Below are 131,371 nucleotides of genomic sequence, written 5' to 3'. Positions count from 1 at the left end.
CCTGGGATTTCTTTGGAAGGAATGATGCTAAAGCTGAAACTCCAGTACTTTGGCCACCTCATGTGAAGAGTTGTCTCATTGGAAAAGACTCTGATGCTGGGAGGGATTGGGGGCAGGAGGAGAAGGGGACGACAGAGGATGAGATGGCTGGATGGCATCACTGACTCGATGGACGTGAGTCTGAGTGAACTCCGGGAGTTGGTGATGGACAGGGAGGCCTGGTGTGCTGCGACTCATGGGGTCGCAAAGAGTCGGACACGACTGAGCAACTGAACTGAACAAAGAAAACAGTCAATCATAGATTTGTAAGTTTGGCATTGGAAGCATCTGATGATGTCTATCTTTTTGGTGAAAGGAGACAAAATTATCTGCTGAAAGTCAAGGGAGATAGAGAAAAGTCAGATGTTTGAGAAGATTTGAAATCACTGTTGTAGATAATAAGAAATAGAATTTAACAGAATCAAGGCAGAATTTCTATCAAGTGGACTCATTTGAAATTGATAAGCATTAATTTTAACATATTAACGACTTTGTTGTCTCATTTTCTCTAGGGATCTGTGTGTAGGAATGGAGAAATAGATAGCTGAATTCATTGGGGTTTGAGTTTTATTTCGGGAGTGTTAGAAGGAGAGAGAGGAAGACAGAGATAGATATAGGTAATTTTGGTTTCTACACATGTTAAAAATGTGTTTGACCTTCTACTAAAGGGTCACAGTCAAATTCAAGACCTTTGCCCTTAAATGTTATATACATACAAATGAATAAATTACAAAAGAAAATGATTAGTAAAGATTTAAGAAATATTTATAAAAGCTAAAAATTAAAATAGGCAAAGGGTCTTAGAATGGCAAAAAGGTAACAGAATGGACCCAAGAAATGAATGTTAAGTTGGAGGAATCTCATAACAAAGTTCAGAGTGGGATACCTGGGGTGGGAAGAGAAGGTCTTATGAACTAAAGAAAGAAGACAAGAAACTGGAAAGAAAGGGAATTGGTTGATTTATCCACATGGACAATGACATCACCAAGGATAAGGGCAGAAACTGAGAGGGAAGATTATTAGGTGTTAGAGTCTTTTCTGAATAACATGGAATACTCAATAGGTTTGGAGATGGTGATTAGAAAGAGAAGAGCTAAATAAGATGAGCCTCAAAAAATAGGGGGAATTTTTTTAAGAGAGCAAGGGATTAATAATTTGGACAAGACAGGAGTATACAGCGGATTCCACACACTGTTCCTCTTTCGAGGACGCAAGGGGCTCTGGGATAATAAGCAATTGCCTCCATAGGGCTCCTGAAGAAGAGTTAGGTATCAAATGAAGGCTCCTCAAAAGAGATTGAGTAATATGGGAATTTCTTAGTCATTACTGAACAAATCAATAGATGAGTTATATTTTATAGGAAATACTTTAACATTTGACATTAAGAGCAGAATCATTTGTATGCTGTTATTCTTTTCTTTCAGTTCATTTTTATTCACATTTTCAGCAAATAAAGTTGGCAATAGAGTTTATTTAATATTACTATATTAACCTGATTTTTTTTTTTTGGTCAATAAATAGAGAATTCTCTTTAAATAACCATTTCCTCACTTCATGGCCAGTCTAGGAGAAAAGGAAGCAAATTTCAGTACATCCAGGGGTCATATTGCCAGCCAGGCATGATGCTTAAAGGGAAAGAGGGTAGGCTGAGGGGCTGGCAGCAGGTTGTGGTCAGCACACAGGGGTAGGGCCCTTATTTCCAGTCCACCCAGCAGCCCCTAAGTGGGATGGACATGCATTTCTAGTTTTAAGAAGCCCCTGCTAGTAGGAAGAGATACAGTGAAAGTAGAGGGAACAAATTCTTGAATCACTAGCAGGGGAGAGTGGCTTCTGCTCCAGCCAGCCACACTAGCCTTTTTCCTGATGCCACCCAACCAACCCCTGCAGCTCATGTTCAAGCTCCAAAAGGCATTGTGCTACACAGAGGTAGCACCAGAAGGACCACGGACAGGAAAGGGAAGTGGGAGGAGGTAAGTGTAACTGGAGCTGGAGTGTGACCGGGAAGGAAAGTGCGCTGGCAGTCTGGTGGGCCAGTGGCCTTCCATGGCTAGGCATAGACCAGAGTGAAGTGAATGTGAGTAGAGCCTGGTGGGGAACCCTGCCAGGAGAAGACCTGTAACTAGTCTGAGGAAATCATGAGGTTGAGTATCAAGTGGCTACCAAAATGAGGGAGCTGGACTGCAGTGGAGGCGATGGATAGGGAGTCCTGTGGGCCACTAGAATAAAACAGGAACACTGAGCTCCTGAGGAGAGAGAGCCCCAGAGATGGTGAGAGGGAGGCTTGGTTGAGTAGTGCCAGTGGACTCTGAGCTATCAGGGGAAGCTGGGGGCCACCACTCCAGAGTCAAGGAGCCTCTCCCTTGCTCTGTGCTAGTTCCTGGCAACTTTAGTCAGATTTGGAGGAAGAACAAGACCTTCCCATTGCCGCCTCCAACCCTGTGTTCAACCCCAAGGGGTGAGGTAGGAAAATGCAATGGGTAGTGGGAGGCAGAGAGGTGTGAGAGATCTACTGAGTCTTATCTTCCAGGGAGGAGGTGGAGGCTGGTGTGTGGTCATGTAGGCATTGTGTGAGTTACCCAGGTTGTAATAGGCTCTGGCAGCTGCCTCTACGGCCTTGGCTTCAGCTCCAGGGTTGAAGGGAACATCAGGGCTGCTGATGGAAGGTTCCATGGCCCCAGGATAGGGTGGTGGCCATGGCTGTACCTATTCCACGGCCCTGTCCATCATGAAGGACCTGGATAGAAGTCAGGTGCCAGCCAAGAGGGCAGGGGTGCATTCCATTAGTGACTGGTGGGGAGATTACATAAACCCTGCTGGGCATGTGAGAGGACCTTGTAACCTTAGGCTCTACCTCTGGAAACTTGAGAAGCCACCTGTTAGCACCTGTTGTCCAAACTTAATGGCATCCCCTGGTGTAGAGATTATGCAGAGCAGAGCTTTTCTAGCTACTTCCTACTTCTGCCTTCGCTGTTCTCTTATTTTACACGAAAAAACAAACACAGGCTGCTTGATCTCACAGGCTGCATAGTCCTTCATCAGACTGCATGACATCCTTTCCCTTAGACAGAAATATGACAAAGGTTAAGGGTAAAGTAGGCAATGCCTTTTTTGGTTCCTTTGAAGTCCTCTGGAATGTTCTTTGTGTCATTAAACACAAGTTCTTACATGGTCATAAGACATTAGGGTGCTTTTGGTGGTGTTCTCTCTACTGCCCTCAGTGATTCTTGAGTTCCATATTCTCTCTGTATATTCTAATTCTGAAGCTCTCTTGCATAGCAGCTTTTCCATATCACATTACTGAATAATAACCTAATTTTGCCTTTTAGGGCTCATATGGAATAAAAGAAGAAATCTTTCTCAGTATCCCTTGTATCTTGGGACGAAATGGTGTCTCAGATGTTGTGAAAGTTAACTTGAATTCTGAGGAGGAGGCCCTTTTAAAGAAGAGTGCAAGCACACTTTGGAACATCCAAAAAGACCTGAAATTTTAAAACTTTTTAATGTTCCGTGTTTTAGAGAACAGAAGATAGTAGGCTGTATATTTTGAAAGTATTCTCACTTGATCTGTAAAAAATAAAAAGAACATTGGACCTATGACATAACTCCAGTCTCTCAAGACTAGAAAAAGGAAATGGTAAAGAATTTCTCCCCTTTAGGAATCTTTTATAGCTCTATTCTAATGGGCTCAACCTGTACAAATGTATGTCATAAATGTAAAAGTTGGCTTCAGGTTTATTAGAATATGTATAATAATCCATTTATACAGAGCTTATGATTCTTCTCATAAAACAATGGGATTTCTAGAATTGAAATTTCATCTTGTGCTTTCTTCCATTAGGACATCAGCATATTCACTTTATATTGCTTCAGTAACTTCATGCATTTACATATAATCATTACAATTAATATCAGTGTATATCAGAAGGAAAATAGAAATAAAACTTTATGGCCTAAAAAAATTACATGAGGTATCTTCACCCTGCAAGTATTATACCAATTAATATAAACTCAAATAGTTGATTTGGTCCCACTGTAGAAATACCACACAGGGAGTTTAGACCAGGTTATTAATTTAGCATACTACTACTCTGCTTACTGTATTATGGCTATGACATGATTTCTGCCTTCAAGTATCTCACAGGGAGATTTAGGGTACCTGAACAGTCAATTGGTAGCTCCCTCTTGGTGTCCAATGTTAGGAGTACCTGTGCTTCATACAAAAATATATATTTCCTTGATTCCACAAAGAATTTAAGGCAGCTATAGGAAATAGACAATGAAACAAAAACTGAAAGATCAGGACCAGGGTAATTTATAAATTAGACTAGGACAGGACCGGTGGGAAAATTAGAAGGCTTATATACAGGCCCTGAGGACTTACATGGCGCTAGTGGAGGCAAACCCATTTGGTCAGAGAGTTACAGTTCACTCTCTTGTTATTCTTGCTGTGTAATAGCTTTCAGTCATCTACTACTGAATATGGTTAGTTTCCCATTATTTTGTTCTCTCCTTTTTTTTCACCTCTTCCCTTGAATGTACAAAATATGGTTGTGAGTGAGAGTTTCATTAGGATGGGGAGGAGGGGAGTCTAATGTGGGTTTGTCTTTTTATTTTTTAAAGTTCCTCTTATATACCAAATTAAAACTTCATTTTAGGAAAACCTTGCAGAGATCAAAAAAGCTGCAAAATATACTTTCTACAGGGAATATTCTAGGGAATAAAATTGCTCTACATTGTGTGTTCTCAACTGGACCATTACTGTCCCAAGGGGTGAAAATTGGTTCTTGGGTGGGAGGTTGGTGAAAAAAATCTTTGATATTACAAAGGTTTGACTCGCCAAAGCTCAGACCTACCAGACAAAAATCTCATTCTATAATATGTAGTTTCACGATGGGACAGGTGAGGGAGCTGAACAATTAGGGATAACGTCTGAAAAAGCTTTTGAGTAGACAATGAAAAGTTGAGAAACACTGCTCTACATTTGGTAAAAGAATTTGTCAGATGTGTATTATGTTTTATGATTCACAAGTGAGTTAGAAAACAGTCGAGTAGAATGTAGTGGGAGAAGTAAGGAATGAGGGGGGATTTTATTAGATTCTACATTTAACAGACTTCATAAATAATGAGCTGTAGAAATGGTTATCAGTTGTGTCTATGGTTATCAATTAGCACTTCCCTGATCAAAGTCTTAGTTTTGCATCTCATTTTAAAAATCTCTTGCATAGAGGGTTTAAAATTTTTTTCTACTTCAGCTCATATTTGTGGGTGGTAAAAAGTAGCCCTGCGATTCCTTTCTCCCACAGCCCTGGTGAAAAATTCCCAGTGAAAAAGTGAAAGTGACAGAGTTAGTTTCTCAGTAGTGACTTCGTGACCCCCAGGACTGGAGCCTGCCAGGCTCTTCTGTCCATGGGATTCTCCAGGCAAGAATACTGGAGTGAGTAGCCATTCCATTCTCCAGGGGAACTTTCTGAATCAAGAAGCAAAAGCCCTTACTTATCCTATACATTTAGACAAGGTTTGTTAAAAATAAATTGACTTGGGCTCCCCTGTAGCTGGATTCTGGGCAAGGAATACTCTGTGTGATGGCTGAGGCCTTTTAGTTGAGTGTGCCTGCTTCACCTGTGCGCTTGGAGACCAGTGAGCCTCTGAAGCCCGCAGGCCAGAAGCGTCAGCCTGCAGGGTGCGCAGGTGGCAGGCAGCGGGTGCGCCACCTCAGCGCTGAGTGTCCAGCGCCTGCTCCAGGTGGCCTCGGCCCGTGAGGTGTGCATGGGCTGGCCGCCGCCTCGCGCAGCCTCAGTAGCCAGCGGCTTTCCTCCTCTGAGCTTCCGCCAGCTTTCTCCATCTTCTCTTGTGTGGGCAGCCTGAGTTGGGCTGCGGGAGTCGTCCGCAGCTGTGGGAGACGTCCGCACCTGTGGGAGAATGGGGGCTGTGGGAGTGAATTTCTGTTTCCTGGCGTTGACTCTTTGCTCCCTGCGGGCTGGTGGTGTGCCTGCCGCTCAGGGGAGTCTGGCTCTGCATCCATCTGAAGGTGGGCTGAGGTACTGAGTGCCTGGACCTTCTGGCCTGGGGCCTGTGGACTCTCCACGAATGCTGGGCTCCAGCCTGGAGCTAAGAGCTGGGGAGGGCAAATGGGAGGAAGAGGTTTCCCAGTGCTAAGTCTCATTTTTGGTGGAGCAGCCCCTTTTCCTTCCTTCATTCCCTCTTAACTCCTCTTTACCGCACCTTTTTCCTCCCCCTCCACTTGGTTTGTCTTCTGGATCATTCCCTAAGTGTCTGCAGCACCTCCTTCCCCACTGGCGCCCAGGAGTACTGTATATGACCCCTCCCCCTACAGATCAATTCCAAATCGGAAGAGGCTTTGCAGTTTTTCCTCAGGATGGCCACCATCAAGTGTCAACTTCAGAAGAGGAAGAGCTTCACTATTGGAAGTGGAGTGGTTGCCACTTGGCCTGTGCAGTCAGCATTTTACTAAAAGTAAATTGTACACCGTTGTCAACAAGTCAGTGCAGTCAGCCTATTAAGAAAAAAAGTAAGCTTAGGGAATCATATATAAGCTAATACGTGATAATAGAAATTAGCTATGCCAGAGAGCCAAAGAGAAAGTTTTTTCATCTGCCTTTGCTGCCTTGCTCCATGGCTGCTTCCTAGCACAGTCAGCTGTAGCCCCAGAAAAGCAGCTGTTGTTCAAGAGCAGTCAGTTGCTTGCTGCCTCAGCTCTGAACAAGTCTGTCAGGTGCTTGGACAAATTTAAGAAGCAGGTAGGTATATGGCATTTTCAGAAGTGGCGAGGTCCTCAAGTGAGTTACCACATCAGCAAAATAACTCGATTTTTAACAGATTATGAACAAACCAGAAAACTCTTCATGTACTTTATTATTCTAGAATAAAATAAATACATGCTGCTTTAATAAAATTTCCTTTAATCACTTAACAAGCTTAACATTGACTCAACCAAGGAAGCCTGTAAACATAATAAAGAAAAAATAAAAAATTGTCATTTATAGCCTGTCAATCTCTTACTATCTTCAGCAAAAATAAACAGCCTGGTGGAGAATTGTTATCTTCACACCTGCAAATGATGGAGGCTGTTTTTGTTAAGGCTGTCAGAACACAATTATGACATATAGTCCAAAGAATGAAGTCACCTCCTTATCATGTTAATTAATTGTTCTCTTTTGAAGATCTGTTGTGTTGACTAATTGAACAATAATTCAAGTAGAGTGTCCCAGAAAAACCACTTGAGCTCCCTCTTTGGAATCTGGCTAGTGGCTCTGAGATTACCAAAGGCCCTGACTCACCCTGACTTGTGTCCTCTTTTAGAAGCCTCATGTTCTGTGCGTGGCTTCTTTCCCAGTGGGCTGGAGACAACCAGGGGTTGTATTTTTTTGGCCAAGGCCTATAGAACAGTAGTTTTCCAGTGAAGTACCAGATATTTATGTAAGAATGAAAAAAACCAAAAAACAGTAATATCCTTTCAGAAATTTCTAACTACTTTGTAACTATGTGACTTAACCTGGTGATAAAAGCAGTTATTAAAAGTCTGCCTCCTCTCCCCCTTCTCCAGATAAGTTATGTGCTCTGAGCCCTGGCGGGTCAGACAGTAAAGAATCCGCCTGCAATGCAGGAGACCTGGGTTCGATCCCTGGGTTGGGAAGAGCCCCTTGAGAAGGGAAAGGCTACCCACCCCAGTAATCTGGCCTGGAGAATTCCATGGACAGCGGAGCCTGCCAGGCTACAGTCCATGGGGTTGCAGAGTGGGACGCGACTAAGCGACTTTCATTCATTCATTCATTCTGTGCCATTGGGTTAAGCAAACTTTCCTCGGGTGCAGGCAAGTCCACTGCCTATGGTTGTGCAGGTTGCGTCTAGTTCAAGAGGTGAGTGGGGGGCCTATCCAGCCCCTGTTGGCTTACCCCAGAGGAACAGGTGCTGTTTTCTAATTGTTGCATCCAGAGAGGGGCTGCTTTTTATAGTTCTTATTGGTATCCTCTGTGTTAGAAACATCTCTGTGTGAAAGCATGTTGATATTTCACTTTCACTCATGCAGTAACAGTATGAGGTACCCCTTTACTTGACTAGGAGACTCAGCTCACTAGAACAACTGGAGAAATAGGTAGCAGAAAAAGAGTGTGCAACTTGTCAGTTGACAACTGTGTCCTTTTGACATACCTCCAATCAATATAGAATTTTTGTTTTGAGCACTTCCTTAGTTTCTGGCATGTAAGATGTCTCAGCTTCTTCATCTCATATATTTCCTGCCTCAATCATAAATCAGCCTTTTTTTCAGGGAGCCTGATTCCTTAAGAGTATGATATTATAATCTGGTGCTAGGTGTGCTCATTTCTACACAGAGCATTGCAGGATATGGCACGCTTGGGGCTGGTACACAGGGATGACCCAGAGAGATGTTGTGGGGAGGGGGATGGGAGGGGGGGTTCATGTTTGGGAACGCATGTACACCCGTGGTGGATTCATGTCAATGTATGGCAAAACCAATACAGAATTGTAAAGTAAAGTAAAAAATAAATAAATTAATTAATTAAAAATAAAATAAAACAAAAACTATGTTTCAAAGGTAGTTTTGTCAATTCTGCTCCATGCTACTAAATCTCTGTACTAATTCAGAGTATCTAGAAAGCATTGGCGTCTCATTAAGCAAACTTTTCCTTGTGATAGTATCGACTTCTAGGCTAGTAAGTTATAGTCTAGTTTAAATTGCTTGACTGTGAAGTTCCACCAATTAGAATACAGGAAAAAGATCCAACAGTATAAGTTGGACATGTACTTTAATTATGGATACTTGATCATTTATTTCTAAGTACTAGCTCAAATCATTAGTTTTTTTTTTTTAGTGCAAATTTTAATGATATATACTAAAGATAATATGTACTTATCTACATTATTTTTCAAAGGTAATACATTCAACAATGTTAAAAAATAAAAGTAATATAAAAAGATATGCATATGTCATACTTTCATTCTGTTTCCATCTAACTTTTCCCCTAAATTCCGCTTTAGGAAACCATTTGTTTCCTGTATATCTTCTAGAGTTTCTTTTGCAAATACAAATATATAATTTCCCACCTTTATTACAACAATGTAGCATGCTAGAAATATAGTGATTCCTTTTTGCAAGTAACATTGCCTGATTAAAGAACTATAAAATTTTAAAGTTGGAAAGAGTCCTATATTTTAATCTATTCAGAAAACTTACTGAGCTTCTGTATGCCAGGTAAATGCTAAGCACCAGATGAGTGAAAGTGAATGACTTCCTCTTCTCTAGGAAGATGTCATTAATTTTCTCTATTGACTTTCTATTTTTTACTTCCATTCTAGCCTTTACTATTTCCTGTTTTCTTTGCATTTAGGCTGCTCTTCTTTTTCTTGTTTGTTAAGCATTTGCAGGCATTTCTAAATTTATTTGGCTGCGCCACATTTAGTTGTGGCATGCAGAATCTTCAGTCTTTGTTATGGCAAGCAAACTCTTTAGCTGCAGCACATGGGATCTAGTTTTCCAGCCAGGGATCAAACCTGGGCTCCTTCCCAACAGGCATTGATTTTTTCCCTTTAAGCACTGTATAAGTTGCACCCCATAAATTTTGGTATGTTGTGTTTTTATTTGTTTCGGATGTTTCTAAATTTCTCTTGCAATTTTTCTTTTTTGAGGAACAGGATTAAGTTTTTTGTCATGTCTTAAATTTGAAATACTCCTTGATGGCATCCTTGGCCTGAGATTCTTTGCCACAGTTCTTAACTATCACAACTTCAACGAAGCTCTTTACAGACTTTTTTCTTCTCTATTAATTTTATAGAGGCTATCCATTACCCTAGTTTCTTGTTTTCATCAAATGTTTGCTTTGGTGTTCAACTCAGAGGTCCTCCACCAATTTGACATATATAGACTCATAACTGGATGCAAACAAGCAAAGATGGGTTTAGTGCTTTTCAAAGGCTTTGGAAAATAGTACTCAAAAAAAGGTGCCTCTTCTAGAAAGCAATGTAGATCTCATTTTATACATTGTGAAAATCTCTGCATTTTGAATGGCTTGTTTATTCACATTTAATGTTATTGTAATGTTTGGATTTATGCCTGCCATTTTGCTATTTTTCTATGTCTTGTGTCTTGTTTCTTGGTTTGTCCTTTTTTTTTTTTTTTTTTTTGCCTTAAGGGGATAGTTTCTAAAGTTCCATTTTAATTATTTTTTGTTGTTTAGATGCTAAGTTTTGTCTGACTCTTTGCAACTCCATGGACTGCAGTGCGTCAGGCTTCCGTGCTCTTCCCTATCTCCCAAAGTTTGCTCAAACTCTTGTCCATTGAGTTGGTGATGCCATTCAACCATCTCATACTCTGTTGCCCCCTTCTCTTGCCCTCTTTCCTAGCATCAGGATCTTTTCCAATAAGTCATCTCTTCTCATCAGGTGGCCAAAGTATTGGAGTTTTAGCTTCAGCATCTGTCCTTCCAATGAATATTCAGGACTGATTTCTTTGAGGATTGATTGGTTTGATCTCCTTGCAGTCCAAGGGACTCTCAAGAGTTTTTTCCAACAGCACAGTTCAAAAGCATCAATTCTTCAGTGCTCAGACTCTTACATCCATATATGAGTATTGGAAAAACCATAGCTTTGACTAGACGGGGCAAAGTAATGTCTCTGCTTTTTAATATGCTGTCTAGGCTTGTCATAGCTTTCCTTCCAAGGAGCAAGCGTCTTTTAATTTCATGACTGCAGTCACCATCCACAGTGATTTTGGAGCCCAAGAAAATAAAATCTGTTACTGTTTCTACTTTTCCCCTTCTATTTGCCATGAAGTGATGGGACTGGTTGCCATGATCTCTTAATTTTTTGAACGTTGAGTTTTAAGCCAGCTTTTTCACTCTCCTCTTTCACCTTCATAAAAAGCTTTTTAGTTCCTCTTTGCTATTAGAGTGGTATCATTTGCGTATCTGAGGTTGTTTATATTTCTCCTCGCAATCTTGATTCCAGCTTGTGATTTATCCAGCCCAGCATTTCACATGATGTACTCTGCATATATGCAAAGTTAAATAAGCAGAGTGACAATATATTTAATACATTTCAAATTATGTTTTTTCAGGATCTATTTTTTTTAGGGCTTTCTCTTGTGGTTACAATATCAGCTTAAAGTTCCAGGACATACTTTATAATTTTGCACACTTAATTCTAATAAAATACAGGAACTTTGCTTCTTTATAGCTTCAGTATCTCACCACTTTTGTGTTATTTTATATGTCTGTATGTATTAAAAATGTAATGTGTTATAACTGCTTTATATAATCTTAAATCTTTTGTAGAAGCTAATAGAAAAAATATAGTTTTTTTAATATTAACTTTATTTTTCATTTTTTGGTATTTTTTCTCTGTCTAGATATGAGTTACTGTCAGGTGTCACTTCTGTGCTCTACTAGTGTCTTTCCCTTCCTCCTCTGGATTGCTGTTGTCAAATACCTTCTGTATCTTGTAGGCCCCAAAATAAATTTTATAGTTTTATGCAGCTGTGTTTTAAATAAAAGAGGTGTGTGTATACATTTTCTGCTAGACACATCTACCACCTCCAAATAAGGCCTTTTTTCTATAAGACCTTTATCCTTTTCCTGTACTATCACACTGGCTGTAGGAACTCCAGTAAAATGTTAAACAGAAACAGTGATAGTGGGTATCTTTGTCTTGTTCTTGGTTGCAATGGAAATCCTTCTAATTTTTCTTCATTATTTGTGATGCTTGTTTTGGATTTTTGATACCTTTTCAGGTTGTTTCCTTTTCTTCCTAGATTGTTGAAATTTACCTTTATTAAACTCTTAATTCATTTGGAATTTCATCAGGTTTTTCTACAACTCAAATGATCTTTTTTCTTTAAATCTCACATGGTGTGATATATTAATAGATTTTCTGATATTGAACCATCTTTGCATTTCTGGGTAAAACTTTCTTGGTCATGAACTATTTTTCAAAAACCCCACTTATTTGTAATATTTTATTTAGTATGTGTGTATCTGTAAATAAGATTTACTATTTTTCATGTGCTCTTTGCTCAGTTTTGATATCAAGGTTTTACTATGTCCCCACCAAAAATTTTTTCCTATTATCTAATCAAATAGGTTGCCTGAGATAAGAATGAACTGTTCTTGAAATTTTGATAATACAATTCGAAGGGTGAGGGGCTAGATTTTTGATAAAACTTCATCAATGTAATTTGTTCAGATTTTCCATTGAGTTGTCCTTTTCATCCAAGGTTTAAAATATATTGGCATGTGTTTTATGAGTTTTTAAACCTCTACTGTATATGTGCTTAACTCTTCTGTTTCCTGTTTGTTGGGGATGTTGTGCCCTAGTATTGCTAGTTATTTTTCTTAGTCCTCCTCTCCCCAAGAATTAGCTATTTTATTGATACTGGTGTTTTAAATTTTACCACTTTCTGCTCATTTATAAAAACTTCCTTTTATTTTATGATTAATACTCTTATCCTTGATCTTTCTTGTTTAAAAAAATGCATTTAAGAATATAAACTTTAACAGTACCACATTTTGTTCTGTGGTACTTTTACTGTCAGTTATAATATTTTGTAATTCCTAGTTTTCTCTTTAATTCAGTGAGTCATTTAAGAGTATGCTTTTAGCCTTGAAACATTTTTAAATGTTATATTGTGGTTGATTCTAACTTAGCTGAATTGAGATCACAGAAATGGGGGTTAACATTCACACTCTGAAATCTGTTAAGGCTTACACTGTGACCCAGGTAATAGACAATCTTTATAAATGTTCCTTATGTATTTGGGGGAAGGGGATGGACTTAATTGTATCATCTTTCTGTATGCATTCACACTTACTGACTTTACTATTTAGTTTTACTAAATTACTAATTTTTAATGATCTGTCAACCTCTGATAAAAGTAGTTAATCAAATCCACTTAGCATTTCCTAGTTTTTTTCCCAATATATTTTGAGGGCATTTCATGAGTTGTGTCTTGGTTCATTATCATTATATACTGTTGGATTGTTCCATATATTGTTACATAGTACTCATCCTCATTAATACTTTTTTATTATTGAAAATTCTTTTTTTCCATTACTATAACTCCACTAACCTTTTGGCTAATAATTACTTTTTAAACTCAAGAAGAAAAAAATTCTGATAAAATAATGTTTAAAACATCAGATTATGTCAAATTTTTTTCCTTGTCTAGTGGGACTAAGGCCTGATTTATGTTTTGCCTGACAGTTATATTCCATGTTTAGTTGTTTCTCTGTTTCCCTTTTAGCTAAGCTTTGATCTAAATGAATTATTCTCTGACAAAAATTATTTCAAAGACTTGATAAAGGAATATTATTTCTTAAATGTTTTATGGAATGAATGGAAATGTTCTTGCACAATAGGCTAAGCAGAGTAGCAACAGAAGTTTTTCATAATTTATTCTTATTGGGTAAATATTGTTGAAACTATGGTACACAGCTGGAGCTGGATAGAGAACTATTTGTTTCCTCCACAAAACATCAGACTTATCAGTTTTACTTTAGATAAATGTAAAAAAGTTTATCATTTAAGATGAGAACTTTTTCTGACTTGAACTTTTTTCTTTCAGTGGCTATCTTAACTTTGTATCATGGAAGTTAAGAGCATTTCCCCCAAAACTGTTGTTACTGGGAGCAGCTTGTCACTCACTGAGCAGTGATCTGGCCACTGCCCCTGCTCCTTTCTGTTTCTTGACTTGGCTTGGTGTCCAGTCTGAAAGCTGTTGTGGGTTTTTGACCTTTTAGAGCACAGAGACTGGGGTGGTAAGCCTAAAAATGCCACTGAGCCATGCACACACTCTGAAATATATTTAGACTATATTGATCATATATTTAATCACAAAATACCTCTTGTGGGTAAAAAGGACTTTTATTCTACTTTAGGCCCTTTAGTAGTGTTTAAAATTTTAGCAAATTATTTTTATAATAAAATAACTTACCAGAAATACAGGTTTGAAAAAAAATGAGAATGTTACTATAATCCTGCATATGTATGATTAAAGAGTATAAGGCTTTCTTATTAACACAGCATGAAGTAACAAAATGCAGTTTATATTTAACTTGGGATACTCTAGTTCAGAAAGGTCAGAATTATAATTCAGTTAACATGAATTCTATTTTCTGGAGAAAATTAAAGGGGAGAGGAGGAAAGGGTGCTAATATGACAGCAGTCCTTATTACCATCTTAGTTTCTTCTGGCTAAGAACCCTTGAAATCTAATACAAACCCTAGCTATGGAAAAGGACCTGCAGTGAGAAGAGTTAAAACTTAACTTATACTTGGCAATTTCAAACTGTCCCTTTCTTGTTTGGCATATCTCTCCCAAGAGGATCAAATTGTAGGCTCCATCCCTGAAGATTCACATTTAGCTGATTTAGGATAGGGCTTAGACATCTGAATTTGTTGAGTTTTGCTAAAAATTCCGAGTTGTAAACCTCTCAGGGCAATTATAACAGTTTTGCTAAGGTTTTTAAAAAAAAGCAAAACACTTGTTATATAACACTATATAATAAATGGATTTGGGGGTATCGTTTCCTTAGTTTCTGTGTGGACTGGGGTGAACATTGCTGGGGTCTCTCTGAAGGATCTAAACTCAGATAAAGGAACTGATAAAGATCCAAGTAGTAGGGAAATGTCCACAAAGAAGTGGTTGCCAGGGCAATGTTTTGCATCTTCAGTACCTTGGAAGTACTGAATTGTGCCAGAGGGATGAGATTTGGGTCCCTTAAGTACATGTTGTTGTGTCTCCGATACTTTTCTTTCATTAGCACTTTTTATTTCTGTTTGATCATATTCACCAGATAATAAACTCTTAAGGAGTCAGGAACTAAGTCTTTCTTGCTCCTTGCTGAGCCTAACCCAGTATCTACCATACTGTAGGCACTTGTTAAATTCTTGTTTAAAAGAATATATTTTTAAATTGTTGCTATAAATTCTTTACTGTTAATAGTAAAGTTGATTTCATATTAATTTCTGGGTCTTATAACTCTCACTTATCCTCGTAACTCTTTTCTACCTTAAATAACCAAGTCCTGTAAGAAATTCCTAGGAAAAATTACTGATGGAAACAATTCGGATTTGTGGCATTGTCAGGCTGCCACATATGGATGTTCAAAGACATACAATGTACAGAAAGGGAGCCCTCTCTTGGGTCCCAGCTAATCATGTAAGTTATGTTCATCATTTCTTCCAAATCCACAGTGGCTGTGAGATGATTAAAAAGAAACGGGGTGCTGCCCTATCTGTGCTGATGTAACAGCAAGTATTTTGGACAATCTTAGCAGTGCATCCAGTTTCCAACATGAGTAAGGTAGGATGTTTACGTTTGAAAAAATGTTTATCATCAACATAAAATGAGATAAAAGAGCATTTATGGGGGATAATTTCTGAAGTTGATTCTGTGGAAGCACCTCTTCCTATAATATATTCTTTACTGCTGTTGAAGAGAGACAAAGGGTGGGTGGTAGAGGAGGAAGAGACCTACCTTTGTAGACCTTTCTCCTGGCCTCCTGTGATATGTCTTACTATATTTGATTAGATGAAAGTCTTACTGCATCTTTGTTATTTAACTAAGTGAACTAGCTCTATAAATATCTAGTAACATTGGGAACCACTGTGTGGGTAGATCGTGTACCATTTTGAGTTGTTCTCTAACTGTTTTCAATTGGTCCAAGAAGAGACCTAAGAAATCAGCGCTGGTCACAAAGATATCAGCAGTTAAGTCTCCTGGGGCAAGGGAAGTTGGGGTCCAGGTGTGAAGCCTCTGCTAGTTTGAATGGGAGAGGGTAAAGTAAAATAGAATTAAATCACTGGGAATAAAGTAACAGAAGTTTTAAAAGTAGTTCATTATAGGAAGTGGATTGTGGGCAAGGAGATAGGAAAAGAAGGGTAGGTCCCAGCAAACATGGGAAGAGGTTGGGGCCTGTGTGGAAAGATGGCAGATGAATCTGAACAATAAATGTCTAGTCATCTGTTTTAAACTGTTCTTTCCTGGTGGTCTTTTTTTCTGCCACAATTCATACTATAAATCTGTTAAATACTCATTCAACCAGCAACTGTTGTTTCTCATATTGCAGACTTTTGTTAGAAAAAAAGAAAAAGGAATAATTTTTAAGTCTTTACTTTCAGGGCCACTATTGAATAAATGAAGACTATACCTTAGTGTTCCACGTGTCCTGGGAGAGAATGGTATTACAGACCTCGTAAAGGTAAAGCTGACCCCTGAAGATGAGACCCATTTGAAAACGAGTACAGAAACTCTTTGGGAAATTCAGAAGGCACTCAAGCTTTAAAGTTACTTAAAGCTACTATTCTGAGGTTATTGAAAAAGAGATGGTAGTTACAGGATTACACATGTCAAACTTCTGAATAAACCTGAATTCCTAAAAGTTGGAAAAACGGGGGAAGGGGGGCAGAGTGAGTCCTCTATTTAGCCCTTCAGCTCTTTTAGTTATCATCCAACATTTGGATGCAAATTCCTAAATGACTGCATCAAAGAAGGTGGGTTGGTGCCTCTGATGTACCAGTACTTGCCTTGTGTATTACATATGTAGTAGCCATTTGGTCCAAAAGGATGATATAATGTATGTTTACTGTGTTTAGAAATTGATGCTTTTCATCAAGTTTATGCTAATTCTTTTGTTTTGGCTGGCTGATATATCCATGTTCATTTATATGCTGTAATAAAGCTGTAACTTCCTCTACCATGTAAAAATAAGTATATATACACAAAAATAACTCATATAAATCTCAGCTTCAATACTAACACTGAATTAAACCTTGTTAGTTTTTATTCTGATAATTTTTACAAGTAGATTTTAATTTTTTAAGATTTAAACTGTATAAACTCTTCAGTGATGAGACCAAATTGGTCTGTCTTCTCTTGGGAAAGATTGCTTCACACCCTACATACCTTAAAGTATCTTAAATTAGAACGTTCGTTTCTTTATAATCTTCCAGCTTTCACCTGACAGAGAACACTCTGTTCTGCTGGGTTAGCTCTATGGGACATATGGGTCGCTGGGTGGGTGACCACCCAGAGTCACTCACCAGGGAGACTGGCTATAAACAACAGTAAGTGCAGATAGGCAGTGTACACTGTACCTTCCTCCTCAGTTGTGGCCAGGTCATCCTGCCGAGTTAACATAAACTCTCCTCCCAGATGTGTAGCTTGGCACTGGCCACTCTGCTACTTTCATGACAAAAACAGTTATGGTTCTGTCAGGTCTGGAAAGGGAAAAAACTACACAGAATTGGCAGGAGTATATGAGGACCTTTCACAGAAAAAGTCATTCAAATCCAAACATTTGAACATTTGGATTTCTATGTATTATATCCCATATTGAGTAGAATCCACTTTATATGCTAGAGGATAATACTAAATTTCAACTCATGATGGATATTATACTTTGCTAAATTGGAAGCTGAGCTTTACTAAGGTTTCACATATTTTGTTTCATATATTCTGTTGAGTAAAGAAGAGAAAAATTATGCAACAAATTTTATTTAGCATAGTCAGTCCCAACATTCAGCACAAAAAGAGTTTACAGAGGATAGAAAGTGCATTAATAAAAGCCAGTCTTTACCAAAAGAAAACAGAAAATATATTATTGATTCAAAATATTTTACACTTGAATGATAAACTGCAATAACTTATTTTGGGCACCTACTGATATAAGAGAAAGGAAGAGAAGAAAAGAATACTTTAGAAGAGTTCAGTCTCCCATCTGGTATCAGAGAAGTCAGTAGAGGTCACTGAGACCGGCAGTCTTTCTTGCTTTCTGCATTAGTGCCCTCAGCTGGAACTGTTTACGGGACAGAAGACGTACATGCTGTGAGGGGGAAGAAGTTGAACAGTTTAGACTAGCCCTTATCCAGGTCTAGGCATAAACTAGCAGACAGTTTGTAACCTAGACGGGAGTTAGGAACCCTAAACTCATCACCGGTCCTCTGGAGCCCAATACTACATTTTATGTGGCTGTTAACTCACTGGATTGATGCTGGCAGGCTGTGTTAAGGAACCTGTGGAGGCTTTCCTGGCGACTCAGATGGTAAAGAATCTGCCTACAATGCAGGAGAAACGTGTTCAATCCCTGGGACAGGAAGATCTCCTGGAGAAGAGAATGGCTACCCACTCCAATACCCTTGCCTGGAGAATTCCATGGACAGAAGAGCCTGACGGGCTACAGCCCATGAGGTCGCAAAGAGTTGGACACAACTGAGCAACTAACACACCTGTATTCAGGAAAGTAGTCTTCTGAGACCCTACAATGTATCACAGGGAAAGCACTCCCATGCAGGATCTGGCTCAGTTCAAGCTACATCTTGAGACAACCAAGACGCCTGGGAAACTTGTACTGTGATCCTAACAAAAGTTAAAAAACTTTTAGAACTGTTTGTCACTACTTAGCTAAAAAAAGGGGGAAGGGCAGGGATGAGTAGCACAAGGCCACCTTTGGTCCAGTGCCTAGCAAACAGCATCTTTTTCTCACCTCTCCATGTTTATCTTGGCCTAAGTTATGCCACCCAAGCAGAGGACAGCATACAGAAAGGGAGCCCTCTCTTGGGTCCCAGCTATTCATATGCTTCTACCAGGTCCAAGAGTGGTTTGGCCATACACTCACAGTGAGATAGGCAGGGTCAGCAAGCAACCTGACCAGCCTCGCAGACACACTGAAGCATCAGAAGCAGCTGTGCTGAATATCCAAAGGGTGGCTGTTATCCCTAAAGCCACGCTCCTCATGACCTAACAGAGAACAGTAGCCAAACCTGGCTTACAGCTCTTCCACGTCTGTACAGTAGCATTAAGCCCGGAATAATCATTTAAAAGGCCCTATTGCTAGCAGGGCAAGCCCAATACTCTACAAGGGGAAACAGGTATAAAAGTATGCAAGTCTAAGAAAATTAACAGAGGGAAAAAAAAAAGCAACAAGGATGGGGCAGTCAATGATCTTAATTTAGATGGTGTGACCTGAAAGAATGGAAATCTGACTGTGCCTGCTGACCCACCCGGGTGCAGCAGTAAGCTGAATTACACCGCCTTGGGGTAGGAACTGCAGCCACTAAGCCCACTTTTCTTCCCATACTCAGATTATCCTCAGTCCTCTCTGTAGGTGGGAAGACACTGCTCATAGTCATTTACCCCACCTGCTCACTTTTGGAAAGAAAAAGAATTTTAACTCATCCCCTACAGACAAACCCTCTTGATTTGTGGTTTTCAGCAACAGTGGTTCTAAAACGCCCCAAAACTCTGGAAAGCAGAGTGAAGAAGACCTACCTTTAGGAAGACATCTAGGTCTATTACTCCCCGCCTCAAGGCTTCTCCCAGGTAAAAAATAGTGTCTTCAATAGCATTTTCCTCTGCATACAGATTTAGGATCTGTTTGTACAGTGGGGCTGTGGGAATGATAACTTCATCAATATCATTGTTTTCAGATTGATTTTCCATTTTCTCCAGAGCAGAACTGAGTTCTTCATCCTTCTTTCTCAAAAGTTCTATGTTTTTATCAACCTCAGCCTGAAAATAGAATAGTCCAAGCATGATGATTTTACACTAATTGTAATTATCCGTTTGTCAGACATCTACAACCCAACTGCAGAGAAGCAGAATTGCTAATAAAACAATGCTTAAACAACTCATGGATGAGATTCACGTTTCAAATATAACACATTTCAAAGTCAGAGGAAAAGGTGTGCTCTAACATGCTAAGTCCAAACAGGAGATGCTAAGCTGAGCACTTCTGGTGGCATTGATAAGCCTGTCACCTACCAGTGATAAATACTGCAAACTAAGCCTTCACACAAGACAGGTTCCAGCAGGAGGTTTCTTACATTAAAATCATAAAAGAGGCTCTTCTTTCAAAACAAGGGGACATCTGCCTCAGAGGAACAACTTTCCCCAGTCTACACAGACAATTCAATGCACAGAACTCCACAAACACTTGAATTTTACTCCCAAGATATAGCAGGTGGTGGTTGCGGGCTCTGAATTGTACTGGTGCCACTTTCCTCAATGTCTGAAAATAGCTGACTATCGAGAAGCTCATTTTACACACTAGAACCACTTATTAGACTAACGTGTATATACAAATCACTTTCTCCAAAGCCCTCAAACACTCAATAAACTCTCTATCCTTTCATCAAAAATGCACACTTACTGGAACAGATTCTCCCTCACAAGAATGAAAGTGAAGAGTGAAGCTGGTACTCAAATTAAGCTAGCGCCTCTCCATCTTTAAACAAAAGAAGTCACAGGACTGACTTATACCGACTCTTCAGGGCACAGCAGTCTGATAAAAATGTGGGAATGCTGAAGAGCTAAAGGTTGCATACCAAATATACTTTATACATATAGTTCAAACAATGTTTGGAAACAAAAAAGAACTGATTCCTTAAGTCTGCACCCCGCTTCTGCAGATCTTTATCATGGCTTAGAACTCTCTCAAATTCTTATTTCTGGGTAACTGTCTGGTAACATCAACACTCCAACAGTCCTCCTATGGGTCAAAACATTATCCTGCAGCATGAAAGTGCAAGCGAAAAATCCTCTAATACATCCACTTCCCAGTCAAAGACTATATTTCAACCATAGGCTCCATTTTTAAACAAGCTGTATAGGAGCTATGTTCAAATGCTTAAAGAGTGTGTACAATCGTTTGAACTCTAATACCCACAGTACTCAGGGTAGCCACAGTACATACAGAAAACTTTGCCATAGCTACAATTAAAATAGTGCAGTTATGCAATGAGTTACTTACTACTTCTTGATCTAAACGGTTAACCATCTCTTCGAGTTTCTGGTGACCCTTTTTCAGGTCTTCCTCTGTTCGTTTCAAGGCGTTGAGTTCTGCCTGGGCACGATCCATTTCCTCCTTCATCCGCCATCTCAGTTTGTCGCTGACCGCTGAGATGAGAGAGGCTCGGATAGTGTCCTCGCTGATTGTGCCATCCCTACTGGGACCTGCAGGAGGAAAAGGCAAAACGCTTGCTTACTTCCCAATCTCTCTCTATTCCTTTCACAGGAATCACCACAAAACAGGACAAAATACGAGTCTACACTTTCAAAGTGTGAGGAAAGAAAATGCTGTATGCAGTAACTTCATTAAACACATTAAAACAAGAGCTGATTCAGAAATTCTCTCCCCATGAGAGGTTACTTCTTGTTGTTCAGTCACTAAGTCTTGTCCAGCTCTTTGCAATCCCATGGGACTGCAGCATGCAGGCTCCTGTCCTCCACTATCTCCTGGAGGTTGCTCAATTCATGTCCACTGAGATGGTGATGCTAACCATCTTATCCACTGCTGCCCACTTCTCCTTTTGCCTCGATCTTTCCCAGCATCAGGGTCTTTGCCAATGAGTTGGTTCTTCACAAAAGGTGGCTAAAGTATTGGAGATTCAGCATCAGTCCTTCCAATGAATATTCAGGGTTGATTTCCTTTAGGACTGACTGGTTTGATCTCCCTGCAGTCCAAGGGACTCTCAAGAGTCTTCTCCAGTACTACAATTTGCGATTACTGTTTATCCATATTTACCCACTTTCTTGGCTTATAGCCCAAACAATTAGCTATTTTCTCAATGAGGCAGAGGCTCATTGAGAGCCTCTACAGATATCTCTACAGATTACAAAGATCCCTAAATCTCCAACAAATGGAACAACAAATTTATACCAAGGAAAAGATCTGATTCAGGTCAAGTCCATTCTCAGGCTTTGCTGCTAAGCTGAAGGAAAGAGGCACCACCCACTCTAGAGGCCATTAAGATTGAGAATGGGCAGTTTCCTTAAACCAATGTAGAGGTTAATACGGCTTCCCTTCTGTAACATGTTTATTCCATTACCAAAAGAACAGGAAAGAACAGATATGCAAAAGAGAACGCCATCCAAAAAATTCAGCTGATAAACGTCTGTTCTCAGATTCTTTACTCTTTACCTTCCTAATCAGTGTGTTATATAAAACTTAACCCTCAGATATTTTCTTGAAAAGGTTCCTCCCTTTAATATAGATACTTTTTATGACTATCAGTGTTCTTCAGTTAGGGTCATAAATCAGCAAATGAGACACGGCATTTTGATTTTCAGTTTTGTTTGATGACAGAATACCATGGGGGGAATTATACTCACCTTTACTGCTTACAATGAATAAAGAATGATTACAGACTAACAGTATCACTTCCACTCTGAGCTGAAAATTTTTATCACCTTGATGCTGAGTTCTTCTTACTGGGGAGTGGGGTGGGGACGGGGACCTTTAAGTCAATTTGTAAAAATGTACTCAGATTCTCAGCACTCGTGTTCTCATCCATCACAGGCCCATTCCTGGTCCCATGCAAAGTGCGTGGTTTCTAAAAGGAAACTGCACTGTTCAAACTACCGTGCAGCCAGTGCCACCTGCGCTCCCCACTGCTCCATCTAATCACAGCTCTTGCTATTCCATGTGCTGATCTGGTCACTCCACTGTTTAGTTTTTGATTAGTAACACTGTCTTCTCCCAGAAGCTGGCCCGTAACCAGGATACCCTGAATGCTTTCCCAGGCTTTCGTAAATGACACTGGGAGACCTTGGCGTCCTCAGATGTCACTGGTTCCAAAACCAGAGTCTAAGTCTACGGTTCTGTTCTCCCCCTTTTTTGGTTTCTATCACAGAAGAACTGCTTTCCTGTGACTTGGGTTCTATTCTTCTTGCAAGTGAAAATGAGCACAGACAGCACCTCCCATGGCCAGGCTTCCCTGAGGAGTGTCCTCTGTCCATCTGTGCTAAGGACGCTGCATGTGTGCGGTAAAAACAAGAGCCCACCATCAGACTCTCCTGCTAGGTCTCCCTCTCTCCTCTTAGGAACGTTCCGCTAAGAAGCGCCCAAACAGCACCCATACCTCCAGCATTTACAAAGAGGCAATTAATACTTTTGATTATTACCACATAAATCCATATATGCTTTTCAGAATTTACTTCCAATTTTATAAAAGTATGTCAGTTTATTATTTCACATTTCTGAGAAGCAAAACTATTAACTTTCAGATGTGTGCTTTGGAATTCAGAGTTGTAAAGCCAGAGGGTAACTTGAGGTCTTATTTTTCACATCCCTGACCTCTTAATACCTGACTCTTCCAAAGCGTTCTCATCAATTTACCAGTTACTGTATCATCTCTGGGCTCATTCCCCTCAAGTTTTCCCAAAATCTTCCTCAGTGACCACCTCTCTATTCACATCCTCTTTTACAGACACCCGGATGACTCTTAGCAACCTCCCCGAATTCACCAATTCATATCTCCACTCATTCCTTCTCGTACCTTTGACCTCTTGCTTCTTCCACTCCTGTTTCCCATGAGTATCTCCCCTCAGTCCTAACTCCTTGCCCATCTCTTGGTCCTGAACACAGGCTGCCTGCCACGACAGCCTCTCATTTTGTCAGATCACCAGGCATCTTCCAAAGGCCTTGTCTGCCATAACCTAAACCAAAACCTTGATCCTTTGGATTCTTTCCTAAAGCCCTAAGCCCTCTTTAACCATCTTCTCATAAAATAAAAAACAAAAACAAAAGTCCTCAGAACATGTTCAAAGACTGAAACTACCAGATGGGAGTCTTCCACTCTCTTCTCCCATTCTGCTTTGGAACAAGAATCCTAATCCTTTAATTATGTGCCTGACTCCTCACTATTCAAAAGCACTCACTTCCCTTTCTCAGGAAAACAACCTACTTTCCTCTCAGTAGGACTTAAAGATTTAGCTGTTTTAGACAAAACATTTTTGACATAAATTGATGTCAATCTCCCAAGACAATAGAAATAAAAATGAAAATAAGCAAATGGGACCTAATCAAACTTACAAGCTTTCGCACAGCAAAAGAAATCATAAACCAAATGGAAAGACAACCCACAGAATGAGAGAAAATATTTGCAAATGATGCATGCGACATGGGCTTAAATTTCCAAAATACACAAATAGCTCATCCACCTTGACAACAAAAAAACAATCCAACTGAAAGATGGGCAGAAGACCTAAGTAGACACTTCTCCAAAGAAGAATACAGATGGGCAATAGGCACACAAAATGATGCTCAACATCGCTAATTATTATAGAGAAATGAAAAAACTACAATGAGGTATCACCCCACACCAGTCACGTTAAAAAGTCTACAAATTACAAATGCTAGAGAGGGTATGCAGAAAATGGAAACCTCCTACACAGTTGGTGGGAGTGTAAGTTGGTGTAGCCACTGTGGAAAACAGCTTGGAGGTTCCTCAGAAAACTAAAACTAGAATTACCATATGATCCAGCAATTCCACTCCTGGGCGTATGCCTAGAAAAAAATTATAGCTAAAAAAAGACATGTACCCCAATGCTCACAGCAGCACACTCCCAACAGTTAAGGCATGGAGACAACCTAAATGCCCATCAAGGTGAGTGGATAAAGAGGATACGGTATATATATACAACAGTACCAGTCAGCCACAAAAGAACAAAATCATGCCATCTGCAGCAACATGGACGCAATGAGAGATTCACATGAAAGAAGTCAGAAAGAAAAGACAAACACCACACGGTAGCACTTATGTCTAACACGTGGCACAGATGAACCTATCCATGAGACACAAGCAGTGACACAGAGAGCAGGCTGGGGGCTGCCAAGGAGGCAGTGGGAGAGAGAGGGCGAGAGTGTGGAGTCAGCAGACAAACTGGGGAGGTCCTACTGTACAGCACAGGGGAGTGTATTCAATGTCCTGTGACAGAGCACAGTGGAAAAGAAAACGAAAAGCAACGTGTGTATACACACGTATAACAGTCATTCTGCTGTACGGTAGCAACTGACCTTATAAACCAACCATACTTCAATTTTTAAAAAAGACTAAAAAAAAAAGACTTTGTTTGGACAGGATTTATGCCAAATCAAAATCTCTAGTTTTTCACATTGCACTAATTTATTTAAGTCCTAAGTGATAGAAAAAAAGGGTACAACAGTTTAGAATTTTGTGCTTAAAAGGTGATTTACAAAATAATGACTAGTAGAGATGGTATTTCACTAAGCCCTCATTTTATGATAGATGCATCAACAATAGGAATTTTAAAACTTTTTTCTGAAAGAACTTTCTTATTACGCCCATCTGAAATGTTACTATGATTCCTGTGAGACACAACAAAACTATTCCCAGCGATTAGGAACCCAAATGATATGAATATGGTCAGGCATTCAAACGTGAGGTCAATCACATGCCGTCAAAGTGTCCCACTCATCTGTGCAGAGATGATCGGAACTAGTACAAACCTGAGGGTCTTCTTATAACTAGTCTCGATGTTTTACGCACAAACACATCAACAAACTTTGCTAAAATTATTACATGAAAATGGATCAAGTTATACTGATGCTAAATTTTCAAATCCCAATTAAAAAAATTTAAGTCCTGGAATTTATATTGTTTCTTTTATAAAATACATTAGGGCAAATGAAATGCTACCATACAGGACCAAGTCCTTCCAAATAAGTTTCCAGCTAAAGCCACTAACATTCAAAACGGAAAGGAAGCTGAGGCAGCAGTCACTTGGCTTTCAACAAAGGTCACAGTTCATCCGAGGAGCCTAGAAATGCCAAGTCTAGACCTAGTCCTCTCCCTTATCACACACAGACATGTTCAGTATATCTGAACATTTTAACATCTATCTACTTTCTAAATAGAAGAAATGAATTGTAATTAAGTTATGAAATGTGAACGCCAAGAGAAAAGCCCAGATTAAAGTTCAAAATTAAATGAATCATGACACTTAAAGAGATTGTTTATGGAGGGTAGGAGGGAGGCTCTGGAGGGAGGGGATATATATATACAGTGATGACTGATACATGAGGTATAGCAGAAACCAGCACAATGTAGAGCGATTATCCTATTAAAAATGAAAAATAATAAAATACATTAAAAAAGAGATTGTTTATATAAACAAGTAATAAGAAAGTTTGGTAGAAAATTCTTTTCTTCTTCCTGATCACTTTTCAAAAAATCTTTTTTTCTTCTCAAATATCTTAAGAGAAATTTTAATTTCTGTTGTAATGAGCCTTGGATTAATAAGAGTTTGTGGCAAACTGCCAAACCTCAAGTCCCTACACATTGACCTTTACTCATGCAGAATCAGATTTCAGAAGTGCCCTTCTACAACTCCAGATTAGCAGCAATTTAAAAGGTAACACAGATTTTGAGAAACAATCCTAAACAAAACTTCATTTAAATGTCAGATAGGATTCAATCACTAACCTTAATCCTTAAGAAGTGAGATTATTTTTCTAGTATTAGGAAACCAATACTCTACTCAGTGAATCTGATAATTCAATCAATAATTTGGGCCAGTAAAGTGCACTTTCTGATTTAGAACCATTTTTTAAACATTTAAAGATAATCAGTTTTATTTATCTCCTAACAATACTTACTGATGATCACTACTTCCTACAACTCAAAAAGAAACTCACTAGAGAAAGAATCCATAGTAACCCCAAAGAAAAATACAAAATAACTAGTAACTTTTCTGACCTCACATCTAACCAGCAAAAGTGAGTCATTTGCCCCCCCAGCATTTTTACTTCTGATGTTACCTGCTCAAGACTCACATAATCACCTTCAGTAATAATGGCATTTGTGCTACAGAGCAAATTACAGAGCCTAAGCAATCTGAAACAGAAGCTTAATGACCAACTACTCAGAAACTAGGTCAAGTGGACCCTGGGGATCACCAGATCAAGCCCATATTAGTTCCTTTTATAATAAAAACAAAAAAACCAGGTTGCTCTGAAACAGAAACATTTCAAACAACTATACAAGCAAAGTCATTCTGATTTATGCTATTAAACACAAATCAAGCAAATTCATTAAGCTGCGTATAAAGGGCTTTTTATTTATAGTCTATGAACAAGTAAGCTTCTGATACTACTGGCCAGGCTCTGGGCAGGACATGGAACTTTCTCCCAAAGAAATCAGGGGACCTTAATTTTTTAAAAAATCTTTTAAATACTAGTAGAGCAATACTCTAAAGTTTCCATAACCACAACCAATGAGAAAAAAGGAAAACATGAGCAGGTGAACACTTCTTGAAAATTAACACACAGCAGAAAAAAAAGACTTAAATTAATTTACATAACAGTTCAACAGACCTTATTAAAATAGGATACCAAAGTAGTAACTATTAAAAAAAAAATGCTGCTACTATCATAATAATGAAAGATGTTACTAGCAAGGTTTAAGCACAAAGGCCAATTAATCTGAGGGACAGATTCCATCTTTAAAAAAATGGGTCAGAATCAGTCATTCCTTAAGATTATTTTGTGGAAGAGCACAATTAAAAAATTCTATAATAAGAACAAAACCAGAGGTATCGTGCTCCATGATTTCAAACTATACTACAAAGCTTTTCAGTAATCTAAACACTATGGTGCTGGGATAAAAACAGATTAATGGGACACAACAGACAGCCCAGAAATAAACCTACACTCACATGGTCAATTGATCTCTGACAAAGGAGGCAAGAATACAGAATGGGAAAAACCCTCTTCAGTAAGTGGTTTCGGAAAGACTGGACAGCTTCATGTAAAAGAATCAAACTGAACTACTTTCTCACACTATATACAAAAATAAACTCAAAATAAATTAAGCTTAAATGTTTTTAAGACCTGAAACAAGACTCCTAGAAGAAAACACAGGCAATACTAGGGATGAAACATACAACATGATTAATGTAATTAACTGCTATATAGGAAAGCTGTTAAGAGTAAATCCTAAAGAGTTCTTATTTTTTTAGTATTTTTTTCCTTAAAGTATTTTTTTCCCTTTATATCTATAGGAGATGACAGATGTTCAATGAACTTACTGTGGTAATCACTACATGATGTATGTAAGTCAAATCATTATGCTGTACATTTTAAACTTATACAGTACTATATGTCAATTATATCTAAATACAACTAACTGTAAGAAAGAAACTTTAAAAAAAAAAAGAAAACATAGGCAGTATACTCTGTTTGACACTGGTCTTCACATTTTTTTGGATATGCTTCCTCAGGTAAGGGAACCTAAAGGAAAAAAAAAGCACCCCCCCCACAAAAAAAAACCCAAGCGATAAAAAAACAACAAATGGGACTACATCAAACTAAAAAAAGCTTTTGATTAGCAAGAACTATCAACAAAATGAAAAGGCGCCCTACTGAACGGAAGAAGATACCTGCAAATGATATATCTGATAAGGGGTTAAGATCCAAAATATACAAAGAACTCATTCAACTCAGGATCAAAAAAGACAACCTGATAAAAAACGGGCAGAGGACATCCAGATGCCGTGACAAGTTCAACACCACTGACCATCAGGGCACTGCAATCAAAGCCAGAGTCAGAATGCCTGTTACCAAAAGGAGAATGGGTGCTGGTGAGGATGCGGAGCAAAGGGGACCCTCATAATCACAAACTGGTGCATCCACCTCAGAAAACAGTATGGAGGTTCCTCAAAGAAAGTGAAACTAAAACCACCACGTGACACAGCAATGCCACTGCTGGGTATTTGTCCGAAAAAAACAAAACCAATGATTCAAAAAGATATATGCACCCCTACGTATTGTAGCATCCTTTACAATAGTCAAGATATGGAAGCAACCTCAGCATCCATCAACAGACGAATGGATACCCCTCTTCAGCACATGTGACCACCTCCTGTGTCCTCACACAGGTCCAGGCCACCATCTCAGACCTGGATTCCTTTAATGGCCTCTTCAAGGAGGCCACCGTTCCCTCCCAGGGTCTCGCACAGAGGTATCTGTTGGAACATCAATCAGATCAGATCACTCCTCTGCTCAAAGCCTGCCCATGGCTCCCCAGCTCACACAGAGGAAAAGCCACAGGCCTCGCCCTGACCCACAAGGACTTAGCTGAGCTAGGTCTGTTTCCTCTCCGACCCCATATCCCCACACACCTTTAATTCACACCACTGGCCTCGCTGCTGTTCCTTGAACCAGAAACATACTCCCACCTCAAAGTATAAGGTATAGAAGCCTTTTTCCAGGCTTGGAGAGAACTCTTCAAGCAGAGGTAACAGCAGTGAATAGATCTCCAGATCACCATACAAGCAAGCAGAGCACAGATGGGGCTGAAACAGCAAACCAGTGTGTTTGCTGCTCAAGGGGCTGCAGGAGGCCAGTGGTGTAAGCAAGGTGGATGCAAAGGAGGTGAGAAGAGAAGGCAGTCCTCCCCCTCCAGGTCTTCCTGTGCCCCTCTTCAATTTGAATGTTTCTAGGTAGCATGTGTCTCCACCTGGCACACTGCCTATTTTCTGTAAGTTTGTTTCCTGTCTTCCCTCACTGGAATGCAAACTCCATGAAGGCAGTAAGTTACTTTGTGTTGTTCCCAGTGGGGTTCTTACTCCTGGTGTGCAGCAAACACTCAGTAATTATACACTAAATGACCTCATTAATAAACAAATAAATGAAAAAAAACAAGGGCTTCCCTTGTGGCTCAGCTGGTAAAGAATCCTCCTGCAGTGCAGGAGACCTGGGTTCGATCCCTGGGTTGGGAAGATCCCCTGGAGAAGGGAAAGGCTACCCACTACAGTATTCTGGTCTGGAGAATTCCATGGACTCTATAGTCCACAGGGTCGCAAACAGCTGGACACAACTGAGCAACTTTCATTTCACTTCAACTGAAAAAACAGATGAATAGATAAAGAAAAGGTGGTATGTGTATGCATGCGTGTGTTTGATGTACTGACAGTACACCCTCTAATGACCTTCATAAAAGAGCCGGTATGTCGACCGACTTTCTTCACATGTATATTCAAACACGCGGAGGTGTCACTGAGCGGCACCACACTTTTCTGGGTACCACATGGGACCACACTTCAGTAACATTCTTGAACACTCGCTTGATACATCTTAAATCTTTCTTAACTTGGACTATAATATCCAACAACTTCATCACTCCCAGACTGCCACCTGGGTGCACCACCAGCGCACCGGAGTCTGACAGAGAGAGAGTGCTACACATGAATCAAGGTAGAAGTGACTGGTCCCACATCACGCCACTCTTTGCTACCCAACAGTTTGGCCTTCTCCATGGGAATGCCCTGCTGGGGACCAAAGCTTTTCAAGGTGCCTGTTTTTCAGCCCTGAAAACATACAAATGACCACATATTCATACCTGTTCCTGCATTTTTCTGGGATCTGCTATTAGAACAAACAAATACTAATGCTGTCTCCTAAACTTATTCTTTATAATTTGGTGATGGTCAAGTAGTTTTAAGCCTTTAAGATCAGAGTTCAACTTCTCTTATAGTCTTGGCAATGCCAACTTGGTGAAAGTTATATGCCCAGTCCTAACAAAAATGTTTGAGTCTTAAGAAATATATACTTGAATCTGAAAAAAACAAATTAAAAATTTTAAGTTTTTTTAGATATCAAGGAAAGTTCACCTTCCTTCTGATGCTTTGTTAATAAATAATGGGCAGAAAAATCTCAGGAAAACCATCCAAATTCCTCATCTTTCCCCACTGATCTTCCAGTAGAAAATGTTTTTCATAGTCAAGTGCAAAGATGACATCCAAAAAATAAACCTGATCTTACAAGAACTTCAAGGAAGAATTTAAGTTACAGATCATAACTTTTCCCTCATTAAATAATATAAATGTATTAAAATATCACTACAGTTGCCCAGACATGATAGAAAAGCACCATCAAAAGGCTTTTCATTATTCAACAGCTGCTGTCACTGCTTAGTCAACGCCCTCTGCTGCTGCTGCTAAGTTGCTTCAGTCGTGTCCGACTCTATGAGACCCCATAGATGGTAGCCCACCTGGAGAAGGAAATGGCAACCCACTCTAGTGTTCTTGCCTGGAGAATCCCAGGGACGGGGGAGCCTGGTGGGCTGCCGTCTATGGGGTCGCATACAGTCGGACACGACTGAAGCGACTTAGCAGCAGCAGCAGCAGCCCACCAGGCTCCCCCGTCCCTGGGATTCTCCAGGCAAGAACACTGGAGTGGGTTGCCATTTCCTTCTCCAATGCATGAAAGTGAGAAGTTAAAATGAAGTCGCTTAGTCATGTCTGACCCTTAGCGACCCCATGGACTGCAGCCTACCAGGCTCCTCCGTCCATGGGAGTGAGCCAAGAGTACTAGAGTGGGCTGCCACTTCCTTCTCCGAGCCAATGCCCTGAGTGACCATCAATCTCATGAATGCAGTTTTAAAGGTCAGGTTAGGCCAGAAGCTGTCTGAGAGGTAACAAAAATATAAAATGAGATGACAGAACAAATTCTCTTAGTTTCTTTTAAGTGGTGTTCAAAATCTACATGGAATGGAGTCAGAAAGAGCTGTTCTAAGTCCCAAGATCTGCATCAATCCTCAGTCTTCTGCATTATTTCAGAAGAGACTGCTATACAGAATGTAATCTTGCTCTTCCAGTAAGCAGCCTAACTAAGGTGATGTGCTATTCACCAAAAATGATGTGCTGTTCACTTGACCCAGAAAACCCCACAAAATCCAGCAAACCAAGAAGTTCAAATCTTCATGTTCACCTTAAGAACACTTGTGAAACTGCCCAAGCCATTAAGGGTATGCATATCCAAAAAGCCACCAAGTATCTGAAGGGTGTCACTCTACAGAAGCGACGTGTGCCATTCTGTCGTCACAATGGTGGAGTCGGTAGGTGCACACAGGCCAAACACTGGGGCTGGATGCAGGATTGACGGCCCAGAAAGAGTGCTGGATTTTTACTGCACATGCTCAAAAATGCAGAGAGTAAAGCTGAACTGAAGGGCTTAGATGTAGATTCTCTGCTCACTGAGCACATCCAGGTGAACAAAGCCCCCAAAATGCAGGGCAGGACTTACAGAGCTCACAGTGGGATCAAGCAGTACCTGAGCTCTCCCTGCCACACTGAGATGATCCTAAGTGAAAAAGAACAGACTGTTCCAAAACCAGAAGAGGAGGTTGCACGGAAGAAAAAGATATCCCAGAAGAAACGAAGAAACAAAAACTTACAGTCTGGGAATAAATGTCGCCCAAAAAAAAAGCAGATAAAAGTGTTGGTTGCATTAAAAAAAAAAAAAGTAATCTCTATCAATTCATTTTAAGTGGTTCTTTTACTTCAATATTGTTCAATATTGTACAAGCATCCACACTAATAATAAGGTACGAGTTAATTAATGATGCCTTGAAACAAGTCTTTGTTTTACATCATAAGAGCAAATCTTTAAACTGTCAAGTTCCACAAAAGATAAATAAACACATCAACTCTTTCTCATGCCTAAATAGTACAAAAATAATAGCACAAATCCTGATGACCACTGGCAGACTGAGAAAATACTACTTGTGAACTCTAATATTTAAATGACACGTTTATGTTTCTGCTTTCCTTTATGACAATCTTGAAGTGCAAGAGTGTTTTTCACAATATACTACTAAAATATGATGAAAAAAAAATCAAGTAGACAAGCAACAAAGGGTAGAAAAGCAACATACATTAAAGGATATTCTAGATAATCATAGAATGATAATTTGTTTCTAGACTTTCTAAGAAAGTACTCTTAGAAATACAATAAAATATTGCTTTGATAATTTGTTCTAAAAACAAACATTAGATTTGATTCAAAATATACCATTTTCCCCATATTCCTATTTCTTGTTATATGGGTGTCATTTATTCTAAGCTATAAAATGCTTCATACCTATTGCATTGAAATAGGTTAACATAAAAGATCTTTGGAAACTTAGGTTCTCTACAAATCAGATACCATCATCTCAATGAGAAATACAGGTTATCAAACAGCACTATTAATTTATTGATCATGCCTGAGCCAAAATGGAGAACTGTACAGGAATCAGTACGTTTTGCTTATTGGAGTAAAGACCTTCCATCATCAGGTTTCTAACCCAAGCACTTAAATTACATTGTAGGACTTCCCTGGTGCTAAAGGGATCTGCCTGCCAATGCAGAGGATACAGGTTTGATCCCTGGTCCAAGAAGAGTCCACATGCTGCAGAGCAACTAAGCCAGTGCGTCACAACTACTGCACCTGTGCTCTAGAGCCTGTAAGCTCAACTTCTGAGCCCACGTGCCACGACCACTGCAGCCTGTGCGCTCAAGCCTGTATTCCACAAGAAGCCACAGCAGTGAGAAGCCAGTGGCCACAACGAACAGCAGCCCCCGCTCACCACAACTAGACAAAGCCTACACACAGTAATTAAGACCCAGCACAGTCAAAAATAGAGAAATGAAATTACACTTTCAAAAAGAAAAAAGACCTGTATTACAGAAGGATGAGACAGACGGATGAGAATATTTTTAAAAAACAAAACCAATATCACTAGAATCTCAATAATTAGAACATATCAATGACAAAAACAACTGAAGAGAACACTTTTGCTGGGAGGGAGGGATATTTACAACAGATATCAGGATGGTTACAATCTATCAGAAAATATAATATAAAAGTAAACTTCACAAGAATCTATTGGGTTGGCCAAAAAGATCATTCAGATTTTCCCATGTTATAGAAAAACCTGTATGAACTTTCTAGATGTTCCACATATTTGTATACGTGTGCAGGGTGGTGGTGAGAATAGATTGGTCAGGGTAGGCCTGACTACTCCTTGCAAAGGAAATAGGCAGTGGACAAATCCTAAAATGAAAGAGTAGGAGATGAGTAGGAGATGAAGTCAGAAACAATGGGAAGGAAATCAGGATCATAAAGGGCCTTCTAAGCCTCAGAAATGTGGAATGAATTCTGAGTGAAACAGCAAAACCTTGGAAGGTTTTGAGTAGAGAAGTGATATAATTTATTTATCTTTTAATAGGCTCATTCTAGCTGTTATGCTAAAAACAGATGTAGGGGCTAAGGACAGAAGAAGGCTTCTGAAGTAAATCAGATGAGAGAATGGTACCTTGGATCAGTATTGGATATGATCAGATTCTAGATATATTTTGAAAATAACAGGTTCCTGATGAAAAATCAAGGATGATGCCAAAATCAGAGTATTAAGTAGGCATCATGGAGGTGATACCTTCAAGGATCACAGCCTTGTCGTGGCAAAGGGGCCTGTATAACTCATTGAAGCTATGTGCCATGCTGTGCAGGGCCACCTAAGACAGATGGATCACAGTAAAGAGTTCTGACGAATCGTGGTCCAATGGAGGAAGCATTCTCGACACGAAAACCCCATAAACAGTATGAAAAAGACAAAACAGATATGACACCAGAAAATGAGCCCCCCAGGTTGGAAGGTGTCCAATATGCTTCTGGGGTAGAGAAGAGGGCAATTATTAACTCCATGAAAGAATGAAGCAGATGGGCCAAAGCGGAAACAACGCTCAGTTGTGGATGTGTCTGGTGGTGAAAGTAAAGTCCAAAGCTGTAAAGAACAATACTGCATAGGAACCTGGAATGTTAGGTCCATGAATCAAGGTAAATGGGAGGTGGTCAAACAGGAGATGCCAAGAGTTAACATCAACATTTTAGGAATCAGTGAACTAAAATGGATGAGAACCGGCAAATTTAATTCAGATGACCATTATATCTACTACCACAGGAAAGAATCCCTTAGAAGAAATGGAGTAGCCCTCATGATCAACAGAAGAGTCCAAAATGCAGTACTTAGGTGCAATCTCAAAAACAACAAAAGGATCCTGGTTTGTTTCCAAGGCAACCAATTAACATTAATGGTTTAATGTTGGACAGTAATCCAAGTCTATACCCCAACCACTAATGCCAAAGAGAGTTGGCAGAGAGAGTGCCTGAAAAACAATGGAAGGAGATTCATAACATTGCTGTACAGGAGACAGTGACCAAAATCATCCCAAAGAAAAAGAAAAGCAAGAAGGCAAAGTGATTGTCTGAGGAGGCTTTACAAATAGCTGAGGAAAGAGGAGAAGTGAAAGGCAAGGGAGAAAGGGAAAAATATTTACAACTGAATGCAGAGTTCTCAAGAATAGCAAGAAGAGATGCAGACCTTCTTAAATCAACAATGCAAAGAAAGAGAGGAAAACAATAGAATGGGAAAGACCCATTCTCTTTAAGAGTAGGGAAAAGGCAAATACGGTGGTACAGGTGGTGGTAAGTCAGGAAGGGTGGTGGGAGTCTGCAGAAGTTCCTGTATCACTTTCATTTTCCCAGTTGAAGAAAATTACATTTCAGGTAACTCTACTAATAAACAACATAAAAAAGCAAGAAATATTGTTCAGAAATAGTAGGTCTTACCTGACCCACTCATATTTCCCAATGGTGCTTTCTTCTCCTAAAAATGCACATCCACCTTTACATATAACCAGGCTGGAAAACCTAAGAATCTGTTGATAGTTCAACACATACAAGGTTCACCAATAAAAACACAGGAAAAAGTGATTAAGAATCAATCAAATTTATGTCTATGCTCTGGTAGAAGGCTCATTTATGTGATGGTAAATCACTTCAAGATTTAGAGTATAGGGCACTGATAAAACTCTTTCTAGAGTTTTAGCTCTAAAAAGAAGAAAGAGTCCTCTAACAATTCTCATGTAAAAGTGAATGGGAAGAGGGTGATAAAACTGATGGTATTTAAGGGTATAAATCTGTAACAAGTAATAAACCATAGGGTTTCCCTGGTGGCTCAGTAGTGAAGAATCCGCCTGACAATGCAGGAGATGTGGATTCAACCCCTGGGTTGGGAAGATGCTCTAGGGAAATGGCAACCCACTCCAGTATTCCTGTCTGGGAAACCCCGTGGACAGAGGAGCCTGGTGGGCTTCAGTCCAAGGGGTCACAAAAGAGTCAGACATGACTTAGTGACTAATCAGCAAAAGCAGCAGCAGTAAACCACAGCGATCTAATGCATAGTGTAATGGATATAGAATGTAACAGTGTACAACAATTATGTATTTAATACTGCTATAATGCAATCACATTACAATATACAAATCTATCAAAATAACACACTGCACTCCTTAAACTTACACAACATTACATGTCAAACTTACTCAATAAAAAAGAAAAGTGAAATGTACTTTTCACAACAGGAGACTGAATTTCCTTCTGAGCAGAAACACAATTTTGAAAGGTACTTACCAACAGTGGTCACAGGAGGCTGGGAAGGGTACTGGGAACTTGTTGTGGCAGGATACTGACCACCAGGTGGGTAAGGACAGCCTGTGTAACCACTAAAGAAAAGAGCAGAAAACAGTAAATACTGTGATGGCCCAAAGAACCCCAGGAAGCTAAGCTGGATATTCTGTTGTTTTACCAGTTAATGACTTTCCAGTTTTAGAATTACAGTCATCTATTCAAGAGAAGTTCTACAGAAATTCCATTAATGACATTGGATTTAATGAAATACTCTTGCATGGCCTGGTTTTTGTTTGCTTTTTCTTGGCCCACAGCATGCAGGATCTTAGTTCCTCAATCAACTATGCCCCTTACAGTGGAAGCACAGAGTCTTAACCACTGAACTGCCAGCGAAGTCCCTTGGCCCTGGTTATTTGAGGGTCACCTTCAAAGTAGCAGAAAGCAACTTGAGTTTTTCTAAAGGCAATCCAACAATATCAGAACTGAAAGCAACAGATATTTTGTGAGAACTTTTCCATTTTTATTTCCTAGCATATAGTACTCATATTCCATGAAAGTTGCACCTTTATTCTTTTCAATTCATAATCCTGTATTTTCCTGACATATTAGAGTATTTCCTTATTCTTTGCTTTTTTTTTTTTTTGGTTTTCATATCATACCTGTGACTACATAAATAAGTTGCTGAACTTGATGACTAGTAAGTTTCCTCAGCTGTAAAACGCTATTACTGTTTGCTGCTCCCTCCATCCCTAAATGCTTTCTTTTCTTAAGGTCGTCCTCATAAATCAGTTCCTTCATTTATGAAGCCGCCTCTGAGCTCCCACCTCCAAATCAGATGTGACCTCTCCTTTAAAGCTCAGTTTATCACAGTATTTACCATTTTCTGCCTTTTCTGATATCAGAAACTCTTTCTAATAATACATGCTTGCTAGTATATATACCAAAACTGAAACAACTATTCTTGACATACTTTTTAATTTCCTTGTATACATGCTGCAGGCACTAAATAAAACTATCAAAAGATCTTAAAATTTGAAAGAGACCTTAGAGGTTATCTAGTCCAACTTTCTATAACAATAAATATTCTCATATTCACTGTTTTAAAAATACAAATTCTTGAGTCACTGACTTATTAACTCTCCTTTAGGATAAAGGGAGAAGGGAAAGAGGTTCTCAAGCTCTTTTGCCAAGACCTTTCATATGTGAAAAGATATAGATAGCAATTTGAATAAAGTTACCCTTAACTCATCAGCATGTCATGAGATTAAAAGTTACATCACACACACACACACACACCCCCATTAAATCTTTGAAAAATAGCTGCCTCAAAAAGCAACTTCTTACAAATAACCTTACAAAAGACACTTTGAAGGTTATGTAATATTAAGTGAATATGATTCACATTTCTGTCAATATTTTCAGCCTTCATTTTTATCTACGAGTCTTTTTTAAAGTGGCTTTATTGTTCAGAAGTCCATTTCCTTATTGTGCTTTTAATAATCATTCCCTATATATGTGAAGTTCATTCTAGCTTACTAGCAACTGTTGACTATAAAGGCTTCAGACAGAATTCCATTTCTGTAACTCAATCAGAAAATTAACAGCCTTAAGAAATCTAAAACTGATAACCGGTTACTGTATGTAACAACCATAGGAATCTGTCTCTCTTGTCTCTGATGGATGTTCATCTAGTCTCTGCTTACTCATCTAAAGGTAAAAGAGTATTTACTACCTTATTAAGCTAGTCCCTGAAACTAAGAAAGGCCCCCAAATAAATATGCTTGCTAAATTTAACTTATAAGAGCTAGCAAATTATATATGTACATACATATGTTTATTGATGGCAGGTGTTGAGGAAATTTGGCTGCATTTATTTGTGAGGGTTTTTTGAAGCTGAGAAGAATTGAGGATTAACATTTTGGTAATTCTTATTAATTTCTAGTAGCTGTAAATTTCTTCTAGGCACCAAGTACAGGCCTGTCTTGCATTCTAAGCTAGTCCCAAGACTACCTTGGATTCTAAGTTAACCCCAAGGAGTGGAACCTACTCCTAGATTGCCACTGAAACAGGGACACATTTAAAACGTGAGTTAATAATTATTTCTTACTGATTTTTCTCACATGTATTATTCATGGACTGATTTTACTATTAATTTACTTCTATAATATTATCATCATATGGATAATAAAGGTTGACAATAAACTGAATAAACAGTAGTCTATGAACTGAATAAGTAAATATCATGGGGACAAGAGTGACCCCCATCATATGAACTATTAATTCATTCCCTATAGTTTACAGAAAAGGTCAGTTTTTTAAAAAGGATATTAAAATATTTTTCTCCATGGCTGAAGTCATCATAATTAGTATTCCATTAATCTTTCAGCTATTTCCACAGATATACAGCATTCTCAAAAGGAAAGAAGCAAGGATTTCAAGGTCCAAAACTAATCAAGATCATCATCATTTCCCACCCCTTTCCCGTCTGTAAATAGAATAGAGCTGCATTTCCTTAGAATGGAAAAAAACTCCTGTTCAACTATGTACATACCATAAAATTCCACCAATAAACTGAGTTTTACCTTCCATTAAATTGCAACCAAATTTACTTTAATGCCTTAGTTAGCACCCATTATTTTATTCTAGATCTAACAGAATTTCTAAAACAATTATTCAAAAGATATTTTTTCATTACCTGGGATTGGGAGGGTACCCGGATGGGTATGCAGAAATCCCACTTGGCATGCCTGGCATGTAGGAAGCTAAAAATAATTTTTAACATTTTAAAATAATATGCACAGTCCTGGATATACAGGTTATTAAATAAGACTTACATCATCATCAAACCACAGCAAAATTTCATACAGGTAAAGAATTCAAATCTTGCCAAAAAAACAAACACTCCATCCATATTGGTTCTTTACTACAGCTAATAAATACCTTCAAACCACCTAATTCTGAAAGCATTAAACACGAGTCATGACAACACACATGCCAATCCCAACAAGGAGTAACTGGCCAACAGGTCAGCTCGGTTAGCTCTTTAAGCCTAAAGGAATCTACAGTCTGAGAGACAGGAGTCAATTCAGTTTGGAATTTAGAGGAAGAAGTCCAAGGTCAGCTTCTTAAAGTGACCTCTTTATTATATCTAAGGTATCTTTTGATACTTCTTACAAGATTATGTTGACCGATTAGCACAGTTGGTTTTGTTGGCTTGAGTGAAGATTTTAAAGGACTTCAGATTACTATTAAGAAGTCCTACACAAAACTTATATTCACCTAGATTAGTTAAAACAAAACAAACAAAAGCTTGGAAATACTAAGGGGGAATACTAAGGGGTTCAAAGCTAGTATGCTTAAAGAATGTTTTATATATATTTTAAAGAGAACACTAATGATATAGAAGCTAGTCAGTGGTGCCAAGAAGCTAACCAACACTGAGGAAGAAAAAGAGAATTTCAGCCTTAACTGGAATTGACTTGTCAGAATCAAATTATCCTCAGTGAAAATTTTCGCACTGAAATAATGATGAATTAGCTATTAATTCAATCAATCAATATTTTAGTGCCTTCCTATGAAAGGTATCAGATTGAAAAAAAAAAAAAGAAAAAAGACTTCCTGGCCTCAAGCTGCTTATAGTCTTATGAGATAAACAAAGGAATATCAATACAGAGGGACAAGTTGTTATGAGAGGGTGAATACAGAGTGTTATATATGGGATCATATAGGAGGTAGCTAATTTCAACACAGGATATGGTGGTAAACAAGAGTGATCGAGTAGATGAATAGTATACAAAGGCTTGAAGAGAGGCAGAACCTTCGAGAAATAAATTTTTGGAGTACATAATGCAAGTAGATGGGAAAAGCTTGCTGGGATCTGACTACAGGCTTTAAAAGTCTTTTTTTTTTTTTTCTTCTTAAAAGTCTTTATCAGAGTTGCTAAGCTTACATCTTCAAGCATCGGTGTTCATAGTTTTCTTGTTAAGATGAATCTATAAGTGTCATAAGTAAATTTTTTCTTAAGAAAAATGAAGCTAAGGATGAAGTTTAATGCTATTTCAGAAAGGGAAAACACCTTCCAAAATGTTACAACTGCTAAATCTCATAAAACATTTCTTCTTCCCGGGTCAAAACACGGTTGATCTTTATGAACATCAAAAGATGAGGCTGGCCACTATTAGGTATCAGCAACATGTACAGTCACTTACTAGTTTCTCTCCCCATGTTAGTTTCTCTCGCACACATATAAATGACATTTCACCATGATAAGCAATTTTCTCATAATTATAAGTAATTTTCTTTTTCTAAGGTTCTGCAAAGCTATTAATTTGACCAAACTCTTCAAATTTTGATTTTGGGAAACAACAAAAGTTATCTGAGTCCAAGATTGATAAAGAAGCAGATAATGAGGTGAAATAATTTCAGGGCTAGAATAAAATGGAATACAAATAAGCATAACATATATAAGGATTAAATAAGAACTAATACGAAGTGTTTAGCTGTGTCTCACAGTTACCACGGATTAAGTGTTGACTATTACTATTAAAATGAGGTTTAGCCACAGCACACTTTTTTGGTGTCACTTCTGCCTAACTCAAAAGTCATCCTAACACCAAAGATCAAAAATGTTTAAAAGATAATGATGATAATAATAACAGAAGTACATAATTTTTCAACTAGAAGATCGTATTTAAGTATGGATCCAAATTTGTGGGCTACTCCTTGATGTGTATGTGTAGGACAGAATTCAGACCTTCATTTCTTTGCAGTCATACCTAATAATAAAGAATATTATTTAAATGTATAAAAAATATTGAAAGTGTAATGGGTAGACAGTAAGTTGGTCTCTTTGAGTAATTCACATATATTAGCTCTAGACTGTTTAGTGATTTACAATGAGTGAGTACAAAATGGAACTGTAACAGTAATCTATTTAGTGAGATCTCTTTCTAGAATGCTGCACCTCCAATGCTAATACAAAACTAGAATAAATTTAGGAAAAACATGTTGCTTAGGAGACTAACTTTCTTACCTTTATCGTAAGTGGTTACTGGCTATGTTATTTGAGCAAATAAATATGAATGATGAGCTAGGAAATATTTGGCATTTCAAATTTAGATGGGCAAGATTAATCTTGTTGACTTTAATACAATCAACAGAATTTATTAAGATGAAAACAAATTTCTGGACCAAAAGAATCCCTAGAATCTACTTAATAGAAAGAGCTACAAAATGCTACAACCAAACTTTTTCTGGGAAAGTAGGGAAGGAAAAGGATTCAGGAAATTCTGTTAGATTCCCATTCAGCTTGTGAGTCAAGATGCTACTCAAGATAGAATGAATTAAAGAGGAAGAGGATAATTTTCAGCAGAAGGAAAATGAAAGTTCATGTAATCTAACTTATAAATAATTTGTTTAATTATAATATAAAACAAAATCTGTTAAAAAAAACAAACCACAGCTCAAAACACAGTAAACAGGTTTAGTAAAGTCAAAACAAGTACAACCAACTCTCAATTATCTATGGTGATTTTAAAGTATCAGTAAGAATTATTTAAAAGAAAACAACCAGAAATAATAGAGATAATGTACACCAATTAGGGGAGAATTGATACTGACTCCATTCCCCACCCCCTGGACTCAAAGTAAAATGAATTGGCTGTACTCAAGAGAAGAAAGCTGAGAGCTAGAAGGTCATTGTGTATACCCAGAATAGCTGAACATGAATGATATAGTTGATTTTAAAATTGATTATTATCTACAACACTGATCCTGGAGTTGCAAAGAAAAGGTCAGATTGCCTTTCAAGTTGTATCTGCCTCTAAATTGATCAAATAAAGCTATTCCATGGCATGCATAATTAAAAAAAAAAATTCCAGCTCTATTCCAGCATTCTTTCTCCTCCATTTTGGAATCCAGCACACCCATAGTTAGATTTCTACCCACAAATGAAAGCCCAAATGCCAGTCTTTGTTGGGAATCTGTACATGCAGATGTGGGGCTTCAGAACACCTCCAAAAAATCCACTAACTTGATAAGCTAAAAAAGCAAAGGGAAATCATTACAAAAAGCTCTTTTACAAGATTTTCTGTTTTCTTTTGTTTATGTGAGTTTAAAAATCAAATCTCAACTCTACTTACTATTTGGTGGCCCTGTTGCCTGGTATGGTGGATAGGATGCTGAAACAGTAGGACGAGAGAAGACCGGAGGTTCATCTCCAAACACCACAATCATGACTTGAATAAGCCCCAACAAGTCTGACTGTGGCTAAAAATGGAAAACAAATTTAAGGCAGTTTACAGATTTAATTTTTGGTAAACAGGAAATGTCTGGCTAGTTATCTGTTTTCAACTTAGCTCCACAATTTTCTTTGTAGGACTCCAAACATGAAAATTACATTCAACTAACAGAGAGCTATGTGATTTCTTACTATTTATGTGCAGCAAGGCTGCTGTTTCATGTATAGAAAACCAGCACTAGCAAAAGCACTATACTGCAAAATTCAGATAGTATTGTTCTTCATGTGACACCATACAGCTAACCAAAATTTACTGTATTTCCAGAGGACAAAGTAAGGATTCTGGTACAAATTTAGGAACAGAAATAAGCACTAGTCACAAATATTATTTAAGGCCTTTGAAAACACATGTTCCTCAACTAATTTTTATTAAAGACAGTACTGGAATTTCTTAAATTATAGGTAGACTCCATTTTAAAAATTACTAGATTGTTCTACAAAAGATACAAATTGTTAAAGGATCTTTCCTTCTAATACCATAGTCCAGTATTCTTGCCTGGAGAATCCCATGGACAGAGGAGCCTGGTGGGCTACAGTCCACGGGGTCGCAAAGAGTTGGACACGACTGAGTGACTTCACTTTCATTATGCTAGGCAAAGTTGTTCAAACTGACTTATCTGATGATCCCGTTTCCACCTCTTACTATATTTTGTGTGTAGCTCATCTCATATACTTTATTCATGAGTTCATCAAGTTCTGAAGGATTACTCAACGATCTTGATCAGCTAACCATCTTCATAACTTCCCTTCTCCTAACAGAAGAATTTACTAGCTGTTTTCAACTTTCCTAAGCATCAATTTTGTTTACTTCTGTCCCAAATATGGTCAATGACAACAGATAACATTTCAGAAAACTTCTTATGCAAACTTACTGATTCTCACTATTCCAATATCTTTCTTATGTATGTTTGTGAACTTACACATTGAGGCTGGGAGCAAGCATGTAAAGTATCTGTGTAGCACTGAAGAGAGTGGGCTAGAGATCATGGCTGGTGTGTGTGGGGTTGCTATTGAGTACCACAAAATTTAATCTCTTACTTTTAGTCCAAGAAAACTCCCAACTAACTCATAAAAAGATTTTAAAATCATGCAACTTAAAAAACTGAGATATAGCATAAAATTTACCATCTAAAGGTATACAGTTCAGTGGGTTTTCCCCCCTATCATCACTATCTAATTCAGAACACTGCCATCATCCTTAAAAGAAACCTGTACCTATTAGTGATCCCTTCCAATTTCCCCCTCCCTCCAGCCCCTGGTAACCACTAATCTATTTTGTCAATGGATTGCCTACTCTGAATATTTCATGTAAATGGAATACGTGTCTGACTTTTTTCACATAGCATATTAATTTCAAAGGCTCACTCGTGCTGTAGTATGAATAACGACTTCGTTTATACAGTCTCATAACCATTATTTTGTCAAGACAAGTTTTATCTTAATTCTTTATCATACCATTCCTTTCATGTTAGTTTTTGAAGGAAGGAAAATGAATTGTTTTGCATCTACTTCCAGGCCTATTATAAAGCAACAGGTCATTAATATTTCAGAATGACAAATGACTAATTCAGAATACAGGAAGGATACTAAAAAAATAGTAAGAATATTAGTTTATTTTAGCTCAAATGCCTAAAGGTCAACTGAAACATATCTTTATAAAACTGCTTGCCTATTGAAAACCTGCAAAGAGCAAAACTGCTTCCTTCCCTATCCCTTTTTGTTTGCTTTTCCAGAAAGCAATAAAAAGGTTAATTTTACATTCCAAGCAATATATATGTTCAGAATTAAGATTAATAAGCAATTGGTAAGAGCAAGATAAATGACAGCAGCCCTCATTCATCTTCTGCATCATGCTGCTGCTGCTGCTGCTGCGTCGCTTCAGTCGTGTCCGACTCTGTGCAACCCCACAGACGGCAGCCCACCAGGCTCCCCCATCCCTGGGATTCTCCAGGCAAGAACACTGGAGTGGGTTGCCATTTCCTTCTCCAATGCATGAAAGTGAAAAGTTAAAGTGAAGTTGCTCAGTCGTGTCTAACTCTTCTCGACCCCATGGACTGGAGCCCACCAGGCTCCTCCACCCATGGGATTTTCCAGGCTAGAGTACTGGAGTTGGGGGCCAGTGCCGTCTCCCCTGCATCATGCTAGATTACTGCAATAGCATTCTGTGTGGCTTCTAGTTTTACTTATTTGCTCTGATTGAGAGGACTGTCTACAGAAGTTCATGCTCCTCGCCCCTAATATAGAGTTGTTGCTGAGAATCAGTTGTTTATGCAGTAACTGCATTTTCCAGTCTCTCTCGCAACTAGATTTTACTAACGGACCATAAGCAGAAGAGCTTCTAAGCCAAGGTGCATCAGGAAGGCAGTCCTTCACTAGTCCCTCTTTGCTTGTCTTCCTTGATGCAGAGGACTCTGAAGCCCTGGCAGATGGTGGCACAACAAACTGCAAAGAGCCTGGTGCCTGAAGCTCTAGTGAAGGAAAGCTGCCTGCCAGCAAGGAGGACTCCCAGTTGACTATTATGTGGGCAAGAAATTTCTAGTGTTAAGTCTCTAGAATGTTTTAGAGCAGCTAGTGATTTTTCAGTCAGAAAGGTAATTAATGTATTCATCTAGTACACTTCAGATATTATACCTGATAATCACTGTATTTAATACCCTACTCTTGTTCAAACATTTAAAATGACTCCCAACTGCTTTTTTTTTTAAAATATTTTTTTATGTGGACCATTATTAATGTCTTTATTGAATTTGTTAGAATATTGTTTCTGTTTTAATGTTTTGGTTTTCCAGCCGCAAGGCATATGGGATCCTAGCTCCCTGGCCAGGGATTGAACCTGCACCCCTTGCATCGGAAGGTGAAGTCTTAACCACTGGACGACTAGGGAAGTCCCTCCCAACCGCTTTTTAAAGGACAAAATCTGTAGCTAAAAATCAGGATCTTCCATGATATAACCTTGAATACCATGCCAAAGTTAGCTATCATTATGTCTTGTTAGATCTGCAGAATATATCATACATAGATAAATGTATAAAACAAATGTAACTTTAAAGAGGAACCATAAAGGAAATATTTTTGTAGCCATCATCCAAGTTAAGAAGCAGAAGATTGCCATAACTTGTAAGTTCTGGACTGTATTCCCATCTATCTATAGTTACCCACTTCTCTGACTTAGTGGATAATCATTCCTTTCTTTAAACATACTACATCTTATAAACAATTCTCTAAACTATGTTTAATTTTCCCAATTTCTGAAGTTCATATGAATTAAATCAAACTGTGTATTCTATTCAGACTTATTTCAGCAATGTTTGTAAGATACATTCTTGTTCAAGAATATAATTATAAATTCATTTTGATCACTGTATGGTATTCTACTGAGTGAATATACAACTTCTTTATTCATGCTTCTACACTGCTAACAGTCACATGGATTATTTATGTTGTCATGAACATTCTTGCTATGTTTCCTAAAGTATGTATGTGCAAAGTTTACTCTTGTGCAGTGGTTTTCAACTGGGGGTGCTATTTTAGCCTCCTAATGAATACTAGAAACGTCTAGAGACATTTATAGTTGTCACAACTGTGTCATGCTACTGGCATCTTGTGGATAACGGGCAGGGATTCTATATCCTGTAATAAACAGGACAGCCTTTCTACAGTAAAGAATTATCCAACCCCCAGCCCACAATGCCAACAGCACTGAGGCTGAGAAACGCTGCTCTAGTGTAAAGTAAAAGCAAGGCATGGAACTGCTGGGACACAGGGCACGGGCGCTTACAGGTAAGGCCAAACTGATCTCGAGCGGCCGTGTAAACCTCCATCAGCGTGCCTAAGGCTTCTCTTTATTCCACATCCTCTCTAACTCTTGGTATGGTCAACTGGGAGTGAAAATTTAATGGACATGTAATGTATCTCATGATTTAAAATTACTATAGATTTCCCTCTCTACTAGCAGGATTAAAATCTTTCCATGTATTTATTGGCCATTAGGATTTTTTGTGAAACACTTATCCAATAGTTTCATCTATTTTTCTATTGGGCTTCTTTTTATGATTCCCAAGTTAATTTTGTTCTGGATATTATACTGTAGGTAATGAGTATATTCTTTCAGTTTATGGTTAGTCTTTTCACACTTTTTAATGTGTGTTTAATGAACAGAAGTTCTTAATTTGCATAAATTCAAGGTAAACTTTAGTCTTTTCCTTTACAGTAAAAGTTTTGCATCTTCTTTAAAAAAAACCCCACCTATTACAAGATCATGAAGGTAGTCTCCTATATTAAGTTTTACTTTTCTGCTTTTCACAATCTATCTGAAATTAATTTTTGTGTACAATACAAATAGGAATCTGTCCCAACTCCACTACTGAAGTTCTTAATCTTATTCCCACTGGTCTTCTATACCGTCACTGTTATACATTAGGTATTTATACTTAGGCATAACTTTCTTTTCTTTTTTTACTGTGCTTAGCTTTACTGTGTTTTGCAGATATTGCAATGTTTACAAATTGAAGGTTTGTGGCAACCCTGTGTTGTCAGATAATAGTTAACATTTTTTAACAATAAAATATTTTTTAAAAACTTTCTTGAAGTACACTTGATTTACATTGTTCTGTTAAGTTCTGCTGTACAGCAATGTGATTCAATTATACATATTCTTTTTCATATTCCATCATGGTTTGTTATAGTATACAATAAATTTTTTTTAAATTAAGGTATAAACATTGTTTCTTTAGACCTAACACTACTGCACATTTAACAAACTACAGTACAGTGTAAACGTAACTTTTATATGCATTGGGAAACCATGCAATTCATGTGACTCATTTTATTGCAATATTTGCCTTGTTGCTATGGTCTGGAATCAAGTCTACAGTGTCTCCAACATATGCCTGCACAGTGGATCTTTTTTCTAAGTTATTTATTATGCTCCATCTATCCATTTGAATACTTCTCTGACAATTCCAAGCCATCTTAATTACTATTTTTTTATAAAACATTTTGATACCTATAGGGCAAGTCCTTTCCATCTCATTCTTCTTGGCTATTCTCAATCTTTTGAATTTCCATATAAATTTTAGATTCAGCTTATCAAGTTCACAAAATTAAGAAACAAATACACAAAGAAACAAAAGCTTCTCTTAGGAAACAGTTCAGTTTGTAGATATACTACAAACTGAAGAGTCTATATAATACTGAGTCTTCCAATCCATGACTAAGGTTCTCTTTCTTTTGACTTAAATCTTTAGTGTCTTTCAATAAAATTTAAAATTTTCTCTGTAATAGATGTGTACCTCTTTTGTAAGGTTTATTTCTAGGTCTCTAGCATTAAAAATATAAAGTATTCATATGCCAGTTCATTCTCTATTCCACTGAGTCCAATCTGCTACTAACCCATCTATTGAGTTTTTAAATTTCTATTAGTCTATTTTTCAGTTCTAAGATTTCTATTTGGTTCATTTTTAATATAATTATATCTAATATAGTTCTCCACCTTGAACACATTAGTCATAATCATGTTCAAGTCTCTGTCTGATAACTGGGTTACCTGAGGGCAGTGCCTGTTTCTAGTGTCTTTTCCCCCCGCTCTATCTATGCCCTATCTCTTGATGTACTTGGTAATTTTAAATTGTATGCTTGACACTGTTCATGAATAATTACACAGGTTCTATATACTATCTTCCTCCAACCAAAGTTCACTCTATCTTATCGTTGGCAGATAAATGTGGAAAATCACCTTAATATAATCAGGGGCTAAGCTGATTCAAGGCTGGAGTTTTACGGGGCTCATTCTGAGTTCTCACTCACAGGGTGTGTTCCTCCAGCATGCCAACTAAGAATCGAGGGTATTTACCCATCCCTTATGGCTCAGACGGTGAAGTGTCTGCCTACAATGCCGGAGACCCGGGTTTGATCCTTGGGTCGGGAAGTTCTCCTGAAGAAGGCAATGGCAACCCACTCCAGTATCTTGCCTGGAAAATCCCATGGACGGAGGAGCCTGGTAGGCTACAGTCCATGGGGTCATGAAGAGTCGGACACAACCGAGCGACTTCACTCATCCTCCTTGATAAGGTTTCAAGCTCCTACTGCTTCCATAACCTAAGACTGCTGAGAACTTGGCTGTGTTTTTCAGAGGCTCTCTGCTTAGCCTTTTTAACATTGTGTCTTTGAAATTTAGGAATTCAGCATATGTCTTGAGTGGGAAATGCAGATTATATCTGGCTCACTTCTTTGTAGCTTCCTTTTCTCCTAAATTCTTGACTCCTAAAATACTGGGTACCTAGCAGACAGACCAACAACTGTTGTCTTTTGAGCTCTAGGAGACTGTTAGAAACTTTGCAGTCTTCTTTGCCTCTAGCTAAAGCCTTCTGCCCAGATTCTCAGCCTCTCACCTTGTACCAAGAATCAGTAAATACTCCTAGGGAAAACTGGCAGAAAGTTGATTCATCTTTTGGCAGTTTCCTTCTTCACAGGATCTTGGCCCTTCAAGTCCTAACTGTCTCACAGTTCTGTAAAGTGTTTCACAGATGTTGGTTCTACTTTGTTTGGCTTTTCTAGCAATATTTTGGATAGAAATTGTCAGAGCTAAACCATCAAAAGTTTCTTCCTATTACTTCTTGACTGGAACACTTTGAATGAGATTTGAACAGTTTCACAAATACATGCCAAAGAATACTACTTTTTAAAATGTATTCCCTATATGTGAATTCTATCTACTCTTAAAGGTTCAACTCAAGCAAACAAAATAGTGACTACACGTATTCTATAAAGTACCAAGCTCTATAAAAATACAAGACATGTTTCTTTCAAAGAGCCTTTTTCAATTACCCAGCTCAGTGATTAGTGATCTTACATGAATTTATCCTCCTTTAATCCTACTTGAGTGTTAACATAAAGTAAATGCTAGTAAACAAAATATATAATACAAAAAATTCACAGAACACCATTAATACTTACGTGCTTCCATTCATGTAGATAAGGAAGATATATCTTCCCATTAGCATCCACATGCTTTCCTGTTTTAATAGTCATTGAGCTAGTAGGCTTAACGAAACAAATAGGGGGATTATACGGATATGTGTCCAGCAGCCACAGGCAGATTGGAATATTGTATGTATTACCTGACAGAGAAAGAGAAACTTCAGTTACTCTAATGGTTTAGTAGGTAAGCAAGAAAGAGCTACAACTAAGCAACACTTAAAAAAAAAATCACAACAAATATTTTATGCTTCAAAGTCTGTTTAAGATCAGTTTCTCAAATTTTCAGTTTGTAAAATACAAGAGCAGGATTAAGGAGTTAACTGATCACTACTCTACCAGTGTGAGCTTACTGCTGTAAACATTATTCACAAATTATCTTTTGGTTCAAGCCATTATTATTTGACTTCAGTTACTAAAATTTCCTGGGAAGACCGGAGACAATGGCATTCTACCAGAAAGGGATATACACTGGACTTGAAACTCCCGTGCCAAAAGTCAGACTGCGTAAGACCTAACCCAAATGTCAAACAGATGCTGACTACTGGTCACAGCCTGACCAATGAATGGCTCTTCAGAGGTAGTTTCAGAATCAATGATGTCATCTCCTTCTCTTTGCTTTATGAAATAGAATCGCTCTCAGTTGAGAAATCTGCCTACATATGGTCAAAATGAACTGTGTTTCAAAGGATCCAATAGAGTTAATATACTGAACATAAATCAAAGACTTTTCCTACTAAGCTCAAAGCCCAATGTCCCAAGCAATCATCTGAATCACCTAACAATTCAGATATATGTCCCCTTCTTAGAAAGAGTGTTACTTCATAAAAGTATATATACATACATTTCACTTGAAAAAAATCAGTGATGGGACTTTGGATTTATTTATTTATTCAAAAGTACTTCTACAATGAACCGTCCCCCACCTCCCAAAGGATCCATCTTAATACATAAAACATAACTTTCTTTCCACCACCTAGAATTCTTTGCTTTGTGAAAATGATGCTTTCTCCAGAATTAGGCTTAAGAACTGTGCCATATAAAAAAATGGTGAGGGAACAGAGGTTTAGTTTAGATAAAATGCACATAAAAAAGGGAACCCTTGTGCACTACTGGTGGGAATATAAACTGGTGCAGCCACTGTGGAAAACAGTATGGAGATTCCTTAAAAATGAAAAACAGAAAAACAGAACAAAATACGATTTGGCAATTCTACTTCTGAGTATTTATCTGAAGAAAATTAAAATACTAATTTGGAAAGCTGCAACATTAGTTACAATAGCCAAGATATGGAAGCACCCTAAGTACCTACTAAGAGATGAATGGATAAAGATGTGGTATACAGATACACAATGAAGTAATACTGAGCCATAAAAAAGAATGAAATCTTGCCACTTGTGACAACATGGATGGACCCAGAGGGTATTATGTTAACTGAAATAAGTCAAACAGAGAAAGACAAATAATCTATGACTTCACTTACAAGTGGAATTGAAAAAACAAAACAAATGAACAAAGAAAACTAAACAGAAACAGATTCATAGATCCAAAGAACAAACAGGCAGTTGCCAGAGGGGAGAAAGGAGATCAAGAGGTACAAACTTCCAGCTGCAGAATAAATGAATCATGGGTATGAAATGTATAGTGAGGGGAAAGTCAATAATTATGTAATGATTTGTATGATGACAGATGGTAACTAGACTTATCATGATGATCACTTTGAAATGCACAGAAATATCAAATCACTGTGTTGTGTAACAAAAACTAATGCAGTGTTATAGGTGAATTATCCTTCATACATGCACAAATAAGCAAATATAGAAAAAGAGATCAGATTTGTGGTTATCAGAGGTGAGGGCTGGGGGGAAGGGTGAATTATAGGAAGGTATCAAAAGGTTCAAACTTCCAGATTATAAAATAAGTACTAGGAACGTAATGTACCACATGATAAATGCCATGAACACTGCTTTATGTTATATATGAAAGTTAAGAGAATACACATCACAAGGGAAAAATATTTTTTTTCTATTTCTCTAATTGTATCTGCAAGAGATGATGGATGTTTATTAAACTTAATGTGGTAATCATTTCTTGATGTATGAAATCAAATCATTTCACTGTATACCTTAAATTTATCAATGCTATTATCAATTATATCTCAATAAAACTGGAAGAAAAAATAATGCTTTTAATTATGTCAACCAGAGTTTTCTGCCTCCTACTTTCACTCATACCTATTTCCTCACCAGAGCTTACTTCCTGGGGTAAAGGCAAAGTCAGCTATCCTGCATTTTACTCATACTTGCTCTATGAAATGCTGATGCTCAAGTGTTTTTTCCTTCTGAATGGCTGACTCATCCCTTAATACTAAGTCTGAACATCATTTCTTGGATGACCTTCCTATATGTTCCTGTTCTCCTCTATAATCTCACAGCACATATTTTATTATTTTATAGCAGTTATAGAATAGTATAAATATCTATTTATTCCCCATTTCCTCTATTTGTGTATGTTCTTCCAGAGACAGTACATCTTTTATCCACCTTTGTATCCCTACCCCTTAACCCCTACACATAGCAGGTACTATATAGGATCAGTGGGGAGGTTACAGAGACACAGGCCTTATCTAGTCACAAGAAACAATTAACCAACAAAAACAGAACAGCTGCTTATGAAGCTGAATGCTCCATTATCGCTTTAAGTATTTTAGCAAAGGGTGGCTGACTGGCTAAGAGATGTAATTATCCTTCATCAGCATTACAACCATAGATAATAGCTAATTTTGGTACCTCTTTATTATATACCAGTCTCTGAGCTAAGTCCTTTACAATATATATTATTATAAATTAATTATTCTTTGAGTTAGGACCATTATACAAATGCCACAGATGACTACTACCACAAAGCTTGGCGAAGGCAATGGCACCCCACTCCAGTACTTTTGCCTGGAGAATCCCATGGATGGAAGAGCCTGGGAGGCTACCATCCATGGGGTCACAAAGAATTGGACACGACCAAGCGACTTCACTCACTTTGTACTTTATCACTGGAGAAGGAAATGGCAACCCTCTAGTATTCTTGCCTGGAGAATCCCATGGACAGAGAAGCCTGGCGGGCCATGGTCCATGGGGTCGCAGAGTCGGATATGACTGAAGTGACTAAGCGTGCACCACAAAGCTAATCAATTACAAGGCAAGAACTAAAAGCCTACTCTGCCCTGACTGTAAGGCCTCTATCTTAGTCACTACATTACACAGCTTCCCATGGTCAGGTAAGTTTGAATAGGATGGGAGGCTGAACTAGGAGGCAGCCAAGATCCCTTTCTAGTTCTAAGACTCTCTGAAACAAAAGTCTCCAGTGCCCCTAGGCACATACTTGTTGATATATCTTTGTAAGGAAGGTGGTGGCGAAGGAAGCTTTGTAAGCAAGCTGAAAATATTAGGTGCTGCTGCCAAATGAACTTCAATTAGAAGTTAAAGCTTCTATATCATCATGAAAGTCATGAGAAAGCAAGCTTAATTTACTTACAATTCTTTGGCAACTAACTATGAATTAAAATGCATCTATGCTAGAAACATAAATCACAGAAGACATTTACCTCTATAAGGCACAGGAATTGTTCCAGTAAGGTTCATTAGTTCCCTGGAACTGCCATCATTAAAAACTGAAAGGTGAGAATATTGAGTTAATCAATAAGCATTTTGACAGATACTCTTACATAAGTTATTCTTTCCAAAACAATGGCTACAATGCATTATTACTCTTGAAAGGGACAAACCTGCTAACGTTCAAACATTTTGTCCAATAACAAATTATCCTTTGTTGATTCACTTAATAGGATCAGCTTTTGAATGAGTAAGGATACTATGAATTACTTGGCAAAATATATGTGAATGCTATAGTATCAACAAATAAGAGCTCTGGGTCTTCAACCAACATGATTATAAAATTACTTAAAAATCACTATTAATTGTTGCCCTGGGGGCTCAGATGATAAAGAATCCACCTGCAATACAGGAGACCTGGGTTCGATCCCTGGGTCAGGAAGATCGCCTGGAAAAGGGAATGGCTACCCATTTCAGTATTCTTGCCTGGAGACTTCCATGGACAGAGGAGCCTGGTGGACTACAGTCCATGGGGTTGCAGAGTGGGACACGACTGAGTGACTAATGGTTTCACTTTCACAAATATTAACCTAATAGCATTAAATTTTAGATTTCTCAGATGTTCACTCCCACTCACTGTCATTTTCAATCCCAATGTAGTATTCCGCAGTAATAAACAGGAAAAAAGATTTTCACAAATATGGACATCTTTTAATACAAGCATTTCTCACATCACACAAGTTTTCCTAGGGTACATAATCTGTATTCCATGGACAGCTATTATTTGCAACAATGTGGAATTAACCCTGTACTATATGGGAAAGGGCTATAATGTACAGTACAAGAACACAGAACTATACTGTTGACCTCGGTTCTTTTATCTACTATTGACACTTATACCCTGTGAGGTAATTACTTTGATTTTGTGTTTTAAAAAGACTACTTCATTAAATTCTAGGATGATATTTACTCTAAAAGCATGTTGATGATAATGGTTTAGACTTGGTCCAGTCACACAAAACTATATAAGATTTATTCAATGAGGCTGCAGTCTTTGTCAATTTTGATCATTTATTCTTTCAGTATTCAATAAAAAACTACACACTTACCATAACTTTCTAGCCTTAGTCACTTTATTCCCCCAGAGAAGCCATTTTAAAAGTAACTCTAACTTTGGAAAGATGAGTTCTTTGCAGCTCTAAATACCACAGGGCAGCACGTGGACAGGAGGGAAAGCTGGGCCCTCGTGTGGGAGACGACTTCTGGTTCACGACCGTTCAGGAAATTCAGGACCGATTCCCCCTCTGCTGCCTCCCACCTCTCCACCAGGCTCCTGTTTACAAAGCCCTTGGGGTGAGTGGAGTTTAGAGCGAGTCTCAACTACAAATCTCAGCTCCTTGCACTCACTGCCAGGGCCTCACTACAGGCACAAGGCAGCACGGTTTCCCTCAGCCCTGGCACACTGTCTACACGGAGACAGGGTCGGAGAGATTACGTTAGGATTGGTGGGGCCAAAAGGACTATTAAAAACACCTCTAAATATTGTCATTTCTTACTTAAGTCACAACTTCATTTCATCTCAATAGAGAGTGGACACAAACCATCACCTACACACTCTACAGAATTAAGGATTACAGTTTTTAAGTGTTTTCTTCATCTGTAAAATGAAAAGAATAGTCTAGAATATAATTTTACAAAATGTGTTCCTAAGAATACAAAGAGATGCTCTGGAGAGAAAAAACGGTTCACTAATTAACTCTAGAATATACTGAACAATGTATTATCTTCTCTCCCCTTTTGGTGAGACAAAATACATAAACATATTAAAGGTTCTGAGAAATCTTGCTCCAAAGAAATCCACTTAATTTTGTTTAACCTGTAAGTATTCAAACTTAACCACAGAATCCCCTCCATCTCCCCACCCCCCAAAACAACATTCTTCACAACTATGGATACTGTTTCTGGAAATAATGGACTATACTATCTATAACATCACTTCTAGGTCTAAATTTGCACCACTTTTGTTAGAGTAGTATTTTAAAACTTAAAATAACTAAACAAATACAAGATGTTATTATTCGATCTTGTAATTTCCTATCCCGCCAACACATTTTTAGGTAAAGGCTCAGTCCTACAATGAAAAAAACCAACAGACTTAAAAGGAAAATGGAAAACTTACGATTATTAACAAAAAGAGTAAACTCCAACTTGATATTTTTATACATAAACTCACCATATGAATCCAATACAGGTTTGAGATCTTTGTATAAACTAATAACGTTAACAGTTTCACGTACAGTTAGGTCTCTGTATTTGTACTGAAAAGGAAAGTAAAAAATGTATTTAGTTTAAAATGAATGCACAAATTATACTGCTAGTTCAATTTGTTTAAAACTATTTTCTTAATAGCACTTTTCTTTAAAGTATAATGGTTCTGACTAATCAATAACAATTAAATAAAGACTGAAAGAACCTCAGTAGCTTTCTCTGTCACCTCTTCAAACCTTTACCTTCATTTTAGCTCTTTTTCCAACTTAAAATATGCTCTCCACCAAATCAAATCTCATTCTCAAAGACCTAGCTCACATCTCTTTCCCTATCAATCAATTCTGCTCCAGACTTCCCTTTAGCCCATACCAATCTCGGCCGCAATGTATCACGTGCTGTATTGTATTCTCATACCCCTGCCTTGTGCCACTCAAGTCCAGGAAACCTAGGAACCTTGCTTACAGCTCTGAGCAGACTAGGAAACCAGGAAACGGGAATCTCCATGTGTTCACAACACCCTGAAGCTCCAGTTGACAAGCTCCACTCACGCACATAAAGCTTTCAATCAGCTTTTAGTGCTTCTCTCTTAAAAAGGAACAGTCAGCTATTCCAAAAAGAAAGTCTCCAAGAAGCATGTCACAGACCTAAACAAACAGAAAAGAAGGAACTAAAAATAAAAATGGGTGTTCCCTGATAGCTCAGTTGGTAAAGTATCCGCCTGCAATGCAGGAGACCCCAGTTTGATTCCTGGGTCGAGAAGATCCACTGGAGAAGGGATAGGCTACCCACTCCAGTGTTCTTGGCCTTCCCTTGTGGCTTCGCTGGTAAAGAATCCCCCTGCAATGAGGGAGACCTGGGTTCTTTCCCTGGGTTGGGAACATCCCCTGGAGAAAGGAAAGGCTACCCACTCCAGTATCCTGGCCTGGAGAATTCCAGGGAATGTACAGTCCATGGGGTCACAAAAAGTCGGAAAGGACTGAGTGACTTTCACTTTTAAGAATAAAAATAATGCAAAGAACAGAAGAAAACTTCAAAAACAATCAGCATTAAAAATTTCAAAGAAAGAAGAAATGATATTGTAGCGGTAAGAACTCTCAGAAAAGGACGGACTCTTGGACATTTAAACAAAAATAAAAGGAGAAACAAGACATTCTTTTTCCTCTTCTGTGTCTGCCCCTTCTCAGTGTTTTGGCTGGTTCTTTCTCTTCTCCTAACCTTTGATTGAGTCCCAGGGCTCAGTCCTTGATCTTCTTCGTCTAAACTTACTCAGGTGTGGTCCTCCATGCATTGCTTAAAATACCATTTATACACTGATAACTTCCAAATTTAAAAATTCCACTTTCCTGAACTCCAGACATGTATATCCAATTTGATATCTCCACTTAGATATCTAACGAAAGTCAAATGATGTAACATGATCAAATTGAACCCTTTGTCTTCCCCCCAATTCTATACCTCTTGCTGCTGCTGCCAAGTTGCTTCAGTCATGTCCAACTCTGCGACCCCACAGACGGCAGCCCACCAGGCTCCCCCTGTCCCTGGGATTCTCCAGGCAAGAACAGTGGAGTGGATTGCCATTTCCTTCTCCAATGCATGAAAGTGAAAAGTGAAAGTGAAGTCGCTCAGTCGTGTCTGACTCTCAGCGACCCCATGGACTGCAGCCCACCAGGCTCCTCCGTCCATGGGATTTTCCAGGCAAGAGTACTGGAGTGGGTTGCCATAGCCTTCTCCCTCTACCTCTCTTACATTCTTCCATATCCATATCCTTCTAGATGCTCAGCACAAAAACTTCGATATTATCCTGGATGCCTTCGTTTCCTACACATCCACAGTGAGTCTGTCAGAAAATCTTGTTAGCTCTACCTTCAAAATCTCCAGCATCTGATTACTTCTCACTACCTTCAGAGCCACACTTAGGTTATTATTTTACAACAGCCTTTTTAGAGGTGGTTCTCCCTCTACTCTACTGAACCCACTACGGTCTAGCCTCAGTACAGCAGCTTGAGCTATACTGTTAATACAGCCCCACCACACGGCAAGGAGATGCCAAAATGTTGACAGTGGCCTGCAAGACCCTCCAAAATCTACCACTCCTTTATTTAGCAGCACTGTTTCCCTTTTCTCACTCCAGTCCAGCCCCTTTAGGTCCCTTTGCTGTTTCTCCATCATGCATGACAACAGGGCCCTTGAGCTTGTTTTTCCTTCTTCCTGGAATGTTCTTACTCCAGACTGTTCCAGTTTGCTTCCTCACCGCTTTCAGGGTCTCTGATCAAACAGACCTCAGGAAGGCCTTCCTTTACTATTCTATAAAACTGCAACCTATCCTATCCTCACATTTGAGAAGTCTATCACCCTTTCTTGCTTTACTTTTCTCCAAAGCACTTAACACCCTTCAACACACTACTTAATGAACTTACTGAGTTGTTTATTCCTTCTATGCGAATTTAAATTCCACAGGTATAGAGTTTTCTATCTGTTCACTACTGTATCCCTAGAATCTAATAAAACAGAGTGAAGTGCATTACAATGTAATGCTAATGTATCAGCTCTCTCCTAACTAGTAGGCAGTGACTCCACCGTGGAAAATCCCATGGACGGAGGAGCCTGATAGGCTGCAGTTCATGGGGTCGCAAAGAGTCTGACAGGACTGAGCGACTTCACTTTCACTTTTCACTTTCACACATTGGAGAAGGAAATGGCAACCCACTCCAGTGTTCTTGCCTGGAGAATCCCAGGGACGGGGGAGCCTGGTGGGCTGCCGTCTATGGGGTCGCACAGAGTCGGACACGACTGAAGCGACTTAGCAGCAGCAGCCACCAATAGGAATGCTGTTACATACAGCATGAAAGAATACAGATAGCTCTCTGTATGAAAAATCTAAATAATTTGTGTAAAGCAAGATGGACCAACAATAGATATACCTCTCTTAATTACAAAGATGATGACAGAAAAGGATGTTCAACTAAAAGCTATATTTAAGTTGGAAGCTAAAAGTTGCTCTAAGGAAAAAAATAACTGTAGTAATATATAAAAAGATAATACAATGTTGTATGTCAATTATACTTCAAAAAACATGTCAAAGCAGGTAGCCGAAAGTAATATGATGGGTGATGGAAGTCCCACAATCAGATAAGAGTAAAGGACCATCACCCTAGCAATGTGTCCCAGGTCCTGCTACCAGTTCTTTCATTGGGCCACATCTACCTGAAAGGATAACAACCGAAGCTAATCCTCCACCACAAGGAAAAAACTCCACAAATAGCTTCTATTATCCTACTTACTATTCCTACATATCTATCTATTAACAAGCTGGACAGAAAAGATGCCAGTAATCAGAAGTGACAGCACCACTTGTAAGAGACTCAATTTTTCAGGTATTGGGTCAAGAACCAGATGAAAGGCAAATGTTCTCTCCCACCTCTGCTCTATGTCCTTTTTTATGAAAAAAATATTTATTTTTAACTGAAGGATAATTGCTTTACAGTATTGTGCTGGTTTCCACCAACTATGTCCTTTTCTGCTCTTAGGATATAAAGAGGGTGGAGGGAGGAGATGGCAGGTGTAGGTATAAAATATCTTTTAAAGATGTCCTGCCTCTGTCTTCGAAGGCAGGTTCCTCAACAGAAAGTTTAGGAAACCTGATTATGGTTTCTAGAATTCCAAACCAATATTTGAATATTCTTGTCCTTACATATAGGTACTTTCATACACATACATGAAGGAATAAACTTTAAGGACAATGTAATCAATTAAAAGATTTTTTTAAATGCTATGAAACAGACACCCTTCAGTTACATAGTATATAAAATAATGTACTTTGAAAAATTAAATGCTACAACATAAAATCCAGGCCACAGTTTTCTAAGGCTCCCTAAAACTTCTTCTGCAATTAAAGATAAGTTTACTCTATCAAAAGAAAATCAACCATATTTTAATTAGGAAAAAAGAAAGAAAATCAGAAGCCTAGAAGATATGATTAGAAAAATCAAAGAGTAGCTTTATTTCAAAAATCATTAATTTCTCCTTAGAGATTATTTGCTCTTCAATCAAAGACTATAGGGATGATTTTACTGGGCAAAAAAGTACATTTTTCAAAGAAATAAGTTTATACATAATAATGTGTTTTAATAATACGGAAAATTGTTTTAAACTACTTCACTTTCTACCATTCTTATTTTGACAAAACTATCTAAAGGTAAACCTGTTTAACTGGAGAATATTCAACTCTCAACCATTTCACATACATCTTATTCCCATTAATTAGCTTTGATAATTTGAAAAAAAAAACACAAAGCAACAAACAAACCAAAAAGCACCCAATTCACTCTGGTATCAGGTGCCATATTTTAAATTTTAGTTGTTAAAATAATTCACGGCTTTAAATACAACTGAAAAATACAACTTTTTTAAAAAAGGAGAAAAAACAAAAAAACCCACACCGGTCTCTAACTGTTTAGATTAAAAATTTCAAATCAACTGGCTTTATAAGCAGCATACAATTAAAAGGGAGTCACTCTAAGCAAATCAAAGACCCTGGAATGGTAATGGAATTCTATTTCGCCCGAGGTAATGAGCTTCTCAGGACGTTTCTATTAATAATTCAGCCAATCCAACCAACAGTTACGATTTCCCGCGGGGTGGGCTATTGAGCTGCGTGAAGAATACAAACTGAAAAGGACACCACCTCAGGAAGCCGGGAGGGAAGGGCGAATAAGAATGAAGAGCCCTGCACTGGGACAAGAGGGGAGGGGGTGCCCAAGACCGAGTTTTAAGTACAACCTCCTCCTTGTGTTGATGAAAACTATGCTGCCCCACAGACTGCTCCAAACTCTCTCTCCCCGAAAAGAGGAGGGCGGGCGGCAGGTGGCAGGCGGCCTCGGCTCCGCTCCATTGTTGACCGTCGCCGCCCCCCGCCGGCTCCGGCCCAGGGACTCCGGCCCCGGGCGACAGGCATCCTGGCGCGGGCGGCGGCAGAGGCGGCCGGGGGAAGCCCGGGGCTTCGGGCCCGCCTGGGGGGCTCGTTGGGCTGGTCGGGCAGGCCCTGGCGGCGCGGGGGGGAGTGGTGGGTGTGCGCCGAGAGGAGAGCGCGCTGCAGCCTCACCTTGGACACCATTTTCTTGAGCTGGCTCTCCGACCCCGCCATGGCGGCCGCCTCGCGACTCGGGTCCCTGCAGGCAGAGGGTCAGCCGCTGCGGGGCCGCCCCAGGCCGCCCCACACAACCGCACACGGACGAGCCAGCCCCCCACCCCCCCGCCTTTAGCAACAGGAAATCGGCCTCCACGCCAGCACTTCCGCTTCCCTTACGTCACTTCCGAGGCCGGCGGTGGGTAGGGGTTGACGGCCTAGGTCAGCTCCAGGGAAACCCGTTCCGAGGGTGGAATTGCTGAGCCGGGATAATAAGATCAGCAGTTCTTTCACAGTTGCCCTCACACTAAAAGAGCAGGGGCAGCGAGGGTAAGAAGTAGGAGTACCTTTCCAGTGAGCTTTAATGACTGATGCGTCAAGTGGGAAGACTGGACTGGAGTCAGAAAACTGTTCTGCCACTGACTTACCCTTCTGATAATTGCAGGCAAGTGCACGGCTTGCTCGAGGCTTTTTTCCAACTCAGAGGAAAGGCTTGGATTAGGCGATGCCCAGGGTGTCTCTGGTTGTCAGGTTGTTTTTCATTAAGCGTCATATTACATTCACAAGGGCAAAGTGCAGAGCTCTCATTTCACAGGAAGCTAGGCAGTAATTTCTTTACAAGAGACCATTCACTTAGGTCAGAACTCCACTGTGCCCGACATGGATGATAATACAGGCTGACTTCTTCCTTGGACTTGGTGTGTGTACCAGCCTGTCCACTAAAAAAATCCAAGTCTTTGAAATCAGGCTTAGCTTCAGATCCTCATGGTCTTGTACAGTGCAAGAGTAGGTACTCTTTTTTTTTGGTTGTTGTTTGAAATCTGACAGAATTTTTATTTCACAGCACCCTAATATTGAAAAGTGAACAGGCAGTTGAAAATGGTGCTCTGAAGTTCTGACATGATACTTAACAGCTGTAAGTTGCTAGGTTACAAGCAAGGTGTACACAGATGGAAATGAACACGTAATATAAAACGTTTAGGTAGATAGGAGATTCATATTTTATTTCTCCACTGACATATTTACAGTTGAATATAAATTAAAGGCCTGCTTGCACACCAAACCCAGGCCCTTTTGGTGGTTCAAAGAGGTAAGACCTCCAGCTGGCTCACAGAAGAAGTGTCCACTCTTTGGCCCAGGTTTTGGGATTTTGCCAGCCTTGAGTTCATCAATAATTTCTTCAATATCCTTAGGTGTCAGATCCTCATAGTAGTTGTCATTTATTTGAACCATTGGTACATTTACACAGGCCCTAAACACTCCACTTCTGTAAGAGTGAAAAGTTTGTCAGGCATAGTCTCCAACCTTTATTCCAAGTCTTCTTCTGAATGGCCTCCAGTATGCTGTCAGGAGTTTCAGAGCATGCAAGGCCTAGCAGTGCAGACTTGAATGTGTTACAACTGGCTTTCGATTACACATTGTATAAAAAGCTGATACGTCATACACTCTCACTGGAGGTACTTGTAAAATTTCTTCAGCATTGTTCATAGCAGAGATGGGCAGCCATACATCCTGTCTCTGGGCTAAATCCAGAACTGGAAGCACACCTGCTGCCTTATGACCTTGTGGGTACTTTTTCACAACGGCCTCTATCCTCTGGTGTGAAATCAAATGGAGTTTCTGGGTTATTTTCAGCAGTATCTCTGTGCACAAATAAGCCTCCTCCAGCTCCATTCTGAACAGCTGTCTTATGCAAATTTCTTGTATGTCTTCCCCAGTGGGCGCCGCAGAGAGGAATATGGCTGGCCAAACTGCAGGCCTTTGGGCCTCACTGGGCACGGTCCTGAGCAGTTGGTACGCGTGGCGTTCGCGCCCAAGAATAGGTACTCTTAACTGAATTTCTACTACCCATAAAAGCTCCTCATGGTCATTTATATTAGTCATTATACATATATATAAGTCATTATACATTAGTCAAACACCTCACTACCGGTTTTGTAAGTACAATGCCATTCAGGGCACTTGGGTTTGAGGGGGTGTGAAGTATGATTATTTGGATAATTTTAGCATCGTGGTACTGAGGAACAGGCTGTAGTATTAATTCTCTTCTAAATTGGCATCTAAATGAAGGTCACATAAAGAAGGCCTAAGTGAAGATATGTGGAAGCATCATTACATATTGTTGCCAACACACACACATAATATTCTATTCTAATAGGTATCCTTCTTTGGACACTATATACTAGTTAAGCATACAGCTTCAGTCAAACCAAACTATAGGACAGTCTGTCCTTCCCTGTACCTCTTCTTTGTCACTTAAAAATATATGGTTTTCAAGCTATTCTTAAAGACACAGCTTATTAGCCAGAAGCACCTTCAATTAGAGCAACTCTGCTTTTATCAATTGGAATAATGTAGGTTATATATTTTTCAAAAGGTTTTGTTAAAAATAATTTTTAAATTTTTGAAAATAACAAAATACATTCTCTTCATTTTGCAGTTAAGCCACTTAAAATGAAGTAACTAAATATCCTGAGGACTTATGAATCATATGAAAGAATCTTTCTCTTCAATCTGAATAAATTTCCTTCCACTCAATAAATTAGGAATCTCCTGGTAATTTTCAAGTCAAAATTTATTTTATTCATTATTCTTGATATTTAAGAGTAATTATTTGATACAATGTAAGTTGGAAAATATTTATCTCTGTTACAATATCAAAGAAGCATTTTAATCCAAGCCCCATTAAAAACCATAACAAGTAGAGGGAATGCATGATTTTGGAAAGATGAAAAAAAAAAAAATGAAGGTTAATAGAAACCATCATGAATGTCAAATTATCACCAATTCACACTGAGATGGTGGTGGTACTACTTCTTAACTTATATGTGATTTATAATACTCAACACTCAAGAAAATATGTGATAGAATCATTTCTATATTGTGGGTTTCCGCAGGGCAAGGACTATAACTATTTATCTTTTTTTTTTTTTGCTTTATTCCCTCCCCCACCCCATCCCCCCAATTTTTTGTTATTCACCTTTGACTACTCATTCTAACATAGTTCTTGGAATAACAGTACAATCAGTAAATATTGTACTGACATGTTCTTTTTATAATGCAATTAATTCTTAGCAATTCCTCTATTTATATAGTATCTTGTAATTAGGTTATTGTTCAAGAGCATAATTAGGTATCTGATATTAGAAAAGGCTAGGATAAAAACACAAGCAATGGTCCTTTTAGTTTTACTTTCCCAGTTCATACAGAAGGACAGTGAGGATACACTGTTACAGTTAACACCAAAATAACCTATTCATGTAGTGAAATTACACAGAACTAATGCTCATTTCTTCAAATGTCCAATGTTTTTACACCCTTCCAAGCATATTAAATGCTTTTCTTTTTTCTTAAACATGGAACATTGAATAAATTCACCTTTCCTTTATGATTTAAGCTCATCATTATAAGCATCCATTATTATGCTAAATCAGCATTAGTTTAACTACTCCCTCTCTGCCTAAAATGTATCTGCTCTTATAATCCACTGGCTCCTATCTCACCGACCAGGTTTAGGTTCACCTATAATATGCTTTCAAAGCACCTGGGACTTCTTCATATTACAGTACCACACTTGGAATTGTACATTTATTTGTGAGGTTTGTCCCTGTACTAGATTATAAGCACCATGGAGGCCTGTACCTAGTCCAGGGTTTGTTCACCATTGTATCTGCGGTGCCTAATATGGCACCTGGTTCGTAGCAGGCTCCAAGTCTAGACTATCTCAATGACTAAATAACTAAATATCTACTTCAGTGCATACAGTTGGCCTCCCACCCTCCACCCACCACCAAGCTATTTACTAAGTCAAAGAATCAGTGTTTCTAAAAAATATGTTGAAGAAAGTCAAAGAATCAGTGTTTCTAAAAAATATGTTGAAGAAAAAAGCCCCTACATGAGAGTATCAGAGTACAGACCCCAGCTTTAGGGTCTTGTGGTAACTGTTTTGACTCTTAGGCCTTTTTCCTCTTCTAGAGTTTAGAAAAAGTAGAGGTGGTACGGACAAGTGTCCCTTAGTCATGAGATTTTGGGCATTAAACCTCAATTTCCTCATCTACAAAATGATGATAATAGTCCCTACCTCAGTGGGTTACTGTGAGGATTAATAAATAGTCCTGAGGAATAAAACAATAAAGTGCTTATCACACTGCCTGAAATATTGGAAGTGTTGATGCTAGGTGCTGCTATTAGTTATGTGTCACATTCCTAATAATATGCTGTCTTTCACATGATGTTATTGACCCATCACCCATTCAGGGTGCATAATGGTGCACCCTGAATCATTTCTTCAGGAGTAGTTAAAGGATGTATCATGAATCATTTCTTCAGTAGTTAAAGAATATATGCTCAGAACAATCAGCCCATGCAATCAATCTCTCCCCATTAAAACCAATGCCTTTACGAAAGGCTTATATATTAGCTTTAAAGTAAATGCTTGGCTTTCATTCATAACCTATTTCCACTAAAAATATGCATGTCTCTATGGTTCTACTTATGGCATGGTGTGTTCTTAAGATGCTAGAAATCTTATATAGCCCAGAAGAGATGATGGACAATTGGAGAAAGGACAGTCCTGCTGGATATTTAACTATACTTCTTGTTCATATATTTAAAAACTGCATTTTCCTTTTTACTATATTAAAGTATGTGTACAAAGAAAAGTATGTGCACACTTCTTTTCCTTTTTTTTTTTTTTTTTGGTAGCTAATTAATTTGAAGAGGGAAAACAAAACCCTTTATTATTATTATGCTTTTTACCAACATTATTTTAAAGAAGAACTGTAAATAGCATAAACTGGATCCTTTGAATGTAGAGCTAGCACAGATTTTGAAATAAATACTGGGACTTCAGCTTATGATGTTTAACAGTTAAAGGGTAATTTTCTTTTAAAAAGTTATGATTTTTAAAATATTCCCAAAGTGCTGAATGTGCTAACTGAGGATACATAATTTTTAAATGATGTATACTGCAGATGAATGTTTATCTCTACTTAGGTTTAAAGAACAGTATAATCTCAAGAACAGAAAAAATTAGATTTTTTTTCCTTCTTATCTAACTACCTAAGGATTTAAATTACAAAGCCAACCAAGAACCACCAACCTTAATCAAGCAGTTTGTAAGAATAAATAATAAGATAGAGAAGTTCTCCACCCCATATATATGCGTTGGTAAAATTATCCTTTCCTTTCAGGTAACTCTGAACTTTAGAATCAGAGTTTTAACTGTTGCTGGAGACCATGGATGGAGGACGCACTGCTCTGGAGTTTCTCAGTCACTGTTTCTTCTTTCACTGTGGTCTTGATGACTTCAGACACTCCACTCGTTCCAAGGATGCAAGGCAAACTTAAAAACACTTCACTATTTATATCATAATATCCCTGAAAGGAAAAAAAATTAGGATTAGAGCTGCATCACTGCAAAAAAGTTAATATCATAAATATGGATATTTTCTTCCTTTTCTGTTCCTAGCACTACAAAGTGATACAAGCTGAATTTTTTAAAAACTTTGTTCATTTATTTTCTAAATGAACTCCAGTTACTACTTCAGAAAATTTTTGAGAGATGGGAAGAATTTGGTCAAAGATACTCCCTTTATGGGGAGGTAAGCTAGCACCCTGCAATATGGGTAATAGGATAGAGGTAAAGAAAAAAGACTGTCATTGGTTTGATACCTGGAGCACAGAGGGGAGAGCCCAGGGATGTAGTGAAAGGAAGTGACCTGTTGCATCCCAGGGACTAACTTTCTGAGCTCCGTATCCAAAGCTGGCTTTATTCCATTACCGCGGGTGCTCTTGCATCTCACAGGTATACCCTGTTTGTCTGTCCTCTCCTCTCTATTTCATTGTCCCCATTCCCCCTCCTGGACATGGGGAAGGTCAGCACTGAAAGCACTAAGCATCAGGCTTCGGTTCATGGTTTTAATTCCTTGGTGAAGTAAATTGGGCAATGCCAAAGGTTGTGGATTTGATCCTTGGAGGAAATGTGGGCCTTACAAAATGGGAGAGTAAATTTTGAAGGGTTTTATTGAAGACATAAAAGATATTTTTTATATCTTTCTTCCCTGGAGACACTCGTTTTCATAACTTGGTTCCTGTTGGTTTAGTTAAACATGGAAAGTTAAGATGTTGTGTCTACCTGCCTTGAAGCAGACCCAGGTCTGAACTTTTTCAAATCCTTGATGCATTTGACTTGAAGGATATGAAACATGCAAGCACAGGTTACATAGTTCAGACTTATGTTCTACTGGATTAAGTTTTTCTTTAATGTCTGAAAGCATAGTTTTATGGTAGTCCTTTTGGGGAAGAACATAGTATTATCTAAAATTATTGGCAAAGTTAAATGTATTTTATATAACAAAGTTCTTAGAATGTTGAGAAGTAACTGAAAAAAGAGTGATGACTAAATGTTTAGGCTGAGATAATTTATTTCAATAAATCTTTCAAAAGCCTTTTTTAAAATGCTGTTAATAAATTTCTGTGATTTTTTTTCTTTTTAAATTTGTTTTCCTGAGAGCATAGCTATTTGTTTTTTATTGTAAAACAACAACAATAATAATAAAGCAAACTCTCAAAAAAAAAAAAAAGAAAGAAAGAAAAAAGATTGTTAGAGTGGATTCCCAGGGGAGGGGCTTAACATGGGCTCTGAGGGCAGTCAAATTTGGTAACCTGTTTTCAGTTTTCCCTTCCATGTTTTATTTCCCTTCCAGTATTCCTAAGTTTTTGCGAATATTTGGTTAAGGATTTGTGCCTCATCTTAGCTGTGCTTTAGGGACTTTATACTTGGAATAAAGCAGTAAAGGACAACCTGAACTGGAGAAACAGCCTGATGACCAGCTGAGGCCAGTTGGCATGTCAGCCTGGGGTGACCTGGCTAGCTGACGAGATACATGACAACCAGAAGTTTATGGAATATATAAATGCTTCTTGGGAATTCCAAAAATTAATGGGAGTGAAAGGCAACCTTGTAGAAGTCCAGACTTCCCATAGCCAAGCAAGATAGGGGATAGACCAAACTATCTTCTCTCGTGTGTTACTCTGAAAGCTGGTGATACTCAAGACACCAGGTTACAGTGTGAACAGCACTTTTTTTGTTATATTAATAATGTAAATATTTAAAACTACGATGAGACAATGAGAATAGCAATTACCTTTGCTAAAACTGATACAGAATGTACTTTCTTTTTATCATTCACAATACTGTCAAGCAGGTCAGCTACTGATAGTCCAACAGACCATGATCTTTGACCTTTTACCCTTAATAGTTCCATGGCCCTAGGTTATAAAAAACAAAACAGACAAATCATGATTTCAGAAAATGCACAAAATATGTATGTTTAGTTTTAGCTTATGTATAAGGTATTAATTAGATATTTTTATGACACAGAAGAGTTATATGACAATTGTTAGGAAAACCAACAGATAGCCCAGTAATTAAGCTTTTCTTAAAATATTAGGCAGTCCACAGTGAGTCAATACAGATGGCCTAATAATATAAAAAGATGGTTACCACCATTAATACTTACTAAATATGAACTAAAACAATAAATACACCAATTTTGCCCACCAAAACTGGCAAAGAATAAAAAGACTAATGGGCTTCCCTGGTGGCTCAGCTGGTGAATATGCCTGTAATGCGAGAGACCTGGGTTCTATACCCCTGGGTTGGGAAGATCCCCTGGAGGAGGGAAAGGCTACCCACTCCAGTATTCTGGCCTGGAGAATTCCATGGACTGTATAGTCCATGGGGTTGCAAAGAGTCGGACATGACTGAGCAACTTTCACAAAAAGACGGATAACTACTTTTGCAGAAGCTACAGAAAAACTGGGATTCCCATAACTGCTATTCAGACTGCAAAATTATTCAAGTTTTTAAGAGGAAGATTTGGCAACACCTGATCAAGGAGATCCAACCAGTCCATTCTGAAGGAGATCAGCCCTGGGATTTCTTTGGAAGGAATGATGCTAAAGCTGAAACTCCAGTACTCTGGCCACCTCATGCGAAGAGTTGACTCATTGGAAAAGACTCTGATGCTGGGAGAGATTGGGGGCAGGAGGAGAAGGGGATGACAGAGGATGAGATGGCTGGATGGCATCCCTACTTGATGGACGCGAGTCTGGGTGAACTCCGGGAGATGGTAATGGACAGGGAGGCCTGGCATGCTGCGATTCATGGGGTCACAAAGAGTCGGACACAACTGAGCTACTGAACTGAACTGAACTGATCTAGAAATTATTCTTCTAGGAATTTGTCCTATAGCAATATGCTCAACTATGCAAAGATATACATGTAAGTATGTTTGCTTTATTAGAGACGAAAAAAGTTTGGAAACAATTCATCCTAAGAGGACTTGTTAAATAGATTACAACCAAATGTAGGACCATATATTGTTCTTGAGAAGAACATAAAGTACATTTATGTATACAATATGGGAAAATATCCAACATTTATTATTAAGGAAATAAAGCAAGTTGCAAGATAATACGAATAGCATAAATGTATTATAAAAACAACAATAATGATGATAATCCTTGCAGAAGCATGAGAAAACAATGTCTGGACACATGGATGCTTAATTGTTAATAGCGGTTGTTTCTGGAGAATGAAATTACCCCTGCTTTTCACTTTATAGACATCTGTAGTATTTAAAGCTTTATCTTTGATGTACACCAAAAACTAACACAACACTGTAAATCAACTATACTTCAATTAAAACATAAAGTTTTATGAGCACATACATTCTTTTTGTAACTAATTAAAAATTATACAAATTAAACAAACATGTTTGAATTCATTCCTCTTGAAAGCTATAAATGCAGGATTATATAGAGAAGCAGATTAGGATGGATTCTACAGCATATTACTATTCTCAATATGAGGCTATTCTTTCCAGTTGTTACAGTCTAAAAACCATAAACTGAAGGTTTAAAAAGCTAAAATCACCTGAATCAGAATTCAGGAAAGGATGTTATATTATGAGACAGTAAAACAACAAATGGCATGAAAATATATAGTATGTAGAGTCCAACCTATGGGGTCCAGACCCCTAGAAGGCCTCTGAATAAACACAAAAGATTCAAGGATCTGTGCATTATACTTGGTTTCTGCTTGAAATTATAATGGGGGTTATCCATTCACATTAGACTAATTTCCAAATGTATTCAACTAGGATTAATAAATACATATTGATTTTTAAGTGGTATGGGCCAATTCTCCTCTACTTTTAAGAAAATAGCCAATATCATCAGATACAGGATCCTATATCCTAAATATAGAAGTGGTAAATCACTGCCTACAAATAAGGAGTCTATTCCACCCTTTAAAAAGTCAACTGTGTATCTAAATATCAGGCTTGCAAAACACTCTTAGATCTACTTTGAGATAAGAAATCAAAGAATTAAAAATACTGCTCCCATGCACTCTGGATTTGTCCATACTAGTTAGTTTTATTTGCAGAAGCCTGGTAAGTACATGCCATGCAAATAGCCATTATGTTAGCTATGAAGTGTATGGTTTTTAGTTGGATACTTGCAAATCTACATTCAGCATTACCTGTTGGACAGCTGCATCTGAGAGTCCTGATTTGTTACTTCTTCTTGGCCGCTCCATATGGGCACTAAAAATTAAATGAAAAATTGATTATTATCTTGTCAATAACTCTCTTAGGAGGAAGATGTGATAAAGGATCATTTGCAGTCAAGGGTACCTGTATCAAACTTCATAAACATTTCCCCGCTTCTGGATAGAGTTACATACTTCCACTGGTGGCATTAAATGTGCTGTACTGATTGCCTGAGGTAAGAAGGCATAGAGCTGTAGTTCCCTCAAAACATGATCCTAAAGTCTACTTGCAGCCCGTTACCTGTTCTCTCTCAACACTGGGCCATTTTACTGACTAAGTAGAAAGATTTTCTCAGCAGGCAGTGTATAATAGGCTCCCGTGTACTGTAAGCCCTTGGCATTTGCTCCACTGGGAACCACACAGGCTAATTTCTATCACCAGATGACGAATGATTTGGTCACCTACGGCTTCCCTGGTAACTCAGCTGGTAAAGAATCTGCCTGCAGTGCAGGAGATCCCTGTTTGATTCCTGGGTCGGAAAGATCCCCTGGAGAAGGGATAGGCTACATACTCCAGTATTCTTGGGCTTCCCTGGTGGTTTAGGTGGTAAAGAATCTGCCTGCAATGTGCAAGACCTAGGTTCGATCCCTGGGTTGGGAAGATACCCTGGAGGAGGGCATGGCAACCCACTCTAGTATTCTTGCCTGGAGAATCCCATGGACAGAGGAGCCTGTCAGGCTACAGTCCATAGGGTCGCAGAGAGCCAGATACGATTAAGCAACTAAGCACATACACTCTGGATGAGACTTCCACAGGTGTCAGAGAGCAGGGTCTTATTTTCTAAGAGCATATTTGGGTTTTCCATTTCCTCTCACTACACCATTTATAAAAACAATTTAAAAACTCAAAGCTATACATGTGAAATAGATATTTATACCATACTTTAATACAAAAAGTAACATTCTGAAACCTTTTTAACAGTCATTGATTTCTCATCACTGTGAAGACATTCTTTGATACAAATCTTTGGGTAGGCAAAATAGAAATACATTCAGATACGTAATACATATTTTATGCTCAAGATACAAGTCTTCTTTTCCTTGTTTTATTTTTCTGCTGTGCCGTGCAGCTTATAGGATCTTAGTTCCCTGACCAGGGACTGAAACCAGGCCCCGGCAGTAAAAGTGTCAAGCCCTAAGCACTGGACTGCCAGAGAATTCCCACAGCTCTTCTAAACTGCATTAAAAGTGAGGCCAATTAGTGATTTCTCAGCATCAGCAATAAAGGACACCTTCCTTCCTCAAACTGATTGTTAAGATTCCAGGGGGCAGGGATCATGTGTCCTTCTGTGTCCTCTGGCACAGATCCTCTACCAAAGGAAAGAATGCACAGGAGGCAATACAGAACCGACCTCACACACAATCCATAATTATACTAAACAAAGGAAAACATACTTGGAACGGTTAAGTTGGAAAACATGGAAAAGTTTTAGAAGTTTTTTTTTTTTTTTTTTTGCTTTTATATATGTATATATTTGTAGATATTAAAAATGAGTTTTCATCTTTCTCTATGGTTTCCTTATTATTTAATGTTAATGGGGTCACCAGAGATTGCAGTTTAGATCTTTAAGTTTCAAGATACCCAAGAGAGAGAATGATTGAGCTAGAAAAGAAATGAACACTATTGAGATGAATAGAATGGTATATGGGATTTTTTATCTCCCCTTTTGGGAGATGATTATGGCTTTGACTTTACAAAGATTTTCCTATGAGAAGAATTCAGGACATTTGGAAGGCTGAAGTGAAGGGGAAGTCATTATTCCCTGATAGAAATGAAGTTCACGGTAGTACCACAGCAAGCTCTTGAGGACTACCCCTTTCACTGTAACAGACTGGATTATTAGTGGGAGATCCTCAAAAGTCCTCAAAGAATGTAGCAGCTTCCAGACACTTGAGCATATCTGGTTCAGTTAATAAAGATTAAAAAAAAAAACAAAACCTCAGCATCAGTGTCTATCTCAATGATAGCCACTGAAGGTCATAGAAGTTTTTATATTAAGTAAAAAACAAAACAAAAAATTGTTACATGAACAATATAAATGCATGTGGACAAATTAATAAGGGTCTTTTTTTTAATGTTTCACTTGAATAGGACTATACATGAATTATTTTCTAAAAAAAAAAGTTTGGTACATTAGTATATTCACAATAGACAGAAAATTGCAGAGAACAGTCTGCTAGATGAATGAGGATTTACAGACCTTGGGAAAATAAATAAAAAGGGAAAAGTAGGTATGGGAAAAGAACAGACACCAAGAAGTCTGGAACTTAATTATGAGTATTACTGCTATTATTACAAACATAATCACATGTTTCATCTTTCCTCTCTGAGTTTAGCCCTTTTTATTTGAGTTTAGACTTTTAAGAGCCATGAGAAAACAATGTTCAGAGATGGAGAAAGCTTCACTATGCTCAAATTTGCTTCTGACACAGTCATTAGGATTTTCAGTTAAGTTTAGATAGACTTAATTATTTCATTTTTTGTTCACTTATTGCCCAACCATTCACACTTCCTAAATGCATATTTATCCTAGATTAAGGATCCCTTTCAAATACTGCATCTAATCAATCCTTATCTTTCTGGTTCTATTCCTTAAGAATAGTAATCCTCTGGTCCCAAAAATTTTAATAAAAAATGACCATGGGATATTTCTTTTCCATTACACATAACACCTACCCCTTAGGTAAGACTGATACACACAGCAGATGAGCTAAACTGTTTTGAGGTCCAGTCCTTGGATTTCTAAAACATCACTTGAAGGCGTTACCTGCACTTTACATGATTTCACTATCACAGCTAAAAACAGCAGCTCCAAATCACATGTTGTAACTAATTTGGTGGAGCACAGCAATGACCTATGATTACAAAAAGATGGTATCAGGATCATTCAAAATATTTCAAAACATATTTACTGAGGCCATTCCAAGTTCAAGGAGTTTACAGTCTGGTGGGGTAAAGACAGGTAAACATGCAATTGTAACCCTGTGATAAAGAGTATAATAGAGGCATGAGCTTACTTAACCTGGAGAATTAAGGAAGGCTTCCTGGGAGAAGTGGCACTCAAGCCCAGTCTGGAAGGATAAGCAGCACTTAGCCAAATGAATGAATGTTCAGGGAAAGGAAGTATCAGGTGCAAAGGCAAGGAAGCATGAGAGTGCATGAGCCCCTCAGGAAGCTGCAAGTTGATGTGACTAGCATAAAATGCTTGTCAGAATGGCAGAAGATGAGGCTCAGGAAGGAAGCAGGAAACAGATCCTAAAGGGCCTTACATGTCATGGAATTCATCCCCATGTCATGTTGCAGTTGTCATTTGTAGAGGAAATAACTAGAGAGAATAACACCTCCTTTTGGGGGTGTTTTTAAATTTAAATGAGATTACAAAGCATTTACTACACACACTAAGCACTCAATAAAAAAATTATTCCAATTTTGCTATGGTGTTACCAATACAAAGACATAACCAACTGGTGTCTACACATGAAACCAGCAGAAAGTGAGTCACTCAGTCATGTCTGACTCTTCGTGACCCCATGGACTGTGGCCTGCCAGACTCCTCTGTCTGTGGAATTCTCCAGACAAAAACACTGGAGTGGGTAGCCATTCCCTTCTCCAGCAGATTTTCCCAACCCAAGAGTTGAACCCAGGTTCTCCCACATTGCAGGTGGATTCCCTGGTTTCTGAGCTACCAGGGAAGCCCAGCTGAGGAAAACCAGCAGAGGGAGCCTCTGATCCGAGGGAAGACTACCTGTCAGGGCATGCGTGCCTGCTAAGTCGCTTCAGTCATGCCTGACTCTTTGCAACCGTACGGATTGTAGCCTACCAGGCTCCTCCGTCCATTGGATTCTCCAGGCAGGAATACTGGAGTGGGTAAGCCACGCCCTTCCCAGGGGATCTTCCCCACCCAGGGATGGAACCAGCATCTCTTGTGTCTCCTGCATTGGCAGATGGGTTCTTTACTGCTAGCACCACCTGGGAAACCCAAGAATACTAGAGGGTGTAACCATTCCCTCCTCCAGAGAGGATCTTCCCAGCACAGGGATGGAACCGGGATCTCCTGCATCGCAGGCAGATTCTGTACCGTCTGAGCCACCAGGGAAACCCACCAATCAGTGGATGTAATTTTTTCTCAAACAAAGTAGAAGACATGATAAAAAAGTGATCTGACACCAGTCCAAGGCTCAGTGGTAAAGAATCCGCCTGTAATGCAGGAGATGCAGGTTCAATCCCTGGATTGGGCAGGTCCCCTGAAGGAGAAAATGGCAACTCATTCCAGTCTTTCCTGGAAAATTCCATGGACAGAGGAGCCTGGTGGGCTATAGTCCATGGGCTCACAAAGACTCAGACACGACTGGGCATGAACATGAGACAAGACTAGACACAGGGAGATGGGCTGGGGAGTACATAAGTAGCTTCATTGGCATTCATAGTGTTTTTAATTGAGTATGGATTCATGAATGTTTGGTCAACTATGTTTTAAAACAAATATATACATTATATATATATATATTCTATGTATCAAATATTACATAAATTATATTTAAGTAATCTCAGTTCACATCCATCTACACCTATTTCTAGTTCCTACTTGAGAGTTCCATTCCTTGTACTTAAAATATATGTATATTTATTTGGGGGGGGCTGTGGTGGGCCTTCATTGCTGCATGCAGGCTTTCTCTAGTCGCAGGGAGTGGGGGCTACTCTTCCTCGTGGGGCATGGGCTCTAGGCATGAGGGCTTCCGTAGTCGCAGCTCTCAGGCTTAGTTGCTCCAAGGAATGTGGAATCTTCCTGGACCAGGCATGGAACTGGTGTGCCTTGCATTGCAAGGCAGATTCTTAACCACTAGACCACCAGGGAAGCCCAGTTCCTTGTGCTTTTACACTACTTCTCTTGGATCTCTCTTAAGGCTCATCAATACTGCCTATTATAGTCACTTTCTGTATCAGTCTCTAACCTGCCTAAAGACAGGGTCTTTATTCATTTATGTAGCTCCAACAGCAGTCAGCAAAGTGTCTTAGGTTTACTTATCAAGTCATGCCATCCTTTATTTTCTCTTTACAATTTGAGATATTCCGATAACCATAATGTAAAATGTTCTTATTAATTCAAAAATTATAACTTAGGGGATTGGTTACATTTTGGTATTCCAGTACTTAAAAAGAATCAATGATATCTATAGGTTATTATGTAGTCATTTCCAAGTCATAACAATTAGAAAGAAGGCAAGATGGAGACTGATGTATGATGTATATTTCATATGCTTGTCCTTACACAGAACATTTCTAAAAGGTGGCATTGCTTCTACAGAGAGGGACTAGGTGTCTGGCATAGAAGGGAGACATTTAACACTACATTATCTTTTTATACTATTTAATTGTTTTGCAATGTGAATGTACGACTTTTTCAACTAAAAGAACAGCTTAATAATTTACACTTTCAATAAGGAGAAGGTACACAGACAAAATTCAAATTGGATCAGAATAAACAGCAACTTTACAAAAGAATAAACATCTTGAGACAATATATGATTAATTACATTTAACTAGCAAAAGCTTTTAACTCAAAGGAATGAGGGAATTTGTGATGATGTGATCAGGAAAAACTTCAAAGCTAATTAAGAGGGACTTGACTGAGACCTTGAAGACTAAGATTTGAAAATGCTAAGTGAGAAGGAGAAGGGATGATGAAACAAGTAAACACAACGGGCAGAGATCCCTGTGGCTGAAGCAAAGCTGTAGGGCAGTGCCGAGATGCACAAGGCTTGGTTTTAGTCCTTCTTTGACCTGAATGTGAGGCAACGCCAAAGAGTGCTCAAACTACTGCCCAACTGCACTCATCTCACACGTTAGTAAAGGAATGCTCAAAATTCGCCAAGCCAGGCTTCAGCAATTCGTGAACCGTGAACTCCCTGATGTTCAAGCTGGTTTTAGAAAAGGCAGAGGAACCAGAGATCAAAATGCCAACATCCGCTGGATCATGGAAAAAGCAAGAGAGTTCCAGAAAAACATCTATTTCTGCTTTATGCCAAAGCCTTTGACTGTGTGGATCACAATAAACTGTGGAAAATTCTGAAAGAGACGGGAATCCCAGACCACCTGACCTGCCTCTTGAGAAACCTGTATGCAGGTCAGGAAGAAACAGTTAGAAGTGGACATGGAACAACAGACTGGTTCCAAATAGGAAAAGGAGTACATCAAGGCTGTATATTGTCACCCTGCTTATTTAACTTCTATGCAGAGTACATCATGAGAAACGCTGGGCTGGAAGAAACACAAGCTGGAATCAAGATTGCCAGGAGAAATATCAAGAACCTCAGATATGCAGATGACACCACCCTTATGGCAGAAAGTGAAGAGGAACTAAAAAGCCTCTAGATGAAAGTGAAAGAGGAAAGCAAAAAAGTTGGCTTAAAGCTCAACATTCAGAAAACAAAGATCATGGCATCTGGTCCCATCACTTCATGGGAAATAGATGGGGAAACAGTGGAAACAGTGTCAGACTTTATTTTTGGGGGCTCCAAAATCACTGCAGATGGTGACTGTAGCCATGAAATTAAAAGACGCTTACTCTTTGGAAGAAGAGTTATGACCAACATAGATAGCATGTTGAAAAGCAGAGACATTACTCTGCCGACTAAGGTCCGTCTAGTCAAGGCTATGGTTTTTCCAGGGGTCATGTATGGATGTGAGAGTTGGACTGTGAAGAAAGCTGAGCGCCGAAGAATTGACGCTTTTGAACTGTGGTGTTGGAAAAGACTTTAGAGTCCTTTGGACTGCAAGGAGATCCAACCAGTCCATTCTAAAGGAGATCAGCCCTGGGATTTCTTTGGAAGGAATGATGCTAAAGCTGAAACTCCAGTACTTTGGCCACCTCATGTAAAGAGCTGACTCTTTGGAAAAGACTGTGATGCTGGGAGGGATTGGGGGCAGGAGAAGGGGACGACCGAGGATGAGATGGCTGGATGGCATCACTGACTAGAAGGACGTGAGTCTGAGTGAATTCCAGGAGTTGGTGATGGACAGGGAGGCCTGGCGTGCTGCGATTCATGGGGTCGCAAAGAGTCGGACACGACTGAGCGACTGAATGGAACTGACCTGAAAAGGCTCTTGGAACGGTCACTCCTACTATCCTCACATTCATTGCTGACTCCCTACCACAAACTGTAATCAATGACCCTTTGAGTGTCTTCCAGCTCTCTAACAACATGACTGCCTCCATAACTATAACTGGGAAGAAAGATTAGGGCTATATTTTGGGACTACTTGAATGGCAAGTAAAAGAATTTAATGTTTTGGTCAGAGGAAGCCTGTGAAAGTTTTTGAAAAGAGGAATGTGATTTAGGAAGACTGAATTAATATGTGAAACATACTGCAAACACTGTAAGTTGTAGCTAATATCATTATTAATTTGGCATCATTTATAGGGTATACTATGGGAGGGGGGTCCATGTTTGGGAACGCATGTACACCTGTGGTGGATTCATGTCAATCTATGCCAAAACCAATACAGAATTGTAAAGTAAAAATTAAAAATAAATAAATAAATTAAAAAAAAAAAAAATATATAGGGTATACTAGAGGGAAAAGAGCAAATTAACTGGGAGATTTACAATAATCAGACAAGCAAGAGATCAACATGGACCAGAACTCAAATGGCAATAATAACATTTGGGGTCTTGGTTTTATTTGAATCCCTAGACATGTTACTCAAATACATCTGTTCCAAGTTCTTATTTGCTCCCCATTTTCTCATTCTATTGATTAGTCTTTAGTGTCAGTAGCATTTTGAGCCTGAAAAGCTATGTCTGCTTGAATCACATAGTCAGGATTTATAAAGGTTTATTTTATTGCCTGGAGAAGGCAATGGCACCCCACTCCAGTACTCTTGCCTGGAAACTCCCATGAACGGAGGAGCCTGGTAGGCTGCAGCCCATGGGGTAGCGAAGAGTCAGACACAACTGAGCGACTTCACTTTCACTTTTCACTTTCATGCATTGGAGAAGAAAATGGCAACCCACTCCAGTGTTCTTGCCTGAAGAATCCCAGGGACGGGGGAGCCTGGTGGGCTGCCATCTCTGGGGTCACACAGAGTTGGACACGACTGAAGCGACTTAGCAGCAGCAGCAGTCTATTGCCTGAGTCTTTCTAGCATTGAACTTTCTAGGTAGCCAGTGCAGATTTATACAGATTTTAAATCTTCCTCCAGTTCTTGAGTTAAATGATCACTTCCTCACAGGCAGAGAAGTTCTTTTGTACAATATGCTCTACCCTTCAGCATCTACAGGATGAATAAAGCAGTAATAATACACTTTAAGAGTCAGACATGACTTAGCAACTGGAACAACAGTAACAACAATACACTTTAAATGAGGAAGCAATGATAAATTTCCTCCAGATTACCTTTTCAACATATCACTCGCATGCTCAAATACCTTTAATAGTTCCCCTCTGCCTGATAATCTTTCCAACCCTTTATCAGGTATTCAAGAAAAAAATATCTCCAAAATGAGTTATCAACAAGTTATCAACCAAGCTTATCTGGTTGAAACTCTGTAACAACCAATCTAGATTTTTTTATCCCATAACATGCCATACCTAAGTGTGTGCCTTTGCCTGTTTTCCCATTCCTGGAATGTCTCTCCCACTCTTTGCTATTTATTTGAATCCTATTCATTCTTCCAAAGTGCAGTTCAATGATGGCCTGCATAGAGTTTTCTCCAGTCATTTCAACCCATGTTAAATGCTCACTCATAAGTGTCTAAGCACTGTAAGTCTAAAATATATTCATTCTGGCCCTTAATCAAAGAGTACCATATACTTTTAATGTCAGCCAAAATAGCTTTATTAAAAATTTTGTCTTATCACTCTAAAATAATTTTTTAAAAGATTTTTTGATGTGGACCATTTAAAAAATCTTTAATTTTTTTTTACAAGATTGCTTCTATTTTATGTCTTGGTTTTCTGGCCCCAGGCATGTGGGATCTCAGCTCCCTGACCAGGGACTGAACCCACCCCTCTGCACTGGAAGGCAAAGTCTTTACCACTGGACCACCAGGGAAGCCCCCAGAATAATTTTTAAGAGTGGCGAAGGAAGAGGCTGTGCTCTGTGCCTCTTCTGGATCACACTGGCATCTTACAGTAGTGAGTAGATATACTTGCTTAAAATGAATGAAAATTAGCAAACTTAGGATAACGCACTTTTATCACCAGACCAACCTGACTTTACAGCATGAGAGAAATAATAAAGAAAAAAAAAAGAGAGATTATTGAATTAAATAGGGAAAGCAATCTTATGGGATAGGAAAAAGGGCTTTCAAATCCAGGGGGACTAGATTTTATAAATGGTTTCTATGGCAGGGACAGAGCACAGAGCAAGTAGCTGGTTAAAAGAAAAAAAAGGGGGGGCATAGGGTAAATAAAGAGTGAATATTTTGTTTAAAAGGTGAGAAAGGGACAGGAGGTATGCACCTAGGGAGATAGTCTGGACTTAGGAAAGGTAAGCAAGACTGCAGGATGGGAAAGTAAAGGAAAGAGTTCTGTACATGCTTTTATGTGTGTGTAAAAGTTGCTCAGTCAAGTCTGACTCTTTGCAACACCATGGACTGTAGCCTGCCAGGCTCCTCTGTCCATGGAATTTTCCAGGAAAGAATGCTAGAGTGGGTTGCCATGCCCTCCTCCAGGGGATCTTCCAGACCCAGTGATTGAACCTGGGTCGCCTGCATTGCAGACAGATTCTTTACCATCTGAGCCACCAAGGAAGACCTGTGTATGCTTTAGGGTTTATTTAAATGCTGCTCTCCAGAAAATTAAACTTTTAAATTCATCCTGGATGCTGAAACTCAAAAACAAAATATAAAAATATATAACCTAAGGAGTCTTGCCTTTTATTTACAGAAGAGTAAATACAATTAGAATGACATGCTTGTAGAGTTTATTTATAATACAGGGCCCCACATACAAAAGGCACTCAAATATGGAAGGAAAACCAGCTAGGCTCCACAACTGGAATCCCCAGAACTGTGCATATATGCATACCATGGCCTCTGGTGATATAGATTATCAATATATGTAACTAATAAACATGTATTTCTTACCTTTGTCTTCTCCCTGCTCACCGATAACCCATACTTCTTTTCCTGAAGTCTGTGCCTTCAAGACATGTGTAATAATATATTGTAATCTCTGTGAATCCAGATTGCACCCAATTCCAATCACTCGGTTTGCAGGAAATGCACTCAGTTTCCAAGTCACATAGGTCATGATTTCCACTAAATATTACATGCAAGGTGAAAATATAAATTATTTTTTAAAATATACTTCTAGCCTAGTTCCTAAACAAGATATTTTAATAAAGTATATCAAAACCTGTATATATTCTTCTTAGGTCTTAAATGCACTATGAGGCATTATTTATTTTTATTATATATTATATAAATTTATTTTAATTAACAATTAACAACAGCTAACCAGTATTTGGCATCATTTTACGTAACTTTGTATTAAATATAAATTTTTAACAGTGGAAAACAGATCATGTCTTAGAGCAGTTAAGGATGAAAGAGGAAAACTGGGTATAGAAAACCAGAAGATAATTTTTTTCATTGACCAAGTTCTCTTTTACATCTAGCTTAAGGTGAATTTCTACCTTGAAATTAAAATACTGATTCATAAACCACCACCATGTAGTACAGCATTATCAACAAAAACACAACTATTTTTTTATTCTGTGCCAAAAAGATGTCAGGAATCTAAACCCAACGTCTTTCAATCAATTACTGTAAGAAAACAAGCGAAATGCCTATCATACTCCTCTATTGGGAACATTAAAAAAAAAATCTGTTCACCCATTTGAGTCCAGTACCATCTAATCCTGTGAAAAAATTTCTCAAGTAATTTGAGAAACAATTAAAAATAAAAAATGTTAAAAATTCACTCTGGCGTGCTCACTAGCATCTTATGACATTTCAGAGTTAACAAAAGATCCTTCCTATAAGATAATGCATCTTTCTCTTGGGCGTTTTTAACTGTTTTCTCACTGAGAAAGGCATGGCTAACAGCCTGGAACATATTAAAAGTAGTACTGTATAAAAAATTGTAAGTTGCAACCTTCTAGTTAATGCCAGTCAGCAGTAGTAACTGGCTGACAGGATGTGGAAAGTACTGCCTTGTTCATCAAAAGAGCAAGTTAACTGAATACTCTAGCTGTCCCTTTATAACCCTGTTTTATGACTTTTATCAGAAATGGCAATTCTACTGAGGCACTGGTCCATCAAATTCATTTAGAATAAAACCTTATACCTGGTTGAGATGCAACGAGCAGGATGCCATGTTGACTATAATGTCCCAGAGCTGGGACAAGAGCTCTGAACATGTCCACATTGCTCTGCACCACATCGAGGTAGGACTGAGAACTACCCAGAGAGTTGACTGTGAAGATCACCACCTTGGAATGAGCAGAGGCAGACAAATCTAATGAATAAAAAGAAACAGTCTGAGCTCAAGATAAAGGTTTTAACCAAGTTCTTGTTCATGATGATCAGGTTTTTCTTTTCTACAATTACACAGCTTTTAGCAGTTGCCTCCAGATCAACCCTGGCTGAGGTCTGCTCCAAAAAGAGAATTAGAAGCAACAGTGTATCCCAAGGGAGGAAAGAGCAGAAAAGATAAAATAAATTATAGGATCCAGACTTTACAAGCAGGGAGGGATTTGGGTTTTTATATAATTCACAAAAATATATGCTATAGGCAGAATGCATCTATAATCAATTACATCAATGATTTTTAAACTCTAAGGTTAGGAGTCCTACGGTTCCTTGAAAGTGACTCAGAGACCATGTAGGAACAGGGAAAAGTAGAAAGAGGCTGGCAGGCACAGCTTCATGCTATTTACTCTGAGCTCTGCAAGCGGTGCAGTGCTGCTTGCATCTGCTTTATTTATTAAGGATTCTACTCCAAAGAGGAAAAAAATGATTTGAAAATCTTTAAATAGTGTTGGCTCATTTTCTACTTTTCCTTACGCTGAAGCCCAGTATCTTGGTTTTAGGTTCAAGTGAAAGAGGACAGTGAAAAAGTTGGCTTAAAGCTCAACATTCAGAAAACGAAGATCATGGCATCTGGTCCCATCATTTCATGGGAAATAGATGGGGAAACAGTGGAAACAGTGTCAGACTTCATTTTGGGGGCTCCAAAATCACTGCAGATGGTGATTGCAGCCATGAAATTAAAAGACGCTTACTCCTTGAAAGGAAAGTTATGACCAACCTAAATAGCATATTGAAAAGCAGAGACATTACTTTGCCAACAAAGGTCTGTCTAGTCAAGGCTATGGTTTTTCCAGTGGTCATGTATAGATGTGAGAGTTGGATGGTGAAGAAAGCTGAGTGCTGAAGAATTAATGCTTTTGAACTGTGGTGTTGGAGAAGACTTGAGAGTCCCTTGGACTGCAAGGAGATCCAACCAGTCCATTCTAAAGGAGATCAGTCCTGTGTGTTCACTGGAAGGACTGATGTTGAAGCTGAAATTCCAATACTTTGGCCACCTTATGCGAAAGTGTTGACTCATTGGAAAAGACCCTAATGCTGGGAAGGATTGTAGGCAGGAGAAGGGGACGACAAAAGATGAGATGGTTGGATGACACCACCAACTCAATGGACATGGGTTGGGGTAGACTCCGGGAGTAGGTGATGGACAGGGAGGCCTGGGGTGCTGCGATTCATGGGGTCACAAAGAGTCGGACATGACTGAGCGACTGAACTGAATTGAACTGAATGGGACTTACATATAAGCAACTGTTATGACGTAGGAAAAGCTGTTCAGAATTCATGCCTCTGATCCTTAAGCACACTTAAGCTATTTCACAACTGCATTTCTCTCTATTACACAGTATATCTTGCAGTAAACTGAGACTGAAGTCGCTCAGTTGTGTCCAACTCTTTGCGACCCCATGGACTGTAGCCTACCAGGCTCCTCTGTTCATGGGTTTTCCCAGGCAAGTGTACTGGAGTGGGTTGCCATTTCCTTCTCCAGGGGATCTTCTTGACCCAGGGATCAAACCCAGGTCTCCCGCATTACAGGCGGTGCTTTACTGTCTGAGCCACCACGGAAGCACTGTCTTGCAGTAAGTACATGCCAAAACACTGGCCAGAATTATCAGCATCAGTAACAGCAGAAAAATAATAAAGTAACAGATATATCAGTTCAGTCAACACGTATAAATCTTTATTAGCATCCTAGTGGGACAATAAGTAGATTCCAGGGTTTACTGTCTTAATTAAGCCTCTTAAGGCGATTTTTCTAAACAAGTTGCAGAAGGGAACCTGTGTGCAATGTGTCTGTGAGATGCATTATCCAATTTTAGTTCATATTCGGACACAACTGTGGGGGTAGAGATCCAAAAAACTGAAGTCCTAGATTTTAATTATGTTTCTTCATGAGTACTCTTAATTCCTATGTTCTAATGCTCAGACAAAAAACCTGGTGATGAGTCTAAATCTCAGTACTGGAAGACATTAGAAGTGAAAGGTATATAGTTAACACTTCCATACAACTTCTATGTGCCAGGTACTGTTCTAAGACCTTGACATGTACGTACTCATTTAATGTAGTCCACAACACACTGTGGGGTCCATATCATCCCCATTTTACAGATGAGTCTGAGGCGTAGAGAAGTTTAGTAACTTGCTCAAAGTTATAGAGCTAGAAAATAGCAGAGTCAGAATTCAAGCCCAGGCAATCTGGCTTCAGGGTGCTGATAAACATTATGCTGTATTTAGAAACTCAGTCCTATACTCCCACAAAATGGAAGGAAATTGATATCTGGAAGGACGAGGGAGCTTGTCCATATTATTAAATATCAGCGAATGGTTGAACTATGACCCTACAACCAAGACAGGCCCCAACCTATCTTGCCAAGATTTTTCTTTTCTTTTCTCTTCCTCCTGTAGCTTCCTCTACTTCAAATGATAGAAATGCCCTCACCCTCAAGGATGACTTAGAAGTAAACAGAGTAGTACCAAGTGCAAGAAAGGCTTCCTGCTTCAAAGCCCTTTACTCTCTCCATAGGCCTGGGGTGGACACCAGGCTTCTGTAAGTTGAAAAAGCACACAGGTGATTCTCACACAATTGATCAACCTATAACCCGCTGACTATTGAGCAAATTTTACTTTGTTCTGTATGTCAGCAAAACTTATAATATTCAACTACTGAACATTTTTTTCTCCAGGCACAGACATACCCATACACACATTTTGCTCATGTATGCAGAGACTATTTATTTCTGGAGTGAATCATAAGAAATTGGTAACAAACTTATTTGAAATGCCAGCTCAGCTGCTTACTGTGTGACTAAAGCCACAATCTCTCTGAGCAAACTATAAAATAAACTGAGAGCAGTAATGGGATATGAATACATGTAAATTAGCTAGAATATATTGCTGATTCCCTGAAAAAACATGGCATCTATAATTATTATTAAGGGATAAGAGACCAACATAATAGTGTCTTCAGCCAGGAAATGACATAATCAAAATAATATCATAGGATAATTATTCTATTAGCTCTGTTTAATATAAAATAAATCAGCAAGAAGGAAATAGGAACCTTCTTATACTGCTGGTGAGAGTATAAATTAGTACAACTCAAAAATATATATTTTGAAAAACACCTTTTGTGAATTCCCTGGCAGACCAGTGGTTAGGATTCTGTGCTTCCATTGCAGAGGGTAAGCACTGAATCCCTGGTCTGGGAACTAATTTCCTGCATGCCTCAAGGCACAGCCAAAATTAAAGAAACATTTTACTTAACATAAATAGAAACAACTTTTGACCCAGTAATTCTACTTTATCCTACTGGGTAGAGAAATACATAGAGATTTTTACATTACAATGTTCTCTGTGGCATTATCTGTAATCACCAAAAAACAAACAAAGAAATTAAATGTCTATACCAATAGGAGATACTCATCTGATGGAGTATTATTAAGAAGCTGTTCAAGAAATATAGGTATTTAGATCTTTATGTGCTGTTAATAATGATCTTCAAAATGATAATATAAATTCATCAATAACTTAAACACAGAATTGCCATATGATCTGTAAATTCCACTTCTGGGGACATCCCTAAAGGAACTGAAAAGAGGTGTTCAAACAAATACTTGTACATACATGTGCATAGCAGGACTACTCACAAGAGCAAAAAGATGCAACCCAAATGTATAGCAACTGATAAACAGATAAATAAAACGTAGCATATCCACACCACAGAATATTATTCAGCCATAAACAGGAGGGGTGCACTCATACACACTACAATATGGATGAACCCTGAAACATTGTGCTGAGTGAAGAAAGCCAGGCACAAAGGCCACAGGCTATGTAATTCCATTCATATGAAACATCCAGAAAAGGCAGATCCACAGAACAGGCCAGTGACTGCCAGGGCCTTGGGGAGAATGGAAAATAGGGGAGTGACTGCTTAAGGTACAGAGGGTTTCCTTCGGGGCTAGGAAAAATGTTCTGGAACCAGACAGTAGTGATGGTTGCACAACACTGTGAAAGTGCTGACTCACTAATGTAAATTTACGCATATGTATTTTAGCACAACAGAAAAGAAAAAAAGGGATAAAAGTGCAAAAAACAAGTGCAGAACCAGTTTCCCCAATATGACTCCTAAAGCAATTACTCTTTCAACAGTTCCCTCAGTATTGCTCCAGATTTAGTCTATGCACACACTGTTTGTCTACGTATATATAGTATGGCCATTTGCAGGGTCACATACACACATGCATATCCTTCTCCAAAGTATTTTAGCAGCTATTTTAAAAACTCCAAACGGAGCAAAGTACAACTCTAGGATGATCATCAATGCCTGTCATGATGGGGCATTAGTAAAATGTCAAAATGAGCTTCAGTTCAACAGTTCAGTCACTCAGTCGTGTCTGACTCTTTGCGACCCCATGAATCGCAGCACGCGAGGCCTCCCTGTCCATCACCAACTCCTGGAGTTCACTCATACTCACATCCATCAAGTCAGTGATGCCATCCAGCCATCTCATCCTCTGTCGTCCCCTTCTCCTCCTGCCCCCAATCCCTCCCAGCATCACAGTCTTTTCCAATGAGTCAACTCTTTGCATGAGGTGGCCAAAGTACTGGAGCTTCAGCTTTATCATCATTCCTTCCAAAGAATACCCAGGGCTGATCTCCTTTAGAATGGACTGGTTGGATCTCCTTGCAGTCCAAGGGACTCTCAAGTCTTCTCCAACACCACCGTTCAAAAGCATCAATTCTTCGGCGCTCCGCTTTCTTCACCGTCCAACTCTCACATCCATACATGACCACTGGAAAAACCATAGCCTTGACTAGACGGACCTTAGTCAGCAAACTAATATCTCTGCTTTTCAATATGCTATCTAGGTTGGTCATAACTTTCTTTCCAAGGAGTAAGCGTCTTCTAATTTCATGGCTGCAATCACCATCTGCAGCTTACTTTACAACAATTATTAATGTGCTTTTCCATATCATAGAACATATCTGAGATGTTACTAACATTAAATCATTTCATATAATAGTAATTAAATTGTTATCAGGACTATGCAATCAAAATTAACAGGGGGAACATGAAAGTTACCCCAAAATAGTACTCATTCATTCAAAACTCCTTACTTGGTGGCCAGCAAACCCTATATATCTACTCCAAGGATTGTAGTCTTTCAATTATCTGAAACAATTGTTACTGATGGTTAATGAGACACACAGGAAGAAACAATTTCCTCAGGTCCTAAATGGCCTCACAACCTCTAGGGTCCATGTACTAAGCAGTCTCTCCTGGAGAGATTTGGAAGGTTAAGAGGTCCATTAAGAACTTCAGTACCCGGAAACTGGCAGGCACAAGAGAATACTCAGCTCCCCAAAGGATCCTACAAAAGGATCATTAAGGCAACTATTGTACTCTTTCCAGAGAAGGAAAATAAATCCATTGTATCTTACAGGGATCAAGAGATGCCACAACTACTATATCCAATGTTTATAACCTATAGGTACAATTTCAACTTTTCTGATCTACTGTGGTTCTTAGTACATTCAGGCTTGTGAAATCATATGTCTCATTATTTCACTTAGAAAATATGGTTAAGAATACTGGAGACCTGCGTAAGGAAAGGCAAAGGAAAGCTAAGCAACTATAACATATTACAACCTGACTGACTCTAGCTATAACCTGGTTTCTGAGACTAAACATTCTCTAGTTCAATGGTCTTCCAATTTTTTTGATCATGTATCCCTGGTAATAAAGTAATTTTAATCCCCAGTCATATTTATATTCACCTACATATATATGTGTCTATACTAATATATTACATACATTGTTAAATAGATGCAAATCTTTTGGATTAAAAAGAGGAAATAAAAATTACTTTTTAACATTTTAAATTTCATTTGTTAATGATATAAATTCTCTTTTTGTTCCTGTTAAAATTCACTTTAACAATTATTTTTAGTGAAATAATGTGAATTCAATTAAAAAAATTTTTTTTTAATTCAAAAGATTTGCATCTATTTAACAATGTATATAATATATATAGGGTTTGGTGCTTGCCACCAAGTAAGGAGTTGCTATATATAGCACTTTGCTATATACCAAGAGGTATATATTAATTCCCATTTTACAGATAATAAGATTGAACTTTGAGAGATTATATCATCTGGCAAATGGCAAAACTAGTATACAAACCCCAATCTGTCTAACTGTAAAAACAGTGTTGTTAACCAATATATTATGAAAAAGGAAGAGTTTAGAGGAAATAATTTATACTAAGGTGTGAGTCAGATCCCAAGAACAAATCCTTCCAACCAATATGAATGTTATCTGCTTATCTCTTATTAACATCATTAGTTGTGATCTCTCTACTTAGTTTATATGAATCTTAGTTTCCCAATATGTAAACTGAGGGACTTGGACTAGGTGATCTTTAAGATGCTTTCAGTATTAAAATTCTAGGACTCCAGGGAGAACACAGAGAATTTTTAGGGCAGTGAAGTACTGTTTGATACTATAAAGGTAAATACATGTTTGATTTGTCCACATTCATAGAATACTCAGACAAGAGTGAATCCCAGTGTAAACTATGGACTTTAGATGATAACGATGTGTCCGGGGAGGTCTGTCAATTGTACTGCTCAAGGAGGGGATGTTGACAACGCAGAGCCTATGCATGTACAGGGCAGAAGGTACACAGAAAACCTCGGTACCTTCTGCCCAACAGCACCTGAACCTCAAACTGCCCTAAAAAATATAATCCACAGAAAAACTGACTCAAATACAGAGGCAAACAAGGCACAAATCTTTGAAGCAGAATAGCCAGACCTTTGCTGATCTCCACATTAGGCAGGCTGAAGATGTCAAGGTCCATCATCCCTCCTTTAGTCCCTTCTGAGAAGTCTAGAAGGACCAGTTTGTCTGCAATGCCCTGGACAGTGCAAAAAGAAAAAGAACAGTATTACACTGAACATGCCCAGTTACTCAGTTGAAATCTATTCAGAGATGACAGCTAAAGAACGTGTTTGCGTGTGTGTATGTCTGCTCAGGTCCTCAGTTGTGTCCAGCTCTTTGTGACACCATGACTGTAGCCCACCAGGCTTCTCTGTCTGTGGAATTTTTCAGGTAAGAATACTGGAGCAAGTTGCCATTTCCTACTCTAGGGGATCTTCCCAACCTACATCTCTTGCATCTCCTGCATTGGCAGGCAGATTCTTTGCCACTGCGCCACCTGGGAAGCCCAAAGAACACACATAGGCCTTATGTACTCTCTTATGAAGGAAGTAACACAACAGCAATAAAAGGGATATGCAAGCAAGAAAACAATATCATGCACTTGAATGATGTGATCCTTTGGCTTAACTAAAAACTGTGTTCTAACAGGGTTTAAATACAAAGTCTCAAATTGCAGCTATCTTTTGATGGGATAATGAGTAATAAAGATGACATGGTACACTCAATACGTTTGCTGTTGTTTTTGAGTTTGTTTCTGTTTTGTCATAACTTCCAATTCTAAAAAATCGAGAGTGATTTTTTGGTCTATTTTAGCACCATTGGTCATTTAGCATTTGGTTATTTTAGCACCATTTGGTCATTTCAAGCATGAAAGTCAACATTAACGCCAAGTTTCTCTAAAGGAAACAAAAAAGATAATAGACATAGAGCTAAAACAGAACCAATTATCATGCAGTTCTCTCTCCGAGATCTCATGGAAAATACTCCACACGCCAGGAGACAGCTCCCTGGGTACCATGGTGGGCTGACTGTTTATGACGGCATAGAAACTCCTGAGAGTCGGTTTACCTTTGTGAGAGTCCTTTTTCCAAAAAGTAAAGGATCTGAGCATCTCTCCTAACTTAAACCTTCTCAGCCATTATGAGGGCACCATTTAATACATCAGTGAAGCACACTGATCATGAGGGATACTTTTAAACTGCAGATCTGGAATAGGGCCTGAGATTAGGCATTTCTAATAAGATCTCAGATGACGCCAATGCCACACATTGGGTAGTAAGGATCTAGAATACAGGATCCATAAACAGAATGCCCAGCCTCAAACCCTGGCTCCTTTTATTAATAGTATGATTTGGGGCACACTGGGTAACCTCCCTATGCCCTGGTTTCTCCATTTGTCAAACAACAGTAATGATAGTACCTGAGCAAATTTGGAAAACTCAGCAGTGGCCAAGGACTGGAAAAGGTCAGTTTTCATTCCAGTCCCAAAGAAAGGCAATGCCAAAGAATGCTCAAACTACTGCCCAATTGCACCCATCTCACACGCTAGTAAAGTAATGCTCAAAATTCTCCAAGCCAGGCTTCAGCAATACGTGAACCATGAACTTGCAGATGTTCAAGCTGGTTTTAGAAAAGGCAGAGGAACCAGAGATCAAAATGCCAACATCCGCTGGATCATGGAAAAAGCAAGAGAGTTCCAGAAAAACATCTATTTCTGCTTTATTGACTATGCCAAAGCCTTTGACTGGGTGGATCACAATAAACTGTGGAAAATTCTGAAAGAGATGGGAATCCCAGACCACCTGACCTGCCTCTTGAGAAACCTATATGCAGGTCAGGAAGCAACAGTTAGGACTGGACATGGAACAACAGACTCGTTCCAAATAGGAAAAGGAGTACATCAAGGCTGTATATTGTCACCCTGCTTATTTAACTTCTATGCAGAGTATATCATGAGAAACACTGGGCTGGAAGAAGCACAAGCTGGAATCAAGATTGCCAGGGGAAATATCAATAACCTCAGATATGCAGATGACACCACCCTTATGGCAGAAAGTGAAGAGGAACTAAAAGGTCTCTTGATGAAAGTGAAAGAGGAGAGCGAAAAAGTTGGCTTAAAGCTCAACATTCAGAAAACGAAGATCATGGCATCCAGTCCCATCACTTCATGGGAAATAGATGGGGAACAGTGGAAACAGTGTCAGACTTTTATTTTGGGGGGCTCCAAAAATCACTGTAGATGGTGATTGCAGCCATGAAATTAAAAGACATTTACTCTTTGGAAGGAAAGTTATGACCAACCTAGATAGCACATTGAAAAGCACAGACATTACTTTGCCAACAAAGGTCCGTCTAGTCAAGGCTATGGTTTTTCCAGTAGTCATGTATGGATGTGAGAGTTGGACGGTGAAGAAAGCGGAGCGCCGAAGAATTGATGCTTTTGAACAGTGGTGTTGGGAAGACTTGAGAGTCCCTTGGACTCCAAGGAGATCCAACCAGTCCATTCTAAAGGAGATCAGTACTGGGTGTTTTTTGGAAGGAATGATGCTAAAGCTGAAACTCCAGTACTTTGGCCACCTCATGCAAAGAGTTGACTCACTGGAAAAGACTGTGATACTGGGAGGGATTGGGGGCAGGAGGAGAAGGGGACGACAGAGGATGAGTTGGCTGGATGGCATCACCGACTCGATGGATGTGAGTATGAGTGAACTCCGGGAGTTGGTGATGGACAGGGAGGCCTGGCGTGCTGCGATTCATGGGGTGGCAAAGAGTGAGACATGACTGAGCGACTGAACTGAACTGAAGCCATAAGGTTGTTGTAAAAATGAGTCAAGTGTTTAGATGAGTGCCTGGTACCTAGCATACATTTAGTAAAGGTTAGTTATTGCTGTAACCATCATTACAACTACTGCCATTATTATGACTACTACTGTACTAGTTGAATATTGTTGCACTATTTGAATACTGTACCTCATATAAAAATATTAACTTTTTTTCCTTTTGTTTTGCTTTTTTTGGGCCGCATGGGCATGTGGGTCTTTGTTCCCTAACCAAGGATCAAACTCGTACCTCTACATTGGAAGTGCAGAGTCTTAACCACTGAAATGCCAGGGAATTCCTCAGAATACTAAAGTTTAAAAGGAAAAACAGAAAGAACTTTCTATCTAGACAGTTCACAGACAAATACTGATAGTGAGACTTCTGGCTGTTAAATATGACTCTAAGGGGCCTTCTTGTGCTGTGCTGTGCTCTGCTGAGTAGCTCAGTTCAGTTCAGTTCAGTAGTTCAGTTCAGTCGCCCAGTCGTGTCTGACTCTTTGTGACCCCATGAATTGCAGCTCGCCCAGTCGTGTCTGACTCTTTGCGACCCCATGAATCGCAGCTCGCCAAGCCTCCCTGTCCATCACCAACTCCCGGAGTTCACTCAGACTCGCGTACATCGAGTCAGTGATGCCATCCAGCCACCTCATCCTCGGTCGTCCCCTTCTTCTCCTGCCCCCAATCCCTCCCAGCATCAGTCTTTTCCAATGAGTCAACTCTTCATAGCTCAGTCGTGTCCAATTTTTGCGATCCCATGGACTGCAGGCCACCAGGCTCCTCTGTCCATGGGGATTTTCCAGGCAAGAATACTGGAGTGGGTTGCTATGCCCTCCTCCAGGGGATCTTCCAACCCAGGGATCGGACCCAGGTCTCTCGCATTGCAGGTGGATTCTTTAACATCTGAGGCACCAGGTAAGCCCAAGAATAGGGTAGCCTATCCCTTCTCCAAGGAATCTTCCTGACCCAGGAATCGAACCAGGGTCTCCTGCACTGCAGGAGGATTCTTTATCAGCTGAACTATGAGAGAAGCCCACTTACTACACTTACCAAAAGCAAGTAAAATCGGTAAAACTCAGTACTGTTAGGAATGCCAAAATGAGGTTGATGTGTACATTGTTATTAGCAGCATAAATTACTTCTGCCTGTGTGAAGAGCAATCTAGCAATATATAGTAAGTGCCATAAAAACTACTCATGCCCTCTGACTCATAGTACTACTTCTGAGATTCTGTACATCTAAAAGAAAATTCAGACAAGAAAATAAGCAACTTCTAAGGCAATGTTTATAGAAATACTCTATTTAGTAACAAAAGATCTGCAAACATTTCAAATTCCAATTAAGAAGAAGAGTGCATTCAGACGGAGGATGGAGGAAATGAAACTACAATGTGCTACAAGTTAACATATATTGTCCTGAATAGTCAGCTTTTAAAATCTTCTAGCTCCCTGGATACAATTTCACTCTTTGCTTAAGTAGAACCTACCTCCAAGACATAAATGAATCTTAAATAGAAGGAAACGAATTTACATGTCAACCAATCAAATTTTAATAGAACTGAAACTCAAATACCAGCTACCAAACAAATGTATCAAGGGAGGGCCAGTCTGTTTGGGCTACATCGCTCAAATGACAGAGACACACTATTCCCGCGACACTGGGGACACTGGGCTGGGGAGGGTCTTTTCAACTTCCCTGGAGGGAGACTGAAGCCTTTCTAGAAACAATTTATATAGAAAAGATCCAGTAAAAAAGGACTGATGGAAAAATAGACAAATCTCAGACCACTGTAAAATATCAAATCGGGAACTATGATCCTAAAAGAAAGTGGAGTAATTACACAAGAAAAGGCAATTAAAAAAAATGTTAACTTTAGAAAGAGCTAAATTAAGTATTATATTAAATAAGAGTTTAATTAAAGCAGCATGACTCAGAAAACACAAAAGAATTTGTGACTAAGTCAGATGAGTGTCAACCTGAGGTTCCCTTGGATTAGGATGATGAGCCCATTGTTCAAACCAGGTTTTCCAAGCCTAGTCCATGTCTAACTACTAATTATGAAACAACATTAATAATGAGAGCTTTCAGCTACTTTTTTGTCAACTTACTAAATATATTTTAAGGCAAAATGAGGTTTTCCCACATGACAAAATGAAGCCATTATTTCTTGTGTGTTAAAACAGAAACTGCCTAAAATTGTAGCAATATGACATTTATTTATAACCACTATGCTTACGTACTTTGGCTGAAATTGCTAATGTGCAGGCAATTCCCAGTTCTCCACCTCCAACCACGGTAATTTTATTGACTGTTTTATTCTCACGATTTGCCCAGTTCTTTGAATTTATATCTGAGACACCTAAAAAGAAAAGCAGATTATCATAATTTAAAAATAATATCAAAATTCTTTTTAGCATTAAAAAAAAAACTTTAATAACTTGAAAATTATTTAATAACAGAAAAGATGGTACTAGGCACTCCATACAGGCATTCAAAAATACTTTTGAACAAATGACATGCAAGGAAGACAGGAATCTCATATTAAATATTTTATTAGAGACTACCACTTTAAAAAGAAAATGTCTTTCGAAGCTTTAAAAAAATAGGATTTCCATAATTTTGAAAAACATTGTGACTCTTACTGCTCTAGTCTACAATGAAAAAAATGTTTAAAACTTACTAAATTGTTGCAAGAATGGTTATTTTCCTTTGTCCTCAATGAAAAACAATGAGAATCACAGATTCTCTGGTCCAATAGAGGCAAAAAGCTACATACACATATAATGAAAAAAGTTTGGGATCATTAATATATATCAAATGGTTTTCAACAAAACAAATTATCTTATCTGTCAGGATAAAAGTAATCTTTTACCTTTTAAGAAACCATATTCATTGGAACTATATGGTAATACCCTATGATAAATATATAGGAATTTTCTGATCTAACACAATTATGTATATACCCAAGCATGTATTTATTTATAGAAATCAAGTAGCAGAAAATAAAGGATATTAGTGAGAAACTGTAAACTCATAAGCTATTATTAACAAAAATACAAACCTTCAGTGATTTTTGCAATATAGGCTAGCAAGTCTACCTGCCGTGCCTCGTCAGATGATGACAGAGAATACAGGGGAAGTTCCTCTTGAAATTTGGCAATCATTTCTTTAATTAATCCAACAATGATAGATTTAGGCTACAGAATACAAAAAGGGAAAAGTTATGCAGAAATTTTGCTAAGGAATACTACCTTATTAATCTATACATTGTTAAAGTTAGCCAAAAGAATAATACTGCCTAATGCTCTCATTTTTGAAAACCCATACAAACCCATACAAAAATTACATAGTACTTTTAACTGAAAAACTTAATTCTTTTAATTAAAAAATACAGGGAGAAGTGCTAAAACTACATCTCCAAAAAGTGCAACAACAGCAGAAATGTGTTTACTAGTAGAGTATCTATATGTGGGAACAGTCTTGTCTATCTGCCTTTAAAATTTTTTTTTTTTTAATAACTGAAGATTTACAGAAAAGCTGGCAAAAAAACACTACAAAGAATTTTCAAATGTTCTTCACTCAGACTGCTCAAATTTTAACATTTTATCACATGTCCTTTCTCAGTGCCTTTTCCTCTGTTTTCTGAACCAACTGAGAATAAACTGAAGATATGATACCCCTTCACCCCAAATACTTTAGCATGTATTTCCTAAAAGAAAAAACAAAACACTGTCCTATACAGCCACTATCAAATAAAAAAATTAATGCTCATAAAATATTTATCTAATCCATTACTGCTTATTTGAACTGGTAAAACAACTTTAATGAAATGCACTTAACCTCTCTGAGCTTCAGTATTATTAGCAATATCATGTGAATAATAAATTCCAATAAATATGAGAAACAAATGAGCTAATGTATGCAAATTATGTTGTGAGTGTAAAATATATGTTTATTATTATTATTATAAGGAATATTTAAAGTGGTTTGCTCATTTTAAAAATTGGTTAATTCTTCAATCTGAGTTTCACTCTTTATAAAGACAAAGAAGCCATTAGAATAAAAACACTCAAATACTTTTAAAGACCAAGCAGATAATATAATATGTGAAGGTGTTAAGTGTAAGAAAATTTGGGGAGATGGTCATTGTGGTAAATCGGAAAGAATACATGTACAGTCACTCAAATTTATATTAAGAACATAACAGAACGAAGCAAAACAAAACCTCTTTGCTGTTCAAACAAAATTCTGTAGGCCTAATGCACACTGACTCTCTTGGGGAAAATGTCTGCAATCCTTAGCCTAAGTGACCTCCAGAGTCCTTCTAGCTCCAAAACACTATATAATCATAGTAATACTATACAATTTCAAGTGCATGTGGGACTTACTGCAGTACTTTTTTAATCATAACTCATACTTTTTGAAGTGAAATATAGCTGATTTACAGTGTGGTGTTAGTTTCAGGTATACAGCAGAGTGAATCAGATACAGATATATAGATACACAGATTATAGACATAAGTCTATCTATCTATCTAGTCTCTTCCAGATGCCTTTCATTATAGCTTACTACAAGATAGTGAAATATAGGGCTTTCCTGGCGGCTCACTGGTAGAGAATCTGCCTGCCAATGCAGGAGACATGGGTTCCATCCCTGATCCATTAAGACCCCACATGCCATGGAGCAACTGAGCACATGTGTCGCAACTATTGAGCCTGAGCTCTCAAGCCTGGGGGCTGCAATTGCTGACCACAAGACACAACTCCTGAAGTCCGTGCGCTCTCCAGCCTGTGCTGCGCACCAGGAGAAGACGCCACAAGGACAAGCTCGTGGCCTGCAGCTAGAGAGAGGCCACTGGATTAACGAAGACCCAGCACAGCCAAAAATGAATAAATAAATAAACATTTTAAAAAGGATATTGAATATAGTTCTCTGTGCTATCCCGTAGATCTTTTTAATCTATTTTATTCATGTATTTTTATTTTTTGGCCACATGGCGCTACATGTAGGATTTTAATTCCCTGACCCACGTACCCTGCTTTGGAAGTGCAGAGTCTTAACCACTGGACCACTAGGGAAGTCTCTACATACTTTATATATAGTAGTGTGTATCTGTTCATCCCAAACCCCTAATTTATCCCTCCACTCCCCCTAAATGTAATTCTTCTAAGTAGGGCCATTTAAATAATGTATCTTCTTTAAGACTAGTTTTGGCTTATAATAAAGAGGTTCAGAAAGTGAAATCAACACTGTCTGCAAGCAAGCACAACCTTGACTAGATTTTGGGACTACCTCTGAGTATTTATTAAACAAACTATAAAAAGAGATGCCAAAGTAAACCACAAAGAGGAAATAGCGAAGATAAGTTCACACAACAGGACACATGTAAAAAAAAAACAGTTTTTTGTTTAACAGAGTAAAAATGAATGAAGGAGACAGACAATTCAAAAATGAAGAAACATACATGATAAATAAATACATGATAAGATTTCTATTTCTCAAGTAACCAAAAAACTAAGCATTAAGATTAAAGACATCAATTTTGTCCTTCCAACTAACAAATTTTTATCATGCCCTAGGGGAAACCACTAGACCATTCAAGTATGACCTAAATCAAATCCCTTATGATTATACAGTGGAAGTGACAAATAGATTCACGGGATTAGATCTGATAGAGTCCCTGAAGAACTATGGATGAAGGTTTGTGACATTGCACTGGAGGCAGTCATCAAGACCATCCCCTAGAAAAAGAAACGCAAAAAGGCAAAATGGTTCTCTGAGGAGGCCTTACAAATAGCTGAGAAAAGAAGAGAAGTGAAAGGCAAAGGAGAAAAGAAAAGATATACTCATTTGAATGCAGAGTTCCAAAGAATAGCAAGGAGAGATAAGAAAGCTTTCCTCAGCAATCAATGCAAAGAAATAAAGGAAAACAATAGAATAGGAAAGACTAGAGATAAAAAAGACTATCTCTTTAAGAAAATCAAAGATAATAAGAGAATTTTTCATGCAAAGATGGGTATAATAAAGGACAGAAATGGTATAGACCTAACAGAAGCAGAAGATATTAAGAAGAGGTGACAAGAATACACAGAAGCACTGTACAAAAAAGATCTTCATGACCCACAATACCACGATGGTGTGATCACTCACCTAGAGCCAGCCAGACAACCTAGAATGCAAAGTCAAGTGGGCGAAGCATCACTATGAACAAAGCTAGTGGAGGTGATGCAATGCCAGTTGGGGTACTTCAAATCCTCAAAGACGATGCTGTGAAAGTGCTGCACTCAATATGCCAGCACATTTGGAAAACTCAGCAGTGGCCACAGGACTGGAAAAGGTCAGTTTTCATTCCAATCCCAAAGAAAGGCAATGCCAGAGAATGCTCAAACTACCACAAAACTGCACTCATCTTACACGCTAGCAAAGTAACGTTCAAAATTCTCCAAGCCAGGCTTCAACAATACATAAAACAAGAACTTCCAGATGTTCAGGCTGGATTTAGAAAAGGCAGAGGAACCAGGGATCAGATGGCCAACATCTGCTGGATCATTGAAAAAGCAAGAGAGTTCTGGGAAAACGTCTACTTCTGCTTTATTGACTAAGCCGAAGCCTTTGATTGTGTGGATCAAAACAAACTGAAAACTTCTGAAAGAGATGGGAATACCAGACCACCTTACTTACCTCCAGAGAAGTCTGAATGCAGGTCAAGAAGCAAGTTAGAACTGGACATGGAAAAACAGACTGGTTCCAAATCAAGGCTGTATATTGTCACCCTGCTTATTTAACTTATATGCAGAGTACATCATGAGATATGCCAGGCTGGATGAAGCACAATCTGGAACCAAGATTACCAGAAGAAATATCAATAACCTCAGATATGCAGATGACACCACCCTTATGGCAGACAGTGAAGAACTAAAGAGCCTCTTGATGAATGTAAAAGAGGAGAGTGAAAATGCTGGCCTAAAACTCAACATTCAGAAAACTAAGATCATGGCATCCAGTCCCATCACTTCATGGCAAATAGATGAGGAAACAATGGAAACAGTGAGAGACTTTATTTTGGGGGGCTCCAAAATCACTCTAGATGGTGACTGAAGCCAAGAAATTAAAAGATGCTTGCTGCTTGGAAGAAAAGCTATGACCAACCTAGACAGCATATTAAAAAGCAGAGACATTACTTTGCCAACAAAGGTCCGTCTAGTCAAGGCTCTGGTTTTTCCAGTAGTCATGTATGGATGTGAGAGTTGGACCATAAAGGAAGCTGAGTGCCAAGAACTGATGTTTTTGAACTGTAGTGTTGGGGAAGACTCTTGAGAGTCCCTTGGACTGCAAGGAGATCCAAGTCTATCCTAAAGGAAACCAGTCCTGAATATTCATTGGAAGGACTGATGTTGAAGCTGAAACTCCAATACTTTGGCCATCTGATGTGAAGAACTGACTCACTGGAAAAAACCCTGATGCTGGGAAAGACTGAAGGCAGGAGGAGAAGGGGTCGATAGAGGATAAGATGGTTTGGATGGCACCACCAACTCGATGGACATGAGTGTGAGCAAGCTCCAGGAGTTGGTGATAGGGAAGCCTGCCATCCTGCAGTCCATGGGGTCACAAAGAGGCAGACACAACTGAGCGACTGAACTGAATTCATCACATTTAACTGGTAATTTTATTATTTAAATCACCAAGCAATGCAAATAATCTACAAGTTCATCAAGTAAACTCCCCATCTAAACTCCACTACTGACAATTTGGTGTGCATCTTTTCCTTTCTTTTTTTTCCTTCTCTTTAGAAGTTTTCTTTATATGAAAAATATAGAAAACCATAAAACAAAGTGAAATGCATCCACAGTTGCATACCCTTTTACAGTACATATGATAATTCTAACAACACCCCTATACTTTAACCTCACTCCTCTTGGACATCCCTGTCCTACAACTTTCTCAGTATATACAAAAAATGAGAGCATATTCCATATCCATAATAAATAATAATAATAATAATAAATGAACCATAGAGATAAGCCAAAGCTTGTTTTGTTTTAAAGATAATACCTTCCTTTATAGCACCCTTTACAGCAAGGGTACTATAAACCAGATACCCTCCTCCACTGATTTCTATTAATGGCAGAATCACAAGATTGTGTCTACTTCTTGGAAGCCAATTTGGGAAAATATAAGAATAGCCTTCAAAACATTTTAAAACTTTGATCCAGTAATTCCATTCCTAGAGATTTAGCATTAGAAAATTATTAAAGATTTATAAGTTGTACAAACATTTTATATTTACAAAGATTTATATTTAAGGATGTTCATCATTAAATTTCTAACAAAGCAATTTACAAATATATCATGCAATATCCTAATGCTGGATCATCCAGCAACCATTTAAAAACCATGTATTTTGAAAATACTGTCTAATATGGGAAAATGCACAATATAATGATAGATGAAATATGTAGAATGCATAATCTGAGGGTTTCTTTTTGTTTTGTGTTTTAAACCTGGGCCATATTTTTTTATTTTTTACTTTTATTTATCAATTTATTTGGCTGTGTCCCATGGCGCGCAGGATTAGTGCCCTGAAACTGTGTTCCCTGCAGTGGAAGCTTGGAGTCTTATCCACTGGAATACCAGGAAAGTCTTTGTGAGGGCTTATAAAATATATAAACTAGTTTCATGCATTATCGGGGTGAATTTTTAAAACAACACTCAGTTAAAACAAGGCATGTAGTAGAAGATCATATACAATATGATTAAATTTACATAAGGTTAAAAACAGGCAAAGCTACAAATAAATAGACCTATTACACAAGAATCTTTACCGGGGAGGAACTAGGAAATAATGCCTCAATATTTTGCTAGTAGCTCTTCATTTGCTGTACCAAATAGCAAACGAGTGTACAAAGACAGGGAGTAAACAGTGGTTGGCTCTCAGACCTGGAGAGAGCAGATCAAGCAGGCTGCTGTCACCAGGGTTCTAGGACTTGAATGATCCCCAGGGAGTTCAATTTCAAATTATGTTTAAAGACCATAAGAATAATATCATTGAAAGAAAATTCAGCAACGTATTTGTACCATCAGTATCAAAGATAAACATTCAGAAAAATAAGAATTTGCAAAAGAAAATTCAAATTGATCTTACATGGCTCCAGTTTTGGAGATAGGGCAAGTATATTCTGCCTTGAGCATCCACATGCTTTCCAACTAAGATTCCCATATTTGCAGTTGGTTTTAAGAAGCAAATGGGGGGAGCAAAAGGGTGAGAATCCAAAATCCACAAACGAATAGGTATGTTATATGTATTACCTATTTGAGACAAAACAAACACATCTTCAAACAATAATGAAAAGCACACGTTATATTTATGGTATAGCTACGTGGCATTTTAAGACACAAGTCTAGTCAAATGTATAGGTAAAGGGTTTATGTAAACGGAGGCCTATTTCCCTATATTCATTCACATTCACAATGGAAATATGTTTCCATCAAAGCACCAGCATAACATTTGAGGAAAATTAATCAAGACAATGGCCAGCTTATTCAATTCAATTCAGTAAATATCTATAGGACCTATTGTACTAGGAGTATGGGATACCACTTTTTCTCTATGTAACATTCTTTGCTCCACCCAAGTTATTTGTCTACAAGTCTATTTCCCCTTTAACACGATAAACGTCTAGAGGCGATTATATATTATTCATTTCCATGTTCCCTACTACAGTGCCTAACATATTGGATGCTCAGTAGAAGTTTCTTATATAAATAATGAATGAATGAATGAACAAATGAAAGATGAATCTGAGACTAGCCCTCAAGGTGCTCATTAATTAAAGATACTGTAATATACAAGCTGGGTGAGATACACAGAACTCAGAGCTGAAAATAACCTTAACAGTCACCTCGTTCGGTGGCTCTTAAATTTTGGTGCACTGAGATAGGAATCCAAGTGAAAGCTCTTCCATGTACATGTACCATGAAACGTGCTATATAACCACGTACGTCATGCCTCACTTCAGTTCAGTTCAGTTGCTCAGTTGTGTCCGACTCTGCAACCCCATGGACTGCAGGATGCCAGGCCTCCCTGTCCATCCCCAACTCCTGGAGCTTACTCAAACTCATGTCCATTGAGTCAGTGATGCCATCAACCATCTCACCCTCTGTCGTCCCCTTCTCCTCCTGCCTTCAATCTCTGCCAGTATCAGCATCTTTTCTGGTGAGTCAGTTCTTTGCGTCAGGTGTGAGAGCCAAAATCTCTGATTGCTTTGGTTTAGAGGAAGCCCAAAGCTAAACCCAGGTGCAAAAACTAACCTTAAACTAGAAATCTGACCAATTACCTTAACCCTTCCATTGGATCTCCCGATATTTGTTCCTGCTTTCATAGTCTTACTGTATATGTTTTTCAGTGTATTTCAAACATGGCTGCTCAGGAGCAAGAATGCCTAGGTTCAAATCCTAGTTCTACATGTTACTAGCTATAGGATTTTAGGCAAGTTACTTAACTTCTCTGTGCCTCAATTCCTTCCTCTACAAAAAAGAGTAATAAAAGCTCCCACTTCATAGGACTGTTGTAAGCATAAAATCAGTTAAGGTACATAAAATGCTTAGAGTAGTACATGACATGGTAAGTACCATGTTGTGCTCAGTTGCCAAGTCATGCCTGACTCTGTGACCACATGGACTACAGTCCGCCAGGCTTTTCTGTCCATGGGATCCCAGGTAAGAATACTGAAGTGGGTTACCATTTCCTTCTGCAGGAGATCCTCCCAACCCAGAGCTTAAACCCGCCATTCCTGCACTGGCAAGAGGATTCTTTACCACCAAGCCACCTGGGAAGCACAGTAGGTACCATGATGGTTTGGCAATTTCCTTCAAACCCATTTTGGAAATAAGCAAGGTATAAATAAAAAGTTTTCTCCTCTACTGAAGAAATATTTTCTCACTAAGGAAATCCTCCATTTTTTCATCTTGCTTCCTTCTCCCCTAAGCACAATGATACTCAGCTCTGACTGTGTATTAGAAACTCTTTAGGAACTCTGAAATATACCAATACCCAGTCCTTGCCCCCCAAGTTTATGATTCAATGGGACCAGGTCTGAACAACATTCTTTAAAAGCTTCCCATGTAATTCTAAAGGACTGAAAGTCAGTACATAATAGAAATGTCCTGGTATGATTTTTTACTATTTTATATCAGCAGTTCTTAGAACCATATTCTTCTTCTAACTTTATTGAAGTATTTTAAAATTTTGTTTTTATTTGGGTATAACTGACATATAACATATTTGTTTCAGGTATACAACATAATGATTCAATGTTTCTATATACTGCAAAATAACCCCCACAATAAGTCTAGTTACACCAGACAACATTCACAGTATCTAAGTACTTACAGTATGGGAACAGACATAGCTGTTGGTCCAAACTTAACTTTATGATTATAAAGTCATGTGATCACAGCACCAAAAAATGACTGACACATACTGAGACACATAGTCACATTCCTCCAGAATTCACTCTCACATTATATACTCTAGACCAGTGTTTTTCAAATGCTGGTCACAATCAATAGCTCGTGAAATTAATTTAGTGGACTGCAAACAATAAAATTTTTTAATGGAATCAAACAGAAAAATACAATGGCAGGTAGTATGGAATTTTAGTTATATACATATATAACTATGCATATGCAAGTATTTCTTATTGTGGGTCACAATCAAACACTTAAAAGCCACTGTTTAGGCCATGCAATTTTTTTGTTTTGGAATGGTAGTCCCAATCTCAATGGAGCCGTTTTCTAATGTTAATCGCTACCCTTTAAAGAAAAGGAAACTAATGTCTACTGAAGTTATCTTCCTGGTTGATCAAGGTTCTACTGTCTCCATCAATGCCCCTCCCCAGCTGCATTTATGCATTTTAATATCACACTCATGACAAAGCACGTGTGAGCCTGATTCCCATGGCATCCAGTCCTGTCACTTCATGGCAAATAGATGGGGAAACACTGGAAACAGTGACAGACTTTATTATTTGGGGCTCCAAAATCACTGCAGATAGTGACTGCAGCCACGAAATTAAAAAACACTTGTTCCTTGGAAGAAAAGTTATGACCAACCTAGATAGCATATTAAAAAGCAGAGACATTACTTTGCCAACAAAGGTCCATCTAGTCAAAGTTACGGTTTTTCCAGTAGTCACGTATGGATGTGAGAGTTGTACTATAAAGAAAGCTGAGCACTGAAGAATTGATGCTTTTGAACTGTGGTGTTGGAGAAGACTCTTGAGAGTCCCTTGGACTGCAAGGAGATCCAACCAGTCCATCCTAAAGGAAATCAGTCCTGAATATTCATTGGAAGGACTGATCCTGAAGCTGAACCTCCAATACTTTGGCCACCTGATGCGAAGAGCTGACTCATTTGAAAAGACCCTGATGCTGGGAAAGATTGAAGGTGGGAGGAGAAGGGAACAACAGGGGATGAGATGGCTGGATGGCATCACTGACTCAATGGACATGAGTTTGAGTAAACTCTGGGAGTTGGTGATGGACAGGGAGGCCTGGCGTGCTGCAGTCCATGGGGTCGCAGAGTCAGACATGACTTAGCGACTAAACTGAACTGAACTTGTAAGATTTCACTACTGGTATTCTCTCTGCCCTTCTTCCTTCTTTCTCATTCCTTTTTGTTAGCAAATGCCCTGCCTCCTAGCCTGCCCATTTACTTTCAGTAATTCATTACCCAAGATTCAGAACTCCTGGTAAAGTCCTTGGATTTAAAGTAATTATATCATAAGAAAATAATTTGAGCTAGCTGTATATAAAGTTCAGATGGGTATGATATACATCTCTAAAGAATGGGTGAATGAAGAAAAAGTGTATCACAACCTTGACACAATCTGGAGGGATAAGAAATAATCCAAAAAATTTCTGCAGGTATATATTAGGAAATATCAAGAGAAGATTCACCTGCAGATTAGGACTGGGTAATGAGAGGTTAGATATAAGCTTAACCTCATCTTTTCTCAACTGTTTGAATTTTTTTAGCATGAACGTGTATTTTTTAAAATTACATTTTATTTTGATAAGGCCTCTGTTTTTAAAGTTTTTATTTATTTACTTTTGGCTTGCTGCACAGCTTTTCTCCAGTTGCTGTGAGCGGTTGCAGTGCACGGGCTTCTCACTGAGGTGGCTTCTCCCAGAGCACGGGCTCTAACGTGCTTGGCCTTCAATAGCTGTGGCACATGGGCTCAGTAGATCCCAGGCTCTACGGCACAGGCTCAACAGTTGTAGGGCACAGGCTTAGCTGTCCTCAGCATGTGGGATCTTCCCTGATGAGGCATCAAACCCGTGCCTCCTGCACTGGCAGGTGGATTCTTGACCACTGAGCTACCAGGGAAGCCCAGTATGTACTATTACGTTAACAAAACTAGTAACCAGAAGAGAGCAACAAAGGCAAAGAAATAAATGGGCAACATTTAACTGGGCACTTACTACGTGCCAGCAACTGTAAAAGCCAAGAGCTTTACTTAAGAGCAGCGCATTTAATCCTCAAAATTCTAGAGTTAAGCTCTACCATTGGCCCACCTTACAGACGAGAAAGATAATACACTCTGGCCTCCTCCTATCAGCTTAGAAATAACTAGTGTGCACCACAAGGAGTTGATATGATTCTAGTCAAAAGCAAAAGGGAAAAACAGGGTGCGCTACAAAATGAAAACGTACTGCATTACTACCTTGGAACTACTATAGCATCAGAATCAATGACTCTACAGTGCCAGGAAGATGCAGAGGGCCGACGAGTGACATTTTAAGATAACTTTTATGCCCTCTTGTTACCTCCCTACATGATTTAACAAGCAATGATTCATTTAAATCCATAAGTTCCTCTGTTGATATGCAACTACCCTTGAAATCAAAGGGGTTGCTAAGAACTATGAATTAATAGTGATTTAGTTAGTGATTTTTTTTTCTTTTGGGGCCAATACTTAACTATTTTAACCTGTCAGGACATCTGAAAATATGTTGCTTTTTTTGTTTTAATGGGCTCTGTGTTTTAAAAATTTCCTATTGGAGTTCTAAGTTCCAGTCTGATAACCAGCTGTGTGGGCTCAGATAAACCACATGACCAGGATTGTTTCACCTATAGAATAGGGATAATGCTACATCATACAGAGGAAAAGGAAGGGGACCAAAACATGCAATGGGAAAAAAAGATGGAACCCCTGCAGTTTGCTATGGAAAGCAGAGTAAACTCTCCACAAGCACAGGCTTATGTCTGTCCAAATCACTTGTGCACCTCAAAACCTAGCAGGGTAGTGGGCAGACAGCTGACATTCAATAAATAAATATCCACTGAACTGAATTGAATTTGTTGATATTAACACCTAGGCCTTCCTTCTCTGGGACAGCATTCTGTTATATCCAATAAGGTTCAGTATAGATCATTTACATTTTAAGTGAGGGGAATTCCCTGCCAGTCCAGTGGTTAGGACTCCAAGCTTCCATTGCTGAGGGCCAGGATTTGATTCCTGGTCAACCCACTCCAGTGTTCTTGCCTGGAGGATCCCAAGGATGGGGGAGCCTGGTGGGCTGCCGTCTATGGGGTCACACAAAGTCAGACACAACTGAGGCAACTTAGCAGCAGCAGCAGCAGCAGCAGCAGCAGGTGAATGAAGATCCCACAAGCCACGTGGTGTGGCCAAAAAATTAATTAATTAAAAAAAAATAATTACTTAATTAAAAATCAACCAGCTTTTTAAAATGTTCTTTAGAAAGTACTTTGAGAATGTTATGGAACTAAACAAATACAAGTTCTAATTAAATTGCTCTTTTATAAAATTCCCACATTTTCTCAGCTTCCATACTTACCCTGATATATCACAGGAACAGTACCAGTGAAATTCAGTAGGTCTTTCTGGGAACTATCTTTGAAAACTAGAAGAAAAAAAAAGTCCCCAAAAGTGCAATCAGAAGTAGGAAGAACTGTGTTATTAATGTGGACGCATGTACATACACACATACAGAAACACACAATTTGTAAATAGCATAATCGTCGAATCAGTAAATACACTGACGATGGCAAAGTACTAAATGATGTTCTTTTAGAAAGCAGAGCAGGTAGCTGAAAGAACACAGAACTTTGATATTAGATCCCAAGTTCTTGGCCTGCTTTCCTACTTAGAAGTGATGGAAGACACTTTTACATATTGAGATATGGGGAAGTCATCCTGGCTCATACATTATTTAACTTAAGCTTTATGCTAACTAGAATAGCCAGTTTTGTGGCCCCTTAAACATACATCATGTTAAATTTGTTTTAACAATGAAAGAAAAGGATACATTGTCCAGGAGCAAAGAATGTTTGTTTTGAAGACAGAGATAAATGCCTGTCTTCCCTAAAACATCAACACTGGTACTCCTTCAATGATCAAGTTCCCTTCACAGGTGTCAAGGCCATGTTGACTCACTGTGTATATGCTCATCAATGTTTTTTTTGAAACCATGAAGGAATGAACCCCTGTCACGTTTGATGCTCTTTGTTCTGACATATAAAACTGTGCTAAAAACCATGCTTCTTCAGACTAGCCCTTCAGAACTTTATGAGAGGCTGTCTCCTACACTATGATCCTCAGCTTGGCTTGAATAAAACTCCTTTCTGAACTCGCCTGCTGGCTCAGTAGCTGAGAATCCACCTGCCAATGCAGAGGACACGGGTTCGATCCCTGGTCCAGGAAGATACCACGTGGCACACTGCAACTAAGCTTGTGTACCACAACTACAGAGTGTGTGCGCTAGAACCCTCGAGCCGCAACTACCAAGCCCGAGTGCTGCAAGTGCTGAAGCCTGCCTGTGCTCTGCAACAAGAGAAGCCACCACAGTGAGCAGCCCGTGCACCACAATGAAGAACAGCCCCCACTCTCCGCAACTAGAGAAAGCCCACACAAAGCAATGAAGACCCAGCACAGCCATAAACAAATAAAATTTTTAAAAAAACAACTCTTTTCTATTCCTATTACAGATTGTTTATTGATTACTTAAAGCAACAAAGGCATGTGACTTTTGGTTAATCTCTTTGACCCTCAGTTTCATCATCTGTAAAATAAAGACTGTATCACAAAGTTGTCACAAGGATCAAACGAGACCATGTGAAAACCCATTATAAGAAGTAAAGGATTATAAAATGTGTGGATGCTATCAAATAATTGTCAGGTCTAAGTAACATCAGTTAATAATCACTTTCAGATATCAGATTATAAATTTTATAATCAGAAAAAAAGGTTTTATTTTTGAAAGTGACCTTCCAGAAAGATTACTAATAATCTTTGACTTCTCAAACTCCATTATTCTCAACCTTTTTTTCAGTCTTCACATTCTTTAAGTTTCAACTTATCCATCAATAATTGGAACACACTGACGGACAGCTAATGCCCTATTTTCTGACCTGGATACAGAAAACACTACATATGGTTTCAAACTGTCAAACTGCCTTAGAACAAGGTCCTTTTAAGACCTCAGTAGCTAACTATGCTACTTGGGCAGTGTAAGAAAAAAGTCTAAATAGATTTGATGACTTATCAGAAAGGGAGAAGAGGAAAAGCTAGGCTAACAGAAAACTCAAGGCCAAGAGTGTACATAAGTACACATATTTACCTTGAACTATATGAGTGAAAAATAACAACGGGTGAAGGGGTCACTCTCAGGCAAAAACTAAAACAGAGAAGAGTAGAACAGAGATTGTTTCTCGAGGACACAGAACAATCTGGAAATGTGGTATAGAAACTACAGTCATTGTCCTAGCAAATTATTCAAAAAGCCAAAAGAGAAATGATTATAACACATGACCAACACTGTCTTCAGTAACAAAATGTACATTGGCAATATTAATCCTATAGCTTGAGGGTTTAATGGCACCATAGCTCACTTCTCTAGATGAGAGAAAAAAGATAAAGAATTAACTGGTACAACAAAGCTTTAAATCTATAAGACAAAGGAAGACATCGTAAAAGAACATGTATTATTTAAACAGAGGGCAAGATGAACATAAGTACAAGCCCTAACCCCATGCCTAACTAGCTGTGTAATCTTAAACAAGTTACTTAAACTCTCTGAAAACTGAAGATGATAATACTCACCTCACAGTTCTGGTTGTAAAAGAGTATGTAAAATAATATAGATAAAACATTTGGAAACATATTTGGTGTTCAACAAATAGTAGCTGTTAAATCCCTCATCCCAGGCATTTATGTACCAGATGCCAGGGTGTTATTCAAGAAAGGCAAGAAAAAGATGAGCCAGAATCTAATCATTTCTTCCACACATAAAATTAGCTATTCTTTGGCCACTGTGAAAAAAATCTACAAAAAATAAATGCTGGAGAGGGTGTGGATAAAAAGGAACCCTCTCGTACTGTTGGTGGGAATGCAAACTGATACAGCCACTATAGGAGGTGGTATGGAGATTCCTTAAAAAACTAGGAATAAAGCCACCATATGACCCAGCAATCCCACTACTAGGCATATACCCTGAGGAAAACACAACTGAAAACAACACATGCACCCTAATGTTCACTGCAGCTCTATTTACAATAGCTAGGACATGGGAGCAACTTAGATGTCCATCGACAGATGAATGGACAAAGACGCTATGGTACATATACAATGGAATACTTACTCAGCCATAAAAAGGAATACATTTGAGTCAATTCTAATGAGGTAGATGAACCTAGAATCTATTATACAGGTAAAGTAAGTCAGAAAAACAACTATCGTATACTCATACACATATATGGAATCTAGAAAGATGGTACTGATGAACCTATCTGCAGAGCAGCAATGGAAAGCTAGTGGAGGTGATGGAATTCCAGTTGAGCTATTTCAAATCCTAAAAGATGATGCTGTGAAAGTGCTGCACTGAATATCCCAGCAAATTTGGAAAACTCAGCAGTGGCCACAGGACTGGAAAAGGTCAGTTTTCATTCCAATCCCAAAAAAAGGCAATGCCAAAGAATGCTCAAACTACCGCACAATTGCACTCATTTCACACGCTAGTAAAGTAATGCTCAAAATTCTCCAAGCCAGGCTTCAGCAATACGTGAACTTCCAGATGGTCAAGCTGGTTTTAGAAAAGGCAGAGGAACCAGAGATCAAATTGCCAACATCCGCTGGATCATCGAAAAAGCAAGAGAGTTCCAGAAAAACATCTATTTCTGCTTTACTGACTATGCCAAAGCCTTTGACTGTGTGGATCACAATAAACTGTGGAAAATTCTGAAAGAGATAGGAATAATAGGCTACCTGATCTGCCTCTTGAGAAACCTGTATGCAGGTCAGGAAGCAATCGTTAGAACTGGACATGGAACAACAGACTAGTTCCAAATAGGAAAAGGAGTATGAAAGGCTGCATATTGTCACCCTGCTTATTTAACTTCTGTGCAGAGTACATCATGAGAAACGCTGGGCTGGAAGAAGCACAAGGTGGAATCAAGATTTCCGGGAGAAATATCAATAACCTCAGATATGTAGATGACACCACCCTTATGGCAGAAAGTGAAGAGGAACTAAAAAGCCTCTTGATGAAAGTGAAAGAGAGTGAAAAAGTTGGCTTAAAGCTCAACATTCAGAAAATTAAGATCACGGCATTCAGTCCCATCACTTCATGGGAAATAGATGGGGAAACAGTGGCTGACTTTTATTTTTTGGGACTCCAAAATCACCGCAGATGGTGACCACCGCCATGAAATTAAATTACTCCTTGGAAGGAAAGCTATGACCAACCTAGACAGCATATTAAAAAGTAAATACATCACTTTGCCAACAAAGGTCTGTCTGGTCAAGCTATGGTTTTTCCAGTAGTCAAGTATGGATGTGAGAGTTATAAAGAAAACTGAGTGCAAAAGAATTAATGCTTTTGAACTGTGGTGTTGGAGAAGACTCTTGAGAGTCCCTTGGACTGCAAGGAGATCCAACTAGTTGATCCTAAAGGAGATCAGTCCTAGGTGTTCATTGGAAGGACTGATGAAGCTGAGACTCCAATACTTTGGCCACCTGATGCGAAGAACTGACTCATTTGAAAAGACCCTTATGTTGGGAAAGATTGAAGGCAGGAGGAGAAGGGGACAACAGAGAATGAGATGGTTAGATGGTATCACTGACTCAATGGACATGAGTCTGAGTAAATTCCAGGAGTTGGTGATGGACAGGGAGGCCTGACGTGCTGCAATCCATGGGGTCGCAAAGAGTTGGATGGGACTAAGTAACTGAACTGAATTGATATGTAAAATAGTAGCCAAAGGGAATTTGCTGTATGACTCTGGGAACTCAAACTGGGCTGGCAACAACCTAGAGGGGTGGGATGGGGAGGGAGGTGGGAGGGTTGTTCAAGTGGGAGGGGGCATGGGTAAACCTATGGCTGATTCATGTTGATGTTTGGTAGAAACCAACACCAGGGACTTCCTTGGTGGCCCATTGGCTTAAGACTCCATGCTCCCAATGCAGGGTTCCTGGGTTCAATCTCTGGTCAGAGAATTAAGATCCCATGCTGCTGCTGCTGCTGCTAAGTCCTCATACACCACAACTAAGACGTGGTAGAGCCAAATATATCCATTAAATAAATAAATAAAAATTAAAAAAAGAAAGAAACCAACACCATACTGTAAAGCAATTTTCCTTCAATTAAAAATAAATTAAAAACAAAACAAAAATTAGCTATTCCTAAGAAATACTTCAATTAACACCCCAAATTTTCCAATATATGAGCTGAATTAGATGTATTTTCTTAACTCAAGCTAATTCAAATACAAAATATATAGGATAAAGTTTTCAAAACTCTGTGCTTTGACTAATTCATAAGTCCTGAAATCAATTTAGTTAGTCTTAATCATCATTTGTTTTTAAATGGGAGGGAATAGAAAATGCCAGAGTGTACATTAAAGTTTAGTTATGTATACATGAGATCATGACATAAAATGTATTTCCAAGTGTGAGCTGGGGTCAGAAATTTTGAAAGATGAAAAAGTAAAATCTTTCTCAGGTAACCAGACTCTCTATATTAAGCTAAAAAGATAACTAAAATGTCATTAATTTATTATCAACTATGAATGTGACAGGCAAAATAATGGCCTCTGAAGATGTCCAAAACTCTAATCCTTGGAACACATATATTTATATTACCTCGCTTGGCAAAGAAACTTTTTTGGATGCAATTAAGTTAAGGACCCTGACAATTTCCCTGAGGAAATTATCCTGTAAGATTAGAGTGGGCCTAAGCTAATCACTGGAGAAGGCAATGGCAACCCACTCCAGTGCTCTTGCCTGGAAAATCCCACGGACAGAGGAGCCTGGTGGGCTGCAGTCCATGGGGTCTCGAAGACTCGGACACGACTGAGCGACTTCACTTTCACTTTTCACTTTCATGCATTGGAGAAAGAAATGGCAACCCACTCCAGTGTTCTTGCTTGGAGAATCCCAGGGATGGGGGAGCCTGGTGGGCTGCCGTCTATGGGGTTGCACAGAGTCGGACACGACTGAAGCGACTTAGCAGCAGCAGCAGCAAGCTAATCACATTTGGTTCTTTCTTTTTTATTATTTACTTATTTTTCACTGTGCTGGACCTTCATTGCTGCACAGGGTTTTCTCTGGTTGTGGCCAGTGGGGGCTGCTCTCTAGGGGCAGTGCTAGGCTTCCCACTGCAGTGGTTTCTCTTCTTGCAGAGCACGGGCTCTAAGGCCTGGGGGCTTCAGTAGTTGCAGCACATGGGCCGAGTAGTTGTGGCTCCCAGGCTCCAGAGCACAGGCTCGGTAGTTTGGTGCATGAACCCATGCTCCCTGCATTGGCAGGCAGATTCTTTACCAATGAGCCACCAGGGAAGCCCCACAATTGGTTCTTAAAAGCAGAGAACCTGGGTTTCCCTGGAAGTCCAGAGAGTAAGAATCTGCCTTGCAACACAGGGGACACCAGCTCAGTCCCTGGTCTGGGAAGACCCCACATGATGCGGGGCAGTAAGCCCACATGCCACAGCTACCAAAGCCTGACAACTCCAGAGCCCGCACTCCCAGCAAGAGAAGCCGCCACACAGAAAAGCCCAAGCACCGCAACCAGAAACTTGCTGGCCGCAAGTAGAGGAGGCCCGGGCACAGCAATGAAGACCCACACAGTCAAATAAAATAGATTAAAAAACATTTTTTTAAGCAGAAAACCCTTTCTGTGGAGATTTGTGAAGGATGGCCAGAGAGATGCAAATTGCTAGCTTTAAAGATGGAGGAAGGTGACTCTGAGCCAAAGAATATGGGTGGCCATTAGAAACTAAAAAAGGTAGAGTCTTTTTTACCTTTTTTAAAAAAAATCTCCCAGAGCCTCCAGAAAGGATCTAAGACCTACCAACATTTCCAACCTACAGAGACTTATGCTGGGCTTCTAACTTACAGAACCATAAGATAGTAAATTTGTTTCAAGACACTAACTGTGTGCTAATTTGTTACAGCAGGAATAGGAAACTAAAACAACACAAATTTTATTAACTTCAAGTTTCCTTAAAAACCACAGGTCATAAAGTGTAGTTCAGAATCAGGGGGTAAAAGAGAGAAATGAGAAATTATAACACAGTTATAGCTCTCTAAGAACAAATAATTAATAGTTTAATAATGCAGCAAAATCTAGAGTAAATGATTCTTACCATAGGTATCCATGGAATATCTGAAATGTGGGAAAAACATGTTTACGTTCTTCAATTCTTCCACAGTTAAATCCCTGAACTTGTACTGAAAAGAGAAAAATGAACACAGAATAAGAATAAAACTATAGGCAATGGAACAATTACAAATTAACATTTAACTGAACACTTACTATAGGCTAGGCCCTGGGCTCTGAGTTTTACAATCATGAATGGTATTTGATTTAATCTCATTAATAACAACCCTGTGAAGTAGGTAGGGCTTATAACTGCTCAACTTTATAGAAAATGAAAGCTAGAGAATCAAAATAACTTGCTGAGTTAGATAGCAAGTGAAACCACAGCTCAAACCCAGTGCCTGGGCCTTTAATATCTATGTGAAATTTCACTCCTGACATCACAGTTAAAGATCCACCTCTCATGCCTGAATACCTCACTCACTTGAGACACCTTGAATTTCCCTTCCTGGTACTACAACTGGGTTTCAAAGAAAGAACAGAAAGCATGCAAGGGTTTGCAGTCAACTGCCTCCTCATTCACCCAGATGTAGTCTCAGAAACACTACCTTGGTTGCCCTGTGGGTAAAATCACTTAACTTCCTTGATCTTTTCTCATTGGCAAAGAGAAGGAGACTCCTACATTCCACCTCTTAGATTTGTGCTGGGGATTAAATGAAAAAAAAAAGCATGTTAAGAGTCTATTATCATTCTGAAAATGAAATTGAGAAAACAATCAAAAAGAATAAAATACTTATGAATACATTTAACAAGATGCAAAACAGACTCTGAAAACTACAAAACATTGTTGAAAGAAATTAAAGTGGATCTAAGTAAATAGAAAGACATCCCTTGTTGCTACATTAGAAAACTTCATATTGTTAAGATGGCAATAGTCCCTAACAGATTCAGTGATCAACAATCCACATTAAAATCCCAGCTGACTTTTTTTTTGCTCATTTGCAAAAATTCACATAGCGATCTTAAAATTCATATGGAAATTCAAAGAACACAGCCAAAACAATCTTAAAAAAGAACAAAAAAATCAGAAGAGTCATACTATAATCAAAAGACAGGCTACAATAAGAAAGACAGACAATAACAAATGTGGGAGAGGATGAGGAGAAATCAGAACCGTCTACACACACACCACTGCTGGTGGTAAAATGGTGCAGCTGCTGTGGAAGAGTCTGGCAGTTCTTCAGAAGATTAAAGAGTTACCACTGTTGCTGCTCAGTTGCTAAGTCGTGTCTGACTCTTTGCCACCCTATGGACCGTAGCCCACCAGGCTCCTTTGTCCGTGGGATGTCCCAGGCCAGCATACTGGAGTGGGCTGCCATTTCCTTCTCCAGGGGATCTTTCCAACACAGGGACCGAACCCACATCTGCTGCAATGGCAGGCGGATTCATTACCACTGAGCCACTAGGGAAGCCTGTTAGAGTTACCGTATGACCTAGCAATTCTACTCTGAGGCATACACCCAAGAAAAATGAAAACATGTCCACACAAAAACTTGTGCACAATTGTTCATAGCAGGATTATTTATAACAGTCAATAAGGAAAACAACCCAAATGTCCAGTATGATATATCCATAAAGTGGAATTCACCCATAAAAATGAATAAAGAACTGATATATATATGGATAAATCATGAAAACATTATACTAAGTGAAAGAAAACAGACAAAAAGCCACATATTAAATGACTTGCATATAAAGTACAAAAATAGGAAAATCCATAGAAACAAAAAGTAGATTAGTGAGTATAACCTCAGATATGCAGATGACACCACCCTTATGGCAGGAAGTGAAGAGGAGCTAAAAAGCCTCTAGATGAAAGTGAAAGAGGAGAGCGAAAAAGTTGGCTTAAAGCTCAACATTCAGAAAACGAAGATCACGGCATCCGGTCCCATCAATTCATGGGAAATAGATGGGGAAACAGTGGAAACAGTGTCAGACTTTATTTTTTTGGGCTCCAAAATCACTGCAGATGGTGACTGCAGCCATGAAATTAAAAGATGCTTACTCCTTGGAAGAAAAGTTATGACCAACCTAGACAGTATATTCAAAAGCAGAGATATTACTTTGCTGACTAAGGTCCGTCTAGTCAAGGCTATGGTTTTTCCAGTAGTCATGTATGGATGTGAGAGTTGGACTGTGAAGAAGGCTGAGCACCGAAGAATTGATGCTTTTGAACTGTGGTGTTGGAGAAGACTCTTGAGAGTCCCTTCGACTGCAAGGAAATCCAACCAGTTCATTCTGAAGGAGATCAGCCCTGGGATTTCTTTGGAAGGAATGATGCTAAAGCTGAAATTTCAGTACTTTGGCCACCTCATGTGAAGAGTTGACTCATTGGAAAAGACTCTGATGCTGGGAGGGATTGGGGGCAGGAGGAGAAGGGGACGACCGAGGATGAGATGGCTGGATGGCATCACGGACTCGATGGACGTGAGTCTGAGTGAACTCCAGGAGATGGTGATGGACAGGGAGGCCTGGCGTGCTGCAATTCATGGGGTCGCAAAGAGTCGGACACGACTGAGCGACTGAACTGAACTGAACTGAGGGCTGGAGGTGACTAGGAGAAAATCAAGAATAACTTCTAACAGATCCTGTTTCCTCTCTCTGAATCTTTTTTTTTCATGTACAATATCAATTTTTCATGTGCAAGAGATATAGCTCTACCACCTGGCAACTTCAGTAGCAAAGTATGAAAATCTCGTGATTAACATTTGTAATTAACATTTGTAAAAGTGAGGTATTAAATGAAATGTGTGTACAACAGTAAGTGCAGACAGGAAATGATGAATCAACAGCATATCTAAGTTACAAAGAGGCCTCTGAAAAGAGCTGTCTACAATTCACGTTAGAGCCTAGAAAGGTATAGGAAAATAGAGGGAAAGAGGAAGGTCATTTTAGGAGAAGGTCATTTTGTTTTGGGGAAAAATTTTGGCAGAAGAAAAAGCATATCATTTATTAACAACTTGAAAACAGAAAATTCTTACTCATCTTTGTATTTCCCCACAGTAATCTGTACAGGGCATGCCTTCAATAAATGTAGGCTAACTGGATGGCAGCCAGCAAAGAGACAAGAGTCATACAAGTAGAGTGGATACAGAAAGCAATTATGATCCACAGGGACAGCAATCACTAAGATCACTAAAATAAAGGGTCGACCAGTATTCCCTACAGCAGGGTAACCATGAATCCCAGACTCAGTGTTCCCGACTCAGTGAAATCAAAAGTGAATGAAATCATCCCCACTCTAAACACTAAACAAATGTACAAAAAGCTGCACTTGGATTACACATTTATTATGCATCATATCATTTCTCTTTTGTTTTCTAGTTGATATTATATGCTGTTTTCTACATTCTTAACATCCTCTGAGAATATAATAATTAATGGCTGCATAGGGATATATACTAGAATTGATCTAATTGCAAAGTAATATGAAAGTCTGTTGAAAAAGGGCAAAAGCACTCTTTGTTAGGGCTTTAAAACCCAAATATCACTACTAGTCAAATAGGTGATTTTCATTCTTGATGAAAAAGATCTATTTTATCTATTAAAAATATATATATATTATCGAAAAATCCCTAAAGGTCCAGTGGTTAGGACTCCATGTTCTCACTACCACAGGCCCAGGTTTAATCGCCTGTTGGAGAACTAAGATCCTGCACGCCTTGCAGCATGGCCAAAAAAAAAAAAAAGTCCTGTCACTTTTAGTCTATATGAAATAGAGTATCTTCTTAGTGGAATATTAAATATAATCCATGACTATTAACATATAATCCATTACTATTCCTATACCACCTAAGAGAAGTCTGTGTAACATTCTCTGAAGATATACCTCAGACAATGCCATCTGCTTAAAGGGCGCAAGCAGCAAACTAAAGAGGAAACCTGGCCGATGAAATCCTAAAACAATTATACTATCATAAAAATCATTATTAAAAAAAAATCATTGTGACTAGGGTTTCCTTGGTGGCTCAGTGGTAAAGAACCCGCCTGCCAACGCAGGAGACATGGGTCCGATCCCTGATCCGGGAGGTTTCCACATGCCACGAACAACTAAGCCCACGTGCCACACTGTTGAGCCTACGCCCCAGAGCCTGGGAGCCACAACTACTGAACCCACGCGCTGCAGCCGCCGAAGCCCATGCACCTTAGAGCCGTGCTCCACAGCAAGAGAAGCCACCTCAGTGAGAGGCCCGTGCACCGAAACCAGAGAGCAGCCCCTGCTCACTGCAGCTAGAGGAAAGCCTGCGTGGCAGTGAAGACCCAGCACAGCCAAAAATAAACAAATAAATAAAACTGTACATTAAAAAAATGGATATGACTGCAAAATTGAGAAGTTACTAAAATTCAGTCTTAATCTGCTCCACTGCAGTATGTGTATTTAGTAGACTGATATTTATGAACATCAGAGTACTCCTGTATGACACTGCTCAAATGTTGGACACTGAGGAGTATTTTACGGCATCATTTCACTTTTTTAAACAAATTAAGCATTAAGGAATCTTACAAATTAAGTCCAATCCTACTATTTTATGAGTGAGCAAATCTAGGTTAAGTTACCTGTTCAAGGTAACTCGGCCAGGGAAGGAAGAAATAGAAATTAGGGAACCAGAAAATCTTTCCAAACCTAGTATTTAATATATACTAAAGGATATATATATATATATATACACAGACACATAAACATATATGTACATATATACACATTTTGAAAAATAAACACTTATAAACCAACCTACCCTCCAGTGCTGTCCAGCAAAACTTTCTGCCATAATGGAAAAGATCATTGTGTGTGCTTTGAATACAGTAGCCACATGTGGCTACCGACACTTGTGGCTGGTGTGACTTGAGAAACTCAATTTTTAATTTTATCTAATTTTGATGAATATAAGATGCTGGGAGCCAGCGTGAGGAACTCCACCCATGGCAAAGGTCATGAGGAAGGAGGCTTCGGCATACGCAAAGGCGGGATCGAGCCTCAGGAAACCCCCTGTTCCCGAGCATCTACCCCCAAAACCAGAGTCTACCTACTTTACTGTTTTATGCGCTCACCTATACCTCTGACTTTACGGGGGGCTGTTGCCCCACCACCTCTCTCGGAGAAGGAATTAACTTGCAGCTCCAGTTAATAAAAATTCCTGGGCGTGACAAGAGTGTTTCAACTTACAAACTCCTCTGAAGGTTCTCTAGCCTGCCTGAGCAGGTTCATCCGGCCAAATGTGATTGTTTACAGCCTCCCAACTGTGAGAGGCACGAGATGCTTTAAACTTTCTATATACAGATTCTTTTGAGAAGTTACAAAACTATTAGTATAGTATCAGTGGGTTGATTAGAAATTATATTGGTGAAGGGTTTTTCATTTGTTGAGCCAATATTTGCTGCTAAATCTCCATATTCCCTGCCCTTATAATGAACATAACTAGCATATAGGAGAAATAAGTATTAACCCTTAAGATTAATCATGTTAAACCTTAGGCTAAGTAAATTCCCTTTCTTGATTGTAACTCACTACACCCTCACCCTATAGGAATGCAACTTTATTTGGAGGGTGGCGCCTGGTTTAAGAAAAAATCACCCCTGGAAAAAATAAGTTTTCTGGTTGACTGACCGTTATCAGAAAGGGCCATAAAATGTCAGCAGGCCTCATGGCCAGAAGATGATGTAAAACCCCTAAGACCTTTGTATAATTTTATATGAAGCACCTGATTTTGACAAAGGTCAGGTCTGCTGACCCCGCGTGACTCTGTATTCATCCCTATGTATAACAAAAAGTATATAAGCAAACCTGAAAATAAAGAAATCGGGTCAGTTTCTGGAAAGACTGATTTCCCCGTGTCATTCTTTCTTTCCCCTTCTGGCTGAATTCCCATCTGGAGCATGGATGCTATTCCACGTAAACCAAGTTATTCAGCCTCTTTTTCTCCACTAATTTTCCTACTACACTATTCTTTTCTAATCTCTCTTTATATCTGTAATTAAGTAAGTTTTTTCCTAGGATGCCTACTCCGTCTCCCCTTCGAATTACCCTGGATCCACCAGGGCTGGACCCCGGCAGTAAAAAGCCACATGTGGTGAGTGGCTACCATACTACTGGACAGCACAGACCTTTCCAATCCCATTACATCTGTCTGGGTTTTTCTTCTCTCAACCATTCAACTGCTTACCTTAAACTGTAGTCATATTCCTTTTGCCTTTCCCCCTCCATAGTTTTTATCATTTGTGTGCATCCTTAAATACCACTCTCTACTGCTTAGCTGCTTTTTGGTTTAATTAAAATATAATTTTGTATATAATCTCCAATTTTTTTCCTGAACATACTGTTTCTAAGATTCACTCCTATTGCTGTATGTTGTAATATTTCATTCATTTTCACTGCTGCAGAGTAGTGTTTTCAGTTGTGTGAATGAATAGAGAACAAACTATCTTTCCATCAATGAACATCTGGGTTGTTTCTAATTTTGAATTATGAATAATTCTGCAAATGTCTCTTGCTTCATATATTATGAATCATCTACGGTATCTACTTAGATGTAGAAGGACATAAAATAGACATAATCAAATTAATTTTAAAAAGCCCAAGCTGTTTCCCAAATAATTAAATAACCATTTAACCACCAGCAGTGGGGAGTCCCAGGTGACACAGTGGTAAAGAATTAGCCTGACAGTGCAAGAGACCCCTGGGTCAGGAATATCCCCTGGAGGAAAAAATGGCAACCCACTCTAGTATTCTCACTGGGAAAATTCCACAGACAGAGGAATCTGGTGGGCTACAGTCCATGGGGTTACAAAGAGTCAGACATGACTGAGCAACTAAGTCACCCACATAGTGACAGAAAATGGTGTTTTACCATGGTCTCAATTTGCTTTTCCACGGTTCCTAACGGATTGGGCAAACACTCATTTCCCTGTTGTCTTCTTTTATTTTTCAAAAAATGATTATTTATGCCTTTTGTCCAATTTTGTATTGGTTTTAATATTGATATGTAAGCTAATTTATATAATCTGGATACCAATACCTTCTCAATTATGCATTACAATATTATTCACCAAGTTTGTATTTTGCCTCTTCACACTCTTTTTACACATAAAAGTTCTTAATTTGAATGCAGTCAAATTTATCAGTCTCTTCTTTGAGTATTTTACATCTTGTTTAAAAAATGTTTGTATACTCTTTGAGTTCATGAAGATTCTTCCCTCCATTTATCTCTGTATGTTTTTAAAGCTCATCTCTTACATTTAAATCTTTAATCCATGGGGAATTTTTAGTTACTTAGTAAGGTCCAATTTCATTTTCTCCAACATGGATAATCATTTGTCCCTGTATTCTCCTTTCTGTAGTTTTCTGCAATGCCTCTTCTGTTTTATATAGCATTTTCAAAACATATGTGAACATGATTCTAAGCCCTCTAGTCTGTTCCCCTGGTTAATCAGTCTATCCTATATCAATACCACACTAAGTCTCAATTACTAGTCTTGATATCTGGTAGAGCAAGCCCCACACCTATTCTTCTGCACGAATGTCAAGATTATTCTTGGCCTTTTGTCCTTCCAAATGAATTTTAGAATCAATTTGAAAATTTCCCCAAATACCCTGTTAGAATTTTGACTGGAACTGCATTGACTCTATAAGTCAATCTGGAGAAAGCAGATATCTTCATAGCCATGAAGTTGGAATATTTATCTAGGCAGGAATATTTATAAGGTTTCCTTTGTTTTCAAGAAGATTTTTTACATTCTCCAAAAGGTACTGTTCACAAAATCTGCAGCACTAAAATTATTTCTAAATATTAAGTTGTTATATTATTTGCCTACTTCAAGGACTAAGGAACTTTGGAAATATCTGCTAGACTGACTTGTTTCTAACTCGTTTCCTTAATTTACATATCCAACAGACATTTATTAAGCACCAATGTGCCAGATTCTATCCTATGCACTGATAAAAACCTTCCTCAACTATTCTGCTCCAACCCCTGAGAAAATCACTGTCTCTCTTTTATCTTTTTCCAGCATTCCAGTCCCCCCAAAATTATTAAGTGTTTTTTTCTCGTCTCAACTTCAGCAGTTCTTCCCCCTGGACACATCATGCTCCCCTCAATGAAAAACTTGATAGAGTGGTTCTTTTAATTTAATATTCTCTTAAGAGGAGCCAGAAAGCCTGTAACCCTAGGTACGATGATATTTCTTTTCCTACAAGACCTACACATCTGTCACAATAGATAAAATCATCCAAATCAGGAATATAAACAATTTCAATCAAAAAGACACGAACCCAACAAAAACGTCACAAATGTATGCTTTCCGCACAGGGAGTCTTACAAAGCGTTATGAATCACTGAACTAAGAAACTGGTGGAAAAGTCTGCCTCAGACTGCACACTAGTGTGGAATCAGACAGCCTGGGCTAACAGCCTGGTGTAACATGGAAAGTGACCTTAGTCACGCCCTAGAACTGCAGGTCAGACTTCTGGGTCAGCCCTCCCAGTCAACCTTTCAACGTTAAGAGGATCTCTTCTGGGCCTTCCAACCCTGTTTTCATTCCCAAATCTACACCAGTCTTTCATCTACCGCAGTTACTTAGCACCCCCGTTTTTGTCAGGCACAGGGCCAGATGAGGGAATAAATACAGCGCTGTCTGTGCCGCCATGAAGTTCACCTTCCAAGAGTAAGGTCTGTATAGAAATAATTACTCCACGATGTGATAATCGATATATCCGAAAGCAAGGAGAGAGGAGGGAGTGATTCTATCTCCTAGGGAGTAACATCTGAGTCCCAAAGGATGAACACTGCAAGTCAAAAACAGAGGGGTGTGGGTGGGGGTAGGCCATTTCTGCCGACAGAAAGCCGTGGTTAAAGGGATAGGCGAGTGCTGGAAGCTGAGACAGAGAAGCTGGTGGCTTGAGAAGCTGTGAGAGCCGGTGCAGGTTGGGGGGATCTCGGAACTGCGGCGGGGGTGGGGGGGCAGAGACACGGCCGCACCGCACCCATTCCCCGCAGCCGGCTTCAGGCCAGCCCACCCTGGCTCCGAGCCCCGAGAAAAGCCGGTAAACACCCCGAGGAAGTAGGCTGGCCCCGGACCCTGCCCGGCCGGCTGCCCGCACCTTGCCAAGGAGTCGCCTGAGAGCCTCGCTGTCGAACTCCATCTCCAGCCAGGACCGCGAGGCCGGTTCCGCGACCCCAGCCCCAGGATCTCCTTCCGCACTCTCCCTGGACGGAGGCTGCCGCGGACCAAACTTCCCGAGCAGTCCTAGACCCCGCCCCTTCCCAGGCTCGAAAGTCCGCCCGCGTCCAACGCCCGGGGCTCAGCCTGGCTCCGCCCGCAGTCTGATGACCGATCCGCTGAGAACCGTGAGCGCCCACGGAACCATGACCCGGCTTGCTGGAAGGAAACTCGGGGACATCTGTGAAGAAAGGAATAGGAAGGACCCGAGGAGAGGCAGTAAAGGAGGTAGAAGATATTGGCGCTGTTCTGGGGAGAGAGTTTCCAGAAGGATGTGTTAAATTCGGCCGAGTATCGAGAAAGATCAAGACCCCCGAGTTGTAGTTGCATTTAGAAAGGAAGAGGTAATGGAACTTCAAAAGCAAATCCTCGGGGAGGCTAGACAGGAAAACCGAACAGGTTTTAAAACTGGGAGGTAAAACAGCTGAGTGAGGGTTGTGCAACGTGGGGGGAAGGGGTTGGCTTTGCGGGACGGGGCAGGGTAAAGCATAACCACGCTGGTGGCAGAAAGAGGAAAAAGTCAAGTGACAAAAAGATTTTGAAGACAAAAGTAGGAGATTCGTGGATAAGGTCATCTGGAGCAGTAAGACGAAGAGATGCAATTTGCTGGCCTTGTTTGGTCTGCTTGAATGAGTTACTTATCAGCTTTGCATCCCTGGTTTGAGTCGGTCTCCAGAGCTTGCTATTGTAACGCTAAAGAGATTGTGGGGGCAGGAGGGTGATTGTATTTATAGGAAGAGCCAAAGGTAGGAATACTGTGACTAGTAGATGATGATGAAAGGTTGGAAGGAGCACTTATTTATTCAACAAACTTTTGTTGAACGTCGGCTATTTGCTAGATACTGTTGGGGAGGAAGAAATTTTCTATTCTTGTAGCTTCTTCTCTCTGGTCTAAAAAGTAAACTGACACCAGACAGAAAAACAGGAGAAAATCAGACTGAAATTAATAACACGTATCCCTGGGAGAGACCCAGGAGAACTGTGAGTAACCATAATGGCCGAAGCCCCCACCTTAAATACCATCTTCAGCCAAAGGCAAAAGAGGATGTTGGGGGTTGTGGTTTGAAACCTCAAAGGGGAGATAGTTTACATGGAGATGAAAAGTAAATGTTTGATAAACAAATATTTGCTGAGCCTTGCAGAGCCTAGGAGACTCAGTTCTAGGCTCTGCCAGGTTACTCCCACCTCGCCTAGCTCATACTCCTTACCTGGGGAACAGACCCTCTATCTAAAACCTTTGAGGCACTTAGGGGAAGGTCAAAGATTCTATCTGAGTCTCTCGGGCTTTAAACGTAATCATCATCAATTAATCCTCCTACCAAAGGGACACGTTTTAGGGTGGCAAATTTTGCTCCCCTACAGTATTTTTCTAGATCTGACGATAGAGAAGTAAACGAAATAGACAAAAGTATTGGCAGTCCTCAGGATGTCATTCTTTTATTAGTAAGAGCAAAACCATAAATATGCTAAGTAAATGAGACCATATGTTAGAAGTGATTACATGTCGTGAGGAATAAATTTTTAAAAGGCAGGGTAAGAAGGTAAGGGTAGGTCTCCCTGACAGACTAAGCATTGTGTGTTAGAGGACATCCAGGGCCTTTAGACAGGTGTGTGCTTGGGGAAACTGCAGGGAGGCCAGTGTGGCTGGAGCCAAATGAAGAGGTGAGGAAGCAGAAGTAGGCAATTCAAAGAAACACGGGGGAGCCACAGATGGTTTAGGGGCAATGATTCTTCCAGTATGGTTCCCAGATTTCCTCGGCATCACTTGGATCTTTACAGAAATGTGCATTCTAAGGCCCCACCCCAGACTTAAATAGGAAACCCTGGGGATTGGGTCAAGCGGTCTTTTGTTGCTTTTTGTTCTTAATTGGAGTATAACCGCTTTACACTGTTGAGTTAGTTTCTGCTGTAAAGCAATCTTTACAAGCCTGGGTGATTCTAATGCATGATAAAGTCTGAGACCCACTAAAGGGATTTTGTGGACAATTGTGACTCTGGCTTGTTAGTGCCCTCCCACTAGAGACCATCAGGAACACACCCATACTCAAGTAGGGTTGATCCCTCCTTGTGGTAAGGGAGCACGTACTGTGGAAAACTGCCAAGACGACTGAGTAAAAGCGTGGAAAGAACCTATTTCAGGATTTGGGCTCTGGGTAATTTGGGAGAGGGCTTAAGGAATCAAAGCTTTACTTTGGATTTGGTGTTTTCAGAAGCCAGGAACAATTCTGAGATTGGATATCTCAATAAATATTATCTCTCAGATGGCCAAATGGGAGCAGGGTTAAGGCTGTAATTGGTAAAGCAGCAGTAGTCACATCAGCAGAGAGAAGAGGATGTTTGCTATTTCCTGGATTGCACAGTAACCTTGTTTTTGTCTCTGCTTAGATGAAATTATGATAAGGACTTGTTTTGTCTCATCTTATCATGGTCTGTGCTGTCTGATGCCAGTGTTTGGAGAGATTGTTTATATCCAACAAGAGATAAGAGAAGCTTGGCTGTGAGTCCAGGTCATCTTCTAGCAACACTGAGGCCTATCTGGGTCAGTCCAATTCTCAGATGTCAGGGGCTGCTTTTTTCTTCCTTAAACTTTTGCTCTGAGAAAAAGAGGATGCCACTGCAGGGTTTTGAACAGAGGAGTGATATGACCTGAGTTGTAAAAGAAGAAGTCTGACTGCTTCACTGTGAAGAAAGGAGGCAGGGAGTGGAAGCCAGGAGACAGGTAGGAGGAGAGAAGGTTGAAAGATGAGGCCTCTTAAGAGCACATCACCCAGACCTATCACACCTCAGGAACTGGAACTTCCAGGGATTCTGAGGTCTTACAGATCCCGTCACAAATCCATTAATCAAGGAAAAGCGATCTAGTTAGAAGTAAGGCCTGAGCAAGGTTCTTCAGTCTTTTATGAAAGAGGCCTTCCATTCAAACCAGAAGTTCTCTTCTGGTTTAATCACTGTGGATGGATCACAGGCACTAGGACACTATGGCTGTTTGTGTGTGCATGCATGCTATCATTTCCCACGTGGAGGATACATTGCTCAAGAGTTTTATGTGCTCTGTTGCATGAATTCACCTAGATGGGATTTTTATCAATTATTATTGATAATAATATTATTATTGTTGATAATATTATTGGAATAATTATTATCAATTATTATCTCTTTTACTGATGAGCAAACTGGGGTTTAGTGAACTATTTATTATCTATGTCCTTGTTTCTGAGATCCTGTTGAATAAGAGACATATCACTGACAGTGTTTGGAGGGAGAAAAGATTACAAAATTAAATATGTACTAGTTTTAATCTCACTTTGGGGAATTTGTCTTACAGAAATAAAAGTACCCAGGATGTTTGTGCAAAGATGTTCATTATATTAAAAGGGGAAAAAAAGCCCCCAGGCTAAGAAATGGGTAATGTGTATATTCTGCACCTTTGTTTATAGCTTGAAAAAAATCACAAGAATGGCTTGTTTAAAATTATAATATTTTTTATTGGTACTCTGCTTCTGATCTCTGTTTATATTCTGCTTTCACAGTTACAGGTCCTACCAGACACATTGTTTAGGGATAAAATCTTGGTATTCTGACTATCAGACAAATGTATCCTTATCATTTACTTCTTAAAAAACTTCTTTTAAATTGTAAAATACACATAATGTACAATTTACTATCTTAACCATTTTAAGTATGCAGTTCAGTGGTAATAAATACATCCATAATGTTTTATAGCCATCACTACCATCTGTCCCCATAAATCTTTTTATCTTATGAAACAAAGGCCATACCCATTAAACAATAACTTCCCATTCTTCCCTCCCTCCAACCCCTGAAAACCACCATTCTGCTTTCTGCCTCTATAATTTTTACTAACGTATGCCACCAATGGAGTAGGGAGTCCAGAAACAGACCCTCACATTTATAGTCAATTATTTTTGACAAAAGTGTCAAGACCATTCAATGGGAAAAGAATAGTCTTTTCAGCAAATGGCATTGGGAAATCTGACTATCCATATGCAAAAATGAAGTTAGATCCTTATGCAATACCGTATACAAATATTAACTTAAAATGGATCAAAGTCCTTAATGTTAAGACTTAAAACAATAAAACTCCTAGGAGAAAATATAGGAAAAAAACTTCCTAAGATTAGATTTGGCAGTGATTTCTTGGATATGACATGAAAGACATAGGCAACAAAAGAAAAAAATAGACAAATTGGACCTCATAAAAATTTAGAAATTTTGTTCACCAGAGGACAGTATCATTTACTTCTTAGATGTGTGAAGATTGTGGTGTTGTTCACTGACCAACAGCATATGCTGCATCTCAGGCAGTCCTGCCACAAATGTCCTTTGACCTCGTGAAACGAAACTGTAATCTTTCTTTTTTAAACTGGTTCTTTTTTTATAAGGATTTTATATAACCTCTCATGCTCTGTCTGAACCAGCATAACTTTTTGAGGGTCACTTTGCCTTCTCCGGTGAAGTAAAAAAACATAATACTCAAGAGAAATTTGTCTAAAAAATTTTGTTTTTCGCAATCACAATAATGTTTATGGTGGTAAAAAGTTGGGGGAAAAAAGAAGTCTAAACGCATATTTTGCCTATTGCTTGCTTATTACCTTTCAGTTCCAAGCCCACCATTCATTGCTTGCTCTGCTGTACTGGAACTGGACCTTTTAAGCATTTTCCCCTGCTAGTGGGCTTGATATTAAGTTCTGTCGATAGAGGGCCTAGGGTGATACTAAGGAGGAAGAGACTTCCTCCCTCCAGTATGCTATTTCGGTCCTACTATGTGGCTGCCAGGGGTACGAGTTGGGTGGTGGTGCTCACTCTGTGCAGCTTCTGTGGTCCCTCTGTAAACTCCTCCTCACTGAGTTTCAGTGGCACCCGTGGTAGTCAATCAGTTCTATGTGCCGCCCCCGCCCCCACAATGAGATGGCTTTCTAGTCCATTCTACGGGCATATCCCCAGAAGGTAGATTCTCAGTGAAGATCAGCAAACCTGACAAACCGTCCCCCCACTGCCTCCTGCCACCAGAGACTTCCAGCAAACCCCACCAGCATCTCAATGAGTGGTTCCCTATGTCCCAGCTCCAGCCTACAGCAGCTCATTGGATTTTCCCTACCATCCAGCTGGTCCTGACCATCACTTCTCCAACAAGTTTTGAATCTCTGCCCTGGAGGGGAAGGCACTCTTTCCAGTTTATTCCTAGCTTGGATACTTTGCCTCAGTTCTAGTGGTGATGACTGCTGTCTATATATGCTAGTCCTATGATACGTACAGCTTTCAACCTCTTCCATTAATCTCCTGTTCCTAGTTACTAATTCTTTTTGTTGAACTTTCTCTGTCCAAATTATTGTGATTTCTATCTCCTGACTCGATCTTGCCTAATATATCTATTACTGAGATAAAGATGAGGGAACTCTGTGGCAGTGGTTAGGAGTGGCACTTTCACTGCTGGGGCCCACGTTTCATCCCTGGTTGGGGAAGCTGTACAACACAGATAAAGAAAAAAGAGAGCGAGAGAAAGGGAGAAGGAGGACATACACGTGGAATACTATACAGGAATAAAAAAAAAGTTAAGACTTCTGCTTCTATGAATGAACAGCCTCTACAGGAGTTGCCTTCTTTCCATAAACAAATTGAAAATTGTACAAAATATATGAAATAATTATTTTCAGGTCTTGCACAAGGGCCAGCACCAGTCCGTGAACTTTGAAAGACAGGAAACAAGAGAGTTGAGCCTTCCAGTTGCCCCAGCCTACTGCATCGAGGCAGCTTTCAGCCTGCAGCACAGACATGGGTTACCCGAACCAAGCCAAGTCAAAAAGAAAGATAGCGGTGTGTCAAGGAAACCAGAATGCCAGGAACTTGCAGGGTGGAGTCCTGAAAAGAGGCAATTCCACAGAGGAAGCACTCTGGAGATCTCCACAGGGACCCCTGTGAGTCTTTGGCTGAGTTCTGTCTGTGCATACGTGGGGTAAAGACTCCGTGAGGCTGGGAACAAGAACCACCCAGAAACAGTAGGCCAAACACTTGTGGGAGCTCCCAGAAGGGCTGGGGATGTGGAAAATTTCACAGAATGGGAGATCTAATACCATAGGCATCAGGGAGAGTGTTCAGAAGGGTCATAGTTCAGTAATAGGGGTGATTACTCTTAGAGTAAAGGCTGCTCTTGATCCACCGCTGTAGAGCTTAAAACACACCTCAGAGAACCAGACTGACTCAGAGAACGTAACTGAATCTCAGAAGGAAACCCAATACTACTGAATAGAATGCAAAAAATTCCTGCACTCAGGTGTAAAATTCCCAATTTTTAACATCTAACCAAAGTTGCCAGGCATTCAAAGAAGCAGGAAAATATCATCCATGACAAAGAGAAAAAACAACCACCCAAACAGCCCCAGAAGTAACAGAAATGGGCCCTTAAAATGTTTATTATCAATCTCACAAATACACTCAATGATGTAAAGGAAAACATGAACAGGATATGGAGAAAACTGAAAGCATTTGAAAAAAAAAGAAATTGAACTTCAAAGAGATGAGAAATACATCAAATTTAAAATATACTGTATGGGATTAACAGAAGCTTAGAAGATTAGCAGGAAAGATGATTGAACTTGAAAAAGACTGCAATAGAAAATATCCAAAGTGGAACACAAAGAGAAGAATAATGAACAGAGTACCAGCAGGCGGTGGGACAAACTCCACATGTAATGGGGGTCACAGAAGAGGAACTGGGGGGACAGAAGAAATGTTTGAAGAAACAGTAGCCAAACATTTCTCCAATTTTATGAAAACCATAAACACACTGATTCAAGAAGTTCGCCATACCCCAGGTAGAAAAAGCATGCAGAAATTTACACAAAGCAACCGCAAAATCAAATTGCTGAAAATTAGTGATAGAGAAATTTTTAAACAGGCACTTTCCCTATGATCCACTAATCCTCCTCCTGGGATTTACCCTAGAAAAATTAAAACTTATGTTCCCTCTAAAAATTATATGCAAGTATTTATAACATCTCTATTCAAAATAGCGCAAAACTGGAAACAACCTTAACGCTGTTTGACAGGGAAATTGACAAACTGATACAACCGTACAATGCAATAATATTCATTGAGAAAGAACTGACTATTGTACAACATGAATGAATCTCAAAAGCGTTAATGCTAAGTGAGAGAAGCCAGTGGAGAAGCCAGTGGAAGAAGGTTATGATTCCATTTGCATGAAGTTCAGTGGTTGTCAGGGACCAAGGGATTTAGGGAGAAGGGACTGACTTCAGAGGGGTATGGGGAGTTTTTTGAGATGATCACAATTTTTTCTGTCCTAATTATGGTGGTAATTACAAGACTGATACATTTTTTAACTTGTATCAATCGTACACTGAAAATGAATGTGTTTTATCCTATGTAATTTATACCTCAATAAAACTCCTTATTAGAAATGGAAAAAGGAATGTGTTTAGATTTTTTTCTCAATTGACCTAAGATGTATTGTTATAGGAGAAAAGCCAGTAATGAGTTAGCAAAAAGTTCGTTCAGGTTTTCCAGTTCTGAACAAGCTTTTTGGACAACCCAATATGTAGTAGAATATGTGGTGTGATCACCTTTAATGAAACAACACTAAAAACCCCTCTGTGTATCGCTGTGTATCCCTGTGTACCTCTATACGTATAGCCCTCTGTGTGTCTAATGATGGTCACAAGCTCCTGGATACGTCTTTGGCAGAAGAATACACACTAGACTGTAACACTTGTTCCATCACGGGGCTAAGAAGAGGAAGAATATTACAGTTTTCTTTATACATCTTTAGATGATTTCATGTTTTACAATGAACACCCATTAGAAAATCATGAAAATAAGGGAGAGGATATCAAACTAATGGGATGTGTATGTAGGAAGAACTCTGATGGGGGGAGGAACCCACCATGTCAGTGCAGGGGTGGTCATTAAACTTGACAAAAAAAGGAGATCTTTGGTAACCTCTGAGAGAGCATCCAGTTACTGGGGTTGGGGCAGAAGTCAAGGTGTGAAGTGTGGAAGCAAAGCATGGACTGGAAAGAAAGGCTTTATGAACCACTTGTTCAGGAAGTGTGGTCATAAAAGGCAATTTAATAGACAGGACAGTTAAGAAGGGAGCCATGGCATTAACTGGAGTTTTTTGTGAGAATAGGTAAAGAATGCCTGTGGCTTCTTGAAGGCCAAGAAAAGAGAACCAGTGGACAGGAACTGAACAAAAGTGTTAAAGAATGCTATAAAATGATGAGGAGGAGAGGTGGGAGGGCAAGGGTTGCAGGGACAGAAATAAAGACTTCTCATTTCCCTAGAATTCAGTTGTGTTTCATTCACAGTTGTCATTGACCTAGGAATGCACCTTTCCCAACCGCTGTCTTAGTCGAAAGAGCTCAACTTCCTAACAGGCAACTGGGCCCTGATCTGGAGCATCACCTGTGTGACCTAATGCAGATCACTTGGGACCATACAAAAAGCTGAGCTCTGAAGAATTGATGCTTTTGAACTGTGATGTTGGAGAAGACTCTTGAGAGTCCCTTGGATGCAACGAGATCAAACCAGTCCATCCTAAAGATCAGTCCTGAATATTTATTGGAAATACTGATACTGAAGCTGAAGCTCCAATACTTTGGCCACCTGATGCGAAGAGCCAACTCATGGGAAAAGACCCTGATGCTGGGAAAAGATTGAAGGCAGGAGGAGAAGGGGATGACAGAGGGTGAGATGGTTGGATGGCATCACCGACTTGATGGACATGAGTTTGAGCAGGCTTCAAGAGTTGGTGATGGACAGGGAAGCCTGGAGTGCTGCAGTCCATGGGATCACAAAGAGTTGGACACGACTGAGTGACTGAACTGACTAGGCTTTGTAAGCCTCAGTTTTCTCATTGGTAAAATGGGGTAAATAATAGTACCTACCTCATATTGTTGCCATGAGATAACGCATTCAGAGAGCTTACATTGCCGCTCACTGCTCATCTGGGGGCAGTCTCTCTGACCTTCTGTGGTCCAGTCCATGTCATCATGATGTCACAATGCCCTACTAGACTCCAACTTCTCCACTAGAGAGTTGTGGATGCTTTGGAGCTAAGGACCTCTACCAACTGAGGGTTTCATGAGCACATTCCTTTGTCAAGATCTTGGTGAATAGTCTTTCACTGTGCAATCGTGTCTTAGAAATTGTTTTACTTGTTATCATGATCGTGCTTGGCTGGATGCTTTTTGTTGGATTTGCATGTTACTTGGGCACATTTCCAGAGTTCGTGGTAAGTAATGACCTTGCCTGTTAATTCTTGGTAGTCAGTCTTGGCTCTGGCTCACCCTCCCAGCTGGGATTTCTGACCAAACAGGAAAGATGGTTGCGGTCTCACCACTAATAAGAGGTCAGAATGTGGTGGGAACAAAGTTAGT

General features: G+C 39.1%; 4 protein-coding genes and 2 pseudogenes across 7 annotated transcripts in view; 2 read left to right on the top strand and 4 right to left on the bottom strand.

Moving 5' to 3' along the window:
• Positions 1–3,530, top strand: part of LOC120874331 (L-lactate dehydrogenase C chain) — a 31,231-nt gene extending 27,701 nt beyond the window's left edge. The window contains exon 6 of the mRNA XM_040255694.1: positions 3,366–3,530. Within this exon, the coding sequence (XP_040111628.1) occupies positions 3,366–3,530 (165 nt within the window). The remainder of the gene's footprint in view (positions 1–3,365) is intronic.
• On the bottom strand, positions 2,300–3,370 carry LOC120874329 (annotated as a pseudogene).
• A 14,015-nt stretch (positions 3,531–17,545) lies between the features above and the next one.
• Positions 17,546–60,528, bottom strand: TSG101 (tumor susceptibility 101). The gene is made up of 10 exons (XM_040255693.1): positions 60,348–60,528; positions 55,212–55,296; positions 52,972–53,037; positions 49,353–49,516; positions 42,241–42,367; positions 38,796–38,862; positions 36,104–36,195; positions 20,819–21,021; positions 19,339–19,578; positions 17,546–17,893 (listed from the first exon to the last, which is right to left on the bottom strand). Exons 1-10 carry the CDS (start codon positions 60,387–60,389, stop codon positions 17,804–17,806), a joined length of 1,176 nt encoding a protein of 391 aa, XP_040111627.1. The 5' UTR covers positions 60,390–60,528; the 3' UTR covers positions 17,546–17,803.
• An 8-nt stretch (positions 60,529–60,536) lies between these two features.
• Positions 60,537–62,255, bottom strand: LOC120874868 (annotated as a pseudogene).
• A 673-nt stretch (positions 62,256–62,928) lies between these two features.
• Positions 62,929–123,462, bottom strand: UEVLD (UEV and lactate/malate dehyrogenase domains). 4 transcript variants are annotated; one of them, XR_005723634.1, is made up of 12 exons: positions 121,837–123,462; positions 112,729–112,813; positions 105,928–105,993; positions 100,211–100,374; positions 94,130–94,265; positions 93,309–93,427; positions 88,346–88,448; positions 81,287–81,431; positions 80,083–80,256; positions 69,922–69,985; positions 67,520–67,643; positions 62,929–65,750 (listed from the first exon to the last, which is right to left on the bottom strand). XR_005723634.1 is itself a non-coding variant. In XM_040255689.1 (12 exons), exons 1-12 carry the CDS (start codon positions 121,876–121,878, stop codon positions 65,583–65,585), a joined length of 1,416 nt encoding a protein of 471 aa, XP_040111623.1. In that variant the 5' UTR covers positions 121,879–123,462; the 3' UTR covers positions 62,929–65,582. The 4 variants fall into 4 exon arrangements, 3 of the variants coding, with proteins under 3 accessions (XP_040111623.1, XP_040111625.1, XP_040111624.1); XM_040255689.1 differs by having other exon boundaries at positions 81,287–81,457; XM_040255691.1 differs by lacking the exon at positions 100,211–100,374 and having other exon boundaries at positions 81,287–81,457; positions 121,837–122,299.
• A 7,356-nt stretch (positions 123,463–130,818) lies between these two features.
• SPTY2D1OS (SPTY2D1 opposite strand) overlaps positions 130,819–131,371 on the top strand; it is a 1,198-nt gene continuing 645 nt past the window's right edge. The window contains exon 1 of the mRNA XM_040255692.1: positions 130,819–131,226. Coding sequence (XP_040111626.1) covers positions 131,158–131,226 — 69 coding nt within the window. The 5' untranslated portion in view covers positions 130,819–131,157. The remainder of the gene's footprint in view (positions 131,227–131,371) is intronic.

The sequence above is a fragment of the Oryx dammah genome, unplaced genomic scaffold (assembly GCF_014754425.2).
Source record: "Oryx dammah isolate SB20612 unplaced genomic scaffold, SCBI_Odam_1.1 HiC_scaffold_15, whole genome shotgun sequence".
Lineage (NCBI taxonomy): Eukaryota > Metazoa > Chordata > Mammalia > Artiodactyla > Bovidae > Oryx > Oryx dammah.
The sequence above is the reverse complement of the archived record's forward strand: the minus strand, read 5'-3'. Positions and strand labels throughout refer to the sequence as shown.

Excerpts from the sequence above, each read along its gene's own strand:
- TSG101 (XM_040255693.1), bottom strand. The coding sequence starts at position 60,389 with ATGGCGGGGTCGGAGAGCCAGCTCAAGAAAATGGTGTCCAAG. Across the intron at positions 53,038-55,211 it reads ACCTGTATTGGATTCATATG|TTTTTAATGATGGCAGTTCC; the intron begins GTGAGTTTATGT and ends CTCACCTTTCAG. Across the intron at positions 36,196-38,795 it reads GGGTACCCTCCCAATCCCAG|TGGTTACACAGGCTGTCCTT; the intron begins GTAATGAAAAAA and ends TCTTTTCTTTAG.
- UEVLD (XM_040255689.1), bottom strand. The coding sequence starts at position 121,878 with ATGGAGTTCGACAGCGAGGCTCTCAGGCGACTCCTTGGCAAG. Across the intron at positions 105,994-112,728 it reads ATATTCCATGGATACCTATG|TTTTCAAAGATAGTTCCCAG; the intron begins GTAAGAATCATT and ends TTTTTCTTCTAG. Across the intron at positions 93,428-94,129 it reads TATTGCAAAAATCACTGAAG|GTGTCTCAGATATAAATTCA; the intron begins GTTTGTATTTTT and ends TTTTCTTTTTAG.